The sequence below is a fragment of the Uloborus diversus genome, chromosome 2, assembly GCF_026930045.1.
Source record: "Uloborus diversus isolate 005 chromosome 2, Udiv.v.3.1, whole genome shotgun sequence".
In the NCBI taxonomy this organism is placed as follows: domain Eukaryota; kingdom Metazoa; phylum Arthropoda; class Arachnida; order Araneae; family Uloboridae; genus Uloborus; species Uloborus diversus.
In genome coordinates this window covers 136,673,553-136,817,731 of record NC_072732.1, presented here as the reverse complement: position 1 = coordinate 136,817,731, position 144,179 = coordinate 136,673,553, and the positions used below count along the sequence as shown (strand labels likewise).

Sequence of the window (144,179 nt, the reverse complement as noted above, 5' to 3'; positions counted from 1 at the left end):
CTATCCTAGTTGGCCCTGTATCTTGAAAAATAGAACTAATCTCAATTTTTTATGGTAATTTTCGTGTTTAGCAAGGAAAAATACTTCGGAAATAGCTATTTTTGAGCCGGATGCATTTTTGGTGTTGACTAGTGTAATCAATGAAAAGAAACTCACTGAAAATTCCTCTTTTGCTTCAAAATCAACACTGTAAAACGCGTTTCTGCGCAGTGAGTGTCTTATTGCAGCTAAGATTTCATTCTGGAATTCCTCACTTCCGGAAGAAACGGGTGAACTTAAATACTTATGATCATGATGCTAATAATAACAATAAAAAAAACAAAATAAAATTTTCGTTGTCAAGAATTGCGGAAAGGTTTTGAAATATTTTTTTTTTGCTGAAAAAAACGTAAAATTTATGAAAAAAAATTTTACTAAAAGTTTTATATATATAAAAAAAATCAAATGAATAAAAGAAGTTACTGTAAAAAATCAAACTAGAATTGAAATTTTAAAAAGAAGAAAGCTGCCAGAGTTTGGAAAAACGGACTTTCAAGGACTTGAAACTGAAAAAAAAGACTTTTGGAGAAATAGGGACCAGTTGAGAGCCCAGCTAATAGCATTTCGGCCCAGATTGTCATGATGGGTGTCTCTCTACGACGCCGATAAGGTGCACGTGGGAAGGAGAAAAGGAAGTTTGGAAGCGTGGACATATGACCCCTGTAAGTACAATGGATTTCTAGTTACGCGTGTGCGGATCATCCGATTTGGGGATTACCCGTGCAGTTCGGAAATCAGGAGATAATCTGGTTTGCGGGAAAAAATTTTGTGCATCCGAAAAGAAAAGCCATACAAAACTCACTGTATTGTATTTTCAAGATAAAATGCTGAAAATTAAAACCGTTGTGTTGTGTAGGTAAGTAGGCAAGAATTTAGACGGAATATTATTTCTTGGAAGTTCTCAATTACGGGTCTGGTAAACCATCTATTCTTTGAGTTCAAGAAAATGAGGAATGAAATTATTTCATAATTTAGAATTTTATGATGTAGTACTTATTGATTCTTGTAAGATATTTTGCAATGAAGGAAGATCATCTTAACGGCAATTATCGTTGTGTTTTTAACAGGGATAATTTTATACGTTGTTTTTTAAATTATATTTTTGCCAATTTGCATTTTTAAATAAACTTTTTGAAAAAGTTTTTACGAATGTTGATTAAATCTTTGAAGATAGGGAAGTGAAATTCCAAGTATTCCAAATAAAACCGTTTATGTCTAAATGTGTTTGCTTCTCTGAAATTACGTTAGACGAAAGTTTTTTAAACACAATCCTAAATCTTTATTTTATTTAAACAAGTTTGAAAACTAATAGGTAAAAACTAGTCTAACAAAATGCTGCTTTAAAAAAATGTCCACGTTCACCCTCTTGCAACTTTTTTAAAGATTTGAATGTATTTCTTATGCGGGGGAACACTATAAAAATCATAGGTGGTGTGCAGATAAAGATTTTTTATTGAGTTAAAACTTAAATTGCCTCTTAAATTTGACAAAGTTTAGAACTAAGTTTTCGTAAAATACTTCTTCTTCTTGGTCAACGCCCACATTTAGCTATTGAGACGTTAAATCAAGTGCTGACCACTATAGTTTGACCTTCCTGAAAAGGGTGTAAAATACTAATGTCCTCACTTTATTTATTTTGAATGACAAAATTTAATTCCCCCCCCCTTTTTTTAGGATATTCAGTAATGTATGACTCAAGATATGTTATTGTGAAAACCGAAATTGGAGAACGTTAACTATCTCCGGTTTTTCAACGAAAGTATTCGGTCTTCCACCGATGTCGTTTAGTATGTGAATGTTGACATTAAACCGCTAATGTCAACATTTACCAGTTTTCGGTAAAAAATACGCAAAGAAAAATTTACTGTGCATTTCGATTGACAGAGTTTGGATAAGCATGTATTAACATGTAGTAAATATTAATAAAGAACTATAAGACATTTAAATAAATTTCCATCTATTCAGATATACCGGTTCTTACAATTTTGGAACCAGTCTCTAACAGTAACACCACAAGGAGACGATTTTCGGAAATAAGATCTCACCCTCATCAACGAGCATTGACCCATTCCCATCTCCCCAAGAAGATATCATTCTTGTAATTGACTAAGCGAGGTGCTCACTTGAAGAACCTTTCGGGCACAGCGGCACCAAACACTTCCCTGAAATAGCCTATTAGGGGCAGCAAGTCCATCAAACGGCGTGCGATGCCTTTTTCTTCAGCTGGTTTCTTTCTCGCTTCCCAGCTCCGTGGGTGGAGACGCGAAGGCCTCTAATGCACTTTTAAAATCTCATTTGCATGCCATGCCACAATGAGCGCGCCGGCCAAGGATCAAGTCTCCGGCCCATCAGCGTCAAATTAAACGAGTAGATGCGATTAGCGGCAGAGCTTCGTCTCTCGTTCTGATCGCCAACTGTTCCATCCTTGCGACTAAACCTCCCATCATCTTCGGGCTAATGGGTCGATGCTGTGATCTGCATTTGGTTTGCGTGAAGTGCACTTTGTTTTCCGTCACGATAATTACCGATTATAGGAGAAAACGAATGCGAATCCTGAGGGATATTCTTTGCGCAGAAAGAAAGAGAAATAATCTTATTTCCCTAATGCGGATAAAATGAGAGTTTATTTCTATTTACCTTAAGCTTTAAATTGCATTATTAAAAAAAAGTGTAGGAAGCAGTGAGAAGCAAAGGGATGTAAGTGCCAAAATTTTAAATTTTCGAGATAACCCGTACAAATGGTAGAACCTCTCCTCTGTTTCGGAGCAAGAGATGAAACTAGTATCTCTGGTAGGTGCTGCTATATGGCATGATTTAGAAAAAAAAATTCAATGAAATCCTAAGAAGGACCTGAACTACAAAAGTGCTTTACTCAAAACTTTAAAAAGTTCACTTACATTCTTTTGCTTCTCCCTGCCTCATATATCTTGAAAATACGTCTTGAAAATGCAAATATATACTGAAAGTTATTGATTACATTAAAGGATTTGGGCTAACAATGACTCAAGTCATTACTTTTGAATTATTTGTGTTGAATAACATTCAGAAATATACTGTTCAGAAAATATTGTTTATGTGGGTAATCAGTCCAAAATAATTATAGCTTTGTAAGAAGTCTTCTTTAATAATAAAGTCGCATTTAAGATAAGTACTGTGGCGTACAGATGTAGACGTGGAGGGTGAGCGATGCGTCCATGGCGGGGCTTGAACCACGGACCTTTCTGATGTTAACACAGTGCTTTAACCACTGAGCCTCAGGATGACCAAAGTAAAGTCATCGCTTTCAAGCATTCACATTTTAAACAGCAAGCTATTCCAAGAATTAAAACTAAAATACATGTATGTAAAAATCAATACATTAGTAGGTTCAATTTATTGAGCAGAATTCTTAACTGTGGACAAAACAATATAAGCTAACACTTGTAAGAGACGGAGTTGTATCAGACGGAGAATTTTTCTAAGTAGGCAATATGTTCGATTCGAGTTTTTCTTTCAAAGCTATTGCTGTGGTTTTTCATGTCAATTTCAAACATTGTAATTCACGTGGAAAGTTTGTTTTTCATTTCTAAATATATCATAAAAGCTCATCAGAAGAAATACATTGCTTAGTTGGAAAACTTACCTTTAGCTGACTTTCCTCTTCTAATGGAGCTTGTGTTTTAACCTTAAGACGTGCACTCTGCTGTAACCACTACCGAAGTTTTGTTTTGCAAATGTGAAAGCAGTATATAGAAACAACTTTTAAAGAGTATCTTTACAAACAATTTATAGGCTTTTTTTTTTTAAATTACTGTCAGCATATCATTTAAATGTAATCGTCCCTGAAACATCGAAGCTGAGGTTTTCAAAACCCGAAGAATACATCTTTGGCAAACCAAACCAATTCATCGAATCTTCTATTTACATAACATAAACGAGCGTCACATTGAATATCATGATGGAAAAATAATTGATTTGAAGAAACCATACTTGGAGGTTTACAGGCGAAAGAACAAAGCTATGACGCACAAGACAGAAATTTAGAAATATATTAAAGACGCATGTTTACGGAGTTAATGCAAATAAGAGATTTAAAAAAAAAGTCTTAGATCCCTCCTCATTTCATAAATAATGCTATTTTATTTAGAATATTAAGTTTCTCAAATCTAGTATAGTGAAAACAATATAAAATGCATCTAGTTATTCCATAAGTATTTCATTTTTTGCAATTTAATTTTTTTCATACCAAATTTCATCTGTAGTATCCAGAAGTATCTGACTGTCCCTAGAACTGAATGTAATCGTAAATATAAACATGCAAAATAATGCTGATAATCACATAACCAAAACAACATAAACAATTTTTCCGTTTACCAAACAATATCTCCCGGAAACTCAAAGAAAATTACCGGGAATAAAATTTGATGACAGAGTACACTTATTCATACTTCTACATGGGTCACGTCAGGACCAGATTTTCCTTCATACTGGGAGCGTCCTCCGGTAATCATGTGACCCAAATGGTTGACGGTGGATTAGGAATTGAACCGAATAATAACATTGTACAAAGATTTTTTTCCCTCATCCATTCGCCATCCCCTAAAACGCCGAAAAAAATGGAGGTTATTATTTTAATTTAGGGCAATTTCCTGGATGCAGCCACCTATATAACTCTATAAAAACAGAAGTGGACTGAAAAGCGGAGAAAAAAGGAGATAAAATAATAAAAAACACATAACTCCATTTATGTATGGTGGAATAAGCGATGCTGAGATACGTTGTGGGCCTTCCGGAGGGTAAATCTTCAAAATGCATCCAATCCGGACAGAAATTTCATGCGTAAGAATTGAAAATGGTTTTGGACAGGCAACGGAACAGCGAGAGATTGGCGGGAGGCTTAGGGGATAGTGGCTTGAGTCTATATACATTCATCTTTCCATTAGAATTAGAGCCTTTGGAAGGAACCGCATAAAATAAAGTGCATGCATTTGCTCCAAGTTGCATCCGAATTTATTGCAGTTCGCTGAAAAATTCATTTTTTTAAAACCGGTTTCGTGAGTTCAACGAAAACACTTGGTATTATGGATTTCTGGAGAACAAAAAATAAATGCTTTTGTATCATTTTATTTATTTATTTAAAAAGTATTGCACACTACAGAAAAAAATCCAATTACAGTGCCGAATAACATAAAAATAGCAACTAAAATACATTATATATTTAAAATATTAAAACATCTAGACTTAAAATTATAAAATGACCTGTTGAAAATATTTAAATCGCGACAATAAATGGTAAAAAGTTTGAAATTTAAAAAGGCAAAGGTTATCAACACAGTTAAATTTGGTTAAAATATGTTTAAAACATAAATTACTCCTAAGAGTCCTACTTGAGGATGGAATTAACAATATCGGAGCAGTCAATTAAACTATTTCGGACCTTATAAAAAAAAGAAGGCACAAAAGTTCACGGCGACATGATGATGCATATAGGTTTTGTCAATATTGAAAAGCTGGAGTGATATTTTCGTTACAATAATATTTTTTTTTTTTTAGAAAAGTATCCATTATTTAGCTTTATTTAGCTCATATAGAAGGGTTGTATCTTGAAAAATATTTCTGCTTTTTTAAACGGCTTGTAAGAGTGGATATGATGCGTTTGTTTACTTAATGGGTCAAATCAAGAAAATTTTATGAATGGTCTATAATTGAGGTGACTTATAACCACCTGCTTTAATAGTTAATTCATTACCTCCATTCATAGTAAAATATCTAGGATTCGGGATAAGGTTATTAAGCTATAGATATGGGGAAAAAAATAATATGCCGTATGCAGGCAAATGGCAGTATCTGCCGAAATCAGTTTTCGAGATGATTGAAGAAACGCGCTTTGGATTCAATACTAACAATGAATGATGGAATTAGACGTTTTTTTCGCACATTTTGTTTTCCAGTGGAATCAAATAAGCAAACTTATACAATAAATCTAACGTACAACTAACAAAAATATAACAAAAATTGAAAAATGAAAAATTGGCAGATGCTGCCCTTTAGCTGCCCACAGCAGAACTGATCTTAGGGTCTTTCTGCTTTCTTTTTAGATGGAAGGTCATGTCTTGAAAAAGAGTTCTGTAAGGGTTGTCTGAGAGGTTTGCAAGGATAAATGTGGTGTGCTGAGTGGGGAAAACTCCGAATTTGTTTTTGATTAGTCTGCGGGTGAATTGACTTATAAGACAACTTATCATAACAGTCAAGTTATTACCTCGTCCCTCAGTGAAACATGTAGGACGTGCAGAGCCTGATTACCGCAGGGGCACGTGGGGCACAGGCCCCTCTTAGATTTCAGGGGGCCCAAAATCCCCTAATTTATAATAGCAATTAAAAATAAATGATTATTTCACTCAGAATCTAGAGTACAATGATATCATTGATATTTTTGCAAATGCCAAGAAAAAAAATATCTTATTTGTTGATAAAATTTCCCCTTAAAAACTTTATCTCTTTTGCAATTCCCAAAACCCACTCCCAATTTAGTCCATATTTACTATTAATTAAGCTATATCATAGATAATTTTTATGTTTACAGTTTACGATTACGGGCAAATTTTAACCACATCTTATATAATTATAATGTATTATCTCTTCTACTTTTTAAATGTACCTTTATACTACAGGGTGTCCCAAAAGGTCGTTTACAAACTTAACATGCTGGTCTGTCATATCATGATGAACAAGATTTACATAGTAACATACGTTCGCAAATACAATGCTGGCGCACTACATGCACACAAAGTCAGACACTAACGGATGCACAACTTGTCGCGTATTCATCACACAAAGACGATTTTACACAACATTTTAGTTTTCAGGGAAGGCTTATTGCTGTTGTTGAAATTCGCTGCCTTTAGCTGTCATACACGCGTCGCAACGACTAAGTACCGACCGTCGTAATGAGGGGCCATTCATTAATTACGCAAGGGTCCCAAGAGGGAGGGGTGTTGGAAAAATCTCTAAAAGCCCTTACTTGGGGGGGGGGGGGGTCATACCCATTCTTATGTAATATTTTCCAAGTTGATATTTTATATTAGAAATCGCGCGGTCAAGTGCTTTGGTAGGGATCATATTTCATTTGCTTCTGGAAGGTAAAAAAAGTATTGGGATTAGCTGGTTTTTATTTGTTTTACAAAGAATGAATAGTGTAAAATATAAGAAACGATTCGCACTGTGTATGGCATTCCTTATTTTTAATTAGTATCGCATCGTATACAAAAATTATTTCTCGAAAAAATGTTCAGTCTACACTTCTTTTTGTAAATATTTCTTAGCACAAAAAGGTTGAAAAAAAATATATATATAATAATGAATTTAATAACGATTCCAGTGATGCAACATTCATTATTTTATAATACAAAATAGAGTCTTACGTAAGGTGGGTGGTGGGGGGTGAAATTCTTACTTACCCTTATATAGGGGAGGGGGGTCAAAAATTGCCAAAATCATCCTTACGTAATTAATGAATGACCCCTAACGATCCAGTCTGACAAGATTTCACCGATCGCTGCGTTGTCGTTGCAACGTGATTATGAGAGCTGGCGGGACGCAAATTTTAGCAACTGCTTTAAGCTTTCCTTAAAAACTAAAATGTTGTGTAAAGCCGTCTTTGTGTAATAGATATGCGGCATGGTTTGCATCCGTTAGTGTCTGACTTTGTGTGCATATAGTGCGCCAGCATTGCGTTTGCGAACACATGTTCCTATGTATATCTTGTTCCTCATGATATGAAAGACCAGCATCTTAAGTTTGTAAACGACCTTTTGGGACACCTCGTATATTGTGATATGAGGTATCACCAAATTTAGCACAGCTGTGTTAATAAGCAAATACCGAAATATTTTATTGCTTCTTTAATAGCATAAGGGGGAATAGAGGGGGGGGGGAGATTCTTCAAAAATGTCCGATTCTTCAAACAAGGCGTGGTCTTTATGACGTCACAAATGATGAACTATGGCGCATCTTTCTACCGCATTTCCACGTTATGATAATCAAGAAGCGAATTACAATTGCGCTCTACGCTTGCTATCAACCATATCGTTGCCAATACACCTGAGTATAGATGCGGATTAAATATTTTGGACTGTGAATGGCAACACTGAATGGCATTTCATCATTTGTGATGTCATCGGCAGAAGCGTTAAACGACGAAAGAGCACCGATTTAAGTAATTTTTTAAAAATATTAAACTTAAAGAAATTACTTAAAAATGGTCAGATTCTATGTTTTTAAACATGCTCTTTCAGGAAAAAATACTTTTAAAATTTTGGGAACGATCCCATTGAAGCCTGATTGTTAAACACGCGTAACTTGACATAACTTTTATTTTCGAGGTAGACCCTGCAAAGCCGGACAATGCAGCTAGTAAGAATATAAATATAACTTTCAACAAATTGCTAGAGACGGTTCATCGCACTGCACGGGACTTGCTCACACTGCCTTATACCATTTTGTCTTTCATTCAGGAAAAACTGTCTTGAATAGTGTGTACACACAATAACCAAGATAATGTAAGAACTGTAGCAGTAAAAAAATGGAATACAAAAAAAAAAAAAAAACCTCGTGTTATTCACAGCCATTGAGTTTCTATTGCCAACACTGCGGTTGGGCCGACGGTTGGAAAAGCAACGGCTGTCACTGACAACTTAGCAAGGGGGGACAAGAATTCCCCCCTTTCCGTAGATTTTATCCCTCTTCCTTCATCAGCCTGTTGAATCCGCATCTCATCCGACGACACTGTTTCCATAGCAACAAGATGAGGACTTTCATAATTGATTTCAGTCCCCCCCCCCTTGCCTCGTTTTCCATCCACTTTCATCTTTGCTTTGCGATTGGACGACATGCCGTCACGTGATCATCTCTAGATCGCTTATGAAGGAAAGTTCCAGCCTGTTTCGTTGTTCACGGTAACGAAAAACAGTCTACTTTGTGAGATCTCATGCTGTCAGCTTCTATTAGAGTTCATAAAAATTCGCTTCTCCTGATACTTTGGAAGCAATTTAATTTTGGCTTCCAGGTATTTGGAAGAAAGTTTGTTTTTGAACTTCTGAATGCTAGGGAGATTGAGGAACGAAAAATGTCAGATAATTAAATATTTTGCAGTTCAGAATGTACTAAGTTCTCATTACCTTGTAACTATCGATCTTTTCGACGAAAGGCGTTACTAGTTAATTATTCTTTAAATTTTGCGTATATTGTTGTGCGTCACAATTTTCAGACAATCGACTTGGGGCAAACTAGAGCCGCCGACGTATTCGCTTAAATTTAGCCATTTTGGATCGGACTTTTCATTGTTGCGGAGCTAGGGTTACCACAGCAAAGTTTCGGGTGACCAAAAATAGTATTTTATTTAATAAACAATCCACGTGCCGCTAATACTTGCTCGCAGGGAAAAATCACCAAACGCGGTAACTTGCCAGAAAGGACATCCACTCAAATACGCGCTCCGATCCAAAATTGCTGATCATAAGCTGCTGCTTCGGCTCGTATATATAGGGGCCTAAACAAGGCAAAAAAGTAAAAAAAGTAGTAATTCCAATAGACCTTTGCCCCCAAAGCCATGAGTGAGCCACCAAAGTATTTGTGCTAATATGTACCTAGTATCAAGTAGTATCCACATTTGAAAGAATTGGCTTGGTTCATTCATTGTTTTTGAAGCAAAGCAATCATTGATTTAGCCCTTTTTTTTTCACCACCTTAAACTTTGACCCCTACTCAAGGACAAACAAATCAGTTTTTTAGAAAAAGAAACTTCACTTTTTCTTATCATTATCCACTAACTCATCCTGAAATTTCTACGAAAATTGAAGACATCAACTATCAAAAGTGTCCAGCTTTAAAAAAATGACTCCTAAGCAGTTTTTACTAGAGTACGCAATTCGAAAATGTACGTAAGTTTCCGTATCCGAGAAGTCAAGCATTTCGATCCGTCGCTTTTCGCGCGTTTTTTTTTTCAAGGAAATGGTCTCGAAGTGGTATCGAAACTTAGCGGGGTTATATCTTTTTCGTTCAATATCCGATACTTCATTTGATAAGACTTATCAAACATAGGTTGCGGAGTAGGAGTAGCATATATTAGGATTTCAGGTTCATCGATTGTTGCAGAAAACCGATAATAAACTTGCAGTTCTGAACTTGTATGGTTTTTGCAAATTGTGTAAAGGAAGAAAAATTTTAATGTGCACATGATTTAAATATGGGAGTTACCCTCCTCGAATGTTTACATGGCACCTTCTCCCCCCCCCCTAAAAATGTTATTTCCCAATAATGAGGTCTGTTTCACAAAGACTTGAAAATTTTCAAGTACACTTTGTAAATTTTCAACAGTTTGGTCTGTGCTTGCGACCCCCCTCACCACATGAGCGAGGGGAGGGTTGTTGTAGCGAATATTATTTAAAAAATTACAGAAATATTACTTACCGAGGGTTTTTATTAATTGAATAGCTTGATATGCATAGAAATATGTCCAAGTGCGTCCCCAAAGATGACCCCCTCAATTAAAACGACCCCCCCCCCGAAAATAAACATGACCTCTCATTAAGGAGACTAAACTCCGTTTAAAAAACCTTCATTAATTATTTCTGTGATAAAGTCTGCCTCATGCCTCCCCCCTCCCCCCAAGGAAGGGCACTTCTACTTCAGTTATTATTATTAGAATAAATTACTGAAATATTTACGGATCAAGATTTACGATGACTTTTCTCTACTGCAGATCATGTAGCTAGAAGTGCCTATTCTCCCCAAATGCGTTGCTCCCCACTCAATTTTACCAAGCTCCTCCCCCCCCCCAAAAAAAAATCCTCCAAAAAAAAAAAAAGGTTAAATCCTTTTGAAATAGCATCTCTGATTCTTTCTGTTACATAGTCTGCCTCATGCCCCCCTTCTGCTTTAGCAATTATTATTGGGATAAACTACTTTAATATTTAGTTTTCAAAATGTCCGATGGCTTCCCTCTATTGCAGATCTCAATATACAAATAATATAGTTAGGAAAGCACATCCCCCCCCAACTGTGACGACACCCCTCAATTGTACTGAGCGTCATCCGCCCCACCCGAAAAAAACGGGCTCCCCCAGTGAAGAGTCTAAAATTCTTTAAAAGTAACTCCTCTGATAGTTTCAGTGGTATTGTCAGCCTCATGCCCCTACCCCTTCAAACGGGCACCCCAACTTTAGCATTAGAATAAATTGCTGGAATATTTACATTTTAAGATTTTCGTAGGTTTTTCTCCATTGCAGATCTTAATACATAGATCATAATGCTAGGGCTGAAAATCCCCTATAAGTGTGATCATCCCCCTCATTTTTCATTTTACCAAGCCCCCCCCCCCGCCCAAAAAAAAAAGAAAAACGCCATCATCTTTTTAATGGATTAAAATCCTTCTGTAAAAAATTTAATAGCATTGTCTGCTTCATGACCTTCCTCCCCCCTGCAAGGGCTGTTATTCTTATATATTGATATTGCTATTATTATTCGCATAAATCCCCCTCCCCCCTCAAATTTATCGCGCTTCCCCCAAAACGCGACCTTTTATTGAAGAGACTAAACTCCATTTAAAATAACTTTTCTGATAATTTCAATTGTATACTCAGCATCAACACCCCCCCCTCCCTCCAACGGTCACGCCTGCTTTATAGCTATTATTATTCGAAAAAACCGATGGAATAGTTTCTTTTCAAGATGTCCAATGGCGTTTCTCTATAGCATATCTTAATATGCTGATGATGTAACTGGGGGTGCCCATTCCCCCCGACTGCAATGGCACCCCTCAATTTTACCAAGTCTCCTTTTCCCTCAAGAATGGCGACCCACTAATAAAAAGACTTAAATTCTTCTAAAATAATTTCTCCAAACGATTTTGTGGTATAATCTGCCTCATGATCCCCCCCCCCCCGCTGACACACAAACACATGAGAATCCTTACTGTACTTATATTATTCGAATAAATTGCTAAAATATTTATTTACCAAGATGGGCTATGGCTTTTCTCTGTTGCAGATACTTATGTAATAGGTTTTGCAGTCCCCCCTCCATAAAATGTTGAATTTAACGACATAAATGTATCGATATATCGAAAATATCGATATTTTGAGAGCGATATATCGCGGTATTAAAATACTGATACCCCGGCAAAGAAAGTGACACAACTCAAAATTTTGGAAAGTGTACTAAATATTGATTTAAAATCTAAATTTAGTGCTCCTTCATGCCTCAAAACTCGCTCAAAGTTAGCTTACATAACTGGTGCATGGTGACGCAAAAACGATATTATCAATAGTGACACATCATTAAAATTTCATAACTTAGAAAAATTTTCTAACTTTGAGTATGAATTATTAATTTAGACACATAAAACTAACCTCTAGACATCACATCATGACGGTTTTGTGCGCATTGTGATATTTGGGACTAAATCACTTAAAGCTACTAAGTAGCTCCCAATAAGCGAATAATATTAGGGTTGTGTAATGGGATTTGTTTTGGTTCTTTAAGATTCGGTCTGAATAAACGACTGGTCCGATAAACCGGTGGTCCAATTAAGCGGATTCCGCTATACTGCGTAAAATCTTGATTTTCTCCAATGCTGTTTTGTGTCATTTTCTTTGCCGGAGTGCGATATTCAACCACTAAGTTTACACAATGAAAAGTTCAAGCCCATTAAAGCTTAAAACTCCGCGATCACCTCATTTGCCAAACGAAAAACACTCCATTATGGCAAGTTGTTCTTATTTTGAGTCGAGTTGAAAAAAAAACAATTTCTCTCTAAACTATGCGGCTAGGAGACAACTCACGTATGAATAAGAACGAATAACAAATACGGTCCAATTTTAAACCACTGTATTCTGTCATCACTACAGTAAAAACAAATTCATAAGTTCCTAACAATATTTATTAAACTCTTTCTTATTGCGTCAGCTGAGGAGAACTAAAGTTACAAAAGATTCTATGAACGAAATGAAGTATTTCAAAATAAGAAAAACGATTTAGAATTACAAAAAAAAAAAAGGAGACTTAGTTCCAGGAAAATTTAACCAATTTAGAAACATCGTTTTACATCGTTCCATTCCAGAAACTTTACCTCTTTCTTTTTTCCGATGTATAAAATCAATGGGTGTTTTATTTCTAGTTAATTCCAAGTACTTCCTTTTTTTCTTTCTTTAAATATCGCTCGAATTTCAACGCAGTTAGAAAATCATTTCCTCTGTAACTCGACCTTTCACGGTAATGAGTTTTCAAATTCAAACACCGCACAGCGGAAATGGGAAAAACACTAAAAAACACAGCGGAACAAGATGTAAGAGGCGGGTCTCCAATTTCGCCAAGATTAGTCAAATCAAATGGAGAATTTAAAATGATTTTTAATCTTAAAAGGTAAAATAGATAGCGCTGGAGAGAGAGATTTAATTTGAAAAGTGCAGCGTGGACCTGGCTTCAAAGTATTCAATTTGTTCGCATAAAAGGCACGATTCTGAATAATTAGTGAGGTCAGGAAAATCGAAAAATTATTTTGAAACCTTATATCGAATGGCTTCATTGTTTTTGGCAAAACTCGTTCTTTATTGAAAATGGCGAAAAAACTTTATAACAAGCAAAATATGCCGTGGAACTGAGTTATTATTGCTTTACAATTTTGTAGTGAAACTTTTATGCGATGGCTTTGAAATTCTGAACCGCAACCTTTTTGTGTGACGGAAGTGACGTTGTTGCTTTGTAATCGTTGCCAAAACCAATGAAAAATTATAGCAGACAAATTAATTTTGTTAATAAATTAAACAAAAAATTTTCAAGTCTGACCTTAAGAAATTATTTTTTTTGTGGATTTTGGGCATTTTAATCGTTTTAAATAATTCGAGGTTTAAAAGATTTCGTTGATTCAAGTCATCAGTTTAAAAGCGTAATACACATTGGTTTAAGTTCAGGCTTGAACTATTAACAAAACAAGAGTATTAACAAAATAACTTTATAATCACTGTTATTTCTCCTTGTTATTATTCATATTCAAGAGAAAAAATGTCAACAGATCTTTCTTCTCAATGATTTTCTTCATGCTACAAATTTTAATAAAAGCAGTGTTACAGGAAGTTGAGTTGAAGCACTGAATAATAATTTGAAAAATAGCGATTTTATGTCGAAATCTAAATGTGATAATAAAAAGTTTTTAATTGATCTCTCCGCTAATTATTATCAGAGTTATGTTATATAGCCCAACCTAAAGACGGGAAAATTACGAATCTATTGATACCTGGTTCAATGGTCGAGAGAAGTAACTTGAACCAGTGGCGGATCCAGCCGATTGTTTTGGGAGGGGTCATCCGAAATTTTTGAACAAACTCCCCAGGGCCGAATTTAGCTCCATGTCGTCCCTAGGCGAATTTGAAATCTGCCGCCACCCCCCCTAAAAGAAGCAAAATATCCTTGACTCAAAAAAACGTAAAAAAGTGTTCCTCAGATTCAAACTGTCAAACTTATGAAGAAATGATGGCGTTTCACATTCTGAGGTGCCCCGATGAAATGATCACAGTGATCTCCCAAAAACATTTTATTCGGCAAATTTTGCTGACGATTCGGCAAATACCATGATTGAAAAATATTTGACTTTCATAAGATGTGTGAAAGTAATCATTATTAATTACAAGAAAAAATTGTCTCTGTGGAAAATGAAAGAATGCTAATATTTTACTTTCAAGAATAACAACTTAATTAAAAAAATGTGTATTATAATAGCAAATTTGCCACCCCTGAAAAGTGCCGCCCTAGGCAGCTGCCTACTCTGCCTATTGGGAAATTGGGCCCTGATAACTCCCCAGAAATTTTATTAAAATGAAGTTTTAAAAACTCAATTTTCGGGGTATCGAGACATTAGGTGAGAGGGTGGATTTAGGAATCTCCCTCGAAAATGTTTCAAAATTTAAATTTAAGAGTAATTTTTGAAAATCAGGAAACTAAAAACGCATTTTGTCTATTTTTGATGATGTACGGAGAAAGATCAGGTTTCGGGCGCTAGCCCCAAAATACTTTTTGAAAATAAATCTTAGAAACCGAAATATTCTGTCATTATACATTGAGAAGTTAGAAGAGGAAGGGTGCTCTTTAAGGAAGTGTGAAGGTGCCTAGAATCCTTCCTTCCTGGAAATATTTTGCCTTTGAGGCTCTAAAAATTCGATTTTTAACTATATTTATACATATTTTAGAAAGGGATGGAAGATTCGTGAGCTCCTCCAAAAAACCTACTTTTAAAGCTATCATCACGATATAAACTAGGGAGGGAGGGGATCCTATCAAAACTCGTTTGTAACTGAAGTCGCAAAAAAATCATTTAAGTTGCTTTTAAGCAAGGTAAGTGATAAGGGCTGGATAAGCTAGTTTCCGTTGACATTTTTCCCAAATAAAGGACTTAAAATGCAAATTTTTTGCTACATTTCAAGGCATTTGTGAAACGGCATGGGAAAAAGGGGTTCTCCTCCTAGTTTCGAAATTGAAGCCATAAAAACGAAAATTTAGGCTCTCTTTGGTCTTGTGAACAATAGGTATACTCTGAGAAACTCAGCATTTAGAGAACGTCCAAGTGTCTGTAGTTGGAATCAAGAAATGACGTAAAAGATGGAGAAAAATTTTGGAAATAAAAGTTTTGTTTTGAGGATAGGGATATAATTTATCTCCCAATTAAGGTATCTACTTCTTTTTCAGCAAAATACATGCGTTAAATTTTGTTATCTTCTCATATTTTTCTTCTTTTTTTTTCTTAAATAAATTCCTGCAATCGCAAGGCTTTGGGAGGGGGCCATGGCCCCCATGGCCCCCTTCTAGATCCGCCCCTGACTTGAACATAGATACATAGGTACATACATAGATACATGCGCTCAGTTTTTAATTATATAAGATTTTCTTCATGGCATGAGAAAAAGTGTGCGGGTCAAGTGACAGAACTTGTTCCTCGAAGTCATTAAAAACATTAGTCAATTATGGATTAAATTATCATTGGGAAGTTCCGAAGGTTTCTGCTGCGATTTAAGAACTCATCGAAGCATTTGGCTATAAATTTGTAAAATTGTATGCTAGCCATTATTTATTTGTTTATCTAGTCTGTACCTGTTATGTTATTGAGATAAGGTTGTTTAATTCATATTGTTCTTTTTTTTATACTATAAAATAAATTGTGAAAAACTTTTACAGTGCTTTATCGCTTTTTATGTATAGTTGAGGAAAACCTAACCTGACAGCATTGTGAAGGCTGCACAAGTTCTGATAAAAGCATTACGACGCTGCCAGGTTAGGCTCGCTCCAACTATAGATATTTAAAGATATTAATTACCTGCACTTTAGAGTTACAATGGTTGCTTGAAACGTGCCTTGGCGACTTTTCAGGTGAAATACACAGGATTTTTTAGTCAATTTTTGCCCTTTTCTTAAAAAATTCTGAGAAATTCAATGTCTGTAAGTCTAGTGCTTGTATAATTGCTTGTCCACATTAGTAAGGATGTAAGTCATGATATTAATCCGTATTAAAACATTTCAGTTTATTAAGAAAATAATTAAATTTTACTTTCATAGATAAATATTATTAGTAATCAAATATCTGTATTGAAACATTAACTTATGACTGATGGAAAAAATTACACTAAATACACACCTTTACACAAAGTGGAGAAGTTTTTAAAGTATTAACTCAAGACCAAATGTTATCAGGTTTAACTTGTCTCCTTTCTTCTCTCTCTCTCTCTCTATATATATATATATATATATATATATATATATATATATATATATATATATATATATATATATATATATATATATATATATATATATATATATATATATATATATATATATATATATATATATATATATATATAAGAAACATTATCATATAGTGTATTTATAATCTGGACAAGTCAACCAAAATGAACCTCACTACTCAGTTCAATATGCACCATAGGCGGCTCTATGATACTGGTAGACAACAAATTTGATAGCAATATAAGAATTGAACAAGAAAGAAAATGTTTTTTAAACGAACGAAAAAATGAAAAAAATCCCAAAATACCCTGGGGCCTCATCAGGGGGTACTCTCCAAGGGTAGGGAAGAAACATGAGATGTTCCGTGAGTGCTGCTGGCGAAATTGCCTATAAACGCAGCACTTGTCCCCGGCATCTCACAAAACTAGCCATAGGGGTACTGAAAGTCTAGAATATCAGCATGACAATGTTCTTATTCTGAACTTTCAGTACCCCTATGGCAAGTCTTTCTTTCTTGTTCAATCCTTATATTGCTATCATATATATATATATATATATATATATATATATATATATATATATATATATATATATATATATATATTCTGCGAATATATATATATATATATTCGCAGAAAAAGGTTTTGCTGACTTAACTGAATAAAAAAACTCAGTTGTATTTAAATTAAAACTTTTTTGCAAATTCGGTATCTGGAATATACTGGTTCTGCCGACTCTGCATGTGTTTTTTGCTGCAAAAATTTTATGTACTGGTGCTTGATATCAGCTAGATTGTAGCGTGTACATTTGAAGAAGAACAAATAAAATAAAATCATTAATTTTGTTTCTGTTTACTTGCTGTTCAAAGAAAGAAAACCCAAAAGCCGCGATAGTTTTAGTTTAAAACAAACCTAATAGATGGCGCTATATTTATAAATATTTCTCTTGAATCGATACCTGTTGATTTTAATCATTTCTTCGTATTCACCGTTCTGAAAGAAGTTTTGCAGCAAATATTAAATACCATTTCAAATGAGCATTTTTAAAAAAAATATATTGATGAGAAGAAAAATTATAAAATCGAAGAATTCTTTAAATAATTACATTTTCATTAATTGAAGATGTACACATTTGTAAACAGACGCATAATAATAATAATTTAATAATAATAGTAATAATATGATAATAATAATAATAATAATAATAATAATAATGAAAATATTAATGGTATTTTTTCGCGAAAAAAAAAAAAAATAAAAAAAAACCTGAGAGGGGATCAACTTGCAAAATTTTCCAAGTGGGAGATACCTATTAATGAAAATCACATCATTTTTGACAAAATTAAGTGTCAATATAAATAAGAAGCTTTTACATAAAATACGGAAATAAACAAATACATACATACATACATACATACATAATAGCAAAAACATTTTCAAAGTTACGAAAATACCCAACCCAAAGCTTAAAGATGCGCTGAAGCAGCCAACCAAATAAGCTACGAAAAGCATTATTAGAAACATTGGCGTCGTCAGCTGAAATTTTTCGGGGGGGACCATTCTGACTCTGTCATTTTCAAGTTGCATAAGAAAAATTCGTATATATATATATATGGGTCATTCTCACAGAAAAGGTACAAATAGACCAAAAAAATTCTTTTAACAAAACTAAATAAAAAAATAATAAAAATTGCATAAATGTTTTTGTTTGTTGATAAATTATGTCCCTCTAGTAGTGGTTAAGTTTTCTATTTTATTTTTAAAAAGATTTCAAATATTTTAAATCCCACCTCGTCCACGGAGGGGATACAATAGTCAACGGAGGATATTTTTTATGTAAGAAAGTGTCAATAAAGATTGTTATGAAAGTAAACATGCGTTTTAAAGCTATATGAACTATTATGTGACTCTTACTTAACATTAACAAATTAAAATGTGGAGGCTTTTGAAATAAAGACTCAGGACCTCGCTCTTTATGAATATCCTATTTTATTGAAAAAAAAATCAACATCCTTGCATTTGTAACAAAATCACTAAAGTGCAACCTAATTTAGTTGGAAAAAAAATATTGAAAGTATGTTCTTAGTTTCATTGATGAGTAAAAAAAAACCCTAATAAGTCAAAAGATTTTTTTTTAATTCAGAAAAAAAAAATCATTTTCTTTTTGAAGAACTTGCCAAAGGCCGATTTAACAAGCTTCCTGGGCTGCTTCTGGCCCGCAGGTTATAGGTTGGGCATCCCTGCTGAACAACAACATAATCATTGATTTTTGGTTTGTTTCTTATTCTTTCTCGATGAATTAATCCCAAATGGTAATGTTTACATTGATCACCACAACTTAGACAGGTGAGGTATCTTGCTTCCATATTTATTTGGTCTTTTTTAAATACAAGTTCATGAATTTTCATTGTTCCTGGAAACGGTGAAATATGCTTTGGACTTTGTTTATCTACATCACTTATAAAACTTTCTTCAACATTTTTTATTATTACATTCTTACATTTTTTTTTTGAAGTACCGAAACTAAAGTTTTACAGTCTGGGGTATCTGTTTTCTGGACAACTAAATTGTCAGCTGTTCTTTTTATTGCTGCTTCAACTCCATCTGGAGCACCTTTTCCGTGAGAGCTTTCACTATAGTGCCAGTGAATTTCCTCCACAATAAACTGAGAGGATAAATAGCCACCTATTAACTGAAACAGTGTTTTGTTTTTGTACTGAGCACTGGGATCATCACTGAGAAAATGATTTTTTTTTTAAATCATGTATAAGAGACTTTAAATTATCTTTGAGTGAAAGCAAATGAGCAGTAACAGCTGATGCATCATGAATATTACATGCACTGATTGTTCCATATGAAATAGGACTTTCTTTAATATCTTTATGACAATATACAACACAAGTATGTATAGTTAGTTACCTGTGGCTTTGAAGCACCAAAGTGGACTGTTTGAATTTCTCTGTGAAGCTTACATATGTAATTTTCGGAAAAATCAATATGCATTAGGATTTCATTCCTCTTCAAATTTGTTTTTATCTTTGAAATCATTTGATATTGGTGTGCAATGTTAGATGTATGATTAAAAAATTTGATGATATCAGAAAAAAATAATTTCACTAATTCTTTTTTTGTACTCTCAATATCCACTTTTGTTAACCCATTTTGGAAGTAGCACAGGTTCATCTTGAAAGTCATTTATTTTAATTTCTTTTAATTTGCAGGTATCACATTTACGATTTAGGCAAAGTTCTCTCTGAGGATCACAACATGTTGCTTTAAGAACTTGAGATATATTTTTTTCATTTATAATAACAAGACTATGTAGTTTTACTATTAAAAGCTTTATGTTTTCGTGAACTTTGCATAAACATGTCTCCCGATAGGAAACTTTCGAAAATAAGATTCAAAAAGGTCGGAGACGACAAAAAGTTTGATAACTAAGAGTTTGATTACCGTAATTGCTAAGCATTTTGATTGAGGTTATTTTTTTTACCTTATTGAGTAGTCGATACTTTTTCATAATTTTACCAGACAAAACTTGTAGCATTGTCTTTTTCACTTTGTGAGATTTTTGGCTTTTGAAGTTAGTTTGTATCTGTCTGCCAATAGCTTCAGCAAACAATAATTTTCTAAACACATTGGATTTGCTTTTTCTATCTTTACTATTCAATTCTCTTCGAACTTTTTCTCGTGGTGATTCATTTTTCTTTTCTTCACTTTTCTGAGATCTGCTGAATCTTTTCTTATACTTTTCAAGTCTAGTATTTAATTTTTTGTTTTTCTCTTCTAATTCCTCTGTCTTCTTCTTTAGTTTATAACGGTTTTTTCTTATTGTTTTTTTTCCTCTCAAAATTCCAGAATTCTTGTTTTCCATGGCACTGTTACTATTATCCAATTGAGAAGAGGTGCTTGGAGGTGTATCTATAATTAATTCTTCAGTTCCTTCCAATTTTCTTTGTTTACGATATTTCCCTGCTTTTTCTTTCCAAAGTTTTCTTATTTTTCTTTTTCCACGTTCATTCATTTATTGAACTAATTTTTCCACTAGCCTTTCTTTGGTAGTAACGTTCTCTCTCTTTTTTCTTACTTTCTTCAAACATAAGAGGATTTTTTTTTAATTTCTGTCTAGCACGTCTCATGCTAAGTTTCTTTTGTTCCTTCCTCTTTCAAATTTGAACGTCTGACTTCTTTTTACTTTTTGGTTTTGCCATTTTTTTCTACTATTAAAAGAATATATATCTATATATATAGTATATATAAAACATTACAGAAATCATTTAACATAAAAACTGACAAAATGAACTTCTTTAAGAGTCGAATTTAATTTCTTTTCTATAAAAAATACAAAACAAGATTGCCCTATATTTTGTTTAGCAAACTGAAATTTATTATGATTTTTTCTAAGGCTTTGTCTCTTCCGTGGACCACGTCATCTCCTCCGTGGACATGCCACGTCCACGGAGGAGACAAAAGTAAGCTTTTGAATTTTTCAGAGTTTTGATTTTAAAGTTAAAAAAATGGAATGCTTCTTTTTATCAAATATAGTACTTTTGCTATCTAAAAACGGTGTTTCAAATACAAAACAGTTTTATTTTACCTTTTGTATGATGACCACGGAGAATACACTAAGAACTTTGCCAAACCAGATTTAGACACAACAATCCAACACGTGTACAAGAGAACTAAAGTTGATCACTAGAAAACAAAATGGCTAAGTATCCTACCATTTACCTTATAAGGACTTGACTTTTGATGCCCTCTATTATGTATTTATTAAGTTATTTTAAGTGTCCACGGAGGGAGACTCCAATCTTAGGGACAAAGTTTATGAGTCATTTTCTTTATAAATATAATTTATTTTTAAAAAAAATTATTTTAAAAACATCTTAGAACTCTTAGCTAGTTAATACAATCAAAGATATTTAAAACCAATTTAAACAGTTTGAGACCAATTACAAATTGCTTTGTCTCACAGACTTAGGGACGTCCACGGAGGGGATTTTAAAGCAACATTTATTAAAAAATAAAACTGAAATATTAAATTTATTTAATTGTCATGCATAAAATTAATTAGTTAAAAACTTAACTAAAACACATGAAAAAAATATTAAGGAATATACTGAAGTTTTTATTATTTATTACTAAGGGACTGCAAAAGTCACCTTTTTGTGAGAATGACCCATATATATATATATATATATATATATATATATATATATATATATATATATATATATATATGAGACAAAAACTTGACATCAAATAGAAATGGGGGTTTAGAATTAATACAGTACTTTCAAACGGGTACATCTTGATTTACATACTTACACAATAAGAAAAAAATTAAATACCAGCAAATACATTTTTTCTAGACTGCGCATGGGATACGAATATCCGTGTTATTTTGTTGTGATCAATTTCGTCCAAGATGTTTTTGTGAACGTAACATAAAGCAACATGATTCAACCGCTTTTGTGTCATAGTTGACCTTAGATACAATTTCAGCTTTCTCAGCGCACTGAAGCTTCTTTCAGCTTTACACGACGAAGGACGGCACACCAAGAGTAGCCGCACCAAATTTTCAACATTTTGAAACAGTGGACAACTGAATTAACCGTTCTTAATAAATGAAATCATCAAAAACGAAATCCAGCTTTATTGAATCAGCCGCTTTATGGAATTAAAGCTGTTTAGAACAAAATGTGACTCATATATAAGCCGCGACAACTGTATAATTAAATTTTTATATGACATAGTGCAACTCTAAGTTCTTGGTACAAGTTGGATTCGAAGGAGTTTAATTTGATGTTTTTTAATTAAAAAATTAAAGTATAACATTCACCGTTATGATATTCACGAACCTACGAAAAACACAACTACAAAAATAAAATAAGACACAAATAATTAAGCTCTCATAATATCATATTTTAATAACGCAACCTTTTAAAGTATTCTCTTAATTTTTTTCAGATTTTTTGTAACAAATGCACTAAAATTTTGCTTTTTTGTTAAATCCTCCATACACTCAATGCATGTGAAACCAAAAAACAGCTAAAACCATGCCCATGTAAATACATTAATTTCTGATTTCTCAAAGTCAGCAGGGAAAGTGCCGCCCCTCCTGATCCTCTTTAAGTGACAGGCCTGCCTTGAGAGGCACACCCTACAGATTGAAAAGTACTGGCCTACACAGAGAACAAACAGCATTTGGTGTATAATTGAATTCTGATCAGCGGACGATGGGAAAGAGAAATGAACTGCTTTTTTCTGACACGTGACAATAAGTTTTAAAATGGTTATTTCAATAAAATTTGTTCAGTAAAGCAGGATTATTAATGGATAATTTTCTGCTAAGCTTTAATAACTAAAAGTATTTTTTATTTCATTAAAATTCATAAAAGATGAAACATTAAAAAAAAGAGAAGGTTGAACGCATTAGCTACGATAGGACTCATAATGTCAAAATATTGACTGTAAAGCATACCTGATTAGCAGGCATTCAGGGGCTACTCGATAGGAGGTCACTGTGAACTTTCATAAACTTTACTTTCCCAGAAAATTTTGTCTGACGAGTCTTCATATTACGAGTAGTTTTTTGTAAAATATTGCATTAAAAAGGTATTCTCATTAGATGTAGTGATGTGGGTAATTAGGAATTTCATTCGGAAAATCGAGAAGTAACCATCTGAATAGTATAAAATCGGGGAGCCCCTACATGTATTACATTAAACAGAATGGTACTTACCTATCACGGTCATTTGACTTTTTGAAGATGGTTCCGTGGATATTGATGATGATTCAGTAGTTAAAAATTTCTCAGGTTCAGTTGATGTAGAAGGTTTTTGTTACATTTTCCCGTTTCAAGCCACCTCCATAGCCGTGATCGAATATGTAAAAAAAGTATTTTTATAAAAAATAGTAGCCAATTACCAAAATAGGAGCGCTCTTCAGGTCAACTACTCTCAAGGAGACCAAAAGACCACATGAAATTATCTTTATTTTTGTCGGAACGTTTCCCAATAGGGAAGCTCCTTTTATTATTTCTGTCTTTTTTTTTCTGGTCATCTTGCGCTTCTTTTTTCGTTGGTCTATCGGAAGTGACACCATAGTATCCATCGTTATGCTGGCTTACAATTTGCTTTTGAAATTGCACGTTAATTTTTAGACTCCTCCTCTTTTTTTCTGTAATGTAACGCTTTTTTGGTCAAATTTGAGATGCCGCAAACACATTTGAGATACCGCGCTTCGGTAAGGTACTTTGAAGCCACGTGTTAAATAATGTCAAACACATGACACGTCCTTTCCCTTTCTACCCAAAACTTAACCTTTGACCAGTTCAGTGGTCTTTTAAATTTTTGTGCATCCTTTGGTCAGGGTGTTGTTGCCAGCTGCAAAAAACCGCCAAAGAGGTCTGGTGTCTCATTTTGTTTGGGTAACCTCGGGGTCGCTATAAATTGAATTGAATCGGAGAAACAGACACTGAAAAACTCGAAACAGAAACCTGGAAGCGGCGAGAAACAAGTTAAGAAAAAAAGGGGCAGAAATTTAAATCCCCGTCTGACTTCTGTTGACTTATAAAGCTAGCACGAGAGTCGTAAAAAAAAAGAGAGGGGGGGGGGAGTTGTCCATCTAGTTTCAGTACCTCAAAGTTGTCCCGTTGTTTCCACCTAAGTAGCAACAAATACGTTGGAATGACTTTCAAGCTGGGGAGACACGACTATGGATGGTTGACATTGCACTAGGGAGAAGGTGTCCCCTTTCTAGCATCCTCCACTGAAGCTAGTGTGCGCATAGAGCATAGCAATGGTTTGTCATTGGAGTTCACTTTCCGACTTTCCGTTCACTATACACATCACCTATTTTGTTTTTTTAGTTTTTTCTTTTTTTCGATGTTCATTTCGTTTTATTTGATAAGAATTAAACATGGTAAATTATGTATTATGCAACTGTTTAAAGTCTTCAAAGCAAAAACAATTTCCCCAAAATAATAAATTTCATCTTGACAATTATCGAGGGGGTCCGATTTTCAAATATTAAGGGGGTCCAGTCCTCAAATATTGGGGGGGGGGGGGGTCCGGACCCCTTGGACCCCCCCGGGCCGCGACGCCCATGATTAGAAAGCATTTTAAAGAAACAAACAATGTAAACTGAAACAAAATTAAAATTGAAATACAAAGCAACTGGAAAACTAAAGTTAAGAGATGGAGCCAATACTCATCAGCAGTGAAAACTCTACCTTATGGTGGAAAGAAAAATTAATACTACAGGCTAAAAGAAGAATGTATAAGTACCGAAAACCCGTACAGCAGAATAGCACTGGGAAGACGCACCAACTGCTACACTGTAGATGAATAAGCGGAAGCTTATACCTAAAATTAAAGCTGGGAAATTCGTCTATGTTAATAGAAGCCAAAAGGCTATCAATAAAAACACTCCACTGGATCAACCAGCACGTGCAATATAAATGTAAGATCTTGCCTTAAGTTCCGAGTAAACAAAAAAAAAATCTGAAGTCAACATAAAGAGTTCAAATCCAGTCGTATTTAAAAAAAAACATAAACATCATTTTAAAAAATCAGAATCCGATAAAAACATAACCCTAAAACAAACCGGGAAGGCCAGGCTTCGCATCCATGCGTGCTTATGCGTTAAAATAGATTCATTGACATTTTAAACACTCACACCCCAGGTATTTTTCTTTTTTTTCCTAAAAATGACATAAGATGCTTGCCATTCTTCTGAACCCTCTCGGTACGTCTTCTGTTAACATTTGTGCATGTCCCGCTGCAGCATCTGAACACGAATTCGTTAAATTTATTCCTGAATTCTATGTTTCAATTCCTTAAATGTGTGTCTGATTAAGGATGACATTCTACGAATTCCTTTAGAGAGACTGTAACAGGTAATGCTCTATATTTACTTATCTTTTATCACTTAAAGGTCGATGTATACTCGATAAGTCTCAAAGTATATTATTACTTTGAGACTTATCGAGTGCGCAGGTGGACATTTGAAAGACATTAATTTCAGAAAGTAAGAGTGTTTTGAATTCGAGAGCTAAATGCTTTTATGTTTACCGTGTGTTTTCAAGTAGATAACGCTAATTATTAACTTTTAAATAAGCTTTTAAAACTGTCATTTTCACAGCCGGACCTTATATTTCTTAGTGCATTAATTTTGAATAAACTGCTTGTCGAAAATGAACGGATTATTCGCAGCAACCCTATATTTAGGCGAAATCACACATTTTACTTGTAAACTTCAATTTCAGTAGTGAGTAAAGAATAAATAGTTGTTCAAGCCAGGAACGACATTATTTAAAGTTATGGAAATATTTTCTGTAGTATTACAATAACTTATCGTTTCAACGGGACGATAGCATATTGAATGAAAGAATTTCGGAACAGAAAGGGGTGTCAACCCTGATAAATTGCGCTACCGGGCACTTCATTTGCATTCGAAAGCCTCCTGCGTAAACACATGCATCAAAAGCGGCTTATTAAATTATCTTCCGACGCTTGACCTTTCCGAAAGTATGCGAGGTCGAAGGTTTTCGTTGTTCTAAAACGTGGGTTATGGATTAGAGGAGGAAATTTACGCGCCATAACATTTATGGAGGTGCACCGATTGTAGAGATGCTCTGATCTATTGTCCTTTGGGCATTGATTACAGCGGGGCGCTGGAATTTGCTGGATTGGGGCCCAAGAATAAAGTTCACGATGGCCTCGGCATACGACTATTATGGAAAGCCGTTTAGAGGTGGATGGGTGCCGTAAACGTTAATTAATGTGCTTTGAAATTATCACTCTTCTGTTCTGTATTTCTTAGGAGCATAATACACATAATAATAAATCTTGAGAGCAATAGGTTCAATTACCATAGGACTATAGCTTATGCTGAGTTTCTTCCTGAGAATGGAAATGATGCACGTTTTTCATGTAACTTAAGTTAAAATACGAACCTTTAATTTAAAATTAATAGTTTGCGATCTTTGGTTCGTAATTTGAGAAGTATCGTGAAACAGTTTTCTTTTAAATATTAAATGATAAGGAGCTAATGATTTATATGACACAGCATAATGGAGCATTTTCCTTTGCACAGACGTGAAAAACTCATAGATTTTTTATGGTAGGTCAGCCAAAAATTCTTTGAGACATGAAATTCACAATGCGGGGACCGTATGTTTTACTCAAAAGGTGAAGTAAATGAAAAAGAACACAGCAACAAAAATTAATGAAATTTATACCGAATAGCCTTCAAAAAAATTATAAATTTTAACAGAAATAGATTATCAGCAGAATAAAAAATTACAACAAACACGTTGTTTAGTAAAATGTATTTCCCATTTATAATGGCGCTACTTTTTCTTGGCACCGTCTCTAAACTTTATTTGAATCGATTATTTCAGAAAGGACATAAGTCCCACTAATGCAACTTTTCAGGAATCAGTAAAAAGTGATTATTTCATTCAAAAATGAAATGAATTCCACAAAAATTTTTATGACTGATCTAGCTACAAGTAGAATCATTACCACGCCTTAAATTACGTTTCATTTCGACACTGAAATTTATTAAAATGTATTTTAGAATTTGTACTTATGCCCTTTCTGCAATAAATATCCTAAAAGACTAGTTTAGAGTGATGAAAATGTAAATGAAGTGAAACAGATTTGTTTCAAAATGATTTGTGATGATAAAAAGTAATATAACAAAGTGATAAAAATAATTAGTGAAGTCCGTGTTCATAAACTCATTATTTTAAGAAAATACAGCTTGTATTTTTCCTCTTTCTCTCGTCTTGTTTTTTTGAAATAATAAAGTCTGGTGTAAAAAAAATGAAAAGATTCAAAAACTAAAAATTGAGGAAAAAAGCAAAAGCTTAACATGTGTGTAAAACTATATTCATCAAATACATCCTCCATAGAAAGCTTTTTCTAATTTTCTCTAGTCGAGTTTTGTGTACCAAGTTCGATGTACATATTAGTATGACTATGTTCAAAATTGCACTGAATAATCATCTTGATATCTGTTATTTCTTCCTACAATATGAAAATTATCCCTTTATACTCAGTATTGGCAAAGGTAGTTCAGCCGAAAAGCGTTACTTATCAATATTTTCTTGAAAACCGTCTATAAAATAACTAGCCTGAAACCGTTCCTTTGATGTTCTATCGAATATTTAAACATCGTGAATGTTGATAATTAAAAACATTTGTCACCCAGTTATGTTTTTCCAAAATCTCAACTTGAGAGGTAAGTCTTCTTAAAAAATTAACAGCACCTGTTTTAGCAGTTACAGATTTCATTGTTTTCAAAAGATTTAACGGTGAATCTTGATGTAATTTCAGAATTTCACTTATGAAAGATTGGATTTCACATGGTAATAATCTGTCGCATCTATTTAACATTCATTTTACTGTCTCAAAATCACAGTCGCAAAAGAGAAACGAATATCCTCGCAGAGGAAAACCATAAGTAATTTTATTAAATTTCTTCAGTGTTATTTCTAAAAAAAGTCTCCTGCAGGGTTCTTCTTATTTTGACCAGTGTATACCTGAAAGCATAATGTTTTTTCGTAATTCCCAGAGTGTTGTTACTAAAATCCCTGAGAAATTAGCGAATTTCTTACCAATTTTGTGATTTCTAATCCCCGTGTACAAGGCCGTATCCAGAAATTTTTTCGGGAGGGGCCCGGATTAGCACATTGCCCTAACACACACACACATATAGTATACATAGACACACCAAACTCATAAAAATGTTAACATAGAAGACTTTTTGTCTCGATTTTTAATGATTCCACTGTTTGGACTATTGTTATTTTATTTTAATTTCTTATTATTTTTCTTATTCACCTTGTAGTGGTAAGGATAACAGGAGAGTGTCCCTTTAAGTCGGATGTAGAACATCCATAATTTCAGGGGGTCCGGGAGTTTTTCCCCCGAGAAATTTTTGAAAAAAAAAAAAAAAAAAATCTGTATTTTGAGGCCTTATATTAGGTAATGGAGACTACAAAAATATGAAAAAAAAAAAAAAAAATAGGCAAACACAGTCTTTCAAAAGTTATACATTCTTTTGCAAATCAAGATCAAACAAAATAAAAATTGCTTGCTCGACAAATCATGGAAATTAATGGACAGAGAGGAAAAACGAGAGAGGAGAAAAGAGAAGCACCCAGTCATCTGCTCATATCGGCTTTTAGTGAAGTTTGTTTTTAAACACTAACCCTACTCCCATTTTATTTTTTCATTTAATGCCCTACAGTATGCAAATTCTACAAAATAGTTTAAAAGAAATGGTGTAGATATTGAGAAAATAAGAACAGAAGAGTAATATTCTGGCTATTTGGACAATTCATACTTTATTTTCTTGATAAGTACAAAATTGAAGAACTTTTCAAGGAATTTCAAAAACTTAAATAATTTTCAAAGACTCTCGAACAGTTGAAATTATTTGAAGCTCTTTATTTACTTTTCAGAAGTTGATTGCACAGTCTTACAAAATGATTATAACTTTGTAAGACACACCCGTTTTAAGTTAAAAAACAAATGCAACGAAATATTTTTCGAAACAAACTTTTTTTTTAATCACAAGTAGCGCAGAAAATGAAAGAGAGTAGAGTAAGTGTTATTTTTTTTCCTCATACTTAAGGTATTAACAGTATGCAGTAGAGGTAAGAAAAAAAAACAAGCAATAACAAAAGAACTTCCATGATACTGAATTTGGCATTAAATAAATGCAAGATATGAAACATATCAGTCACAAAAATGATCTTGAAAATTATGCTACAAAAACGCGAGAATCGTGATTTTTGCATTTTTTACTCAGGATGTATCAAGGAGCTGAATTTGGCACATCTTGGTAACAATATACTCGCCTAATCGGAAAATAGGGACCCATCCTTTGGGGAGTCCCCGGCTTGAAATCAGTAGTGTAAGTTTTATAAGAGTTATAGGGGGAGGAGGGCAGGGTCGTGCACAGAGGGGAGAAAGGACACCTGTTGGCCCGGGCCCAAGCTTAAATGGGGCCCAATATTTTTAAACCTAGGGTTGAAAATATGGGAAACAATATGGAGGGGGCCCAAAAAAGACATTTATGACAGCCCAAAAATTTCTGTGCACTCCCCGGGAGGAGGAAGTGCACAGAAGTCAGTTTGGTAGACTTGAAAAACAACGAACTGAAAAAGGGCCTGCCTTAACCCTGGACTGCCCTGAATTGAATAGGGAAAGAGAGCAGGGAGTCCTAATTAAAGGTCTAAATTTCAAGTGTGCCTTGCGGATAATGAGAACTAGAACTGCTTTTTCTGTATTTCTTCAAAATATTATAAATTTTGAATAGTAGCAAAATTAAGAATAAAAAAACTTTGTTATTTTCCTTTTCTGACATTAGGAATTAAAAAAAAAACCTTCTGTTTTACGGTGCAAAACATTTTGGGTTTCGGGGGGGGGGCGCTCGGGCCCGTCAGGCTCCCCCTCTGGATACAGCCCTGCCCGTGTAACCTCCCGAACTGACGAACCTACCATGACCGCAATAATGCTAGATCAGAGTTATCTGTTTTTACTTCACTGCGCCAAAAAATCTAGTTCATTGATCTTGTCATATAGTCACATTGCGTCTTGCTATTTCTTCATTCGCGTTCAGTGCAGAAAGATCATAAGTCCCGGACTTATACCCTTTCTGCACTAAACGAAAAATGTGACCCCTAAACAAAGTGCTTTGTTGTACAAGGATTGACTTCCCTACTACACTAGTCTATTTCTCTACATACAAATATGGAAAAACCACAGCAAACTCAATTTTGAAAAAAAAAAAAAAAAAATGGGAATTATGCCCTTTCTGAAATAATCGATTCATTTACGGGAAAGATAGACTATATGTAAACAAAGAATTGCATCATTTGGCGATCTCAATCTCGTGTTTTTCTTGGACAAGAAAAAATTTATGCCAAGCAGACGGCAAATGCAAATCCTATTGGTTAACTTATTTTTTGTTCAAGAGAAAATTTCAAAAAGTAGCTAAGGGGCAAACCTTCTGGGAACTTTTTTTTTATTTTTAGTCTATGTACTTTGTGAACAGAGAATGCATATCCAACAATAGGTCATCTAACAATACACCTTATGTAAGAAGGTTCATTCCACAATGAGCAGCAGTACAAGTTGACGACGGATTTCTCAATGGGGTTGTTTCCTTCAGTCAAACTTACTACTTTTAGTCACTAAAATTGGTAGAATAAGTAAAAAAAAAACATGAACCTGAAAAAAAGCTTTTATCCAACACTAATTTTTTTAAAATCTTTTTAAAATGCCCGATTTTGGAAATAAGGCGTGGTCTTTAATGATGGCACAAGTGATATACTTTAGCAAGCTACTATATTGGCGTGCTAATTGTTTACACTTTGCTGTCAATCGCGTTGCAGGTTATGATAATTTGCACTGTGCGTTAATGGAATCAGTGAATGGCATTTCATCACTTGTATTGTCATGTGCAGAAGTGTAAAAAATGAATTTGAATCTGCGCACCAGTTAAAATAATTGTCAAAAAATATTAAACTTTGTCAAATTATTTTAAAGATGGTGAAATCCTATGTTTTTATGCATACTTTTTCAGAAAAAAAAACTTTTTAAATTTCGTAAACAACATCGTTATGATCATGCCAAAAAGGCGTCTTCTCGAATGTTCCTTTTTACTTCCTTTTACAAAAAAGGAAGTATTGTATTAGCAAAAACATTTTCACTTAAAAATCGGCCTTGACTTCTATTTTGCTCATCCCCGAATGAATGTTGGTTTTTTTTTCGACTCGACCACACGTGGATATATGCCTAGGAACGTACAGACACCCTAAATATCCATTTTGACGATCCCCAAGTTAATTACGAGTTTTCTCGTGACGTCTGTATGTACGTATGTGCGTATGTGTGTATGTATCTCGCATAACTCAAAAACGGTATGTCCTAAAAAGTTTAAATTTGGTACGCGGACTCCTAGTGGGGTCTAGTTGTGCATCTTCCCTTTTGGTTGCATTCGGATGTTCCTAAGGGGGTCTTTTGCCCCTTTTTGAAGGGAAATCATTGTTAATTTCGATGTAAACTCAAGTGGTGTTATAATTTGGCGGACACTTGGCGATATATCGGCAGTCTTCTGGTCGCACTAATTTGGCGATTTTTTAAATTTTTTTATCTGGTTTCGATTTGGCCACTGTTGGTGATATTTAGAGAGTAAACTATTGAATCACAATAAAATTGCCAATAATGGGAAAATGACATTAAATTGGAGTAAAAGGAAGTCATGTGATGCACGCATAGGCTCGTTGGGGCGGAGCTCAGCAAACAAGAAGACAACTGGATCACCATAACATGATCATTCCATCAACTATGTCCTGGTAAAAATTATGCACCTCGTAAACTCTCTTTCGATTCTTTTGCACAATTTAATTTTTTAGACTTTTCAATGTCAGTGCTTCAATTTATACCTTTGAGTTGTTTCAGTGTGACAAGCGATGGAGATAAGACAAAACGCACCGTTTAGACCAGGAATATCCCGTTTCTAGGAAGCGTGCCCGATTTTAACCAAAGTCACTTCGGGTTGCCGAAAGTTCCTTTTTCAGAGAGGAAATAATCTGATGAAGAAAACCAACTTACATCCACAATTTTAAAAAAAATGACTGACAATAATTGAATTAATCAAACGAACTCCTGCAGTATCAATTAAACGAACTCCTGTAGTATCAATCAAACGAGCTCCTGCAGTATTAATAAAGCGAACCTAATGGATATATTTCAATCTCGTCCTTCACAAATGCATCTCCTTGTACCGTTTTGAGCAGGATAATCCCGTTTTTAGTAAGCCTGATCCATTTATTCCGAATTCGGCTTCGGGTTGTTAAAATGTCTTTTTTTTTTTTTTTCTTTTCAGAAAGAAACTAACCCGAAGAAGAAAGTCAACTTACAGTAACATTTTTTTTTTTCAATTCCGAGACACAAAAACTGGTAATAAATGGAATCAATCAAACAAACTCCTGCAGTGTCAATCAAATGAACTAATGAATATATTTTAACCTCGTCTTTCCACAAATGCATCCCCCTGTCCCCTTTTGAGCAGGCCTGATTCTTTATCTCCGAACTAAGTTTCGGGATGCGGAAATGTCCATTTTTGGAAAGGAAATAACCTGGAGTAGAAAGTCAACTTGCAGTAACAATTAAAAAAAATCAGAGACCCAAAGAATGGCAGTAATGGGAGTCAATCAAATGAACTCCTGAAGTATGAATCCAGCGAACGTAATGAATATATTTTAATTTCGTATTCACAAATGCATCCCTAAAAAGTTTTTTTTTCTCCCGTGTATAAATCGCTACTTTTAAAGCGATGTCATTATCAAAAAATTATAAGGAATCCTGCCAATAGTTCCCTTTTCATTTGAACATCAAATATATTTATGGTAACTTGCTCGTCAGAGAAACAGAGAGCCATGTATTTTGTTTTAAAAATTAATATATTTCTTCTATAAACACACTTGCTATAACCAAAAAATTAGATACCTCGTTTTGAGGAAATAAATCAATAGTTTTATCAAGTAAACATTAGAAGTATATTCGATGAAGCTGTCCGAACTTAGCTCCATGTTAAATTTAGCTAGTTAGCTTAAATTAGTTAAAACAAATAAATAACTTGACTATCCTAATAGATAAGCTTTCGAGCTTTGTAAAACTCAAAACAAATTTAAAAACATTTTTATAAACGTATTTTATGAATCTGATCATTGTTTGAATATTTCTTTTATTCTTTTAGGTGATGTGGAGCTTAAGAAATTGGCACGTATTTTTACCTAATCTCACAAAGAGTTTTTCTTTCTTTTTTTTCTGAATTTAAATTGGGTTATTGTATGTTTTTTTAAAAATCTTTCTGCTTATCATGGGCATGTTTTCAAGAAATCTATTGTGCTCCTGTAATTTATTTATTTTTTTTAACGTTTATTCTCTTTTAAGTTGTGATGCATTTTTAAGAAATAGTAATTAAGAAATAATCGAATATATCAACGAATAATTTGTGTCAGAGTACAAAAAGCCTTGCGTTCACGCGTCCGATAAATTTGTAGTGAATAATATATTAGAAAATCTAACCTACGAACTCATTTGAGGCTCATTTCATTTCAAAAAAGTTAAACGCATTAAACGCATAATTCCGTTTTAAAGCGAACAATTAATGATTATTTTATAAAAATTGTCATGTTTTCATTACATTTGCTCTTTCAAGGAAAAAAAAAGTGCAATTCAAACAAATATATAATCACTTAAAAGTATTAAGCTAACGATGATACTGGGTTTGATGTAAAATTACGGGTAAAAGCTATTATATGGGGAAAAAACCAAGAAAACATCTCAACATTACTCATTCACTGCGAATATAAAATGCAAGAAAATGGCTTAGTCCCTCCTTTCGATGATCAGTCACTCGCTCCTTGCTTTTTTTATTCATCAAGATCATTTTCACGCACTACGAACTTCTTTTTGTTGCTTCAGATACTTGAATTTTATACTTCGACAGGGAGAATCAGTAAAAGTTTAGACAGCAGCGAGCAAAAAAGCATCTTAATCAGATTGAGGGTTCACGCCTATGTGTTGCCGCTTCTAAAACTGCAGGAAACACTCCATTTAACCTTGGTATCACGTAAAAAAATAACAGCCTCTTTCACTGGCCTGCGCTTATGGTTCTGGAGTAGAGCTCAGTGCAAAAGTGAGTCAAGAATACTTTCGCGAGGAGATCGCTATCAGATTAAAAATCTCAAATTTTGCATTTGATATTGAAGTCTTCATGATACTTGCACTTGCATTTTTGCAATTTATTATGGTGAGTCATTAGTTTTGTAGTCTTTGACATATAGTCACCTGTTGAACGTTTTTGCACATAAGCGTTACTGTTATTGCTCAAGAAGTAATACAAGTAATCGAAGAAAGTTTTGTAATCTTTGTCATATAGTAGCATGTTGAACATTTTTGACACTAAGCGTTACTGTTATTGCTCAAGAAGTAATACAAGTAATCGAAGAAAGTTTTGTAATCTTTGGCATATAGTAGCATGTTGAACGTTTTTGTCACTAAACGTTACTGTTATTGCTCAAGAAGTAATACAAGTAATCGAAGAAAGTTTTGTAATCTTTGGCATATAATAATCTTTGGCATGTTGAACGTTTTGTCACTAAGCGTTACTGTTATTGCTCAAGAAGTAATAAAAGTAATTGAAGAAAGTTTTGCAATCTTTGACATATAGTCGCCTGTTGAACGTTTTTGTCATTAAGCGCTGCTGTTATTGCTCAAGAAGTAATAAAAGTAAATGAAGAAAGTTTTGTAATCTTTGACATACAGTCAAAGTCACCTGTTGAACGTTTTTGTCATTAAGCGTTGCTGTTATTGCTCAAAGAGTAATAAAAGTAATCGAAGAAAGTTCTGTAATCTTTGGAATAGTCAAAGTCGCCTGTTGAACGTTTTTGTTATCAAGCGTTACTGTTATTGCTAAAGAAATAAAAAAAGTAATCGAAGAAAGTTTTGTAAACTTTGACAAATAGTAGCATGTTAAAACGTTTTTGTCACTAAGCGTTGCTGCTATTGCTCAATAAGTAATAAAAGTAACCGAAGAAAGACTGGTACACAGATAAACCTCAGGTAGGAACTAATGCTGATGAGATTTAAGCGCCAATCGCTCCACATGAGGAAGTCGTTTTACAACTTTGAATGACAGAGTATACACATGAAAGATAAAGAGGAATTTTGCATGATGACCACGACATACCAGTTTTCTTTAAAACAAAAAGAAATGAACACACACATGCATACGCATGCGTACAACAATCATAGCATTGCATTTACTTCAGGTGCATGAATATCTGCCCGTTTTAAAGAATGACAACATGAAAGTTTTCTATGAACTTTGAAAATGCTCTTTTATTGGCATATACAGGAAAGCGAAAGCTCTATTTGTTATGTCTTTTTTATTTTAAAGCAATTTTGAGCAGAAACTAGTGATTAAATCTATATGCCTTTAAAACTACAGCCGCCATCATAGCAGTACTTAATTTAAATGACTTCACAACTAGCAAAATAATTTTCCCGATTCCAAATGCAGTTTAGAAGTTACCAGTTACAGACGACCCGACTAAAAATTAGAAAACCAGAACGTGGAGCTAGCTGTAAATTGTAGAATTCAAATAAGTTAGAAAACACTATGAGGTAAGTAAAGTTAAAATTTATTTACCTTGAAAAGGATTAGCAAAAATTAGGCTTGCGCCTTCAAAACACAACTGAAACTGGCACATTTCGACCGATGCAATCTGTTTTTATCCTTTGCCGTTGCCAATTTCATTTTACAATATTTTATAGCAACGGCGTCTTCTTCTGAATTAATCTAGCCGTCACAAACTCCCCCCGATGAACTTTTAGTTCATCTGCAAAATTTTTTAAACACAATTATTAGTAAAACATAACATTAAACCATTGTTAGAAAAAACACATAAAATACATTTGAACACATTAAAGTTAGTTTTAAATTTTCAGTCATTGAGTTCTAGTTTATATAGAAGCTGAACAGGTCGTTTTAACAAGCCGGTAGATGTTTTTACGCAACATGATCTTATTTTTCCATCTCGACCTTTAAACAATTCTATCACTCTCCCCATTTTCCACGTAAGTCGAGGTTCACGAGATCCACCTAAAAGAACAATGTCATCAATCTGAATACTTTGAGTGCGTATAGGTGACACTATATGGTATGACCTTAAAGATAATAAATATTGTTCCTTCCATCTGCGCCAAAATGTTCGACTAACGTCTGTTGGTATTTGACTCTTTTACGCAAATCACTGGAAGAGGAATTGCACGGATAATTTCTTGCAGGAAGTGAAATTAAGCGTCTTCCAATCAAGAGATGCGAAGGAGTTAAAGGAGATGGTTCACTGGCATCTTCATGCACAAAAGTCAATGGTCTTGAATTTACGACAGCTTCAACTTCTGTTAGCACAGTATACATTTCTTCATACGATAAAAATGCCTTACCTAATATCTTCTTTAGACATGTTTTAACGGTTTGAACCATCCGTTCCCCAAAACCTCCCCACCAGGCTGCTAGAGGGGCGATGTATTTCCATTGAATTCGCTCGCGGCTGAAATAATCTTGAATTTTCGACTTATCCAGTTTACTCCACTGTTCTAATTCCTTTTCTGCTTTTTTAAATGTAGAAGCATTATCCGAATAAATTATTCGAATCATTCCTCGCCGATTAATGAATCGCTTAAAAGCCAGAATAAAAGTCTGTGCTGAGATTCAATACCAGTTCGAGATGTACTGCCCGACTTGTAGCGCAAGTAAACAAGCAAATGTAAGCCTTTTGTGTTGCGTGTTTATCCTTTATATAAATTGATCCGGCAAAATCTACTGCTGAAACTTCGAAAGCGCTGGTTTTCATGATACGATCTGCTGGTAAAGGAGCAGTAACTTCACAAAATGGTTTTGCACGATGTTTTCTACAAATTAAATACTTCTTAATGATACTTTTCGTAACTTTTGTCGCCTTTAGTATCCAGAATCGCTGTCTTAAGTTTGTTAGAGTTGCAGATAAGCCACCATGAGCAACTTTTTCGTGATTTTCATGGATTAATAGTTTTGTAATTTCATTGTTATTTGATAACAAAATGGGATGTTTCTCTTCTTCTGTTAAACTGGAAAATTGTAACCTTCCTCCTAATCTTATTATTTTATTCTCATCCAAAAACGGGTTAAAGCATTTAATTTTTGAATTGCTTTCTAACTCTTCTCCCTTAATTAATGCGTTTTTTTCTGAAAGGAAAGCATGTTCTTGAGCATTCAAAATCCAGTAATTTTCGGCTTCATTAATTTCATCAGCGTTTAAAGAACCAACTCTTTTATCGTCATGTCGACAATTATAAATAAATCTTCTGATGTAAGCGGTTACTCGTAGAACTTTTCTGTAACTTCCGTAACGTTTTAAATCCAATAGATCTTCATTGACTGTGGCTAGGAATAAAACTTCTTGTTTTCGCATTTCCATTCCTAAAGCTTCATTGCAGAAATCATTAACGGATATTGACTTTGGCCAATTTTCTTCATTTTTTAACATTCGGGACCAGTAAACCATGCTTCACATTTCATCAATTCAGATATACTCTTTCCTCTTGTTATTATATCCGAAACATTCATAAAATTAAAAACATTCATAAAAGTGGGAATTTTGCCGGGGCAAAATTCCCACATGCTTGGATCCGTTAATGATTGGATTTCTCGAACTCTGTTCTCAATAAACGGTTTCCACTTAGTAGAAGAACTTTTTATCCAACAAAGCGCAATGTTACTGTCGGTCTAACAATGATAACTGACTTTCGAATGAATCGTTTAAAAATAGGCTTGATATGGGAAATTAAACGAGCTCCTATCAGGGCGGCAGTCAGTTCGAGTCTAGGAATTGTTAGTTTTTTAAGAGGTGCAACTCTGCTTTTAGATACAAGAAAGGATGTTTTGGTAATGTTATTTTCATCTGTGTAACGAATAAATATAACTGAACCATAAAGTTTTGCACTGGCGTCAGTGAAACAGTGAACCTGTATGTTTCTTAAATTTTCAAATTCAGTCTGTCCGAAACAAGGCCTGGGCATTTTCAAAGTATTGACTAATGACAATTCTTCATGCCATTTTTTCCATTCCTGAGCAATATCTTCGGGCAATTTCTCGTCCCAATGAACTCCACGTTCCCATAATTCTTCTAAAAGTACTTTTACACGAACTGTGTAAGGGGAGATAAATCCGAGAGGATCGAAGATTCTTCCTGCAGCTCTAATTAACGTTCGTTTAGTGCCATCTGATTCCTTAATAAATTGTATTAAACTAGAAGTATCAAATTTAAAATTATCATTTTGTGAATCCCATAAAAGTCCTAACACCTTTAAAGATACATCAGATTGTTCACAAGTACCCGTATCAAATCCCAAATCATTCCATTTACTTTCCAGGGTTAATGAATTACTCTTCCATTTTCTCAATCTCATACCTGCATCTTCCATTATAAATTTAGATTCTTTAGACAATTGGAGAGCCTTTTCTTCATTTGAAGCACCGGAAAGCAAATCATCAACGTACATTGATTCCCTTAACATTAAACTTGTTTCTGGGTATAAATTAGAATACTGATGTAAGTGATATCTTATAACAGCTGCTAACAAAAAGGAACTAGCTGTAACGCCAAAAAGAACCCTCGATAGTCTACAAACCTTCAGTTTAATTTGAGTTATATCATTTAATAATTCATCTATCCACAAAAACCGGACAACATCGCGATCATTCTCCGAAAGTCCAATATTTAAAAATGCCTTTTCTATATCTGCAACAAATGCGATTCTGTGGAATCGAAATGAAAGAATTAAATTTAAAAGATCTGGGTTTAGATTAGGACCCGAGTGTAGCAAATCATTTAGTGATGGGGCATGAGGGGGATGCGATGAGGCATCAAACACAATTCTCAACTTGGTTGTGCTTTTATCTTTCCTGATATCAGGAGAATGTGGTAAGTAATACGTAGGATGACCTGTATTGCGAGTATCACTAACTTCCTCCACAATTCCCAATTTGAAGTATTCATCAATCACTGCTTTATATTCGATGTACAAAGAAGGGTCTTTATAAAATCGTCTAATTAGTGAATTTAATCGTTTTCGAGCATTATCATAGTTACTAGCTAAATTATCATTTTCGTGCTTCCATGGAAGTGCAACTACATATCGACCGTTTTTAAAAGTTAAAGTTTTTTCGAATTTTTGAAGAGCCTCCCCATCTGAAATAGCCCGTTTAGAAGGGTTATTCTGGATTCCGAGAGATTCTAACTCCCAAAATGCTTTCAACTGATTCGTTAATTCATCATCTAAATCTTTCGTGACAATAGCACTCAATACTTCAACTGATGATGTTTTAAAATTAAGATCAAAATTCGAAATTGGACCATGAATTATCCATCCCATCAAAGTATCTAACAACATTACTTTTTTATTTATACGTCGAGTTGTACCAGAAACTATTTCCCAAAAATAATCAGACCCAATTAAAATGTCAATTTTATTATCACTATATCCGTTTTCGCAATCCGATAATTTAATACCTAAAGATTGAATTTGTTCGCGCAAATCTTTGTTGGGTGCTTCTATTAATGTGTTGCAGATTTCAGGGGATTCTAATGCCTCAATACTTAAACATTTATTTTTGTCTTTTACATTGTGTAGCAAAAACTTGACGCGATGCCTTGTAACGTTAATAGCGGTGCTATTTCCGAAAGTATGCAAGCTTATTTTTTCCCTATCTACTATTGGTAATTTCAATTTATTTACTAATCTTTCATGGATAAAACTTCTTTGGCTCCCTGAATCAATTAAACCTCGACAATGTATTTTAGTTTTACCCTCTGAATCGGAAATTATAGCTTTAAATGTTTGGAGTAGAACAATTTGTTTGCTATTTTCAAATTTGTTTTTATGTGGAACAATTGATGTTAATATTGCATCAGAATTAATTTTATTTTTAGACAGGGAAACAGGGTCATTCATCGGATAAGCTATTTTACACAATCCCTTTCTGTGACTTTGTTTGCGACAGATACTGCAGTTAACTTTTGTCCTACAGAATTTTTTAAGATGAAATTTTTTATAACATAGAAAACACCTCCCGTTTTTCTGTAGTACATCTTTTTTGTCATTTATGTTTAATTGATTACATTCATCCGATAAATGGTCACACAGTCTATTGCAAAACACGCAAAATTTTTCAACAACAGTATTTAATGTGGCAGCTGAATAATTTATTTCCTTGTTTCTATAATCGTACCTATTAAATTCCCTACGCTTTTGAAACCTATTTTCATACGTATTTGTATTCCTAGCCTCATCATTTTTTGTTTTAGATAAAATTAAAGTCCTTTCCCGCGATTCTAACTCTTTCTTTAGAAAGCATAATAAATCAGAAACTTTATTTTGTTCCGAATCATGGGATCTGTTAAATTCCAAAGCCATGTCAGTTGGAATACACTTTATCAAAATGGGAAACAAAAGTACCCCGAAAGAGTTCTGGTCGAATCCCCAAACTTTCTAAAGCGCATATTTTTACTGAGCAAATGTCATACAATCTACGTAGCGAATATACATCCCTTGAATTTTTGCACGGTGTTAAACTTAAAAGGTTAGACATATGACTATCAATAATCAATTCCTTTCTACCAAAGCGAGATTCCAAAATACCGATAGCTTTTTCATAATTATTTGCCTCTAATGACAACCCAGAAATTGCAGTTTCTGCATCAGCTAGTAAATAAGATTTTAAATAATTGAACTTTTCAACGTCAGTTAACGATTTGTTATCATGTATACTACTCTTAAACTGTGCCCAAAAATTTGGCCATTTGCAAATATTCCCATTAAATTTTTCTATTACTAATCGAGGAAGTTTGACAGATGTAGTATTTGGCGTACAAAGACTCGAATCTACGGGACTAATTTGCACTTGATTTGGAACTTGTAAATTATTCTTGAGATATTTCTTTACCCGAGCTTTGCATGTCAAAATTTCTTCTTTGTAGTTTTCTACTGTAAGTATTTCTTTTTCTAATTGTTTGTCGTCGGTAATTTCCTGTTCTATTACTTCATTAAGTGCTTTTAGGCTTTCTTCCTTTTCAGTTAATAGTTCAAGTGTTATTTCAATTACTTCAATATCAGGTAATTCCGTGCTAATTAATGTTTCTAATTTCTTAATAATTCCTGTTGTTGCTCCTCTTAGCGTAGCACAAATTCACCTTACCTCATAAATTTTCTTCAAAGATTAAAATATTTCATCTTAAAATCCTGGAAGTTTCGGCACCATTTTTCTTGTAAATTGTAGAATTCAAATAAGTTAGAAAACACTATGAGGTAAGTGAAGTTAAAATTTATTTACATTGAAAAGGATTAGCAAAAATTAGGCTTGCGCCTTCAAAACACAACTGAAACTAGCACATTTCGACCGATGCAATCTGTTTTTATCCTTTGCCGTTGCCAATTTCATTTTACAATATTTTATAGCAACGGCGTCTTCTTCTGAATTAATCTAGCCGTCACACTAGCTTCTTATTACTAACTACACGATGACTCTTACCTAAATTCATAAAATAGTATGATTCAGTACAGTAGCTGGTTTAGCTAAAAAAGTAAAAATAAAAATAAAAACAGAAGGAGAACATGGAAGAGAAATCTACCAGACCTGCAGAACAAAAAAAAAAAAAAAAAAAAAAAAAAAAAAAAAAAAAAAAAAAAAAAACAAATTGGATAATCAGAGTAATAATAAAAGCACGAAATAAACAAAATATATATAAATCAAAAATATTTATCTCTTCATGACATAAAATTTCCAATAAAATATTATACTGTTTCTTAAATCTTTAGCTGTAGCAATAAACTGGAGCTCCTACGCACACACATCTAAAGATTTAATCCCATTTTGGAGTTGAACCCTTCTTTTACTTCTTTACCCATTCGAGAATTGCGCATGCGCCAGGAGCGTGCGAAAGCCCACGCTCCAGCCGTGACTTTTAGTGGCATTAAAATTTCAGGGCCGGGCCCCCGGGCCTATGGGCCCCCGAGGAATGATTAAGTGTCTCCGCATCCATCATTTCACACCGGGTGACTCTCCCGGGATTTGGGGTTGAGGGCAATTCTTTTTTTAATCTTCTGTTTAGAGCACGGGTTGCTGTTTTCTTTTTGGATCGATAGGCATCGGTTTTTGTTAATTTTTTATGTGCTTTAAGGTGGATAATTTATTTCTTTTCTCTTGTTTATCCATTTGTTCAAGTTTTGTTGAGATTTTTTTTGTGATGCCATTTTCTTTCCCGAGGATGGAATATATGTAGCAACTAAACGTTATCAGTATCTTCCCTCTTAACAAGATTAGTTTTTTTCCCCATTTCCTTTTTGCGATACGTGTTGCTTTAACCCGTAGGGACTCGCGGGGTTACTGCGTTACCCCACGCTTTTACAAACATTCGGTTCTACAGGAAACGGAACACGTGTGCATTCCTTTCTTATCAGTAGCTGAGTTTATTCCCCTTGCCTACATTCCTGTGTGGTTTCTAGGAATTTCGTTCATTTTTCTGGCCCCCAGAAGCTTTCTGTTGCTACAGGGGTAACGGAATCTCCCCCGCGAGTTGTTTCGTTAGTCCTGGGAACCAGTTATTGAGTGGGGCTGTTCTTTTCAGTTCTCATTAGTGATTTTCAATTTGCGTTCCTGGTCAGTTGTGTGCTTGTTCCTGCGGAATTCTGTTGATTTTGGAAGTACTTAGTCGACATTGAAGCTTGAAACTGAAAAATGGCGACTCCATATGAAAAAGAAATGGAACGCTTACGGACACTTCTAGCTGAAGTTGAAACAGATGAAGAGTCGAATGATGATGGTGACAACGAGCCGGACATTTCAGAAGAAAACTTTTCGGACCATGAAATTTTCAGTGAGCATGATACGGAATCTGAGGAAGATGGAGATTCATAAAATGAAGAATTGAGTAATTCGGAATGGATTTTAGCAAAAGATGACGTAAAATGGAAGAAAACCAAATTTCGGCAGAATGTTTTAGAAGCCATAATATTGTGTCCCACTTACCTGGAACAAAAGGACCTGCAAAGACTGTTAGTACACCTATTGATAGTTGGGAGTTATTTATTGACAATAACATGATTCAGGTAATCGTCGAATGTACAAACATATACATTGAAAAATGCGCTCCAAACTTTTCACGTGAAAGAGATGCACGCAAAACTGATCCTTTAGAAATCCGTGCATTACTTGGGCTATTGTATATGTGTGGATTGCACAAATCTTCCAGACTGAATGTTAGAGACTTGTGGGCGACCGATGGAACAGGAATCTCTATTTTCCGCACAACAATGTCTTATAATCGCTTTTTATTTCTACTTCGCTGCATGAGATTCGACAATATAAATACCAGACAGCAGAGACAGTTATTCGACAAACTTGCTGCTATAAGGGACATTTTTCAATTTTTTGTGACGAACTGTCAGAAGCATTACACTATAGGCGAATACGTCACTATAGATGAAAAATTAGAACCTTTTCGTGGTCGTTGTGGATTTCGCCAATATATGCCAAAAAAACCAGCAAAATACGGCATAAAAATACATGCGTTAGCTCATGCACGAACATTTTATACCAGTGATATGGAAGTTTACGTTGGATCCCAACCAGATGGCCCCTATAAAGTTTCTAACTCACCAGGGGATATTGTAAAAAGATTAATGAGACCCTGGTACAAATCTGGCCGAAATCTCACTACCGATAACTGGTATACCAGTTATGATCAAGCGAAAGATCTACTTCGCGAAAAAATCACTTTGGTTGGGACACTTAGAAAAAATAAGAGACAGATTCCTCCAGAATTTAAAAGTTGCAAAGGAAGAGAGACTTATTCTTTAATGTTTGGTTTCCAAGAAGATGCGACATTAGTTTCATATGTTCCGAAGAAAGGTAAATGTGTAATTTTGTTATCAACTTTACACAATGATGATAGAATAGATGATGAAACTGCGGAATGTAAAAAGCCAGAAATAATAACATTTTATAATTGTACAAAAGGAGCTGTCGATGTGGTTGATGAGCTGGCAGCAAATTATTCCACTGCTCGCAAGACAAACAGATGGCCACTGGTCATCTTTTACAGTTTACTAAACGTTTCTGTAATTAATGCCAGAATTGTCTTGCTTTCAAACAAAAATCCACCGATTCAGTACAAAAATAGAAGACGATTTATCAAGGACTTGGCCTTTTCTCTGATTAGTGACCACACTAAAAAAAGGTCCAATAATTTAAATTTAAATCATGAACTTCGGGCGGAAATTAAGGATCGTGTCTCGGATATTGAAGAACCCCCTAGAAAGAAGCCTAGAAGTGGGAGGTGTTTAATATGCCCTAGGAATAGGGATAAGAAAACATCCGGAACCTGCAACTTGTGCTCAAAATTTGTGTGCAAAAATCATTTAAATTCTGTTTGTGATAGTTGTTTCATCCAAAAAGAGGTGTAAAGAAAATAGGTATGTAAATTTAAAAAGAAAATAAATTATTGTTATTTTCTTTTGTGTGTGATAAAAATTAAAAAATAGAGGAAATAGTGTTGAACTCAATATATTATTTATTTAAATGTAAAATGTTACTTAAAATTCATATACTTTTAATTAGTTAAAGTTTTCTTCTTAAAAATATATGGTTCAGATGAAAAAACTACTTTTTGCTGCGTAGAAGAAGGATAAAAGAGGCTGGGGTAACTCCGTCACCCCCGCGAGTCGTAACGTCTGTTCGGGAGGCGCGAGTCCCACCGGGTTAAAAACACTTCATTTTGATGAAACGAAAGTTGTTTTTTATGCTTAAGGTGACGGTACACAAACTACCTTTTACAAAAGACATGCTTAGTATTTTGTCAAAATTGTTTTACTGCGTCATTCAAAGAAAAGTTACGAATTATTGGCTTAATATGTCGTTGAATCATACAAATAGAATCATAAAATTGAATTTCTTGATTCTATTGAATTTCTTGCTTTATCATAAAATTGACTTTCTTGCTTCATGTAACAATAATAAATTAAGAAAAGAAGAAAGAAAAAGAAAGAAAAAAAAAAGAAAACAACGAAAGAAGAGGAAGAAAACAAAAGAACAACAATGCTGTTAAACAAGTAAGGACATTGAAGGTTGTCATCCACAGGGTCACTTTTCTTAGAAATTTAGCCCTGAATTTTAATGTGATGAACTTCTTCAATGAAAAACAGTAGTATAACTGAGCTTTTGAAATATGTTCCGAAATTTTTAATTTATGATACGTTTCTAAAACTCATTAGTGAGCTCGAATATAAATCAATTTAAATTTCAAATTTGATTTCAAATTTTGCTTATAAAAACATCATATGTTATTTAAGTCATCAAATCGTAGGATACTATTGTTTCCTATTTGAGTTGATGTTTTGATTTAAGTATTACATCTGGTAAAATTATTGCACATTAATAGAATTTTCGACAGTAGTTAAACTAATGAAACTTGTCTAAAGCGTTGGTAAACGATATAAACATTTTCAGATTAAGAAATTAGTGTGTTTTATTTAAAGTATTTTAAGTCGTAATATAATTAGGAAGTTCATCTCTAATTCCTATTTTTAAATATGTATCTAAAATTTGTATCTGAAGTTATACATTAGAATGAGCCGAAAAATCTAATTTTTTAGAAATTTCAAAGTTGTAATGCCGCGGAAAAGTTGCAAATTTTATAGGCCAAAAAAAAAAAAAAAAAAAAAAAAAAAAAAAAAAAAAAAAAAAACAAAGAATTTTGGAAATTGATCGACATCTTCCAGTTGCGTATGGGCCCTAAAATTTGGCAAAACATAATTTGAAAAAAAAATCATCAAAAATGATATTTGAAAAAAATATCATTTTTGCGATTTTTTAAAAATATTATTAATTAGATGTTTTGTTAATGTAATAGTTTGTAACGTCTTTAAACAGAACCTCAAAACATTGTGTTTAAATTTGGTTTGGATCAGCTAATATCTTCCGGTAGCGCATAAGCCCCAAAATTTTCCATAATAATGAAAAAGTTACCTTTTTTTATGGCTCTTTGGTATTTGATGAATAATTAGTATTTAAATGTAATAGGCGAAGTATTTTTTTCAGTCGAACTAAATATGAGATTTAGAAAAAAAAAACCATTCCAGGTTTAGTCAATGTTTCCCAGTCGCGCAATGCCTTAGAAACTACACTCGTGCGCAGACGTCGGGCAGCAATCCAGACAATGTCACTCACTTGACTGGGGCGCTCCCCTCCCCGCCATCCCAGGCTTCCTTCCAAGGACCACGTCAGCTGTCTCCCTATATTGTTTTTTTTTTGTGCGCATCTGTCTACTGTGTGTATCTATCTGTCAGTAGGTATCTAAGTGCACTATTATTTATTTCGATCAAGCTGTTTTCGTTCTGCAACTCTTGTAGAGTTTTCTGCCATGGTATATGCTTGTGCAATGAGCAGTTTGTCTCTTCCATTTCAATGAGTTGCCATTCCACCACATGTTTCAGCTCTTGGATAGGGTCAATTGGTGAAAAGTTGCCTGCCAAAATCTTCTGGTAGTTAACTTACAGAGTAGTAATTGTTTTGTCCCAGATTGACCAAAACGTGCTTAGCAAAGAGCAACAACATTTATTTGATATTTCAAAGGCAATTAACTCAGGAACCTGTAAAGAAGATTTGACTGTACGAAATATTGGGCGTTTATCTCATTCAAAGTGGTTGACAAAGGCAAATAGAACTCTCAGATTGTATATATAAGTGAAAAAAGCAACCACCTGAACTTCAAGAATTAGTTTTGTTTATATTGAAATCATACATGCCATTAGTGGTGCACTATTAAATCATCCTAAGATGACACAAAACTTTTTTACCAAGCAATACAATGTATCAGGTACTTGCCAAAAACCTTTGTTTTGTGTTGTCGACCCTGCAATCGAACAGAATGTTTTTTTCGCCCACCCTGAAAACTTACTGCTCGCCATAACTCAAGGTGACAATAAATATATAAATGCTTGGGGGTTCGAATAATTCTGAAGGCAAGACAGATTGATCCAAGAAGGGAAAAAAATAGAACATTCACGCCACCAAAAATCGACTTTAATGCGCAAGAATATTCAGAAATGGTCTACTGTATGTACTGTGAATTACCTTCGCCCCCACTGTTGCATAAATCAGTGACGACGACACCAAATCCCACATCGAGAGTGACCCAATCCCTGACTTTGAAGACTTATTTGCTGGTGAAGTTAGACATGGATGATCTGAACAGCAAGGTGGTTCTTATAAATCCGTCCACAAACTTTTCCTGGGACTACCATGACGAGTTTTACACAACGTTCAATAGTCTGCGTAAGCACTGGGAACTGTTTGAAGGTAATGTTCCAGACAGCCAACTAACTTTTCCCCAATTAGCCCTTTAGAGGTACTAGGCTCCGTTGTCTTGCCATCTAAGAATTCAAGCATGCGGCCGAATGGCTACTCATTGAAATGGAGGAGACAAACTGCCCATTGCACAGGCATATATCATGACAGAAACCTCGAAGAGTTGCAGAATGAAAGCAGCTAGATGGAACTAAATAATAGTGCACTACGATCCCTACTGACAGATGCAGGCTGAAAAAAACAATATAGAGAGAGAGCTGGGAGCACCTCGGCCAGGCGAGGGACATTGTCTGGATTGCTGTCCAACGTCTGCACACGAGTTTCTAAGGCTTTGCACGACCGAAAAGCACTGACTGAACTGGACAGGTGCTTTTTTTTTCTATCTCATTGTCAGTTCGACTGAAAAAATACTTCGGCTATTACATTTGATTATTAATTATTCATCAAATACCGAAAACTCGTAAAAATAATTTTTCGTTGTTTTGGGAAATTTTGGGGCTTATGCGCAGCCGGAAGATATTAACTGATTGAAACCAAATTTAAACACATCGTTTTGAGGCTCTGTTTAAAGATATTACAAACTATTACTTTAAGAAAACATTCAATTCAATTTTTTTTCTAAAAAAATCGCAAAAATGTTTAATTTTTCCCGCCCACCCTATATATACATCCTTATAAAACTAACGTTATTTCAGATTATAGCATGAATTGAATAAGCTATTTGCGTCATAATTAAAAATTTATGTTAAAATTGAATAGTTTTTGCTCTAAACTTTTGGTTTTGGCTGCATAGTTATAATTCTCTATTTTAAAATTACTCCACTTGTGTCAGTGAATCTTAAGCTACGTAAAAAATTCCCCACGATTGATGAGTTTGCGAAGCAAAACTGTCATCACCTCCGAAACAGTCACTTAACAACTGGCTAAGGCCTTGGAACAGAACATTGCTTTTCTAAGAAACTTTTACTGGTATAAATGCGGTACGTTTAATCTAAAAAGAAAGTGGAACTTTTCTTTCAATTTACGCTAAAATTACTCAAGCAGGAACTTTTAAAACGTTTTCACCCCTAGATTAGAATTAAACAATGTACAAAAACGTGTGTCATAACAAAAAAAAAAGAAGCCTTCTTTTCACATTATTGCGTAGATAATCTTCTTTCGAGAATTAAACTTCGTCGGTAGAAGTATTGCATACCTCAAAACGCTGTGTAGTCTAGACAGGATTATGAGATAACAACACATTAAAAAGAAACTTGGAATGCAAGTGGTATAACTCTAAGTCCTCTACACAAAACAATTAAGCGAACAGAGTCAGTTTTCTGCTATAAATTTTAAGAATTTATCTGTATATTACTCTGTTGCGCTGTACTTTTCTTTTTCCAGCTATTATGTGCATGAACACGCATTATGCAAATGATAGCTAACTCTTAATCAAAATTATGAATTTAGTCTCGTAAACACATTTTAATCTTTTCTCAGAAAACTACCTCTTTTACTTCCAGCTCATAAAGGGGGAAAATTCATTTATGCCTATTTAGAATCTAATTCGTTATTTTTGAATTGCTTTGAAAAGGGAAGCTTTTCGGGAAGCATGAAATGCAATCCTTGCTGCTGAAACTTTGTTTCAAAATACAAAGAATTTTCAAAGTCTGGCACTGATAACGAGAATTAATCTCTATATATTAAAAAAAAGTGACGACAAAGAAATTGTGAAAGAATGTTTCTGGCGGGTCTGCGTCCAAGAGACCCCAGAGCATCTGCAGTCTTGAAATTTCGTACAATTCGAGCCCCGGGGTTTTGCACTTGGAGTTTTTTTATTTAAATTTTCTAATTAGTTTTTTTTAATTAATTTTCTAAGTCAAAATTTCACGTAAATTTCCTATTAAAGAGAAGAAAGATTTCCTACGTCCTTAAACATTTTATGTCGTTCGAAAGAGATTTTTTTTCTGCATCAAATAAAGCTTGTTCCAAGCTCTCAATTGATTAGAACAGTAGAGATAAGGGTTTCTAATTTAGCCAAACGTCCTTAGGTTCAACTCAATTCAAGCCCGGAACTAAAGAGTAACATATTTATATAACTAGAGACCACGAATTTAAAACAACTTTTCAAGCAAACAAAACTCAGGAGTCCCTTAGCTTCTATAGCTGTGCAAGATGGTACAAGCTAGTTTGGAACCAGGAAAAAGGGACGCTCTTGAAAGCGCTTTATTTATTTTTTGATATCTCGGTTACGAATATTTCAACCGAGCTCTTTTTGTCTTAGGGTGGGAGCTGCATTGTATTCTAAATATGAGTTCTTAACTTAAATTCTACTTTCCACGGGGCGGAAAGGGGGTTTTTCATTTTGTTTGAAACGGAACTCGTAACGCGTTTTTTAATCTGATTCTTTCTAACAGACGATTTAAATCATTGCGAATTGAACAAGATTACGAAGCAATCTTCTACGGTTGGTGAGGGCCAGCGAGCAGGGGCCGGATCGGGGACCCCTCGTAAAAAAAAGCCTCCTTCAGATTTATGCATAACTCTTTTTCTATTTTGATCCTCAATTCATACAATATTTTTCCTCTAGTACTGTATTAGTTGAAGACATGTAAGCGGCTCTAACATCAAAAACTGTAAATGGCGTCATGGAAGAAAACACTCCCAGGGGAGCAGTGTTGGAGATTTTCAGGGTTAACCCCAACCTTTGGTTCAACATTTACTGTCAATTCCAATATGACTGTTCGTGTCGATAAGACTTGTTAGGACCAAACCCTCACCTTCCAGAAGGTGTCTTTAATCCGGAATTCAAATAAACTACAGGCGGTGCTGCAGTCTCTGACCAATGGCTGCTGAGAGAAGTAAAACAAAGACCGTGCCATTCATACCTGTCCAATGATCCATCTGCCTTGTCCGAGCAAAATTGAATTGCTTTATCTCTTTGCCTAACTTCCTAAATTACGACACTATCTATATAAGTTTTATATATCAGCTATAATACACTCTATAACAAAAAAATCGACGCACCAAGCAAGATTGATCCGATTGAGACGAAAATTGGTGGATAGGAAGACAATGCATGGAACAGAAAATGATTATATTCTCAGAACAATTGAATAATTTATATCAGAGTTACAGTAACAAGTTCAATAAGGTATTGACCCACCTCTAGCCTGGATACAAGCTGAAGCACGGCGTGGCAAACACCGATAAAGCTCCCGGAGGGTCTCCTGCGGTATTTCCGACCAAATTCACTCCAATTGTGGGACGAGGTTATCAACATTCCTTGCCAGATGCAATCACCATCCCATCATATCCCATGCTCGATGGGAGAGAGATCTGGCGATCTGGCAGGCCACGGAAGAGTTTGACAAGCTTGCAGACAGTTCATACAACACGTGCCGTATGTTATCTGAAAATCAGCCGAGGGTACTGCAAAAGGAACGGCAGCAAAACGGGTCTTAGGATATCGTCGACGTACCACTGTGCAGTAAGTATACCTCTAATTACGATCAAAGGGGTCCAGTTATCAAAGGAAATGGCACCCCAGACCACAATGCCTTGTTGAGGGCCAGTGTGGCGTGCAAAAGTGAAACCATGATCCCTCCTCTGTCCCCGGGTGTCTCCAAACACGTCTTCGATGATCATCATGACAGTTGGAAGCAGGATTCGTCGCTAAAGACCATTACGTTTCTAGTCGGCCCTATTACAACCTGATCGAGCCATGCACCACAATAATCTGGCTCGGCAGTGTGTAGGCGTTAGTGGCAGGTGGCGTAACGGTCGGCGCGAGCGTAGATTTCGTTTTCCCAACCGTCTTTGAATGTTCATAATGGACACTGGTGTTTAGATTGAATGTCTGATGGTTCATAGAGATGAAGAAAGCGCTGTGACAGCTGATTGGACAATCACTCTGTCATCACGATCTGTTGTACCCTAGGTCGACAGTTACCATCCTAATGCTGAACTCTGCCATTTTCCACCCATCCTTGCCAGCACCTTCGAATCGCCGCATCGCTTCGACTCAAATGAAGCGATTCTCCGATTTGACCTACCATCCTCTTTCAATCCAATGATACGATCTCTTTTAAACTCTGACTGTTGCTCGTAATGAGCACGAACCATGCGGCGAGGCATTTTCAGGTTGTTGAACGATAATATGAATCGCAATCTAACCGAAAGTTTTAACAACTGTTGAAGAACTGCTCTTTATATACATCTGCTGGATGCGTAGTTTCAATGCGCTGGAGATTAAACTGTTCATTCATTGGACACCAAATTTTAATCATTTGCATATCTGATCAAAACACTCTTGCATACAAAAGTTCAAAATTGGATGATTGCTTCTTTGTGCGTCAATTTGTTTTTGTTATTGAGCGTATGTATAGCCTATATAATATCCATATATCAGCCTATTCAAGTTCTAGAATTGCGACTGGAGTTATCACTCCATTAATAAGAATGCTAATCATCACTATTTTGTCGAAAAATATTTTGTATAAAACCCAAACTAACTTAACCAAAAAAAAAATGTTCAATGAGCGCAGATGAATTTTAGTCTAAAGGGAAAGCAATGACCAATTACGGGGCAGTGAAGAAAGTGAAAGGTCTTAGTGAAGATTTTTCCTTAGCTACAAAAGAGAATATTCTCTCTACTGTTATACCTCTTCAGAGGAAAAAACGGAACAACCTGATAGATTAGATATCGTGCAAAAGCTTTCCTTGCTGTTGCCATTCTGAGCAAACAAATTTAGGTCTTAATTGCTGCGATATCTATGGCTGAGGTAATTTATCTTTGGTCAAGAAAGAAACAGTGTCTTGATTTTAACTTTGTGTGTGACAAATGAAGATAAATTGTCTTAAATCTTGCAGAGCTAATGGTTACACGAAAAGTAGAAAAAACTATCGAATTCTTGTCTGTTTTTTTTCTTCTTTTGTTTTAAATGCCGGTCTTACTTATTCCTTTAAGATCTTTTAGACAATCTTTTAGGAGTTTAAGTATTTTACTTAATTTCTAAATAATTATTTAAATGTATTGGTTGTATTCTAGATGCATAGAAAGTCTTGGAAAGATTTATGCATTGAAGTACTATGCATTACAGGTATCGTTTCAATTCAAAATACTGAGAATGTCACAGTATAGACTTATGCATTGCAGTACTATGCATTTTAGGAATCGGTTCCATTCAAAATATTTAGAAAGTCGCGGTATAGATTTATGCATTACTGCAGTTCTATGCATTGGAATGAAGGTATCAGTTCAATTTTAAAATACTTATAATGTCGCAGTATAGACTTATGCATTGCAGTACTATGCATTTTAGGAATCGGTTCCATTCAAAATATTTAGAAAGTCGCGGTATAGATTTATACATTACTGCAGTACTATGAATTGGACTGGAGGTATCAGTTCATTGTAATAGAAGAGTGGGTACAGTGAGACAAGAAAATTAAATTACATTTTTTTCTCATTAAAAAACAAAGAAATCAAATTATCTCAAATAGTACAATATTTGTCGCTGTGATGGGTTTTATAAAAGTGAATCTAGAAAAACTTCGCATTCACAAAAACAGGAAAAAAAAAAAAACCGAAATGCAATTTAGCTTCTTTGTTTCCCTGGTAAGTGGGAACAGTGAGACACATATTTTTTTGAGCTAAGCAAACTTCGAAATAATCAAAATTTACCTGGAAAAATATGAATGATGGTTGTCGTTTCGTTTTGCCATGAGATATTGCCGTTGGCAAGGTAAATTTCATGTCGTCTTGATACACAGTAGTGACATCTACCAAGGATTTGTCTAAGACTGAGATTGAATGATTTAGATGATTCTGGATGAGTAAAATGACCTAAAGTGTCATCTTGTGATGTAAAACTAGATAAGGATGGAACGCTTTCACTGAGCCTAGGTCGATTAGTAGTACAACAGCTTCTTTCCTATATGTTTCAGAAAATCTGCAAAATAACTTATCTGAATTCCTTTTTTCTAGGCATTTTGAAATGTGGATAAATATTATTACGTTTAGCATATTGCTGAATATAACTGATATTGAGATGAAAGTAGTAGTTAAAGTATAAAGAATACGCGAACAAAATGTTTTTAATTATGAATAGAAACACCATGCATTAAATAGAGATGCAACTAATTTAACGCCATTATTTAAGGTACAGCATCAAAAGTTATTTCAATTTGTAGATCTTAAGATGAAGTAATTAACGTCAGAAGTTAAAAAATCAAAAAATTTCATTCAATTCGCAACTAGAATTTCTAGACTTTAAATAGTGGATGTTTAATTTTGAGCAGGGTATTAAGATTTATTCCCCACAAATTCACATAATACTGTTAATAATTACTGGCATATTTTATTAAATAAGATATTTCACATTAAAATTGCTTTCATTGTTTTGAACGAGACAAAGAATAAATTTCCAAAACGAAATTTTTATTCATAATATTTTTAAAATGACGTTTAGTTTTTATCCATGTTTTACTTAATGGGGTTGTTTCCTTCAGTCAAAAGTAGTACTTAAAGTCACTGAAATTGACAGAGTAAGCAAAAAAAAAAAAAAAAAAAAAAATATATATATATATATATATATATATCATAGACCCAGAAAATACTTTTATTTTCCCCAACAGTTATTTTTTAATTTTTTAAAATGTCCAATTTTTCAAACAAGGCGTGGTCTTGAAAGACGTCACAAATGATGCTCTTTGGCGCATCTTTCTAACACGTTTCCACGTTATGGTAATCAAGAAGCGAATTACAATTGCGCTCTACGCTTGCTATCAACCCTATCGTTGCCAATACACATGAGTGAAGATGCAAATTAAATATTTTGTTCTGTGAAAATGGCAAAATAGAATGGAATTTCATCATCTGTGATGTCATCGGCAAGAAATGTAAACAATGAAAGATCACCTAGTTAAGTAATTTTTTTAAAATTATTAAACTGAAACAAATTATTTAAAAAAATGGTTAGATCCTATGTTTTTAAGCATGTTGTTTCAGAATAAAAATACTTTTAAAATATTGGAAACGACCCCATTATCAGAGTACTGTAACTACTCAAGAATTATATTTCTGAAAGACCAATAAAATGACTTTTGATACCTTGGCTCCAAACGACAACATTTAAGTCCCAGCATTGTTTCGAGTTATTTCTATTCGTAAATCTCACGATGAAGTCCTTAGCATGAAAAGTAAAAACAACTTCATAAAAATGACGGCTAACACTTTGCATATGCTAAACAGTAGATATGTTTAAGATGCTTTTTTTGCGCAGAACTAAAATTTATTTCCTTCACACATGATACTGTTAATAATATTAGGCTGTGTAAGAGGTGCCTAACCCTTTTTTACCCGATGGCTGCACCGAGTTATGTTATTGTAAGATTTATTTCACATAAAAGCTGCTTTAATTGTTTTGAACAAGAAAAGAATTGAATGTGTAAGAAATAGATTTTGTTCTAATTTTACACACACACTGCTGTAACTACTCAAAAAATTGATATTTTATAAAACCAACTAGAGGTGCTCACACGGCTTTGCCCGTAGTAGAAAATTAAAAGGTCTTTTGGTTCGTCTGTACATTTACAAATAATGTATGGTAAATTTCTCGCCAATTGACTTGCCCATGTTACTGTTCCACGTTATGATAATTTCGTATCTCCCCAATTGGCTTGTGCCCATGTTACGGTTCCACGTTATGATAATTTCGTATCTCGCCAATTGGCTTGTGCCCATGTTACAGTTCCATGTTATTATAATCCACCATCTTATGATATTTTTGTTCTTAAAATTGGAATAGAAAAAGAACCACATCGAATTTTCGAAAAATTGCTTCGAGGTGCACACCCCCATGCTACAAACTAACTTTGTGCCAAATTTCATGAAAACCGGCCGAACGGTCTAGGCGCTATGCGTGTCAAAGAGATCCAGACATCCTCCGGACAGAGAGACTTTCAGCTTTATTATTAGTAAAGAAGATAAAGATAACATCATTTTTACTTTCTTCTATATCTAATATATAGAAGAAAGTATTGGATTCGTGCAAATTTTCGAATTTCGAATTTTGACGAATTCGAACGTTTTGAGGTGTGCTGAGTCCATTTCGACTATTTTTGGAAAATGTCTGTCTGTCTGTGTGTGTGTATGTGTGTGTGTATGTATGTGTGTATGTGTGTGTGTCACGTCTGTGTGTGACCAGTTTTTTGTGGCCACTCTACAGAAAAAACTACCGCATGAAATCGAACGAAATTCGGTACACATATGCGCCGCTATGTGAACTTGTGCCCATTGGTTTTTGGCGCGAATCCCTCCAAGGGGGGTGGAGCAATGGGACGTTTTTTGAGTTACGCGTGCTTGCTGTTCCTCAGGAAGTAACTGGCGGAATCAAACAAAATTTGGTCCATATGTTGCCATTAACAGGAACAGGTGCTGATTCAATTTTGGTGTTAATAACTCAAACGGGGGTTGAGTTATAGAACGTTTTTTGTCGTCAATTGTGACTGCTGTATCTCAAGAAATAACAAACGGAATCAAACAAAAATTTTTTGACAAGTAGCCCTTAGTGGGTATAAGAGCTGATTTTATTTTGGTGTTAACAGCTAAAAAGGGGGTAGCGCAATCGCCCGTTCTTTTTTTCCATTGTGAGTGCCCTATCTTAAGAAGTAATGCTACGTTCTGGTTGAAATTTGGAATATATGTGAATCCATACGTAAACAGGCTTTGGTTCAATTTTGACTCCAATCGCTCCAAGAGGTGTTGATTTTTTTTTTTTTTTTTGCGAATAAAAATAGTTTTATAAATGCAACAATAAGAAAGATAAATCATAATAGATTGTCGTCTGCGTATTTCTCGTGATTTTAATTGTATGGAAATGATCAGAAATATTATCTCAATGATTTAAAATTTTTAACTGTTGCCATCTTATGTTTGTTAATAAATAAAATATTTGTAATTAATTCAAGTAAGGCTTTTAAAGTAACTTTCAATTTTCGCTCTTTGTTTTGTTTTTACAATAATTCAGACATTGGGATGGTCGTCAAGTTTTTGCATGTGTAATTTTGTTTTTGTTAGGAATATTGCTTCCTCGTCAAGCATGGGGAGGGATCAGAAAAAGGAAAAATATAGAAGAAAGTTTCGTGATGGCCACAACATACTAGTTGATACTGTCGCTATTAAAAATACTAGCTGATGTGTGCATCACATGACTTCCTTTTAAGCAAATTTTTATGATAATAGTGCCTTGGAGCAGTGTTGGGCATTAATCAACTAAATCCTCTATCGACTAAAGTAATCTGACTCCCATTTAGTTCAGACTAATATTTTAAAAATTTAATTCAATTGCAGACGAAGATTAACGTTAATTTAAACTAACTCGTTAGTTGACTTAAAAAACTAATTTAGTTCAAATTGATTTAGTTCAGATTAAATTAATCAGATTGAATTTAGTCAAACTAATTTAATCAGATTGATTTAGTCAACTAAAGTAATCAGATTAAATTTCGACAGATTAAAATTTGTACTAAATCTAATCAGATTGAAAAATATCTACACTGTTAAAACTACAGATTGCGTTTGGATTCATTAAGGGGTTCCTTTCTCTTCTCCCCCCCCCCCAATGAATATTAAGTAGCTCCTAATGTGTTACGGGGGGACATTGGGGGTTGGGGGGCTGCCCCCTTACCAATTTAAGACCTTAAAAAATCAATAATATTAAAAAACACCCCCTTTGGAGTGACGCAGTTTGCGACATGACCCACACTACCCCCCCCCCCCCCATTTGGTACACAATACTGCTTTTGGTCTTCCTTATCTTTATCTTTACTAATAATAAAGCTGAAAGTCTCTCTGTCGGGAGGATGTCTGTAGGATGTCTGGATCTCTGTGAAGCGCATAGCGCCAAGACCGTTCGGCCGATTTTCATGAAATTTTGCACACAGTTTGTTGCATAGTGGTGTGCACCTTGAAGCGATTTTTCGAAAATTCGATTTTGTTCTTTTTCTATTCCAATTTTAAGCCCATTTTTCACAGAAATTTAATAAAATGGGAAAGAATTTGTTCTGAAAATTATCTTTCTTTATCTTTCTTTTCTTTACTTCTTTATCTTTCTCCTTTTCCTTTCTTTTTAAATAACAAACCTGAAAGTCTCTCTGTATGGATGTTTGGATCTCTGTGACGCGCATAGCGCCTAGACCGTTCAGCCGATTTTCATGAAATTTGACACACAATTAGTTTGAAGCATGGGGGTGTGCACCTCGAAGCGATTTTTCGAAAATTCGATATTATTAATTTTTTATTAAAATTTTAAGCCCTTTTTCACATAATCTTTACTAATAACAAAGCTGAAAGTCTCTCTGTCTGGAGGATGTCTGGATCTCTGTGACGCGCATAGCGCTTAGACTGTTCGGCCGATTTTCATGAAGTTCGGCAAAGTTTGTTTGTATCATGGGGGTGTGCACCTCGAAGCGATTTTTCGAAAATTCGATGTGGTTATTTTTCTATTCCGATTTTAGGAACAAAATTATCATAAGATGGACGAGATTACCATAACGTGGAACCATAACACGGGTATAAGCCAATTGGCGATAAAATTCACCATACATTATTTGTAAATATACAGGCGGACCAAAAGACCTTTTAATTTTCTATTACGGGCAAAGCCGTGCGGGTACCACTAGTACTGGAATAGAGGCTTAATTTTTTTTATATCCAGATAGCCGATGCCTATTCCCTATTGCAGTTACCTATATGAGGGGATGCCCCCCTCTCAAAAAGAAATTCACTCCACTCAAATTATGGGGGGTGGTTAAAAACGCGAAAATTTTTCAAAAACAAACCTTAAAATTTTGAAGTCTGCGCCACCCGCCCCACTAATTCCCCCCCCCCTGTAGGCCACATCAATTCTGATCTTGTTCGAATAAAATGCTTGAATTTTTTTTATCCAGATGGCCGATGCTTGTTCTGTTTCAAAGTAACTTACTTAATGGGATACCCCCCCTTAGATTGAACCCCCCTCAAATTACAGGGGAAGGGGGCTCCCCCAAAAAAACATAAGTACAAATTTTTTTCAAAAACAAGCGCTAAAAATTTTAAGTTTGAACCAACCTCTCCACTGACCTCGCCCCCCCCCTTAGACCACAGATCTTCTGGTTTTATTGGAATAAAATGTTTGATTTTTTTAAATCCAGATGGCTGATGCATGGTCTGTTTCTGAGTAACTTACGTAAGGGGATACCCCTCCTTAAATAAGAAAGTCCCTCATATTCTGGGGGGCTCCCCCACCTTCAAAAAACCTATTAAAACACGAAAAGTTTTCAAAAACAAACCTTACAAATTTGAAGTCGGCGCCACGGACCCCGTTAGTCTGGATCACCGGATAATCCGGCTCGATCGATTTGACCAATTTCCCTTTACATTTAAAGAGCGATCGTCAGAATTCCATAATAATTATTTATTTAACCCTCTCACGGGCAAGACCGTGTTATGTCGTTGATTGAGTTCCTTTTTCTTCGCAATGCAACTTTTGAATCAATTTGTTTTACTCGATAGGGAAAAAATTGAACTGTCACAGGAGAAGATTACAGACTTTGTAATAACAAAGTAGACATGTTTACTCTTTATTTGTAATTCTATGTGTTTTCTTTTAAGGTGATTTTCAGTGAGTATGTTTTATTTTGTTTTGTTTTTTTCATTCTCCGGATTTTCGATATTCCGGATTGGGTCGGATTCCAATTAATTCAAATTATCGAAGTTCTACTGTAATGCCCCCCCACCCAAAAAAAAAAAATTCAAAAAGATTATTACATTTTCTCATGGTTTCGATATTTTTTTGTATTTTTCAAGCAAACGTTCAAAATTTTCCCCGCGGTGTGTGGGGGGGGGGGGGGGGGGGAGCGGGTCCTGACCTTCATGACCCCTCTTTGTATCTGCAATTGACATACACTTGGACATAAAAATATGCATATGTACACCAATATACTCGGGATAACAAGTTACACTTATATACTCGTATATACACGTATTTACTTGTGTTTGCACGTACTTTGATGTACATACACGTGGCAAATACAAAATTAGTGTGTAAACGTATATACTCGGATTAACACATTTACATACGTGTATACACGCACATACTCGTATATACACGTACTTACTCGTATACACACGCATTAACTCGTGTATGCATCATAAATATGTATTTTAACTTACAAATACAAATGTACGTCTCTACACGAGTATACTCGGGTTAAACAAGTATCTACACTCATATTCTCGTCTGTACACGTACATACTCGAAAATACAAGTATTTTTTCTTATATGCACGCATGAATATATATATACACGTTTAAAAGCTAATTTCCCTCTGTACACGAGTACACTTGGGGTAACACGTATCTATACGCATATTCTCGTGTGTACAAGTACACACTCGTATATACACGTATTTACTCGTGTAAAAATGCATAAATATGCATATACGCGTAGAAATACAAATGTACCATTGTACACGAGTATACTCAGATTAAACACGTATCTATACGTCTTTTCTCGTGTGGAATCGCACTTACTCGTTTGTATACGTATTTTCTCGTATATGCATGCATAAATATGTACATAAATGTTTAAATACAAATTTACCTTTGTACGCGAGTTTAGTCGGGTTAACACGTATCCATACACAAATTCTAGTATGTACACGAACATACTCGTATATACAAGTATTTACTCGTGTTTGCACACATAAATAATTATACAGGATGTATCAGTACAGCGTTTACATACTTCCAGGGCAGATACAGTGCACCTAGACGCGATAGTGACGACACAAAGCGTAAGACAGGGCACGATTAAGAGGAGAAAACATGTTTATTATTTTTAATGCAGCAAAAATACTGGTAAGATTTGTCTGGTGCATACAACAGATGTTGCTACGTAAACCGAAGCATCAGATGACGGTGCATGCGCACACGTGGTTTTTGTTCCACCAGGAAGTCCGGGACCCGCCCGGTATTTTTGCTAAATTTCGATATTATGGGCGGGGTCGTAATTTCGAACACTTTCTTTAATGATGATCTTTGGCCCCTTAATTTTCTTTTTCCTTAGTTTTTTGCTGTACTAAAGATTCTGAACATGTTCTCTTTTCTTATTCGTGTTTTGTCTTTTTGGTGATTGGTGTTGTCACTACCGCGCCAGGAAAGTGTTTCCGACCATGCATTGCTATGTGTTTCCCCCCCGTCTAGGTGTACTCTATCTGCCCTGAAAGTCTGTAAACGCTGTACTGATAAACATTGTGTACACTTAGAAGTTTAAATATAAATCCGTGCACTAATAGACTCGGGAAATACGTATTTATACGTAAAATTTCGTGTTTACACTTACGAACTCGTATATAGACGTATTTACTTCTGTTTGCACGTAGAGATACAAAATTCCTGTAGACACGAATATACTCAGGTTAACACGTACAGCTCCGTATATACACGTACACACTCGTATATACACGTACTAACTCGTGTATGCACGCATAAATATGTATTTTAACCAAAAATACAAATGTACCTCTCTACTCGAGTATACTCGGGTTAAACACGTATCTAATCGCATATTCTTGTGTGTGCACGTACATACTCGTATATATTTGTATTTTCTCATGTATGCACGCATAAAAATGTATATGCAATCTTAAATACAAATGTACCTCTACACACGAGTATACTCGGTGTAACATTTATCTATACGCATATCCTCGTGTAAATACAACGACCTCTACACACGAGTATACTCGGTGTAACATTTATCTATACGCATATACTCGTGTGAATACTTACATACTCGTATTCTCTTATATGCATGCATAAATATGTATATACAAAGCAAATTTCTCTGTACACGAGTATATTCGGGGTAACAAGTATCTATACACATACTCTCTCGTGTGTTCACGTACATACTCGTTTATACACGCATTCATTTATGTATAAACGCACAAATATGCATATACACATAGAAATACAAATGTACCATTGTACACGAGTATACTCGGGCTAAAAAAAGAACCTAGAAATATATTCTCGCTTGTACACGAACTTACTCGAATATACACGTATTTTCTCGTATATGCATGCATAAATATGTATATATACGTTTAAATACAAATTTACCTCTGTTCACGAGTATACTCGGAATTACACGTATCCGTACGTATATTCCTTTGTGTACACGTATATACTCGTGTATACATGTATTTACTCGTGTATGCACAAATAAATTTGTACATACACTTAGAAATTAAACATATCTCCGTGCACGAATATACTCGGGATAACACGTATATATACGTATAAACTCGTGTTTACAAATATGTATCGTATATACACATATTTACTTGTGTTCACACGTACTTGTAGGTATATACGCGTAGAAATACAAAATTCCTGTATACACGAATATCGTCGAGTCAACACGTATATACACGTATATGCACAAAAATACTCGTATATACACGTACTTACTCGTATATACACGTATAACTCGTGTATGCACACATAAATATGTATTTTAACGTACAAGTACAAATGTACCTCTGTACACGAGTATACTCGGGTTAAACACGTATCTATACGCATATTCTCGTGCGTACATGAACATACTCGTATATACTTGTCTTTTCTCGTATATGCACGCATAAAAGTGCATGTACTAGATTAAATACAAATTCACTCTGTGCACGAGTATACTCGGGTTAACACGTATCTATATGCATATTCTCGTGTGTACTCGAACATACTTGTATATACACGTAATTTCTCGTATATGCACGCTTAAATATGTAAATAAACGTAGAAATACAAATGTACCTCTTTACACGAGTATACTCGGGGTAACACATATCTATACGCATATTCTCATGTGTACACGTATATACACGTATCTTCGCTTGTGTGCACGCATAAATATGTATATACACAATTAAAAGCAAATTTACCTCTGTACACGAGTATACTCGGGTATAACACGTATCTATACGTATAATCGTGTGTACACGTACATACTCGTATATACACGTATTTACTCGTTTATAAACGCATAAATATGCACATACACGTAGAAATACAAATGTGCCATGTTACACGAGTATACTCGGGTTAAACACGTATCTATAAGACTATTATCATGTGTGCACGTACTTACTCGTATATGCACGTATTTTCTCGTATATGCATGCATCGATATGTAAATACACGTTTAAATAGAAATTTACCTCTGTACACGAGTATACTCGGGGTAACACGTATGTATAAGTATATTCTCGTGTGTACATGAACATACTTGTATATACACGTACCTTCTCGTATATGCACGCTTAAATATGTATATAAACGTAGAAATACAAATGTACCTCTTTACACGAGTATACACGGGGTAACACATATCTATACGCATATTCTCATGTGTACACGTATATACACGTATCTTCGCTTGTGTGCACGCATAAATATGTATATACACAATTAAAAGCAAATTTACCTCTGTACACGAGTATACTCGGGTATAACACGTATCTATACGCATAATCGTGTGTACACGTACCATACTCGTATATACACGTATTTATTCGTTTATAAACGCATAGATATGCACATACACGTAGAAATACAAATGTGCCATGTTACACGAGTATACTCGGGTTAAACACGTATCTATAAGACTATTATCATGTGTGCACGTACTTACTCGTATATGCACGTATTTTCTCGTATATGCATGCATCGATATGTAAATACACGTTTAAATAGAAATTTACCTCTGTACACGAGTATACTCGGGGTAACACGTATGTATAAGTATATTCTCGTGTGCACATGAACATACTTGTATATACACGTACCTTCTCGTATATGCACGCTTAAATATGTATATAAACGTAGAAATACAAATGTACCTCTTTACACGAGTATACTCGGAGTAACACGTATCTATACGATATTCTTATTGTGTACACGTATATACACGTATCTTAGCTTGTGTGTACGCATAAATATGTATATACACAATTAAAAGCAAATTTACCCCTGTACACGAGTATACTCGGGGTAACACGTATCTATACGCATAATCGTGTGTACACGTACATACTCGTATATACACGTATTTACTCGCTTATAAACACATAAATATGCACATACACGTAGAAATACAAATGTGCCATCTTACACGAGTATACTCGGGTTAAACACGTATCTATAAGCCTATTGTCGTGTGTGCACGTACTTACTCGTATATACACGTATTTTCTCGTATATGCCTGCATAAATATGTATATACACGTTTAAATAGAAATATACCTCTTTACACGAGTATATTCGGGGTAACACATATCTATAAGCATATTCTCGTGTGTGCACGAACATACTTGTATATACACGTACTTTCTCGTATACGCACGCTGGAATATGACGTAGAAATACAAATGTACCTTTTTACACGAGTATACTCGGGGTAACACGTATCTGGACGCATATTCTCATGTGTACACGTACATACTCTTATATACACGTACATACTCGTATATACACGTATTTACTGGTGTATGCACACATAAATATGCATATTTACTTAAAATTTCAAATATACCTCCGTACACGAACATACGCGGGATAACACGTTTATATACTTATATACCCGCACGTAGTCGTATGTACACGCATTAACTCGTGTATGCTTGCATAAATATATGTATACACGTAGAAATACAAATGTGCCTCTGTTCATGTGATATTTATATTTTACGAATTTAATCTGAATTAAAAAAGTAATCAAATCAATTTGATTACTTTTAATCTAATTACTTTTAGTCTGACTAAATTCAATCTGATTAGTTTAATCTGAACTAAATCAATCTGAACTAAATTAGTTTTTTTGAGCAAATAACGAGTTAGTTTAAACTAACGTTAATCTTCGTCTGCAATTGAATTAAATTTTTAAAATATTAGTCTGAACTAAATGGGAGTCAGATTACTTTAGTCAACTAATCAATCAATTACAAATTTAGTTGATTTTTTTAGTTGATGCCCAACACTGCCTTGGAGTAAGCAAGGAAACATTGAATATTTTCACCCCCCCCCCCCCCGTTTGTCTCGAACTGAAGCAAAAAAATGTTTTACATAGATTTGTTTCCCCACTACTGGCAGTTTTAATGTGATTCAATGTGTTTACTCTCTAAGTATCGCCAATAATGGCTGAATTAAAACCAGATTAAAAAAAAAAAAAGACTTGTGACCCACTTTCCTCAATCAACTCTAATTTGAATTCTGGAACTTTGAATTCAAATTATGTTTTTTGCAATCACGAGTTGCGACAAGACCCTACTCATTGGAGTTATTGTTTCTAGAAACGCCCCCTCTCCTCCCTCAAGCATATCCCTCCTCTTGGGTGTTTACGTGTGTGTAGTTGTGTGTGTGAAGGCTTACTTGTGGGCACGTAGGTGTATGTGTGTGTATGTGTGTAAAGGCGCACGTGTATGTGAATGTGTATATGTATGAGCGTGCGTAGGGCACACACATGGACGCCACCGCCCAGCAGAAGTGAATTCTGGGGGACAGTGCTCAGGACCAGAGGAGCCGGCCGGTGGGCGGTGGTGCAGCAGAGGCCCCTGGTTCAAGCTGAAAAAGGAACCACAACATCAAGGACGAGAACAATAAGCAATCGTGATTGCTCAAAAAATAAAAAATAATAAAAATAAAAATAACTTGAGTTCTGAAATTTTGAATTCAAATTATGTTTTTCGCAATCACGAGTTGCGATAGGGCTCTACTCATTGGGGGCTATTGTTTCTAGAAACAGCTCCTGTCCCCCCCAAGCCTACCCCTCCTCCTGGGCGGTTACGTGTATGTATAGTTGTGTGTGCGTGCAGCCGTGTGTGTATGTGTAGTCGCGCGTACGTGCATGTGTAGGCTTGTGTGCGTGCGTAGACCTGTGTGTGTGCACGTAGGCGTGTGTGTATGTGTGTAAAGGCTTGTGTGTGTGTGTGTATGAACGTGCATGTGTGTAGGACATGGACGCCACCGACCAGGAGAAACGGATTCCAGGAGGCAGTGCTCGGAGCCGCGCCTGCAGAGGCCGGTGGATGGTGGTGCTGGTGTCCCTGGTCCAAGCTAAAAAAGGAACCACAACATCAAGGACGTTCAAATGAAAGCAATGAGCAATCGTGAGTGCTCAAAAAAAAAAAAAAAAAAAACCACTAAATTTGAAAGCTTGGCGATATTTTGTATTGCAAATTGTCGACCGAATTATAACACCACTTCAGTTTGCATCGAAATTAACAATGATCCCTCCCCCCCAAAAAAAGGTGTAAAAGATCCCTTTAGAACATCCGAATGCAACCAAAAGGGGAGGAGTCTCTTTACCAAATTTCAACTTTCTACGGCTTCCGTTTTTCGGCTATGCGAGATACATACGCACACACATACGGACGTCACGAGGAAACTTGTTGCAATTCACTCGGGGATGGTCAAAATGGATATTTCAGGCGTCCATACGTTCGTATATATTGCACGTGTGGTCGAGTCGAAAAAAAAAGTAAACATTCATTCGGTGGTGAGCAAAATGGAAATTAAGGCCGGTTTTTTTAATGAATTTTTTTTGCGAAAACAATACTTACTTTACTATGTAAAAAGAACTAATCAGGGAGCACTATTTAGCTAATTAATAAATGAATTTTCACAGAATTTGAGCAATCTTTATTTGGGATCGATTTTCTCTCTACCTAACTTGGAACATTTCTTATTTAAGTAAACCAAGCAACATTTACTTTAGTTCTTCAGATGTACTTGAATGCAAAGAAATCCCCACAAGAAGCCATGAGGAGCTTTTCTAATTGCTCCTTTCCGGTGGTAGGTTGGAGAACCATCTACTGAAAAGAGAAATAACAGAGGAAGCCGAAGCTCCGGTACTGCTTTTAATTATCGGGTTTCACAAATTTAAAGAACTCAGCTGAATGAATGGAAGTATTTGAGAGATAATAGCATTTGTTCGATCTTAGCGGGTAATCTCTGCCGTGTGTGAATTGGGGAGAGCGGATTGAATCTATCTCTTTCCGTTTGTAGAAGGGATGTGGAGGAAAGTGATTTGGAGGAGGATGGGGAGCTTTTTGATTGAGTGAAGTTCCTCCTGGTGGAGTATTTTAGACTGTTGTTGAGATATCATAAGACTTCCTAGGTTTTGATCGTGAAAGATTTTTCCATATCAATCAAATCTGAGAAACGGATTTGGTGTCTGAGTTGAGGATGCTCTTAGCCTTTGATTCGGAAAGTATTTAATGACACTCATTGTTAAAGTACTCAGTGAACAAAGTTGATGAAATTAGTTTTGGTTTGGTATGCCGTTTCATTGCTGGGTGAAGGAGTAATGAAGAATTTTTGTCATAGAGAAACTGAAATTTTAGATAAGACAGTTAAAATATTGCATTGTATTTTCTTTCCGGACAAAAATATTTTTTGGAGATGAGTACAGGTTTAGTTAAGACGCTTAAAACATTGATTTATTTTCTTGGTGTAGACTTGAGTTTAGAAAAAGCATTTGAAATGTAAGTAGGGCCATATAACCAAGAGTAGAAAAATGAAGAAGAATTATACTGCGGTGGCCAGGTGTTGTCCAACCACGGAATGTATGGAATTGGCAAACGTCCAATCAAGACGAGTCTATCTGAATGAGGGGGAAAAGTAAGAATTTTATGTGCGTGTTCCGCGCATTTGAATGAGATTCAGCTTAATTTAGAGGCTAACATATATCTGCAAATGCTGATGTCCCTAAAAACTAATAGATACGTCCATTTCCGCCTGTAAACCGGATGCTTGCCTTTCCATACAATCCGTGGTCGGACAGTAAAGGACAGTAACGGTAAATTTTTCTCTTTTTTTTGCATTTTTGTCATCTATTGAACGTTAGTCTTTTTTTGCACAAGCTTGCTCATTTGGTTTCTGATGAAAAAAAGAGCGATAAAAATGCCTCATTCCAATATTTCACATTTATGAGTCCAAAACGCGTTTCTTCAAATGTCTCGAAAATTCATGTCTCAACTTTTTAAATTACTTCAATTCATATCAAGTTGAGAGATTCATTTCAAAGTCAGCTGTTGTTCCCTGAGTGATGCTTTCGATTTACTTCGAGGCAAGTTTTCGTGAATCATTTTGCAACAATAATTAGTGCTTGTTAATCAGGCTTGAAAATTGTAACCAGAGCCATCGTACAGCAAACCTCTGAGTAACTTTGCCAGTATGGAGCCTCATCAACAACTACACTATTTTTTTACTAATCGATATAACGTATTTATAACATTTTTTGGTTCCGAAGTCACAAGGAAGGTTTTGCTCTAGCAAGCTAAAATGAAGTTAAAGAACGCAGGAGCATAGCTCAAAAATCACGAGAACTTATTGGGACTGATATCAAAAAGGTAAATTAGGGAGAAAAATTAGTTTTTACTAGCAAAAATACCCGGCGTTGCCTGGGTTAGCAATAATTATGAGAAACAATTGTTACATGCATTTGTTTTCTGTTTTAAGTGAAAGAACTTAAAACACACCTTTTTGACGTGATTTAAAATCTAGCTTCTTCCTTACTCATAAAACTAAAGTATCAGTAAGTACAAAGAGCAAAATTGTATTCATTTAGGAACGGAAACACAAAATTTAAGCGTATACAAATTTGAAGAATTTCCGAAATATGAAATTAAACTTCACATGTTTAAAAAGATTTATCAGTTAATACTTATTATTATTTTTTTATATTGAGTCTTACCTTCTCTGTATGTCTATTGAAGAACGAACTGTTTAAAAAAAATGTAGCCGCGCGCCCGTGATCCCTTTAAACTTGCTTTAGTTATTTTGGAAAATCTCAATTATTGTGGGTTCTAGGTGCGATTTAAAATATTACCGAATTTGCGTTAATCGTTTTGGGATACCTTGGATAATGCTCTTTGTAAAACGGTATGTTACTAATTTTTGTTAAAGAGTTATTGTCGCCATATGCAAAGATACTTTTGGTCACCATAAAATGGTGCTAAACAATTTCATTCGTAATGTTTCCAAAATAAGTAGTAAAATTTAGCGATGGTTTGAATTTGTGCACAAAGTCACATTAATGGAAGTTTTTGTGCTGTTTATGGATTTGCCTAATTTAGTTGCTGGATTATTTTGCAGTAAAAAAGTTTTTAAAGATTCTTTGATTGACGATATTTTGTTTACATGGTGAAAGCTGACAAACATTATTACGTAGTCTCTGACTTCAAAAACCGTGACAATTGAAACTAGTATGTTGTGGCCATCACGAAACTTTCTTCTATATTTTTCTTTTTTTTTTTTTTTCTGATCCCTCCCCATGCTTGACGAGGAAGCAATATTCCCAACAAAAACAAAATTACACATGCAAAAACTTGACGACTATCCCAATGTCTGAATTATTGCAAAAGCAAAGCAAAGAGCGAAAATTGAAAGTTTTTTTAAAAGCCTTGCTTGAATTAATTACAAATATTTTATTTGTTAACAAACATAAGATGGCAACAGTTAAAAATTTTAAATCATTGAGATAATATTTTCGATCATTTCCATACAATTAAAATCACGAGAAATACGCAGACGACAATCTATTACGATTTATCTTTCTTATTGTTGCATTAATAAAAATATTTTTATTCGCAAAAAAAAAAAAAAAATCAACACCTCTTGGAGCGATCGGCGTCAAAATTGAACCAAAGCCTGTTTACACATGGATTCACATATATTCCAAATTTCAACCAGAACGTAGCATTACTTCTTGAGATAGGACACTCAAAATGGAAAAAAAGAACGGGTGATTGCGCTACCCCCCTTTTTAGCTGTTGACACAAAAATAAAATCAGTTCTTATACCCACTAAGGGCTACTTGCCGATAAATTTTTCTTTCATTCCGTTCATTATTTCTTGAGATACAGCAGTCACAATTGACGACAAAAAACGTTCTATAGCTCAACCCCCGTTTGCGTTATTGACACCAAAATTGAATCAGCACCTGTTCCTGTTAATACCAACATATGGACCAAATTTTGTTTGATTCCGTCAGTTACTTCCTGAGTAATAGCAAGCACGCGTAACTCGAAAAACGTCCCATTGCTCCACCCCCCTTGGAGGAATTCGCGCCAAAAACTAATGGGCACAAGTTCACATAGGGGCACATATGTGTACCAAATTTCGTTCGATTTCATGCGGTAGTTTTTGTTGTAGAGCGGCCACAAAAAACTGGTCACACACAGACGTGACACACATACACACACACATACACACACACATACACACACACATACAGACAGACAGACATTTTCCAAAAATGGTCGAAATGGACTCAGCACACCTCAAAACGTTCGAATCCGTCAAAATTCGAAATTCGAAAATTTGCACGAATCCAATACTTTCTTCTATATATTAGATATAGAAGAAAGTAAAAACTGCCAAATGCATCCGCTACTGAAATCTTTCTGCATAAATTTTGGCGAGGTTTCTGCTGTTAGATTGGATAATGATTAAAAAATCCAATCAGCACAAATAATATAAAAAAAACCATTAATTACACTAAAGTTCCGTTTAAATTGAAAATATTCAAACAAATCTATTGTTATTATTAGCCAATCTTGGGGAAAAAACGTTACTTTTTAACGTTACTTACAAGATTTGACTTGAGAAAAGCCTCAAACAGTCAGACGAAACACAAAAAACATTCAACAATTCTAACTATGAACTGGGAGTTGAGATGATACACTAAATAATGAATTGGGTTGAGGAAAGCCTTCGAACATGGAACAAAAAAAGCTCATAACTCGTTTTTCATACAACTTAGAACTTTCTAACAGATGCCATCTACAGCAGAAAATTAAGCGCTTTCGATGGACACATAATTTTAATATGTGCACGTATTTATTCACCGTCATATTGGGGCATTTATGCGAAAATTTGGACAAATTAGAATAAAAAAGGAACTATCAATCGGATTTTTTTCGAACTGGTCTACAAACCTCTCCAGTACCAAAAAGAACAAATGGTGAAAATTTCAGCCAAATCTGCCGGGTAGTTTCTGAGATCTTAGGGAACAAATTTACCAAACTCCATTTTTATATATATAGATAAGTTGAAGAAAATCTGAAGGTATGTTAAGGATGAGCCTACGTGGTTCGGGGATTTATGTTGGAATCAACACATGTGTTTCGGAGCTACGAGGAACCAAAATGCTTCGGGGCTACAAAGAACCAACGCGTTTTGGCGTTACAAGGAACCTATGTGTTAAAGTGTTAGAATCAACACATGTGTTTCAGAGCTACAAGGAGCCTATATGTTTCGGAGCTACAAGGAACCTATGTGTTTCGGGGCTACAAGGAACCTATATGCTTCGGGGCTACAAGGAACCTATATGTTTCGGGGCTACAAGAAACCTATATGTTTCGGGGCTACAAGGAACCTATATGTTTCGGGGCTACAAGGAACCTATATGTTTCGGGGCTACAAGGAACCTATATGTTTCGGGGCTACAAGGAACCTATATGTTTCGGGGCTACAAGGATCCTATATGTTTCGGGGCTACAAGGAACCTATATGTTTCGGGTTTACAAGGAACCTATATGTTTCGGGGCTACAAGGAACCAACGTGTTTTGGCGTTACAAGGAAAATTTCCATCAATGCGTCAAGTTGTGAGCTTTTTGAAGTAAGACATCCGAGGGAAACCTGATTACTTCATCAGGTAAACAAATAAAAAATTAAATATATAGTTGAATGTACTACCGTGGGAAGGTAAACGGCAGTATATGCAGAAATGCGTTTTCAAAATATTTGAAGAAACACGTTTTGGATTCAATACTAATAATAGTTAATTGTTGGAATTATACGTTTTTTTCGTTTTTTTTCCCAGCGGAAACCAAATTAGTAAGCTTGTACAATAAAGCTAATGTACAATAGATTAAAAAAAAAAAAACTGAAAAATGAAAAATTTGTAGTTGTGTCTTTTACCTGCTCCCGGCAGTGTAATAGTTCATATCATTCATAGCGTGGTCTTTTAGCACATGTTTATTTCTATCGATGATGTTACAGTGAATAATTCAATGAATAATATTTAAATAAAATAATAATAACGACAAGTAATCTGTTTTAATCAATTGAAATTTTCACTTGAATAAATTTACCATAAAAAGTAATGGAAAGTCAAATAATTTGACGGAGCCTGAAACATAAAATGTCAGTAATTTAAACTATAGGTACTTTTAACAACATTTACAGCAGTAATCTGTTGCTCAGCGCTTCGTTTATAGCAATATAACATCCTTTACAAGTCAACAGTCGTGATTAATCAATTTTAACTAGCAACGATACATTGGGGAAATCCATTGAATTGACTTTACACAGTTCACTTTCATTTCATCTCTCTCTAGATGATAGTTTTCAATCTGTTCTCGATTCAACTAGCAGAGAATCTAACAAATGGCGCTATTATTCGAATAGCCGTCTTTCATCTTCTTTGTTCTTTAAAATTCACCAAAATCCGATAATTAAACCCTTTATGAACAGGGAAGGAAGCTTCCTCCTCTTTAATAATGCTCTATCAATAAATGGTCTTTCATCTCATCGGAAGTGAGCAGCTAGGAGGCAATTCTTTACATCATCTTTGCACGCAGTTTTAAACAAGATGTTACTTTCGTTTTCTTGCAAATATTTTTATTATAACTTCAAAAGGAGGAAACTTTCTATTTTGCTTGTGCTTTCTGTACTTGAGCGAAATTAGGAGAAAAAAAATGCTTTGTGTATATGTTATCGAATTAAATAATAAATAATCGTCCGCCATGGTATGACGGGTGAAAATTGTTTCTACACTTGAACGAAGCATTGGCTTGTTCGTTGATACTTTGGTAGTTGAAATTTTAACCCTAACTCCAAAAGATGAAGCCTAAACTCCAGTAGGTAGCGTTCATTGTTGATCAATTTTTTGTTTCTACATTCTCCTTAAATGACCGTTTTACCAGTAAAACAGTTAAGCTACCAGATCCAGTTCAGCCTTGCCAAAACAAAACATTTCCCTGCATGCCAAGCATTAAAAAAAATATTACCACATTATCATGCCGTGGCGACAGCAAATAACAGAGCAATTCGCAACTCCAACAAACTATAGGGGACGCTGTAGTCACTGTCTAATGGCGGACGAAAAAACTTTGCTTCTAAACTTAGGAAATGACAGAAATTTTTGTTCGCAGGTATGATTTTTTGTTCTTTATTCATTTGAAAAGATTTTTCAAAGTCTTTTGGTTATTTTGACCCATGTAGAAAAAGATTAGAAATCAAAAAGTATTACGAAAGTAAAAAAAATAATGCAGAACACACAGTAAGTTGTTCTGAAGCAGCCATTTTCACGATGTTGAATTCGGTATTCATAAATTTTTGGTTCGCTTCTGACAGCATTTTCATTTTGTACCGTTTTTTCTATACATTGTACATATTATGTCCAGTTTCATGACATTTCTGGCATTTGTTGACATTTTTGTCACATAGTGCACATACGTGACAGAATGTCAAGAGTAACATTTAACACTAGATAATTTATTTCTATGACTATATAATTGGATATCAAAAGAAATCATCATGCATTAATTCATTCGTCACGGAAATGGTTTAATTGATATGCGAAATATTTTCAAGATACATTATTCTTTCACACAATACTAAAACCATAACCCTATAAATAGATTTTTGGCGAAATTTTTCCACCGACAATGTCAGCTTTTTCAGAGCAATAAAGTAAATTCGGAGCGATATTTTAGCGATAAAAATTCCAAGCTTTTATTTTTTATTGTTCAAATTCTTAACTTTCTGGATTTTTCAATCTGTTCTGCGATAAATATTTTCAAGAAAATTTATTTGCATACTTTCCATTTCAGTTGGATGCTATAGTAACAAGGTTATTTAAATCTTTTATATGGAATTAGGTTTAGGAAAAGCAGTAATTTTTCAGTATAGTCCTATAATGTCCAGTCAATGTTGTTAAGTCCGCTTTTTTTCATCGAATTGAAAAACTGATATTTATTCAAATATTTATTCGGAACTCCAGCGCTCGAATACGCTACCTTGCGGTGATTTATAAAACTGCGTCTGCACCTAAAACATTGCCACGTTGCGCATCACGTGTGTCTGTTGACGTAAACGCGGTCAGTTTGTTCTGAGTAACGCATTCAACATGTCTAAGAACGCCTTCAACAACAGAAATTAATTCGTCCCTTAGTAGTATTCTCGAGCTTCTCAAAATAATGTTAGTTTTCCTTATTTCTTTCAAAAAAGTATTAAATGGTGGAAGCGTAAACAAGAAAACTCTGGATTAACAAAATTGGATAACATTATACCAGGTAAAATTTTTTATTGTTTTGTATGAATTTGTAAGAATATGAGTTTTTTTAATCTTAAATTAATTTAACTAATCATATTTTACAGCAGCATTTAGTTGGAATGGACAGTATGCAAAATATTTTCTTGAATTTATTATCGTAGAACAAAATGAAAAATGTTTAACCGAGAAAGAATTTACTTTATTCCTTTTATTCTCAGCTGAAAGGTTTCGCCAAATTTGTTTAGGGTTATAGTAGTTTTAGTATTGTGCAAGCAAAGTAGCCTTGGCGAGTTTTCGCGTTTTTAGTTAAACCATTTTTAATTTTTATCATGAGTGGAATAAAATGATAGTAAAATTACAGAATTCGATAAGTAAAAAGAAATAATGGTCAATCAACTGAAAAGAAAACTACCACCATATATAAACTGTGAGTACACATTTTATTTATTTTGTTCTGAGTGAATTTGAATAAATATCAGTTTTTCAATTCGATGAAAAAAAAAAACGAACTTAACAACATTGACTGGACACTTTTCCTTAACCTAATTCCACATAAATGATTTAACTAACCTTTGTTACTACAGTATCCTACTGAAATAGACAGTATGCAAATAAATTTTCTTGAAAATATTTATCGCAGAACAGATTGAAAAATCCAGAAAGAACGTTAAGAATTTGAAAAATAAAAAAAAAAGTTCGCCAAAAATCTGTTTATAGTGTTATGGTTTTAAAATTATGTGAAAGAATAATGTATCTTGACAAGATTTCGCATATCAGGTAAATCATTTCGATGACGAATGAATTAAATGCATGATTTCTTTGGATATCCAATCATATAGTCATAGAAATAAATTATCTAGTGTTAAACGTTACTCTTGACAGTCTGCCACGTATGTGCACTATGTGACAAAAATGTCAACAAATGCTGGAAATGTCACGAAACTGAACTTAATATGTACTAATGTATAGAAAAAACGGTACAAAATGAAAATGCCGTTCGAAGCGAACCAAAAATTTATGAATTCCGAATTCAACATCGTGAAAATGGCTGCTTCAGAACAACTTACTGTGTGTTCTGCATTAATTGTTTACTTTCGTAATACTTTTTGGTTTCTAATCTCTTTCTATATGGGTCAGAATAACCAAAAGACTTTGAAAAATCTTTTCAAACGAATAAAGCGAAAAAATCATACATACGAACAAAAATCACAACACTTTTAGCATTTTCTTCGTTACCACATGCGTTTGTTTTAGTTTTCAATTCCGCCATTAGACAGTGACTGCAGTGCCCCCTATAGTTCGTTGGAGTTGCGAATTCATTCAGAACAAGATAAATAAAACGTGTACTCACAGTTTATATCAGATATTTTAGATGTTACGCTGTTGCGGATGACGATTCCAAATGATGAATTATGCAAATAAAAAAAATACACGTAATAAACTGTTTGTTTTGCTTTTGGGCAAACGTGGAACGCAATGTTTTAGTTTTTTCGGCAGTTTTGTAAATCACCGCAAGGTAGCGTATTCGAGCTCTGGAGTTGCGAATTTCTAAGTTTCAGCATCTTTAGAATTAAATTTTCCCATGAAAAACAACTGCAACATTTGTATGCAAGTTAAAAAAAAAATCTTAACTATGACCATAACTAATCATTTACAATATTTTAACGTAAAAATAATCTTCCATCCCTTCCTTTCACTTTAAAATAAGTTTCTCTCTTGTTTAAACAGCCATTTTTCTCCATGTAAAAAAAAAAAAAAAGAAAAAAAAAACCTAGTTCAAAATCACTTTACTATTCATATAATACTGGCCTGATGTTTTTTCCTCTCTCCCTTACCTTTTCTTTCTTTATTTACTCAAAGAAATTTGTCCCCGAAGGGCAAAATTTTTTTAATCTGCTTTGCTACGCTGAAAAATGTTTTCCCGGGCCAATAAAGTCCACGTCGGAATATTTGTCTCCGGCGAATGACATATTTCCCTGGCAGATGACAGTAAGTGTTTACTCTGATGTCAAATCGTCTCATTTCTATGACTTGGACTGATTCCAAGAAAGAGGGTACGATTCATATTTATCGTCATGGGGGGACTCCACTGCAGAAGTATCCCGGATTTCGCCCTTTTATAGCATGAATGTCTGCATATTAACAATGCTCGGAATGGAAAATCTTTTAGAGATATGACTACTGGAAATGTTGGTAAGAGATTACGGGAACATAAATCATTCTTATTTTATTAGGAAGAACATAAAAATATTGAACTATCTCACCACAACATGGGATTGATTTTTAGGGGGGAGGGGTAATCGGGCCATTTTTGGTGTAAAAAATTATAAATTAAGAGTAGGATTCATCTAAAAATAAAAAGGTTACCTTTGCGCAAAATATAAAAAAATCAAAAGCAGCGTGAAATCTATCTATACATATCTTCTATAAAAATAATAAAATAAGATGTTTGTGTGTGTGTGTGTGTGTGTTTGTGGCGCACATCCCACGAAAACGGTAAGGCCTAGAAAGATGAAATTTGGTATACTTTTTCGTACTTTTAACCTCACAGATCCCGAACCAATCACGCCAGACGGATATTTTTTGTACTACAGTGTAGGAAATTTAATTTTAAATATGATGAATGAAAAAATTTTGAAAATAGAACAATTTTTGTATTTTTTATAGATTTTTGAAATAACCTTTATTTTACATTTTTTTTCTGGGTTTGGTTTTTTTCGAAACCCATCCTGCAAAAAGTATTGAACCCTCAATTCTAAAATTTTAGTTGGTAATAGTAAAAACATTCCGCTTCATTCAGAAGAAAAAAGTTTTCAAAAATACGCAATAGTTTTTTTATTTTTTTTTACAGTTTTTTTAATGCAGAACACAACGCGAGCTGTTCGCTTGCCGGCTGAGTTCCGAACTTAACTCATCACGTGATCCAACTGAACTCGTTTGCCTTCTCTTCACCTTTTTTTTTAGGTTTTTATCTTTTTGCAAGCGCTACTTTTTGCAAACTGCGGGGAACATAGAGCCTTTTTTTGCGAGCTATTTTAATTAAATGAATAAAGACCGCGGTTTTTTTGCATGATCTTTGTTTCTGTTACGGATTGACGGTTAGGTTAGGTAGATACAGAGATAGATAGAGATTGAGTGGACAAAAAATGTTTTTTTTTTTCGAATTAATACTTATATAAATAAAAAAAAAATTGTTAATTACTGTCAGAGATGCATAGATCGTATAGATAGATAGGCAAATATAGAGGTCGATATAGTAGATAGACTGCAAGAAAGAGACATGCCCGTCATTTAAGGAACTTCAACGGGGTGTCAATGTCCCCCCCCCCACATATACCATGCCTTTGAAAAAACAATGCTTTCACATAAAAGTGGAAGTGCTTTTTGTTACTTTTCGACAAAATTTGCATGAACAGTACGTCGTTTGTGTCTCCCCTCCCCCTCCTATAAAAATATTCCAAACGACGGAACTGGAGACAGATCTAAAAAATATTTTATTCAAACTACTAATGATATAGATAGATATAGATTGATTGATACCGCCACGAAATTTATTTAAGCAGCCACCGAAGTCGGCAACATTGGCGTAAAAAAGCGAATGATAATACTGATTTACAGAGAAAAACATTGATTAATGTCGTCATTCAATTGTCTAAGCAGCCGCCGAAGGCGGTACCCCTGTCGTAAAAAGGCGGACCAGCTGGTCGCCCTAGGCGGCTAGTAATAAAATAAGATGTTTGTGTGTGTGTGTGTGTGTGTGTTTGTGGCGCGCATCCCAGGAAAACGGTAAGGCCTAGAAAGATGAAATTTGGTATACAGGTGCAGTTTTTGCCGAAGATATGCACCTCGGGCTTCGATTTTTGATATTTTAATTAGAAAAAAAGTTATTTAATGTTTTATGTGATTTTTAGCACTTTTTAGCACTTTTAACCTCACAAACCCCGAACCAATCACACCAGACGAATATTTTTTGTACTATTGTGTAGGAAATTTAATTTTAAATATGATAAATCAAAAAAATTTGAAGATAGAGCAATTTTTGTATTTTTTATAGATTTTTGAAAAAACCTTTAATTTGCATTTTTTTCTGGTATTAGTTTTTTTCGAAACGCATCCTGCGAAAAGTATTGAACCCTCACTTCTAAAATTTTAGTTGGTAATAGTAAAAACATTCTGCCCCCTTCAAAAGAAAAAAGTTTTTCAAAATACGCAATAGTTTTTTTTTTTACAATTTTTTTAATGCAGAACGCAACGCGAGCTGTTCGCTTGCCAGCTGAGTTCCGAACTTACCTCATCACGTGATCCAACTGAAATCGTTAGCCTTCTCTTCATCTTTTTTTTTTTTTTTTTAAGTTTTTTATTGTTTTGCAAGCGTTACTTTTTGCACCCTACGGGGAACAAAGGAACAAAGAGCCTTTTTTTTTTTGCGGGCTATTTTGATTAAATAAATAAAGCCCGCGATTTTTTGCTTGATCTGTGTTTTTGTTACGGATTGGCGGTTGGTTAGGTAGATACAGAGATAGAGATTGAGTGGACAAAAATGTTTTTTTTTTCGAATTAATACTTATATAAATTAAAAAAGATTGTTCATTAATGTCAGAGGTAGATCTGCATAGATCGTATAGATAGACAGATAGATAGGTAGACAAATATACAGGTTGATATAGTAGATGGACAGCAAGAACGAAACATGCCCGTCATTTAAGAAACTTCAACGGGGTGTCAATGTCCCCCCCCCCACACACCATGACTTTGAAAAAACAATGCTTTCACATAAAAGTGGAGGGAGTATTCCAAACGACAGAACTGGAGATAGGTCTAGAAAATATTTTATTGAAACTACTAATGATATAGATAGAATGGATTGATTGATACCGCCACGAAATTTATTTAAGCAGCCGGCGAACGCGGCAACATTGGCGTAAAAAGGCGAATGATAATATTGATACATAAAGAAAAACATTGATTAATACCGTCGCTAAATTGTCTAAGCAGCCGCCGAAGGCGGCAACCCTGCCGCAAAAAGGCGGACCAGCTGGTCGCCGAAGACGGCTATATTGAATATAAATAAGAACTGAAAAAAACTTGTTTCGAGGTTAGGGGTCGTCCACAAATGATGTCACGCTTTGAGGGGGAGAGGGGGGTCGTGAAATTGTGGAAAGGGAGTGGAGTGTCACACGAAGTGTGCCATCACACATTTTTTTTTTAAATAATATGCTTCAAAGGGAGGGTAGAGGAAAAGGCGAAATGTGACCATGTGACACAGGCAGGGAAGGTATCAAATTTGTTCAAGGGGTGACATCATTTATGGACAGCTCCTTAGAAGGACTTTGTTAAATGTTTTTCGTGCATAATCTCACTTCATTTTTATTATAAAAGGGCTTTGTGTAGCTACGAAACAAAAACTATTGTACATTTTGCAACCCTACGAGTATTTTTGATTCATTTAAGTTAAAATCAAGCAATGAAATACCGTCATTTTAAGAAATAGATTTTTAATAGTTTTGGTATTGGAAGATAATTTCCATTGATGCACAAGTAACAAGTCACTGAGATTCATATTTTGGCTTGTTTTTACTATAACCAAAAAGAAGAGACTAGCTATTACTAACCCATCTTTCGTAAATGATTAGGATTTTTTTAAGAAAGTTAAATTAAGCAATTAAATTGAGTACTTTTAAGGAATAGATCTTTGATACGGGTATGGTATTGGGCGGTAACTTCCATAGATACACGAATAACAAGTCACTGAATTTTATAATTTCGGCTTTCATCCACTGTAATCGAGAAGAAGAGAATAGCCATCAGTAACCTTTTCTTCGAGAATTTCACCTGAATAATATGCAGAGTAACCACTTTAAATTGCAGCATTCATGCGTGAATGAGATTTCACCTAGAATACTTCTTATTCATAATTTTAACTATGTAAAATAGTTTAATTGCAAGGAAAGAATTATTTTTGTTGATCAGATCATTATCGTATACGAAATGAATAGATGATATTAGTAATAATAACGTTGATGGTGATGATGGTAGTGATGATAATCATGATGATGATAAAAATAATTACGGTAAAATCATCAAAAATGATGATAGTGGTGGTGTTGATGATGATGATGATGATAATGAGGATGAGAATAGCAATAAGAACATTGACAATAATGATTACAATGATGATAATGACGAAAATAACAATAACATCAACACCAACACCAACAACAATAATAATAATAATAATGATAATAATACCAATATTAATAATTATAATAATAATATTAATAATATTCTTAAGAACAATAGTAATAATGATAATAATAATATTAATAATAATATTAATAATAAACATAAAAATAATAGTAATAATAATAATAATAATGATAATAATAATAATTTGTGAATATCTAGAGTGATAAGACCAAGTGGAGGGTACAAGTTCAGTAAAACTCCATTTGAAGATATTCCTACACAAAATCTTCATATAGTATCTTGATAAACGAATATTAGCATGTATTTTAATGATGACCGATAGAGTTCTAAATAAGGCATAGAATAAGAAAAGTTTTTTTTGAAATGATTTTTAGATACATAAAATTTTATAAGAGGTCGCCCAAGTCATTCAAAAATTCCTGCCTTTATTTTTATTCAAAAATATAAAAATAAAAATAAAGATTAGTGCATGCAATAACTGTCAAAATGTATAGCATAACAAGATTTTCTAACTAAATGAGAAAATTAATGAAGCGTCTTATAAAATAAAGAAAAATGATCTTTTGCAGCTTTGAGGATTCTTAATTTATCTTAGTCAGGTATCAAAAGAATTTTTTTCATGGGCATAGTGCAACATGTGGAAAAATCTTTATCAATATTGCTTTTCTTTGTTCACAATTTTAATCATGGAACCGTCTTCCTCAATATAAAATCTTGTGATCGACTTTCATTAATTATGGTAATTTTTTCATCGTTTGAAATAATCGTTTAAAGTATTTTTTGAATTTTAAATATTGGACTGCAGCTGGAACCGACACATTTAACATTACGCGTGGCAGAAAAAAAAGGAGATTGAAGCAGCTATTGTGGTAGCCATAAGCCACACATCGATCAACAACATTGTAAATCATGGCAACGTTTTGAAAAAAACCATGATTATAATAAATCTGTTGAATACGCATTTAAGTTGGTTGAGATAATCAATAAAAAAGAAAAATGATATTTTGCTGCCTTTTTAAGTCTGGTTTAATCATTAGAGGATAGATTGTTTTCTCTTTCTTTGTGGAATCGATAATTAAAAGCATATAAGTTTAGATAAAGTGAAGAACAATTTATTTAAAAAAATGCTTTTACACTAAACTGTTTTAAATCATAGCTTTTAAATAAATATTTAAATCCATATTTATGAAAAAAAAAACAACTTCATGAATACCTTTTCCAGACATCATCCATGCATCATATTACAGAATTTTAAAAAGTAGTCTCCGTCCTGCGTAATTTTTAGAAATACATATTTTCAGTACTTTAAAAGGCGTGGTTAGTTGCAAACGATAGTATATAGAAGAATCAGGTTTAACAGCTGGCAACTTTGAAAATGTACCCCCCCCCCCATACTTTTCAATATGTGTCTAAATTAGACTACGGAGTACCACGATAAGGGACCCTAAAATGAGATCAAAACCCTAAAATCAGCCCTCTCTAAAAATTTCCATGGCTCAGTATGTGCCATAAAATGATTACGTATTTTTTCACTTACCTCTGTCAAACTAAAATATTTTCAACAGAATCTTTACTAATGATAAAGCTGAAAGTCTGGATCTCTGGATGCCTAGATGTCTGGATCTGTGACGGCGCATAGCGCCAAGACCGTTCGTCCGATTTTCATGAAATTTGACTCAAAATTAATTTGTATCATGGGGTGAGTACCTCGAAGCGATTTTGTTCTTTTTCTATTCCAATTTTAAGAACATTTTATCCAGCAAATTAACTTTACATGGACGAGCAAATTGCCACAACGTGGGCGAGCAAATTCCCATAACGTGGACAAGCAAACAACCGTAACATGGGCGAGCAAAGTAACAAAGCAAATTGGCGAGAAATTCATCATCCATTATTTGTAAATATATAGGCGAACCAAAAATACCTTTTTTTTCTACTACGGGCAAAGCCGTGCAGGTACCGCTAGCAAATTTATAGATAATGAATTAAAAAAAAAAACATTTTATTCAACGAACTATAATTTGTTCAAGCACATGTGAACCACTTGTTTACACAGATAACTCCTGAAAAAACTTTGGCGCTGATGCTCCTTCAACGTGCCGTCAATCTTCAATAACATCAACGAAACTAAAACAGTATAATACCAAAATTAGACTTATAAGCAGACTTATAAACCATCTTACTGGAAGCTCTGTTTCGAAAAATAAAAGCTACGCCCATGCTCTTTGATCGAAAAAGAACGAGAAGCGACGTTCGCATCTTGCGAAACCAATGATTTTTTTTCCTTTTTAATTTAGTTGGTAGAGAAGACAAAGGCAAGAGAGCCATATTCCTCTTAGTTGTTGCACTTAAATCAGAATCTTCAGGGAGCATTGAGCTGTAAGCTCACTTCTCGAAACAAAGCATAAACCTTGTCATTCAGCTGTACCAAAATTCTTCAAGAAACCGAGCAACCGCCGCATCGAGATCAGATTTCCTTTTTCGAGTTATCACTTTGCTTTTCCAGTTGGCAACACACTGAGTTTTTAAGAGGCCGGTGGAATGACGCCAACCGAATTGTTCTCCCTATTCGAAAAGCTGTTTTTTTTCCCCATTATTTTATCCTCTTTTGGGGAAAGTGGCAATAAATTGACGCAGAAATAGTTTAAGGGGAAATTTTGTGAGAGTAAATTTCGGTGGTGCCATTACTCACTCACATGGGAAGAAGACTTCGAAAAGCCATTTTTTTTTTGTTCCGTTCTATTATCTTGACTTCGATTAAAGGACCATATTACTTCTTTTATAAGTGGAGAACTTGGAGCATTGTTTCTCTAAATGCTAAACGCTCAACTGAGTTTTTATTCATTGTATGGTCTGGAATATCATACAACCATTTACTATGATTATTTCTAAGCTCGTTGTTTCTGCCCGTAGCTGTTTCGTCCACTCAATTTATTCCCTCGCACTGCGCTGGATTCAGACTTGACACTTATTCTGATTCATGTTTATTGCCCCTTTTAATTGTAACCCTAGAGTTTCTTTCTAAAGCGATACGCGATTCTTTTTGAAAACAGCCTTAAGAACTGCTTTTAGATGTATATTCAAACACTAGGTCTTGAGAAAGTATCATTGTTCAATTAAAAATTTAGTTAAGAAAAAGTCTCGCGTTTCAAAAAGGAGCTAAAGTTGAATCATAAATTACGCTTATTGATATAGTTTTGGTCTAAAAAAAGTGACCTCCAAACAGATGTCTTGATATGTAAAACGCAAAATGATAAATTGTCTAAAATTATATTTGCTCATATTGTTCGAAAATTTAAATATGAAGTGTATGAAGCTTTTACTAAAGCAAGACATTGATTCATAAAATAGATAAATATGATGCTAGAGTAGTTAAGGATAAAAGAAAAAACTGTTTTTAATATAAAGTTATAGAAAACATTTGTAATTGCTTTTCAAAGCTTGGCGGGAATAGTCAACATGCAATTTGGAACAGTTTTCATTTTATAGTACTAGTATAAATGTTAGTGATGAAGCAATAAAATAGTTTTGGCACTTTAAAGAACTAATACTAATGTGTTGAAAAACGGCTAAAGGCAAAAATAAATAGGAAGCTTTTAATGGTGAAATCTTACCTTCTTTTCCTACATTTCCACTATACTTTTTTTTTCTTCATAATTTTAGAAATAAATGCGCTTCAGTCTTTTTTTTACATTTGGTAACTTTCTAAAAAAGGAAAAAAAAAAAAAAAAGATAAAAAGGCAGTTTAAAAACATGTGGCAAAACTCGTTTCAATCTTTTTTTGGAATGTTTATTTTCTTTTATTCTAGCTACTTCGCTTTTGCCGCACACGGGGCTTGTACAGTTTTTAGCCTACTTTTCCATAAAAATAATAAAGAAATAAGTAAATGAAATAGTATGAATAATAAAATAAAACTAGCTGCGTTGCCTGGCTTTGCACGGTGCACCTCGAAAATAATAGTTATGTCTAGTATGTCTAGTGACGCGTGTTCAACAAACAGTCTTGAACCAAAAAAAAAAAAAAAAATCAGTAAAATTTTGCGGCAGATTGCGGGAAAGTAACCAAAAAGTAAACACTTTAAAACTCCCGATTTCAGAAAAAGCCTCAAAACAAAAAACAAAAATTTTTTTTTGTTTATATTCGAGAAAAAAAATGGCAACTAATCTTTCACATTTAAGGATTTTCTTCAGGCTACAACTAAAGTACAAATTTTAATAAAAGCATTGTTACGTAAAGCTGAGATGAAGCACTGAATAATATTTTGAATGGAGGAATACCTTCGAAAAATAGGGATTTTATTTTTAAATCTAAGAGTCATAATTAATAGTTTTTTTATTGATATCTCTGCTAATTATTATCGGAGGATTATGTTAAATAGACAAACATGAAGACGGGAAGATTACGAATCCAGCGATATCTGGCTCGATGGTCAGCTCATTGGCATTCGGGAGAAGTTACTCAGTTTTTAATTAAATAAGATGTTAAAATAAATAACGTAATGCAATGATAAAACTACCTAAATAGATTAAAATTTATTTTTCTACTTATGTAGTTTTGTCATTGATTACGTTATGACGGAAAAATGAATAAATAAATGAAAACATAAAATGAAATAAGGTAAAACAAAAACGGAAATAAAAGGGGAAAAAAATAACTTGAACATGGTACCAAACAGTAAGGAAATGCCTGCTCATCATACAGTCTTTTTTTTTTTCTTTTTTGTCAGTCAGAAGATTCATTGTGTCCTTCTCTAATGACTATTGAGATAATTACTCAATCATATTTTTTAGAACTATCATTGCCAAGTCATTGAACAGTATTATGTTTCTATTTTCGATTTGGAAAAACTTACCTGAAATTTAAAAAAATTGAAAAAATAATCCATTTGGCTCTACAGAGTAAATTTAATTTTTTCCATACTCCTGAACAAATCAGCAAATTGAATTCGATTAGTACATATTTATTGAAAATCCTTTGATATGGAATATGTGTAGGAAAAGATTTTTCATCTTAACGTTTTAAGCTTTGCTTTTTAACCTCATTATTTTTTTTAAACATTTGTTCTTGTAGATGAAATTCTAAATTTTACCTATGAAACCAAAAATGAAAAACTAAAATTTGCAACATGAATGCATAAAAAACGAATTGCGAATTCTTAAAAAAAAAACTTTTTAGTTCTTTGAAATTGGAAAGGAATAATGATGAAAAAAAATCATTAACTTGACTTTAATTGGGAAATTTTTGACCAAAATCAAACCGGAATGTGATTTGCAACTTATGGTCTCAAATAATAAAAGTTTTTAGATTATGAAAATAAGGTATAAAAAAACTTTCAGAGATTACAAAAGCTTAAAATAATCTGACCTTGAAAAATATTATTGAAAATAAGTGATGCCAAGAATAACCATATATTCTTCAAAATATCGGAAAGACGTCAAGGAAATGAGAAGTAATCATGAAGAATTTGATTTTTTTAATGATATTTAAAGAAAGTATTGAATTTTCTTGAAACTATAATACAAAACAATCAAGTACTGAATTTTTTTACCCAGTACTGTAAGTGTATAACTCTTGTGCTCCAAAAGTATGATAACGTATTTTTGCTTCTACATTTTAATCTAAATATTAATCAAAAACAGCAAAACTACTTATTTTATGGGTAGAACCTAAGTTGAAGGGGGAGGAGGGAGGGTTAATAAATAATGACGTAACTACTCTTTAGATGAGCCGTTTTACTGTATACATTTAGGGTAATAATCGGGATTAAAATAAGCAATCGTTTCTGTTGTAAGGAAGAAGGAATATCTTCACGATAAGGTAAGAAACATTTAAGTGAATCAAGAGAAAAGCTTACAGGAAACAGAAAGATCTAACGTTATAATTTTAACAACTGAAATTTCTTCAACAATCAACTTCAATGCGGGAAAATAAAAAGAAAAAGAATGCCAGGGGCTGGATGCTGTTTTTGTGTAAATAGGATGGTATAAAGTCGAGAAGGTGGGGTACAAATAAAGGCGATTCCGGGGTACATGGGGCAGGGTTGCCCATCTAGGGGTAGGGGTCATAGCGCAGACTGCGCCATTGACATTTTTAGGGGGTGTTTCGAGGGGTAGTTTTGACTTTTTTAGTGGTGTTCTTGCTTGGGGGGGGGGGGAGGTCATAGCGCAGACTGCGCCATCGAAATTTTTAAGGGCGGGTGTTTCGAGTTGTATTTTTCACTTTTTTAGGGGTTGTCTTGCTTTGGGGGGGGGGGGGGGTCTTCCTGACAGTTAGGGAGGGTGCACTCTTGCCCTTAGAGAGTAGGGCAAGAGCACAACCCCCAGCAAGAAACTCAATCGCTGAGGCCTGTGGACTCTACCAGTGCTCCTCGAGGACGCCCAGAGGACCAAAGGAGTGGTGCCGCTCGTAGAGGTTCAGGACCGGAGTAGTTATTATTATAAGCATAGAAAAATAAAAACAAAGGGACATCAACTGCGGTCAAGTGGGAGCAATAAGCAATTCGTGATAACTTAAAAAAAGACTAAGCCATGAGCATTAAATATTTCATCTTGTGCCATTCTTCTTTTTGGTTCTCCACTTTCTGCGTTTTAAATAGTAAGTTTTAGCCTTTTTCTTTCTCACACGCTATTCTTTACTAATAATAAAGCTAAAAGTCTCTCTGTCTGGATGTCTGGATCTCTGTGACGTGCATAGCGCCTAGACCGTTCGGCCGATTTTCATGAAATTTGGCACAAAGTTAGTTTGTAGCACTGGGGTGTGCACCTCGAAGTGATTTTTCGAAAATTCAATTTTGTTCTTTTTCTATTTCAATTTTAAGAACACTTTTCGAAGCAAAATTATCACAAGATGGACGAGTAAATTGCGAAATTATCATGACGTGGAATGGGAGAGCGAATAAACATAGCCAATTGGATAGAAATTCGTCATCCATTATTTTGTAAATATACAGGCGAACCGAATGACCTTTTAATTTTCAACTACGGGCAAAGCCGTGCGGGTACCACTAGTAGTTGAATTAAGTGGTTTTTTTTAAACTATAATTTATTTGCGCTTTCATTCAAACATAAATTTCCCATGTTTAAAAAAACTATAATTTCATGGGCTATTTTTAATATTTCGTTAGATATTACACTTGCTACATCATTGTGTTTCCATACAAAATATTTTTTTGATGCCTGTCAGCAATTCTAAATGAACTGTTTTCAAATCCAATAAGAATATCCTGTTTGCCGCGTTTTCGTGAAAGACAAACAAACATTAATCAATTTTGTTCTCCCAAAGCTGATATCTAAGAGCTCAGAACGCCAAGGGCAACATTTCATCTCTGTTATTTGTTCTTCACACGCAGTGAACACATTCCGGTAAAAACGCCAAAGAAAACAAATCCCCCACACACTTCAAACTCCGCGGGGTAGAACGTCTAGTCCCCTGACACATCATTCGTGGATGTGTGAGGAAAGGGTTTCTTTCACCCCCCCCCCCATATGAATATGTATAATAATACCGCAAAGATTTCTGTCTCTAACCAACGAATTTTTCGGTTTGCGGAGCACATGGGTGACTTTTAATCAAACTCGCGTTACAGATTCTTTCGAGCAAGCATAATTCCTTCCCGAAGGCAAAATAGTTTGAGCAGACGATTTTGCATATTCGAGGGGGGCGACCGGCCGTGAAACGTACGAGACGTCACAGCCAGGCACTTGCCCAGGGATTTAAGGGCTTCCGAAACGTTGTGTTTTCTTGATTTCGCGTGTGGTGTTTGTTTTCGAAACTTAGGGGCTAGAGCTTAGATGTTTTGTGTTCTTTTGTCAGAAAAGTTTGGAAATAACCATTTATTCTTTTATTTATGTTCACTTCATGTTATTCGGATATGAAAATCTGAACCACGGGGATTTGATTGCGTAGGCTTTGAGCAGAAGGAAAAGGAAGACAAAACGCAAGGAGCTCTCATGGATTGGTATTTATCTGAAGATAGTAGTAGAAAGAGATGTTCTGTAACTAAATGTTTATTATTTTTTTATTTAACTTTTTACTATAATTTTGTTTTGAGAAAATAAATCAGTAAAATGAAGAATTTTGTCAAACACTTATTTCTAAGTTTAAGTAAAACGGGAATATACTAAATAAAAAACATTTTATACACTCTATAAAGACAACAATTTCAAAAATGACGAAAAAGTACTCAAATTTGAGCATATCGCAGAGTTAAAATGGCTCTGACTATGTGGTATTCAAATTTGAAACATTCAAGTTCTCATCAAATACTCAAATCAACATGTACTCATTTTTGAAGTATTTGAGCTCATTTTTGAATATGTAATAATTTAAAAATTGAGTATTAAGCGAGTTCTGTACTCATTTTTGAGTATGAAATAATTCAGCACACTGTTTGAAAACATGGGTACTCATATTTGAAGCAAAAGATTTCAAGAAAATTTGAAAGTATGAATATATTCATTTTTGAAAACTTCATTCTTCTCAGTGTAGCTCAGCTTAACTTAACGAAATAATTGCACTCCGTCATTTGGTCTGTATAGGTTTCGGTTTCTTCAGATTTTGTAATTATTTACCAGATGAAGTTTCTGCAGGATTTTTATTATTGCATAAATTTACTATACGAATTTATGATGAAGCTCATTGAGCTTATTTCCAGACGAAACTCAGAGTTTATGTTCTTTATTTAAAAGGATACCGCGCAACAATAACTTTGCAACGAAATACGGATTTCAAGGGCCCTTTCAAAGTATTTTAACTATAAATGCATTTTGGTGAATAATTGCCTTCTTAGTGAATTCACATGGTTTTGAGCAAAAAAAAAAAAATTGACACGCTTGATTTTTTTTTAATCTATTAAATGCGATCAATAAGGCCACATACTATAATAAAATGTTTTACTAATATTTAGTATTGTTGGGAAATCTTTAAACTTTTATTAAGTGTAGACTTTTTCACAAAGTATATTCATATATTTTTGATAAAATGTTCATATTTTTATGCTTTTTTTGCATAACATATAAAATTCTAAATTTTCGCATGCTCTTGAACACAGAGAACAACGTCAAAATATAGTTTCTCTGAAACTATCTTTGATGAAAATTTAATTATGCATTCAACTTAGCTATTTCCACCTTTGTTGGTAATTATATTTAAGTTCTTATAAAGAAACTTCAAATTTTTGCGGTATTCCTCTTCATGGCCGACCAGCTAAATAATTAACCCCTTCCGGTATACCGGACTTAAGCTTTAAACAGCTGCGAATCATTTAATAATTGTTTAAATTATTTGATTTTTTCTTTGTAGTAGACTCTTTACATTCTGCTTATTATTATCTGTGAAAGGATGTTTCGTTTGGGGATTGACAACACCGACATGTAGGGATTGGGAGATAGTGCCTCATCTTTTCAAGTTACAAAGGCAAGGTTTTCTTTCTGAGTTTTTAAAAATATACAATCATTTTTAAGTCATTTCAAACGCTTGAATTATGTTTTATTATTTTTTGGGGAACATTTTACAATGAAGTTTGTCTGATATTTTATCGTTTTTTATCTGAATTATGTCCGGAATATTGGACATATCCTAACTCTCTTAATTTTTTATCTACAAACTTGAAATTTTGTCTGTCAGATACTCTTTACCATTGTACACTGTGTATGAAATATTAAAATTTTTGGTTAATTATTTCATAATTCCGACTGGAGGGGTTAACAAACAATTACACTGCCTTACGTATTGAACCAAATTCTCTTAAAACCTCAATTGCTATGACTCGACAACAATATTTCATTGTGCTTCGTCATGGAACAAATGCGTCAATCCTTCGAGATTCCCAAATTAAAGACAAGAGCATTTACAATCAGAGGTCAGGAGGGGACGCCATTTATAGCTCTTTGTGCTCTTCGGTAATAATTTAATAACGTTACGGAGGAATATTGCGTTTAACGCATACCCGCTCACGTTAGAGCTATTTTAATAAACGTTTAGGCCACTCTCCAAGCATTTAATAGTTGAATTTATGGCCGAGAAATGAGATTTGTTCGCCTAACAGCGAAATGCCAATCAAATCCAGTAATTTCGAATGAGTTAAAATGCAAATGGTTGAGACGGAGAGACGGCAACGATGGAATGGGATGCATGGATAAAGATGGCATTAAATTGGTTAAGTATTTTGCAGCAACGTTCGTTCAACAAAATAACGTAGGTGAGCATTTATAGTGTTTGGGAACAAGAGATACAAGTTAAGCGAATATGTCTTGTGGTGATTGAGATTAAAAAGTTACCAACCAGGAAAACTTCGACGCATTAATAATTTTTATTTCGATTCTGACAAAACAATGATCGATATGGAACTTCTAGTTTACCTTGTTGTTTTTGTCGTGTCCGTAGTTAATAAACGCTACAGAAATATTGTTGTCATTGCGGTGCCAGAGGTTGGATTCCTTTATTTATTTTACAGATAAGACAACACAAGAAAGATTTACAGCACATAGAGAGGAAATAACACCCAGGGGACCAATGGGAATCGAACCCACGACCTTCGATTCCCTCTTATGAAGTGAACCTTCTACCACAAAGGCACGGCGGCCCCTCAAGTTTACCTTGTAACAACCATTAAAAGATGTTTGATTTTAAGTAACACACACACACAAAGGTGGATGTCATCCTCTTAAATGCACAAAGAGAAACCCTAAAATGTGAGATTGGGGAATTCAAAAATCCTACCCTTTTATTGAATGCTCCCCAAAAGTGTCCAATATATATGTCTTCTACTTCCACTGTAATTTGACGTGATTGATTCACTTGAAAACATTCTCACTCGACTGTACAGCTATAACGCAAACTTCACTTCTGGCTGTAAAGGTGGAAAGCATTACGTTTTTCAGTGTTTCTGTAGGGATTTTTGGTGTCTAATGTAGTCTAAGACTAATAATACTAATAATAGTACACAATCGCGGCTGAAATATTGCTTAAAATCACAAAATACTAAAAATAACCAACACTGAAAATACTTTCTTTTCTTTTGAATTCAGTCCGATATACTTATAGACCGGTTAGATGAATTAAAATAAATTTATAATAGTAAAATCCTCTTATTATACTTAAAAAGCCTTTTTTTTTTCGCGTAAGTGAAGATATAGGTAATTTCGCGAGCTGAAATTTTCGAGAATTTTTTATGAACAGAACCGAAAGTTGAAAAATTCGCAATGAAAGCCTATTTCACGAGGATCAAGATTTCGCGATTATGACGAATTCTCGAAAGTTGCGAAAATAAGTGCTTTTACAGTACTCGTGCAATGTTCTTCAATATGCTGTAAGGTTCATGCTCTCAAAACCAAATCGTAACGTTGTTCGTATGTATCGAATCAGTGGCATACGCCCTATACTAAAGCCCTCGATCCGTCTCCAGGGACCCAGGGCTTTACCCTATACTAAGTAAATCAAATGCGGTTGAACCTTAGCTGTCTGAACTATTTTAGGCGTAACTTCCGGCTAACCAAAGTTCATTTTTAAGCATTTTTTTTTTAAATTTTATTAATACCTTTTCACACGAAACGTTTTGTTAATTAAAACTCATTTTTAAGCAATTTTTGAATGCAACAACAACAAAAAGTAACTCTGAAGCTTTCGCATGCTTTAAAAATTGATTGATATGACTGGGCATCAAAATGATTGTGCCACTAGCTAAAAAAAAACTCCGTGACAGCTGCAGAATGAATCATTCGAAACGACAACAAACCAAACATGATTTCAAACCTTTGTGAAATTTATCGTTTCAAAATTAAATTTCTGGTGGCTATAAAAATTTCCAGTTCAATAACTAATTCTTATTTTTATTTTGCTATATCAATTTTAATTATACGTAATCAGTAACAGAATATGTAGTCATACATAATCACAAAATTTATACATTTTTAAGTATCCGAAAAACTCGGTTATCTAACGACAGTCAGTCACAATTACTTCGAATAATCAAGGCTTTTCTACAAACTGTATTTATTTCGAATAATTATACTGATTTTTGGAAAAAAAAATGTTGGAAGGAGTAAACTAATTTTTTGAAGTTTAAATCTTTTCTCAGCAATGAGATTGGCCCAAATAAATTTAACATTTATTGCTGGTAAAACTTCTAAATTGCTTATCAGGCACCCAGAAGTCAGTACAGATGGACACACATTACGAAGAAACAAGAAAGTAAGTTGAAAAAACTTATAAAAGAACTAGCAAAAATACCCGGCTTTGCCTGGGTTAACAATAATTATGAGAAACAATCGTTACTTGCATTTGTTTTCTGATTTAAGTGAAATAACTTAAAACACACCTTTTTGACGTGATTTAAAATCTAGCTTCTTCCTTACTCAAAAAACTAAAGTAGCAGTAAGTAAAAAGAGCAAAATAGTATTCATTTAGAAACGAAAACACGAAATTTAAGCGTATACAAATTTGAAAAATTTCCGAAATATGAAATTAAACTTCACATGTTTAAAAAGATTTATCAATTAAATTTTTTTGTTACTTGGAGTTTTACCTTCTCTGTATGTCTATTGAAGAACGAACTGTTTAAAAAAATGTAGCCGCGCGCCCGTGATCCCCTTAAACTTGCTTTAGTTATTTTGGAAAATTTTAATTATTGTGGGTTCTTGGTGCGATTTAAAATGCTACCGAATTTGCGGGAATCGTTTTGGGATACCTTGGATAATGTTCCCCCTCCTTACTTTGTAAAACGGTATGTTACTAATTTTTGTTAAAGATATATTGCTAAGATTTCTTATCCATATGCTAAGATACTTTTGGTCACCATAAAATGGCGCTAAACAATTTCATCCGTAATGTTTCCAAAGTAAGTAGTAAAATTTGGCGATGGTTTGAATTTGTGCACAAAGTCACATTAATGGAAGTTTTTGTGCTGTTTATGGATTTGCCTAATTTAGTTGCTGGATTATTTTACAGTAAAAAAAGTTTTTAAAGATTCTTTGATTGACGATATTTTGTTTACATGGTGAAAGCTGACAAACATTATTACGTAGTCTGACTTCAAAAACCGTGACAGTTGAAAAAACTGCCAAATGCATCCGCTACTGAAATCTTTCTGCATAAATTTTGGCGAGGTTTCTGCTGTTAGATTGGATAATGATTAAAAAATCCAATCAGCACAAATAATAAAAAAGCCCTATTAATTACACTAAAGTTCCGTTTAAATGGAAAATAATCAACCAAATCTATAGTTATTATTAGCCAATCATGGAGAAAAAACGTTACTTTAGGATTTGACTTGAGAAAAGCCTCAAACACACTCAGACGAAACACAAAAACATTCAACAATTCTAACTATGAACTGGGAGTTGAGATGATACACTAAATAATGAATTGGGTTGAGGAAAGCCTTCGAACATGGAACAAAAAAAGCCCATAACTTGTTTTTCATACCACTTAGAATTTTCTAACAGATGCCATCTTCAGCAGAAAAATAAGCGCTTTCGATGGACACATAGTTTTAATATGTGCACGTATTTTTTAACCGTCATATTGTTGCATTTATGTGAAAATTTGGACAAATTAGAATAAAAAAGGAACTATCAATCGGATTTTTTTCGAACTGGTCTACAAACCTCCCCAGAACCAAAAAGGACAAACGCTGTAAGTTTCAGCCAAATCTGCCGGGTAGTTTCTGAGATCTTAGGGAACAAATTTACCAAAGTCCATTTTTATATATATAGATATATATTATACCATACCCATACATTTTTTGTTCATGTATGATTAATATTGACCAAAATACATAGTTATACATATACAGTTGAACTCTCTTAATACGATCACGTTTAATACAAATTCACGGCTAAAGCGAACACTTTGTTCGTTAAGTTTGGTTTTCTATCTAATTACATTAAAAATTTCGCGTATAATACGAAGGGTAGACCGGGGCACGTTTACGCGGATTTTTTTCAATGAATTTTCTAATTTTTATGTTTTAACTTGGGAAATTTTAGACATTGCGGTTATATGAAGCAGTTAATGAAGTCAAAATTGGCATATTCAGTTGTTGCTAAGCTTGTGTTTTTAACCGTTAAAAAAATATTTTTAAGTACAATTCGGTTGCGTAATTTTGCCCCAGACACGGGGCACGTTTACGCATATTTATTTCGACACCTAACGTGGTTCTGTTAGGGTTTTAAACATAATATCTTACCATCGCAAAAATAAAGCAAATTTATTACAGACTGAATAGTGTATAAAGTTGAAGCTGAAAAGGCATGAAGACAGAGCACTACATGATTGTAAGCTATAAGATATGAATGTGTAACTTAACTAAAAATTAAGTGGTAATTTTCAAAACTAAATAGCTGGAAAATACTAAAAATGTTTGAAACAGTTTGGAGCAAAAAAAGTGCCAGGGCACATTTAGGTAAGACACAGTAAGAACGATTGTAAAGGTGCTCCGACGTTCAACGCGTAAATTTGCCCCGTCTCCAAGTTTGGATTTATTTTTAACGTGCAAAAAATTTAATAACATTTCAGTTCATACAAATGCAATTCTCAAAAAAGGATAAAATTCTGCTAACTTTTATACATTTGTTTTTCCTTAATTAAGTATTATTTGCTCACAATAAGCTTCAAAACGTTCAACACAGAATTTAGAAAACTGATATAGAGCTTGATATAGAACTTGGTAGAAAACTGAGTATTTTTTCTGCATGCTGTACCGAAACTTGACTAAAGCTCAAAAACTTGTGAGAATATTTGCTAGGGAGTAGCATCAATCTGTTATAACTGTTGGCTCTCCAGTTATGATTCGTTTTGAGAAAAAGGCACTGCGTAAACTTGCCCCGATCAACCTTACATTAAAATGAAAGTCTCGGCTAAGACGAACAAAAATGTCTGACCTCTTTACTTAAAATGTTCATGGTTGAATACTGTGATATTCTTTTTTATATATTATTCGTCATTTTGTTAGGTAGTGGAAATCCCATTGCGTAAAGAGAAGAAAATGTTAAACATTTTACATAGAAGATAAAGCCCGTACATTTGTTTGCCCGTGGACATTTCAATTTATTCAGAGATAAAACTGTTCATCTTCCATTGTGGATTTCAACCTACATGTATTCTACGATTGTGGATTATCATTGTTCTTCTTCAATATTTTCCAAAAACATTCATTTATAAGAAATAAGTGATTTTTTTCTGAATGGACTAATGGATTGCAATGTGTGTATTAGTAGTAATGTCTTTTTAAATATAGGTAAGCATTTCTGCATTTTTCACAGTATCACTCATTCACGGTTTTACGAATAATGGCTAATACGAACAAATTCGTGGATTTTTGGTACTTCGTATTAACTGAGCTCAACTGTGTATGAACCGAACCACTGTAAAAAGGTTTCGTGACGATGGAGATATTTTAAATATTTTATAGTGGTTTGGCCTATTAATGATTTTATAAAGAGCCCACTGTCTTGAATCACGATTTTTCTGAAATCTTATTTTTTTTATTAAGTTTCCGCAATTTTTGTAATTAGTCCATGTTTTGAAATTTTATTTGAATTTATTACTCCATTAATAAACTTTTCTGTTCATAGTTTGCGTTATTTGACGAACTAAAGATACATATAAGACAAATAGCGTCAGAAAAATATATGAAACTCACATATTACATTAAGAGCAACTGCAAACTAAGATTACTGCAAACACTAAGAGAATGATGAATCATGAAGAATAAAAGACGAATTTTTCATTTTACAGCTTATCAGGAAAAATAGTATGTTAATGCATCACATTCCTCGAAAACAATTTTTTTTTTCAAGATTTATATAACCTAATAATTAAATATAAAGTTTAAGAATTTAGACATAAATGTGTAACATATTTTGAAACATGTATAGTATCGAACCCCCCCCCCTCCCCTTGCTACCGGTAAACGGCTTCTTGTAATCAAGTTACGTCAACATTTATCAAACATAACGCTTCTAATTAAAAGAAGCAAAAAAACTCCTCAACTCGTTAATCAAACATGAGCAATTACGGAAGAACTAAACGGAGTAGAAAAAAATTCCAAAAAATAAAATAGCTCAGCAAAAATTTTCAAAAATTCAATGAAGTGGAATTCCCGCGCATTTTAACAACATTAAAAATCGATTTCCTTCCATTTATAACCAGATTCCATCCTGCATTAACACTACAGCAAATAGCAGACGGCTGGATCCATATTTTAAAATCGCCGACTCATTCTAAGTTTAATTTTTTTATTTTTCTTTCGCATAATATTTAACGAGAGTTTTAAAACTTAGTCAACCGTTCAGATCTAGAGGATTATATACGTGCATGTATAACTTTTTTCGCTGAAAAAGTTGTCAATTTTGAACGTTGCCCAATTACAACTTCCATCAATCAAAATGGATCGTTCCATTCTGTTTTCGGAGGGATGATCTGAACCCCCTTACAGGAGCAATAAATCAAATGATTGAAATCCATTTTGAAGTGCGACCCTTTTGAAAAGAGAGGTGAATATGGAATAGAATTTTCGAACTTTTTTTTTTCATTCCACCTCCCCGCGAAAATTCCCAAAATGCTCGTTTAAGTAGCCATTTTCAGTTAATGGTGTATTCGAAGAGGGGAGGATTGGACAGGATAGTTGCTAATTCTCCCTCAGTTCCTGTCATTGCAGAGTTTAATTTTTCTTTTGTGTTTTTTTGCTCAAAGTAAAATGAACTGTTATTCGTGGTGCTTGGAAAATGAGAGATCATTCTAAGTTTGACATCTTCAAGTAATACCTTGGTACCTTAAAAAATACTTTAAATGGAAACAAAAAAATTATGGTTTGATAATCAAATTTTTATAATAAAATTACTTTCGTAAACTTCCTTACGTAGAGATCTTTGATGGGAGATAGGCCAAAATAAGTAATTTCAATATCAGAAAGATCTTAAAAGAAAAAAAATGCTTCTTACTGGTTGAATATCGATCAATACTTGGAAGGACATTAATTAAAACAAGCAATTTTAGTTAAATATAAGCATCCTCATATATATAATAGCGAATTCACTGATCGACCCCCCTGACGTCACTAATAATGAGACTCGCTCCATGGCATGTGTGACGGCATTGTTTCATTGCTGAAGCACCAAAAATTCAATAAGTTGTTTATAATTTGATAATATTTTTTGGCAATGTTTGACATGCAGGAAAATGTTTTATTTAGATAAGGCTGAACTGGATCCGGTCACTTAACTGTTTTACTGGTAAGACTAATTTCAGGGGAATAAAGAGACGAAAAAGTGATCAACAGTTGACAATAGAATTAATCCACTGGAGTTAGGGTTGAAATTTCAACTATCAAACTATCACCAAGCAGGCAATAGTTTCGATCAAATGTAGAAGCAATTTTCATACCTTGATGGGCGATTTTCTAGTTATACATAAAAAGCATCAACTCGGATTCTGATTAAAGTAAATAATTTCAATCATAAAATGCATGTAAAAAATAAAACAATTGGAAAGTTTTATTGTATACATATGTGTTATTAATGTGTTATAAATGTTCGATGCATTTTTTAAAAAATTCATTCGTCAATCGAATATAAACATCTTTTTCCACTCTTCGTTTTAACCGGAATTTCGCTAAAGCGGATTACTTCAATCTCTTTAATTGGGACTCTACTGTATTTTTTTTGGGGAAATGACACTATATTCTTCTATTCTGAATAAGCCTGTGTTTTACCTTCTAACGCGCTTGCTTCGTTTACCCTCCGCACCCCCGAATGAGGAATGACAAATGAACAGGACCGACATTTTTTTATCGAAGGTGAAATCTATTTTCATTTATGAAAGCTGAAGTTTAGATACACGTTCATTGGGAGTTTATGTTATATGGATATCGATTTATCGTGTAGGGACTTCGATATTTCATATATAAAAGCAGATTACCTGAGAAATGCAAGGAAATTGCTCATGTTAACCCCATAAAGTATGATTTGAATCAAATAAAATTCAATGACCCGAAGCATTTTCACTCACTGCCATTACCGATAAAATGTTTTTAGGTAATCAATTTCGGCGAAGAAAGATAAAAAAGGCATATTTCAAAGTTTTAGGAAGAAAAAGAAAATCTTTTCTTCGGAGGGTCAAAATTAGAAAGTAAATCTGCTTTGAACGTGCGTCAGAATGCATTTGGTCAATTTAGGATAAATGTTCACGCTTTTGAAGTGGAAATTCGTGCAAAAATCCAGCAGGTGGGGCTTATTATAATCATTACATTGGTGAAATATTATGATACACTAATGGCTTTCGGTGTTTTTATGTATTCCAAATAGCATTGTTTCTAAAGAAATTTTATGAGTTTTGTATAGAATGTTTTGAAATTCATCTCATTTTTTATGACTACACAATAAGAGAAATTTCAATTTCCTGATTTCGGTTAAATGAAGATAATTGTAGTAAAGAAAATTTTGTTTCTATTTAGTGAGATACAGCATAAATGTTGTAAGAGTTTAAGACATTACTGGATGGAAGAGCATGGGAATGAATACATTCGTTTATCATAATAGATAGTCATGATGGCGATTTAACTGTAATCATTTTGATAGATTTTTTTATATTTATTGAGCAATTTTTGGGAAGAAATAGCTCAACTGAAAGAACATGTTCCGTTTTGATTGTTGTGATTACTGTCTTGACTGTCAAAATACTGTGTGTTGTTACTTTCAAATAAATCCTCATATATATATATATATATATATATATATATATATATATATATATATATATATATATATATATATATATATATATATATATATATTATAGCCAATTCACGGATCGAGAAACGCGTCTGACGTCACCAACAAGGACACTCGCGCCACGCCATGATAATTTGGTAATATTTTTTGGTCATGTTTTATATGCAGGGAAATGCTTTATTCTGACAAGGCTGAACTGGACCCGGTAACTTAACTGTTTAACTGGTAAAACTGTCATTTTAGGAGAGTGAAGAAACGAAAAAGTGGTCGACAATGAACGCTATCTACTGAAGTTTAGGCTTAATCCACTGGAGTTTGTGTTAAAATTTCAAATATAAAAATATCACCAAACAGGCAATTGCTTCGTTCAAATGTAGAAGCAATTTTCACCCGTCATACCTTGACGGGTGATTTTCTAGTTATAAAATAAGGATCAACATTTAAAAAAAAGCTCGAATCTGAATTAGTTTTTTAAATCAGTGCTTTATCAGTGTAAGAATCTATAAATACCCTGCAAGTATGCACAAAGCATTTTTGATTATTTTCGTTCACTCTTCGGGTTGCATAACAGCAGGAATGACTTGAATCTTTTTACCACTGATGGCAACAACAAAATACGAGTCATTACCTACCCAAAAAACCCCTTCAGTTCCATTGCTGTATCTCAATTTTCATGCCCAGTGGACCCATTGCCAGACGACCTCACCCAACAACGCCGTCGCACCACTAGAGAGAGTATAGATTCCCCACAAGTTCATATTGTTCAGGACTGACTCACGAATAATCCTCTCCCGACGGTCTGAGGAGTATTAATAAATCGAGGTTCTCTAATTGCTGGGTGAGTGAAATTTTATTGAATTTGTTCCTCTTCTGGGGGTGTGGGACGGGAGATCCTTACCCACCCTTTTTCCGCGCCGATTCGGAAGCCTCACCCTCTTGAAGGTTCTCATTCTGTTCAGGTGATGACGCGATTTTATTAGATCTGATGTGAAATTTGACGTCTGATGGTGTAATGGCACTAGTCTGCAGTTTAAGAAGCACAGACGCTTTTAGGAGCACGGAAAAGCAATTATTTTGTACTTAAATTTTGATTAAACGAAAGCTACAATTTCCCTGGATTTTGCTGTTTTGAAATTAGAATGCTTAAAAACATAGGATTTAACCATTTCCAACAACTAAAAAGTAGAAAAAAGAATCCATTCTGAAAAAGTTTTTGCTCATTGAAAGATGAGGATTTACGCATTATATAAGAATACAAGACAATCATACACACATATATAAGTACGTTATATTTCTACAGATCACACTGCACTCCAGGACCCCCCCCCCGTACCTATTACTACGAGTGATTTAACCGGTTTTATGCAGCCTGACTACAGCTTTGCGTTTTTTCCTCTAAATCGAGACCAAAAGCTGAGAAAACCAATGATCCAGCACCTCATAGCTATTGATTTAGAACGGGAACCTAGAGAACTTCGTGACCACGACATATTTGACGTGCTCCAGTCATCACTAGTGAGCACGGAGGCTTCAATCGTGCTGGCATCAAACCCATAAACCACCAGTCACGAGTCCAACGCCTTATCGACCAGACCATCACGGCTTTTTCGATTGAGTAGGAGGAGGTTCACTTCGCTCGCCTTACTCTTCAAATGACAGACCCGAGTATTTGTAACTGTATTAATTGAATTATAGATGCAAAACAATGGAGAATGTGAACTTTCTTTTAAAAAAATCAGTAATTTATTCCTTTTAATTATTTCTACTTCTACGGCCCTACGGAGTGCGGTTTCTCATAAAATCCTCCCGCTACCGCGGTTACTACATGTTTTAAATATGGCAATAAAAGGAGTAAGTGATATCAAGTAATGTTTGAATAGCAATCATGGCTTAAGAAGAAATATGTTATTCCAGTTGAAAGATTTCAAAGATATAGAAACATTAAGAAAAAACATACCAGACTATAATTGAAAATAAATAGCAAGATATTGCTTTTGACTAATTTTATTAGGTGTACCGAAAGCGTGCTTTTGCTGCGTTTAGTAATAATAAAACGCAATAACAGCAATAAAAAATAGCTTTTGCACTTTATGAGCAAGATTCATGATAGCGTCAAAGCAGCTGCAAGTATAACACACTGCTCAGCGTTACTTCGGAAGCGTTGAGCATTGTACGATCGAATTTTAATGATTCTTTTGCGATCGTTGGCGAGCGGGGGTGTAGCTCAGTGGTAGAGCGCTCGCTTCGCATGCGAGAAGTCCTGGGTTCAAATCCCAGCTCCTCCACTTTTTCTTCTTTTTTTTAAACTATCCTACTTATTTCAAAAAAAATTAACATTTGATCCTTCTTGCAATAAATAGACAATGCAGATCAAAAAGCTAGATTTACAAATCAAATAAGAAATAAAATTGTAAAATTTTACTTTTGTGACCATTTTTAGCGGCAGTTACGTCTGATACTGTTGCGACCTATCATTGGGGGGGGGGGGGGAGGGAGGGGGGTAGTTAGTGGTAGAGCGCTCATTTCGCATGTGAGATGTCCATTTTAAATCCCAGCTCTTCCATTGTTTGCCTTCCGCTTTATAATGATGGTGCGGTGCTTATTAAAAACTTAAATGTGTTTAATGTATTAATGTATCCCTACAAAACATAAATGTGAAAAAGAAGCCAAGTTCGGTTGAAATGAGGTGCGGGAAAGACGGTGTCACCGGCAAAAAAAAGTTCAGATCTAAACAGTTACCCAAGCTCCATAGCAGTTCATCATAGAAGTTGGATTTTCCCATGTTCTTCAATTTATTTAGAAAACAATTTTTTACTTTCTTCGATAATAAATTTTAAACTTGCGACAAGTTTCAGTCATCACTATATATATATTTTTCCCAAACTTGCCAAGTTTTAAATCCAATATCAAAGAAAGTAAAAAATTGTTTTCTAAATAAATTGAAGAACTTGGGAAAATCCAACTTCTATGAGGAACTGCTATGGAACTTGGTAACTGTTTAGATCTGAACTTTTTTTGTCGGTGACACCGTTTTTCCCGCACCTCATTTCAACCGAACTTGGCTTCTTTTTCACACTCGACGTTAAATCCCGGTTATCACAAATTTGCCATTTCAACCATAGACTAATAATAAGAGTAGACCGAGCTATGGCAATCCTTTTGCTGCTCATAAACCAAACCATGTGACTGGTGGATATCCTAGCAACAGCGGGCGTTAATCGTAGCAGACGATCAACGGCCAGCGCGAAATAAAATAAATAGAATTGATGGAACACGGAAGAATGATCTTTTATGGAGTCCGATTTGTAAATTTGTTATTCTAAGTTGTAAATATTTTGTTAATATAGTGAGTTTTTCGTTTAGATAGTATTGTGCATTTTCTTTAGTCAATTTCAATAACTCTCTAAGCAATAAAAGATGCAAGTGACCAAGAGGAATCAGCAAACGGTAAGATTTTTACCTACAGTTTCAATATAAGATACCGATTAGAACATTTTTGCGTTTACGCCATTTCATTCACGCCAACGCTGACAGCTCCAAATGAAATAAAAGTTACCGAAAACTGATCAAAAACTATTACTAATGTCAAAATAATGCATAACTAAAAGAAAAACAGTTCAATCTCTGCACCTGGAAGTTTTTTTTAATGAAAACACATTGTCTTAAAATACATGTCGAGTGCCAAACTATAGATAATGCTGCCATCTAGCAACCATGCTGCCAAAGTCTTCGCCAAGCCCTTCCACTAGTCACATGATACATCTATGAACCAATTTTCTTTATCAGCAAGAATGAGAAAGCTCGGTCTACTCTTATTATTAGTCTATGATTTCAACTGCGCTTGCGCGAGGACTTGGCTTTTTGGGCTTTCTGTTTCAAGATTTCGTGTTGCTTGTTTTTATTTAGGCTGAGCGAGAGTCCAACCAAATTAATGAATGCGTTAGAATATTTTCACAGCGATTTCGTGATATATTATATGAAACTACGGATATGAATAACTGATAATCTTAAGAGAAAAATAAAACTTCAATATTTATTGGTTTGGAAATATTTATTTACCATAAATGTAAAATACGTTGTGTACTTCAAAAATGATTGGAATATTAGTACAGAAATCCGTCTTTTGCGGATACTTTTCGTTAGGAGTAAATAACTTATTACTATACATTTTTATTTAAGTTGAGGGTTCGACTTTGTATTAGAAGTGATGCTGTAATTCTAGTACGCTCTTCTGAGATTAAAAATTTGGTCCTGAAAAGGGACAGACAAATCAGACACCGAATCCATTAATAATTAAGACGCAAAATTCAATCTTTGTTACGTGAAAACGCTTTCTAAACTGATGATACCATCACCCTAATAAATAATACAGGCGTTGTAATGATTGATCAGTCAAAAATAATCAGTAATATTAAGCTACTTTTCAACGAGACATTTATTTCCACCATTAAAACTTTTCATTTTCAAGCGAACTCGACCATATTTTTAGAATTACTCTCACAACCAACGTTGCCAAACGTAAAACACTAAAAAATAGAAAAATAAAGAAAATAAATGAAATAGACATTTCATGCGTGACGTAACATTCTCCCACCTTGAGTTAGGAGCAACTCAACATATAAAACCATTAAATTGTTATTAACTTTAAAATTCTTTGTCTGTACTTCACTCTTCTACTCAGTGATTTCTGGTCTAAAACTTCTATATCTGGTAAACTAGTCTCTTTAATGTCATGCAAAAACATTGCTGGGGATAGAGGTCTTAAACTATCACCTTCAGAAACATAAGTCATTGGTCGCGCGTTAACGATCCTTTCACAGTCGGTTAATATTGTTGACATTTCTTCATATGTCAAATATGCTTTTCCTAAGACTCTCTTTAAAAGATCTTTAACAATTCTAATGAGCCTCTCCCACCAACCGCTCCACCATGGGGCAGCAGGGGGATTAAACTTCCATACAATAGTCTGCACGGCTCCAGACTTTAGGACTTGGTTCCAATCAATAAGCTTTAGTGCATTAGCCGCACCGACGAAATTTGGGCCGTTGTCGCAATATACCACAGACACTCTACCACGTCGAGACATAAATCTCTTAAAGGCCATCAGAAAACTCTCAGTAGATGCAAAATTCACCAATTCTAAATGCACCGCTCTATAGACTGCGCATGTAAATATTATTATCCAGATTTTCTGCTTTTCTTTTATAAAAACTGGACCTGCCATGTCTATTCCCGTGATCTGAAAAACGGCTGCATCTTTTGTTCTATCGGCTGGAAGAGGTGTCGGGTCTGACTGAAGACACTTTGCCTTGTGTCTTAAACAAGTAACGCATTTCGATAAAATTTTCCTAATAGTTTTCCTACCATTTAGGACCCAATATTTCTCTCTCAATATATTCAAAAGAACCTGTGTACCAGCATGACAGTTGCTTTTGTGTTCATACAAAATAAGTCTTTTTGTGACTTCGTGTTCTGATGGAAGTAGTACTGGCATAAGAAAATCGTCTGTGTCATCTCGGTACAAAATCCTTGTTCTAACACGTATGACACCTTTACTATCTTTAAATGTTTCGAGATTGCGTATCTTTCTATCTTCTTCACAAAATGATTCTTCTTGTACTACTTTTACAATTCTCGTTTCAGCTTCGATAAATTCGTGAGAATTCAACTCTCCACACAATCTTAAATTTTGTTTAACTGAACAATTATGTTTGAAGCGAAGAATCCATGCCACTAAACGAACTATCTGTTTATAGTCTGAAAAGTAGCGATGCATCCAATCTGATTTGTTCATTATTTTTGCGGTAGTTAACAAAACTGGACATTTTTTCTTCTCTTTAATAACTTGCTCTTCGTCAATAAGCGGAAAATTTACAAGGGAACATGGCCAATTTTCAATCGGATCTTTCATCCAATGTGGCCCCTCCCACCATCTGCCTTTTAAAAAGGAACTCGCATTGCAACCTCTTGAAGGTAAATCGGCAGGATTGTCTTCGCTTGGTACATATCCCCAACATGTCGTGGAAGTTAATTTTCTAATTTCATCAATTCTATTTTTGACAAAGATGGACCAATTTTCCTCTTTGCTTATCCACGTGAGTACCGTTGTCGAATCACTCCAGTAATTCACTTTAATACTTGTGCAACCCAATGAATCAATGATGTGTTTTGTTAATCGCGCTCCAATCAGAGCCGCTAAAAGTTCTAATCTAGGAATGGTCGCACCTTTCGTCGGAGCTAAGCGAGATTTTGAAGCTAAGATATAAACGTCTACATTATCTTCTATTTGCACTCTTAAGAAGACAACAGTTGCATATGCATCTTTACTTGCATCACAAAACGTATGCAGAGAACATGAATGAGTGTCAGTTAAAGGAAATTTTATCCACCTAGGAAAACTAATTGAATTGAGATCTTTTAGGCAATCAAACCAGGTTAGAAATTTCTTTCTCAAATCCTCTGCTATTTCCTCATCCCAGTTTAAACCTTGTTGCCATGCTTCTCGCAACAAGAGCTTTGGGCAAAGTGTCACGGGTGTAACAAACCCCATCGGATCAAATATTTTATGTGCTGTCGACAGTAAAGTTCGTTTCGAAATTTTCTCTAAGTTAACTTCATCAAACCATGTCATGTTAACTCTAAGAACATCAGACGAGCTATCCCATTTCATACCTAGAACATTAGAGTCATCTGCTGTTTCATCTTCTTTGCCATATGACGAATTTTCCCAGCACCGAAGTTCAAAGCCACCTCGAAGCATCAACTCATTGGCTCCATCAACAAACAGTTTCACTTCTTCTTCACTATCTATACTGGTGACGAGATTATCCACATAAAATCCTTTTGTAAGAATAGAAGCCACAACAGGGCAGGATTCAGCATAGCTTTGTATGTGAAAGTTCAGAACGGCTTCAAGAAGAAAAGGACTGCTTTTCACTCCAAACACTAATCTTTTGTGGCGAAACATTCTATACTCTTTACAATCTTTATTTTTCCACCACAAGAAACGCAAGTAGTTTCTGTCATCTTTGCACACACCGATTTGGAGGAAGGCTTTTTTTATATCAGCTACTATTCCAATTTTCTTCATGCGAAATCTCATTAATATATCTGGGATGTTTTCGATTAAGTTTGGACCACAATGTAAACATTGATTTAATGAGGGCTGGTTGGCCATCCGAGCAGATGCGTCAAAAACTGGCCGAATAGGATTTGTGGCACTTTCTTTAAACACCGGTCTATGAGGTAAATAGTTTCCGAACGAACTAATTTCTGTTTCCGGAACATCTTCTATCATGCCGTCTTCCAACCATTGATGGAAAATATCTTCATATGCATCATAATGATTGCTGAATAGAAGTTTTTCAGTTACTTTATTTAATCGCCTTTTTGCCAGATCTATGTTGTCAGGTAAAGGTGCACAACTTTCTAACCAAGGGAGACTAATTTCATAACGATTGTCAGTAAATTTAACAGTTTCAAGAAAATGATTTTTAGCAATAGCTTCTTGTTCAGATTTTGAGAGTCTTTCAATTGGATCTTTAATGCCAATCAAATCCAATTTCCATAAGTCTGAAATATCAGCTTCTTTAATAAAAAGTGATGTAACCAACATCGCTGTGTTGGTATTTCGTTCTATTTCGGGTGACTTCCCAAGTAATGTCCATCCTAAAAAAGTTTCTATGGCTACTAGGCCACACGGTAAAACTTCATGTTTTCCAGTTACGAGTTTCCCATATACATCGGCGCCAATTAGTACATGAATTGCTTTAGGATTCTCATCAACATCGGTAAGAGAAACATGTAACTTCTTTAGCTCATTCAGCCAAGGTCCATTTTTGACTGGACTTAAATTACTACATATCATGTCTTGATCTAAAGCTTCAAAATTACAAGTAAATGTATCATCCAATTTTCTTAGCCTTATTCTGTAACAATTTTGCTGTCGTTGTTCAGTTTCGATACCGCCAAATAAAGAGTGAATTACAACTTCATCACGAATTTTTTCATAATTTAATTTCGCCGCCAAATCCTTCAAAATATACGAATGCTGCGATGCAGTATCTAAAATAGCATTCACTTCTATCTCTTTATGGCCGGAAGTGGAGACCAACTTCACTTTTAACGTAGGCAAAATAACTCTTGGACTTTTACTTATGGTTGTCATGGTAACATCTTTTGATTTTTCTTCAACTGCCGTTTCTTTCATTTCTTGTTGTTGCCTGTATGTGTCAGATTTAAACTCATCGCACATTATCGTCAAATGTCGTTTATTACAATTAGTACACTTAAAATAGCTTCTACACAATTTTGCTTGGTGACCAGGTTTTAAACATAGATAGCAACAACCCTTATCCTTCAATATTTTCCGTTTTTCAACTAAATTCATTTTTTGAGCTGAGAAGCAATTCGAACTCAAATGTCTACCATCGCAAAATGCGCATCTTTTAAAATCACTTGTATGAGTGCTGGCAGTCAACGCAGATGCAGTATGAATTTTGTCCTTATAAGTGTTTAAATTAATCCGCTTCTTTTCTATATTTTCCTTAGAACTTTTATTTCTAAGTAAACCAAAACCAGATACTGCCAGGTTAATACTTTCTTCGTTTTCAACCTCGGATTTCAAGAACTTCATTAGACTATCAAGACGTGTTTTCGAATCATCTTTTGACTCCAAAGTTACGTTACGATGCCATGCTTTCAAAAAATCTTCATTAAAACATGACTCTACCAAAGGAAATAACATAGATGCACACTTATCTGTAGTGACACCTAATGTTTCAAGTGCACGCAAATACGACTCTAATTTATCATATAAAGATGAATAAGAAATGTTCTGACGTGTTTGGTGTACTGAGATTATCAATTGCAACAATTCTCTTACGTATATTTCAACTAAGAGATCTTCCCTCCCAAATCTTGATTTTAAACTGTCAATGGCTTTACAATAATTATCTTTAATGGGTGGGTAACTTTCCACTACTTCTCGGGCTCTGGAACCCTTGACAGTGGCTTGAATGAGATACTGAAATTTATCATCTTCCGAAATATCACAATCGTCATGAATTTTCTGAAATTGGCTCCAAAAGGGAAGCCACTCTTTAATATCATCGCCAAATTTTCTGAATTCTAGCTTAGGTAATTTGAATTTCCGCTTATTCTTATTTTCAGAAAATGTATCACTGCTTTCATTTACTAATAAAGGCACATTAATAATTGACATACCTTTCGTGTGAATATCAACAAAATTTGAATCGTATTCTTCTACAGCTTGCATTTCTTCTTCTAAATCTGCGTCTTCAACGTTTAGAAGCAGCGTTAAAATCTTTTCGTTAATGTCTTTCAACTCAGCACATTTGTTTTCTAATAATGTCAAAGCCACTTGAACTTCATGTTTATCTGCCTCGGCAGATTCCAGCTGAATTTTTATTCTTGAAACAATTCTCGTGAAAGAAGACCGAATAGCTTTGCGAAGCTTCTTTAAATTATTCAGCTCCATTCTAATATGCTGAATTCAAAATATCAATCCAGAACAACAGTCCTGTCACGGACGCCAGATGTTACGTGAAAACGCTTTCTAAACTGATGATACCATCACCCTAATAAATAATACAGGCGTTGTAATGATTGATCAGTCAAAAATAATCAGTAATATTAAGCTACTTTTCAACGAGACATTTATTTCCACCATTAAAACTTTTCATTTTCAAGCGAACTCGACCATATTTTTAGAATTACTCTCACAACCAACGTTGCCAAACGTAAAACACTAAAAAATAGAAAAATAAAGAAAATAAATGAAATAGACATTTCATGCGTGACGTAACAATCTTTACCGAGGCCTAAAAACTAAATCAGAGAAAACTTTGTGATTTCTAATTTTTATCTGTTGCTATCTTATATTTATTACCAAACTTAAAATGTTTGTAATTAATTTTAGCAAGATTTTTGAAATCAGCTAAGTCCGCGCGCAAGCGCAGTTGAAATGGCAAATTTGTGATAACCGGGATTTAACGTCGAGTCTTTTTCACATTTATGTTTTGTAGGGATATCATTACTTTTTGAAAAGTTAAGTCAAAGGTTATGTTCTAATTTAGGCAGTTATAAATGCAAAAGCGTATATTACAAATATATGATTTCCTTTTTAATCCCAGCTGTTACGGTTCACTGGTTTGCGGTTTTTTTTTATTAGAAGTTATGAAGATATTTTGATAACTGGGGACTTGGCGCGATCGCCAATTATGGGCAATAATCATCTGTTTTCTCATTTATTAGCAAGGCCAACGTACATTAGCTCCTGGTCTTTGGCTTCCTCAAATTTATCGACAATTAGGAAAAGTGCTAAGACTCATCTCAAAATCTGTCTGGAATTTCTTTATTGTTCGGGGGGATTATCATAACGTGGATCATAAAATATGCAGAATTTGCGAAAATATTTCTCAACTGTTGAAATTATTGCTGTCATTTTTTCTCCTCCAGTAGAAGTTTGCATTTAATTGTGATCTAAACTTTTTATAAAATTTTAAAGCCGGTTATTTTTGATTTTAAAGGCTTAGCTCCAGATTTGCAATTTTAATTATTTGATGGTTCATTTTTCATTTTAGCGGAACTTAAAGTATTGTTTCAAGCCCCATTTTGGTTAGAAATTAAATTGTTAATTTAAAACTTCAACAACCTTGTTTTGGCAACGTTTGACGAGCCCATTTGTTTTCATTTATTTGGCGAAATATTTTGCAATCGCGCGGTGAAGTGATTACGCCATGATGCTCATAAAAAATAGCGTAGTGTTTTGCTATTTTAATGTAGTTTTTTTAATTTTTAGATTTTTCCCTTTACATATGCATGAAAATCTATCTTTATGCCAAATTTTAAGTATGTGAGACACTTGGAAGTTCGTAAACATTTTGATGAGTGAGTGAGTCAGTGTTAAAAATGACACTTTTCAGATCTTAATAATTCCATAACTATAAGAGGTACGCTCATGAAATTTAGGATTATCGGTCTGCTATGCAGCTCTATTAGACGTACAAAATTTCAAGCACGTAGATTTAATAGTTTTTGAGAAATGAGAGGGTCAAAAGTAGCTTGAAATGGTTCGTGTAAGATACACACTGGCAGATGTGTCGTCTGACTTTCGAACTTGGCTGACACACTGCCATGTGTCTAAATATACTTGGAAATGGAAACAACATAATACAATTCAAGCTGTTAAGATAGGTTCTGTTTGTAAAATGACGCGCAAACTTATATAACTTTTGAAATCAATACTACAAAAAATAACATAGTAGCAGTAGTAATAATTAAATGTTGCAAACATCTCCAAAAATTTGTTTCTTAACTGATGTTAGGATATTAAACTGCGCAACTTAACAGACTGTTTTTATGCTTTACAGAACTTTTAAATGTAATTCCCACCTTTTTTCTCCCATTTATTAGTATTTTAAACAGAATATCTATACATCTTCTATCTATATATATAAAAATCTCGTGTCACGATGTTTGTTCGGGGTAAACTCCGAAACTACTCAATCGATTTTTCTCAAATTTCATATCTACGTGTCATTTGGTCCAACTTAAAAGATAGGATAGTTTTCATAATTTTTTATTGCAACTTTCATATTAATTATGCAATAATAGTGTGAATTAATTGTTTAGTTCTAAAAATTCTTAATAGATGGCGGTGTAAGTTAATTAATCGATATAACTCTAACATCGTATGACTTACTGCTAAAAACACCATGATAAAAAAGCTCAGAAATGTTATTTAGAATTTCCATATAACATTTCGGGATATTACAGGTTATTATTCACTTCCTGAGAAAATCAACTATATTTTTCAAAACGTTTCCTTGAATTGCTACAAATTGCAAATTTCACAACGTTGTGAAAAATATTTTTCTCCACCAGTATCAGGATTAACTAAACGTATTTAATAGGTGTATCGGTTTCGGAGCGATTACGGTTCGCCCAGATATACTCAACACCCAATGAGTGCGAAAACAGATCTGGATCACGAAGCTTTGTAAGAAGTGCAAAGGAGTTACATTCGAGCTACTTGCTTGAGAGTCTGTCTTCGCGTTGGCAATGTGTGCATTAATGCTTTGAGAGCTGTCTTAGAAAAGTAGGAAGGTTCCATGCTATTATATTAAACGTGCGTCAGGCTTCTCTAAAGGTGCCAGAATCGTAACTGCCTTTAACCAAGAAGACTACTGAATTCTTCAGAAATATTCCAGGTTAATTTCAGGAAGGTTAATGAATTTAAGCGGAAAACAATTATTTTCTTTATTTTGTTCCCCAAAGAAATTTTTAATATCATTAATTCTTGCAAAGATACGTTCGCAACAGAAAATTGCAGTGACAATTGCATCGTCAGGCATTGCTGCTACTTTTTTTAGATGGTAGACGAACAGCACATTCAGCTTTAAAGTTGCCTATTAGATATTCATAACAAACAAAACGCAATGTGTAACATTAAAGAAAAAAAAACATGGAATGGCTGTAGTGTTGCAAGAGAGTGAAATTAAAATTTGGGATAAGTGTACTATGGCTCATGAGTAAAAGCATTCATTAGAAGCACATCATAGGATTGTGCAAGATTTGAACGGCAACGATAAACTTTTAGACCAAATTGTCTGAATACTGTCTGGGGACTTCCGGCAGACGTTACCAGTTATTCCGATGAAATCAACGCATGTTTAAAATAATCGTTTTTATAGAGTAATGTCGAGATAATGCGATTGGCCATGAACATGCGAGTATAAACGCAAAATAATCTAATCGCACAAGTATTTTCTAAGCAATTGCTTGGTATTGGAAACGGTGAAATTGAACTGTATCAAAATACACAGTACAACAAAGAGCCAGACAATTTCTACACTGCCATTGAGACGAAAAGTGAACTAATTGAGAGTGTATTCCCAGATAAATTTAATTTTTTAAAAATCATATTTGCCTCTGTAATCGCGCTGGTTTTGTAGCAGTTTTGTTTTCGGTAAACATTCCCGAAGAGACGGGAATATTTGTGGATCGTCAATTGTCAACTGTCAAATACATATCCCGATACATGTCGCAAATTTTATTTATTGGTCGCACAAAGTCATTGGGAGTTGACACTTTCTAATGCAGGTTTGACATATGGAGAAACAGTATTCGTCAACTGTTTAAAACAATTTTGACGACATACTATCCAACACAATCATCATTTTTCAAGGAGAAACTATATAACTTTCACGTTTGAAGACGTACTTCATAAAGTTTAACAAACACAAATGTCCAAATCCAGATTTTACACCAGAGATGAATATGAAGCTTTAGTTTTAACTGAAGGTTTTTGCGTTTCAATTTCAAATTTGAAACTTAATTATTATGATATGCCGTCACTTGATAGTTGGGCCACCGACTTAGTTAACACTGATTTGCAACGTATAACAACAGAGCAATGACGCTGTCTTAGCTACAATTATTGCGAATAATGAGCCATTACTGACGGCTGGAAAAAAGCTCCTCATTGATGCTGAACAAGCCTATACAGTTGTCGATGAAAACAAAGCAGTAAACATTCCAACTGAGTTTTTAAATGCCCTGGATACACCAGGAATGCGACTACACAACTTCCGGTTGAAAATTGGCTCAACAATTTTTTTTTCGCGATTTTAACCCACCTAAATTACGCAACGGTACACGTTTCTTCATCAAAAGTCAACAATTTTGACGGGAAAGTTTAAAGGAGAAATGTTTGTGTTACCACGTAATCCAGTAATAGAGTCAAAATTTTCAAACAGATTTGAAAGACTTCAATTTTTGATTCGTTTAGCTTTTGCAAAGACCATAAATAGATGTCAAGAACAAACAATGTCTTCTTTCGGTTTGGACTTGAAACATAAATATTTCTCTCATGTGCAACCATATATCGCCTACTCACAAGTGGAAAGTTATCGTACTTTTCGTATTACCAAAAGACTGGTTAAGCAAGAACATAGTGCACAACTTAGTGCTTAGACAGTTTTCAGTTTTCAAAAAATAGAAACAATAGTTCGAAGTCAATGTTATCTATTTCATTGAAAAAATGTAATTTTTATATGTTTTTAATTTAGTTAGTGTATTTTGTAAAGAAGTTATTGATTACAAACTATAGAGAAAGCTGAGGTGAATAAAATGTAGTGTAGAAATTAAAAGTGTATGGTGGTTTACGCTTAGTTTCTACATTCGGTTATTTTACAATCAGTTTCGATATTTACTGTCACTATCAAGTTATTTTTGCTTTTTTTTGACCGAAGTCATACTTACAAAATTTACTAAGCGTAAGAATAGTGCTTTTTTCATAGAAAATTTAGTTAGTACTTACTGGATTCAATAAGTACTTTCTTCAGCCTCGACTGTTAAAAAAAAAAAAAAAAAAACGAATCGTTACTGAGTAAAAATTTTCGATACTTGCTTGCAGTTCTGGTTAAACTTTGGCTATATTTGCATTACTGCTTACAGAAGTTCCTTAATAAATCAGAAGGGTGCTAAGCTTTTTTTTATCCCTTCCTAAGTTTACACTAAAGTTCCAGAAACACGACTAGCTTCAAAAGGGAAGATCTTCGAATTTTTCAAGAGGCTTCCGAGATAATTTCAAGAAAGTTATTAACTTTTACCGGAAAACTTTCCGGGTTTTGGCATGACATGTTACTAGCAGAAATTGGCCATATCAGCTGCCCATAATTTTTCGATTTATGAATCGTTTTTACATTGAATCACGCCCATTATCAATCTCATATGTTTTAAAATCGGCTATATTATTTTAAGCTCTATTAAAAATATTTATTTGATTCTGTCAAAATAATGAGTAAAAGTTTATTTTAATCCAACTTCTTTGCCACAGCAACGCGTGGCTGGGTCAGCTAGTACATATAATAAAATAAGATGTTTGTGTGTGTGTGTGTGTGTGTGTGTGTGTGTGTTTGTGGCGCGCATCCCAGGAAAACGGTAAGGCCTAGAAAGATGAAATTTGGTATACTGGTGCAGTTTTTGCTGAAAAATTGCACCTCGGGCTTCGATTTTTGATATTTTTATTAGAAAAAAAGTTATTTAATGTTTTATGCGTTTTTTTGCACTTTTTAGTACTTTTTCCCTTACAGACCCCGAACCAATCGCACCACACAAATATTTTTTGTACTATAATGTAGGAAATTTAGTTTTAAATATGATGATTGAAAAAATTTTGAAGATATTGCATTTTTTGTATTTTTTATAAATTTTTTAAAAAACCTTTGTTTTGCATTTTTTTCTGGGTTTAGTTTTTTTCGAAACCCATCCTGCAAAAAGTATTGCGCTCTCGATTCCAAAATTTTAGTTGGTAATAGTAAAAACATTCCTCCCCCTTCAGAAGAAAAAAGATTTTAAAAATACGCAAAAGTTTTTTTTTTTTTACAATTTTTTAAATGCAGAACGCAACGCAACCTGTAAGCATTGCCGGCTGAGTTCCGCACTTCCTCATCACGTGACCTAACTGAAATCGTTTGCTTTCTCTTCACTTTTTTTTTCCTTTAACTTTCAGAGATTTCATACCTTTATTTTTCCAACTTTTTTTTCTGGACGTTTTGCTATATTTATTTTTGGTCAAATATTTGTGCGCATTTTAATTCAATAAAAGCGGTGTTTTTTTTTCTATCTTTTGCAAGCGCTGCTTTTTGCAGACTACGGAGAACACATGGCCTTTTTTTTGCGTGCAGTTTTAAGTAAATAATTAAAGCCCGCGGTTTTTTGCATGATTTTTGTAGGAATTGGTGGTTAGGTTTGGTAGATAGAGAGATGATATTAAGTGGGCAAAAAATGTTTTTTTTTTTTTACAAAGAAAAGGATTGTTAATTACTATCAGAGATAGATATGCATGGATCGTATAGATAGATAGATAGAGAGAAAGAAGGGTGGACAAATATAGAGGTGGATACAGTAGATCGACAGTAAGAAATAGAGGAACTTCAACGGGGGATCAATAGCCGCCCCCCCCCGCACACACAAACACATACCATGACTTTGAAAAAACAATGCTTTCACATAAAAGTTGAAGTGCTTTTTGTTATTTTCCGACAAAATTTGCATGAAGAGTATGCCCTTTGTGCCTCCCCCCCCCTTTAAAAATATTCCAAAGGACATATAACTGGAGATAGATCTAGAAAATACTTTATTCAACACAAAATTTATTTAAGCAGCGGCCGAAGAAGTCAACATTGGCGTAAAAAGGCGAATGATAATATTGATATATAAAGAAAAACATTGATTAAACCGTCGCTAAATTGTTTAAGCAGCCGCCGAAGGCGGCAACCCTTGCGCAAAAAGGCGAATGGCGTAAAAAAGTGGACCAGCTGGTCGCCGCAGGCGGCTAGTATATAATAAAATAAGATGTTTGTGTGTGTGTGTGTGTGTGGCGCGCATCCCGGGAAAACGGTAAGGCCTAGAAAGAGGAAATTTGGTATACAGGTGTAGTTTTTGCTGAAGTTGTGCACCTCGGGCTTCGATTTTTGATATTTAAATTAGAAAAAAAGTTATTTAATGTTTTATGTGATTTTTAGCACTTTTTAGTACTTTTAACCTCACAGACCCCGAACCAATCGCGCCAGACAAATATTTTTTGTACTATAGTGTCGGAAATTTAATTTCAAATATGATGAACAAAATTTTTTGAAGATAGAGCAATTTTTGTATTTTTTATGAATTTTTGAAAAAACCTTTATTTTGCATTTTTTTCTGGGTTTAATTTTTTTCTAAACGCATCCCGTGAAAAATATAATAACCTCTTTTCTGTAATTTTACTATGTAGTAGCCAGAACATTTCGTCCTCTACAGAAAAAAAAAAGTTTTCAAAAATATTCAAAAAATTTTTTTTTTACAATTTTTTAAAGGAAGAACGAAGATAGAGCTATCGCTTCACCGAAGATCTGCTTTCCGCTGACCGCTTCGAATATGACGTAACGCACCCACGTGATCTAACTACGTAACTTGCTTTTTTCTTTTCTTTCCTTTCGAAGGATTCATTCGCTTTTTTTTCTTTTCAGGTATTTCATTCATTTGTTTCTCCCCCCCTCCCCCCGGGTGTTTTGCTAAACATTCGATTTCGGTAAATCAAACGGACCACATCGGATCGTTTTGGTCCCAGTCACTTTTTTTTTTTTTGAATTTCAATAAAAACAATGATTTTTATACTTTGGCAAACTAAATAAATAAATAAAGCCCCCGATTTTTTGCATGATCTGCGTTTCTGTTACGGATTGGCGGTTAGGTTAGGTAGATACTGAGATAGATAGAGATTGAGTGGACAAAAAATGTTTATTTTTCTAACTAATACTAAAAAAGATAAAAAAAAGATTGTTAATTACTGTAACAGGTAGATATGCATAGATCGTATAGATAGATAGATAGATAGACAAATATAGGGGTCGATATAGTGGATGGACTGCAAGAAAGAGACATGCCCGTCATTAAAGGAACTTCAACGGGGTGTCAATGCCCCCCCCCCCCACACACCATGACTTTGAAAAAACAATGCTTTCACATAAAAGTGGGAGTGCTTTTTGTTATTTTTCGACAAAATTTGCATGAAAAGTACGCCGTATGTGTCTCCCCTCCTTTAAAAAGCATTCCAAAAGACGGAACTGGAGATAGGTTTAGAAAATATTTTATTCAAACTACTAATGATATAGATAGATATAGATTGATTGATACCCGCCACGAAATTTTTTTAAGCAGCCGCCGAAGGCGTCAACATCGGTGAAAAAAGGCGAATGATAATATTGATATATAAAGAAAAACATTGATTAATACCGTCGCTAAATTGTCTAAGCAGCCGCCGAAGGCGGCAACCCTGGCACAAAAAGGCGAATGGCGTAAAAAGGAAAAAGGTGGACCAGCTGGTCGCCGCAAGCGGCTAGTACGTAATATAATTATGCAAAAATATTATAACATAATGTACAATGTCCAATGTAATAGTTTAATTGTTATTTGTCTTCCTTTCTACTACCTTTTACATTGTAAAGGAAGTATTGCATTCGCAAAAAAAAAAAAAAAAAAAATTCATCAAAAATCGGCTTTAATTTCCATTTTGCTCGGATCTAAATTAATATTTATTTTCTTACTTTTTTTATTTTTTTTTTAACCCGACCACATGTGGATATATCCCTAAGAACGTATAGACACCAGAAATATCCATTTTGACCATCCTCGAGTTAATTACAACGAGTTTTTTCGTAACGTCTGTATGTATGTATGTGCGTATGTGTGTATGTGCGTATGTATCTCGCATAACTCAAAACGGTATGCCCTAGAAAGTTGAAATTTGGTACGTAGACTCCAATTAGGGTCTAGTTGTGCATCTTCCCTTTTGGGGATTTTGCATTCGGATGTTCCTAAGAGGGTCTTCTACACCTTTTTGGGGGAAAACCGTTGATAATTTCAATACAAATCCAAGTGGTGTTATAACTTGACAAACACTTGGCAATATATCCGCCAAGCTTTGTTGCCAACTTGGCGACAAATGTGGCATTTTTTTAAAAATCTTATTTTAATTTAGAAAGATTTAGAGAGTAAACCATTGAATCAAATTAAAATTGCCAATATTTGGAAAATTTATCTGTATAAAACGTTTTTTTCCCTTCGGTTCGCAACTAACTTGGGGTTAAAATATTTAAAGTGTTTCTTTGCTTACTCCGTGGCACTTTTATCATTACATTGGAGTAAAAGGAAATGATGTGATGCACACATCAGCTCGCTTGCACTTTCACATTACTTATTTCACATTAATTTTAAGTTGCTTTATTTATTTTTAAGGCAAAAGAAATCAGGGTCATAACTTCTCCAAAATTGATGAACACACCTCAAAATTATAATTTTAACAAACCAGTAGTTTTTTTAAATAAAAATAGTGTTAACACATGTTTCATTTTTTTTAGTTTACTCAAAAATTGAAAAAGATCTGTCAAAATGAGAGAACAGTAAACTCTCATTAATCCGGACGTATTAAACAGGACTTCAATTATTTTGGACAACCATTTAGATCTATATACTGTATAAATAATGGCGGGTTAGAGCAATAACTTATTTTTTTAGCCCGAATTTTGACTTTTTAAAATTTTCTTTCATTTAGTTTTATATTTTATTCTCTTGAATTCAAACTACAGTTTTTACTGTGCACAGTAGTTTATTTACGTACCTTGACTGAATTTGTAGGTAGTTTTGTGTTATCCGCGCTTTCATTAACTTTGACAACCTAGATCCCCTATTAATCCAGATTAATGAGGTTCTACTGTACTGTAACATTTTAATAGTTGACACAAATGAAGTTTTCCTTTGGAAGTTTTAAAAATAAATATTGATTATTTCTCTAGTTAAAGTACTGCATTTATTCATAAACTCAAATTCAGCAAAGATATTTTCGCATAACTATAACCAAAAGAGAAAAAAAAAACTGCAATTAATTTGCCAAGAAAAAAAAAGTGCGAAAGAGAGAGAGAGAGAGAGAGAGAGAGAGAGAGGTAAAATAAATATAAAAAGTAATAACTAAAAATGGTGATTTCTATTGAAATATAAATCTGGCACTGAATAAGAGAGGATATAGAAGAGGCTGAATAATCTCACTTAAAAAAGTACTGAAATGTAATAAGAAAGTATACTGCCGTGCAGGTAAAAGCAGTAACTTCAATTTTTTTTTTTTTACATTTTTTGTAATATATTATGGGTTTTTTCATGTGACGAAACGGGACATTCGGAGTTGCTTTGTCAGTGTATATTGTTCTATAAATACAAATAAAACAAGTTAGAAATTTTATTTTTGATAGCAGCAGTAAGGAATTGTCATAAGGATTACGTAGAACATTAATATTTATTGTTTTCAAATAAAATAATTGAAGAGTATGCAATAAAATGCCCGTGACGTAACGGGACTCTTTCTGTCCCGTTCCGTCAGAGGCATTTTATTGCATTATTAAAATAAAATTTCTAGCTCAAATTATTTGTCCTTATGAAACAAAATCTAGTGTCAAAACTACTCCAAATGTACCGTTCCGTCACATGAAATGGCCCTTGTACGCTAGCTTTATTGTACTAGCTTGCTTAGTTGGTTTCCGCAGAAAGAAAAAAAATAGCGAAAAAAATGTTTTACTTCAACATTTCCATGCTATTCGCATCTCCAGAGCCCGAATACGCTATCTTGTGGTGATTTATAATACTAAAGAAAAAGGTAAAATATTCCATTCCACGTGTTTTCTTTGGGGTGAATTACATGCTTCAGACAATTTATGGTGTAATGTAATTTCAGAAGAATAGAAAAGAAAGCTTCCCAGTAACACGATAAAAAATTACTGTCATTCACAAAGCGTCAAAGCAAGTTATAAGTTACGGCATGCGTTTGTTTTACTTTTTTCATCCGCCATTACACGGTGGCTGCAGTGCCCCCTATAGTTAGTTGGAGTTGCGAATTAGTAGTGAATCAAAAACGCGTAAACACATTTCTGCAGATACTGCCGTTTCCCTACCTTCGTCAGAACAATGCTTAATTATATATATTTTTTTCATTTGAAATGATTTTGATTCTTGCATAATAGTAGTAGCTCACGAAGTGAATTAGATTTTTTTTTACTGAAATTATTTCAAAGGTCTTTGGATATTTCTTAAAAGCTATGACTGAATTTTATAGTCCACATAAGTTTAATGCACTGGTAGAGCACAACCGTATGAATTGTCAAGATATATATGAAATTCCATCATCATAAACGAGCTGTGGTGAGTAAACCAAGTGAGGGTAAGAAGTAGGGGAATTCTCGCATGCCTACAAAATTATGTCCATTTAAATTTCTAAGTGGCCGAATAAGTATGGGATAAGTAAATGGCCCAATGTTTAATATGCAAACCAAGTATGCTCTAATTACGCGCTGAGAACTTTGCAACTGTTCTCTTTTTCATGTTTCGGAATAAGTGTGTTGAGGAAGATTTGAGTTAGGAATAGGGCCCTGTGCAGATGAGGTTGTTATAAGCACCCGACACGGAAAATGGACTAAAATGTGTTTTGCTTTCGGTATTGGGGAAAATTGTGGAAAGTAAGGAGTTGCATATTATTTTGCTGGTGGAGAATGTTGCGATTGAGGCGCTTAAACCATGCTCTAAATGTGTAAGAAGGTAAAGGTCATTATCTTATTTTCTACTTCATTCACAATTTACAAAGAAAAAAAAAAATGTTTTTTTTTCTTTCTTTTTGTGTGTGTGTGTGTGTGTAGTTTTCGATTTCATAATCAGTGCTTTTCATTGTGAAGAACGAACCTATTTTTTTTATGACTATTAGACTGAAGCACTTTTGATTAGCTTAAATAGGTTCTGGTCCAATTACAGTGGGTGGCCAAATTATTAGGGACATTGCTCAAATTCTCGTATTTTCAAGTTTAGGCTCACTTTAAAAAAAATAAACCACAAACCACAATGGGGTGATTTCCTCTAGTGAAAAGTGCTACTTTTAGTCATTAAAATGGATAGAATGAGCAAAAAAAAAAATTAACATGAACCCAGATAATACTTTCATTTTCCCAACAGTTTTTTTAAGTAATTTTTGAAATGTCCGATTTTTCAAACAAGGCATGGTCTTGATGACGTCACAAATGATGCACTTTGCCGCATCTTTCTACCACGTTTCCACGTTATGATAATCAAGAAGCGAATTAAATGTTGCGCTCTACGCTTGCTATCAACCATATCGTTGCCAATACACGAGTGTAAAGATGCGAATTAAATATTTTGCACTGTGAATGGCAACACAGAATGGCATTTCATCATTTGTGATGTCATCGGCAGAAGCCGTAAACAATGAAAGCGCTCCGATTTAAGTATTTCTTTTTTAAATATTAAACTTAAACAAATTATTTAAGAAATGGTCAGTCTATGTTTTTGAACATGCTTTTTCAGAAAAAATACTTTTAAAATTTTGGAAACGACCCCATTTTGCTAAATTTTACATTGCTACTGGTATTATTATCATTGATTTTTAAGAGTGGCAACACTACCAGACTGCGTCATTTTTCAAAAATAAGAGGTTATTCATGTTTTAGTTAGCAAACGTAAAAAAAAGAAGAAAATATAAAGAACGAATGAACCTTTTGCTGATGACCAACAGCTATCAATAAGCACGTCCAGTTTTCGGTTTCTTCTAAGGATGGCATATTTTCAGTCATGCTCGCATTAATTTCCTTGATAGCCACTGAATTTAATATGAATTCTGAAAGTTGGGCTGACGCAAGGAGTTGCAATGCGACGAAGGCAGCAGGTTTTTGTATGGTAATATGGTTAGAAATATTCTTGGCCATACAAGATGCATGCTCTTCTACTCTACTGTCTCACTAAAACAATATCCTATCCCTGTACCGAACTACGACCTGGCGACCATAAGAAGCCTGCGAAGATGATCCATGGAGCCCCTTGTTACGCACATTACGAATCCAAAAATATATTCTGGAACCAACCAATTCAGAATTAAAAATGAGCGTTGAAATTAAAAGCCAAATAGTAAGAAAATAGTTTCTAAAAACCAGAAACTTCGTAATAGTAAAATAAACATGTAATAATAACAACAAAATTACTTGGTTTACAGTTTTCTTTCTTTTTCAGAATTTTCTGCTTGAAAAATATTACATGTATTTGAATTATTTGTACTTTGGTTAATATATATATATATATATATATATATATATATATATATATATATATATATATATATATATATATATATATATAAAACTATAAAGCATGATATACATTTTAAGAACATTTTAAATATAAATTCAAAAAAAAAGAAAGAAAAATGAAAGAATAAATATTAAAGTGTACTGTAATGCCAGCGCAAAGTTGCTAGAAACAAAAACAGTACAAACAGATATATATATATATATATATATATATATATATATATATATATAAAACTATAAAGCATGATATACATTTTAAGAACATTTTAAATATAAATTCAAAAAAAAAAAAGGAAGAAAAATGAAAGAATAAATATTAAAGTGTACTGTAATGCCAGCGCAAAGTTGCTAGAAACAAAAACAGTACAAACAGATATATATATATATATATATATATATATATATATATATATATATATATATATATATATATATATATATATATATATATATGTTTGTACGCGTTCGCTTAGAGGGTGCTGCCACATCCCTTGCGATCCCTCGCGACTGAACTTTGACCCTCCGGGGTCAGTTGGTTTCTCCTCTGAGATGAGGAAGGTGTTGTTCTTGGCCGCTGAGGCGGAAAATGTTTGTTACTCTTATCAATAATGTAATCATATCATATATCTAAGTTCAAATTAAATAACTTAAAAACTAATGCTCTCCCACTATTTACTGCTTCATGAACTTTTTTTCAATATATATATATATATATATATATATATATATATATAAAGTATGCGGGGGTGTATATTTGCGTGCGTACTATACCTTTTAGGTATGTCTTAGTCATTTAGGTAAACTAAATATCAATAGACTATTTCGCAGCACATTTTAGGATAAAATATTGTCCAACGAAGAAAACTTTTAAAAACGACCGCTATCTTATCGAGGTGCGTAGCTTTCAATACCATAAGAAAACAAGAAGTAATACTGACCATCGTTCATTTAAATGGGAATAAGCTGGTAGCATAGCTGAGGAAATGTGTAAGAAAAAATGACTTTTTTCATGTGTTGGTAAGAAATGTATGAAAAGAAAAAGTGGAAAATACTTGCGCTCTATCTTTTCGAAATGCTTTCAAGTGCGTAAAAAATTCGAGTGCTGACTTTAGAATTTTTCTCCCAGAGTCTAATGGATCTTTTTCACACTGAAATAGATTTTAAAATTTTGTTTTTACAACTACCTAATATTTTCAAGCCTAATAAAAATGGAGCTATGTATAATTCCCAGCATTTCTACGTATCTGATACGCATAATAAAAGAAATTCTTTATTATTAATTTAAAATCTCATTCCTTTAAAAGAAAAAACAACTGCACAAAACTGAGTAATTTTAAGCTTTGAATTCTTCAGTTTGTTCACCTGATGTTTAGAGACCATTTTATACGTTAATAACGTGGATTTCATCCTTTTTTTTCTACAAAAGAGTACAGTTTATTTCTGAAAATGTTTTCTTAAGAAATCCCTCCCCTCTCCCCAATTACAGATAAATAAGCAAACGCATAAATAAAAACCATGAAACGTTAAAGCTACACTTCTGTTTGTGATAGCTGCAGCACCACGAAGGACTTACGCGAGTGAGCTGAAAATTGCAGGAAATGTAAAGTAGGGCATGATATGCAAATGATTAGAATTGCAGACCGGTAGCGCATGCGTATGCTGAGCAGCGCCCTCTGAACGGCGAATCGAACCGAATATAAATGGACGGCTGTAACGAGGCGTGTATAATTATCGGTGGTTATATGCTAGAGTAAACGTTAACTAAATCTTTATTATGCCTTTCAACGAAAGAACGCGAAATTTGAGCAAATTGCGGAGTTTGAACGGGGCAGAATTGTCGGCCTTCGTGAAGCTGAATTATCTTATCATGCAGTAGCCTCTCATGTGCAGCGTAACAGCAGCACAATCATGCGTGTTTGGAAGCGGTGGACGGCTCGGAAATCCGGGAGTGGACCCCGAAATGTGACGTCAGCTCGCGATGACAGACACCTGGTGTGTATGGCGCTGACGGACCGCACATCTTCTTCGCGAAAATTGGCAGCACAGTGATCAACAGCTATAGGTGTCTCATTGTGTGCGTCATCAATTCGGATACGTCTGCTGCAGCGTGGGTTGCGCGCAAGGATTCCTTTAGGTATAGTGCCTAGAAAGAGTAGTGTGCCGATCGACGGGGAAAAAGTGAGGTCAGATCTGAGGAAAATCCAGATGGCGCTGCGCTCGAGGAGTACGTTATGCTTCCCAATCCGACTCGTTTTAAATCAGCGATTGCGTGCTGATTTCGCAGTTTAAAAGCCCCGTTTTTCGGATTGAACTTATTTCTGCGCAAAAGACAAATTCTGTAATAAGTGCTACTTGTTACATGGGTGTTCATTTATTTTTTGAAGCATATAAAATTACCTTTTGCTAAGTTATCTTCAATGAAAATAGTAGACTATAAGGGGCCATTCAATAAATACGTAAGGGTCCCGAAGGGGAGGGGGTTGGAAAAGCCTCTACGTACCCTTACTTGGGGGGGGGGGGGGGGTAAACTCATTCTTACATAATATTTTCCAAGTCGGTATTTCACATTAGAAATTGCGCGGTCAAGTGATTTGGCAGAGATTATGTTCCATTTTCGTCTGGAAGATAAGAAACGTGTTAGGATAAGATGTTTTTTTTTTATTTATTTTACAAAAAAAAAAAAAAAAGTATAAAATATAGTAAAAGAGTCGCATTGTGTATTGCTGTTTTATTTGTAATTAATATTACAGCAAAAAAAAGTCGAAAAAACATTCAGTTTAGATTCTAACTTTTCAGTAACTATTTCTTTACGCAAAAGGTTTAATTTAATAATGTGAATTTAATAACGATTCCAAGATTTGTTATTTTATCATTTTGAAAAACGAAATGGAATCTTACGTAAGAATAGGGGGATAGGGGGGGGGAATCTTACGTCCCCTTACATGGGGGGGGGAGGGGGTCAAAAATTGCCAAAATCATCCTTACGTAATTAATGAATTTTTAAATTTCATGCAAACCCAATATTCGTTAGGCAAATTAATATGAACAATTTCATTTATAATAGATTTATACGTGGTTATTTCAGTTTCATCTGCGGAAAGATCAAGTTTTATTTTTTTTTTTCAAACAGGGAGCATTTTTTTTTTTACAGCATAATTCCTGATGGACCTTTTCTTTGGTACTTTTTTAGTAAAGTAGGTTGACAGATTTGGGAAAATTGTCGGAATTGCCTCATCTTTCAAAAAAGGTTTTCCCCGAGGAATCAAAACTTCCTCACCATTTATAATATGCTTAAAATGCGTTTCAATAAAATGTTTTTCAAAATGCAGAGAACAAATTGAGTAATATTTGTCAAAAACTTTATCTAATCTGGGAATTAACGAATTCCGCTTTAGTTTTTCTTCATCTGCTGGAGCTTTAAAAAGCGTAACTTTCTCCTTGAATGTTTTGTATCCACTTTTGCACCCTGGTACGAAACAAGATAAAGCTTTATTTCTTCTAATGTTCAACTTTGATGCCTCCATTAAAAGCCTTAAACGCTGTTTCATGAAATATTCACGAAATAAAGGTAAAAAAGAAAAACGCGAAACTAAATTGTAACAAAATCCCGCGTCTACTAATGTAAACACCGCGAAATTGAACGTACACCTCGATCGCACTGCCCTCTAAGCGGTTTTCATACAATTTGTCTTCAAGAATCCTGGGGAAAAAAGCGCCGATCGGCACACCTACTCTTTCTAGGCACTATACTTTAGGATTCCTCTCATGCAAAACCATCGCCATCTGCGACTACAATGGGCCAATGTGCATAGGAACTGGCGTGCTGATTGACAGCAGGTCGTCTTTTCTGACGAATTCCGCTTCAATTTGTGGCACCATGATGGCGAATTCGTGTCAGGCGCTATGCTGGTGAACGGCATATTCCGGAGTGAATTATCGAACGCCACACTTGACGAACACCCGTAGTTATGGTATGGGGTGCCATAACATATCATGGACGATCACAATTGCTACGAATTGTGGGCAAGTTGAACAATACCCGATACATAAACGACGTTTTACAGCCCCAAGCTATTCTTTTCCCAGCAAGGATTATCGAACGCCACACTTGACGAACACCCCAGAGTTATGGTATGGGGTGCTATAACATATCATGAACGATCACAATTGCTACGAATTGTGGGCAAGTTGACCAATACCCGATACATGAACGAAGTTTTACAGCCCCAAGCTATTCCTTTCCTGCAAGGATTGCCAGGGGCTTTATTCCAACAGGATCATGCCCGTCCACATGTCGCCAGGACTGTCAAATGATACCTTGATTCACAGCAAGTACAGCTTCTTCCTTGGCCTACATATTCCCCGGATATGTCACCGATTAAACATGTATGGGATTTCGTTGGGCTCGTCTCGGTCGTTATCCTCGTCCTGTTGCTTCGACAGACGAAACTTTAGTTGCGTATACAAACAATAGGAATACTCTTCTGCTGGCAGGTATTCAAACTTTGATTCACTCCATGGCGAGTCGTGTAGCAGCTCTTACTGCGGCGCGTGGTGGCCACACAAAATACTAATTTCTATCTCTTTTTATTGTTTGTTTGAAAATGTAATCATTTATTTGTACCATTACCACTCAACTGTGTATTAAATTTCAATCAACTATGATGCTTCCTTCATGGTGTTGCAATTTTCACAAACAGGAGTGTATTACCAAAAGAACGCTAACACTTTCCAAACAATTTGATTTAAACATCATGGCGGGCTTAAACTATTATATATACCCAAATTGTTTCGAAACATTGGGATGCAGTAAAAGAACAACAGGTTTTGTTAATTATACGGCCGTGATAGGTAAACGGCAGTATCTGCAGAAAGGTGTTTTCGAGATAATTGAAGAAATGTGTGTTTGATTCCAATACTAACAACCGGTAAATGTTGAAATTAGACTTTTTTCGATCCTTTTTTTTTCAGTGGAAACCAAATAAGCAAGCTTCTACATGTACAATAAAGCTAACGTACAACAGATGACAAAAATGAAAAAAAAAATGCAGTTACTACCCTTTACCCGCCTCACGGAAGTATAGTCAGTCTAATTCAAAGTTTACAAATTTACCAACTGAATAAACTATGTCCAATAAAAACAAGCAAAAGCATAAAACACTTCTACCGTACGTTTCATAAAGACAAATTTCAAAACATCAAGAAATTTCACTGTCAAATGTGTGAAAAGTAGAAATACTTTCCAAAGAGTTTAAAAGAAATAATTCTTTTGAAAAGTGTAAAAGTTAAAAGTTAAAAAAAAAGTTTGAGCGTTCACTGTTGATAAAGACGTTTCAATTTTATGAAATTTCCTTCAACTCCGTAAATGAAGTGTGACCAGTCTAATGCTCCAAATTCATATCCACATGACGTGCACATCAATAAATCATGCGAAATAAGAATATGGTTTAAAGAAAAATGTTGCCAAATCTTTGACCATTTTATCAATGAATGAGATCTTCTGGAAGCAAAAGTTATTTATTTTGAAATATTTCACAACATCTTATTTCATTTGAATGACCAAGTCGAAAGTTTCTGCAATTGATTTCAGAGTATGAAAAACTCCTCATATTTCTAATTGCTGGAGCATCACTAACAGTTTGAAGATTATGAAAAACCAGCATGCACTTCAAAACTGCAATGCCACAACTATTTCAAATCTCCTTCAAATATTTCTAAAAACACGGAAATTCCACCGGAAAAAGAAATAATAAACCACCGAAACTCCGTTATTGATAAAGTGGGCTCATTTTTTGTTAAGCATCATTTAACACCATAAAAGAAAAAAAAAGTGGTATACATAAAGCTTCCAGAACCGAAAGGAACGCGACGTTGTAACAGCAGATTTATAGAATATCGCATTCAAAATCCCCACAATAAATAAGAAGAGATCCCCTTCTACAGACTGTGGTACATGAAGGCAGCATGGAATGAGAGAAGAGGGGAAAAAACGTCCGACTCCATTTGAATTGGAAATGATTGCGATGATTGATATGAAATCGATGAGTGCCTCTGACGGGAGTCAATTTAGACTCTGGTTGTTTACAGTTTTTGAGAATTGATTTTATGGTAAGGAGTACATTAAGGTGAATTCTTTTTTCTGCCGATACTTTAAGCAAACGCAGAAATTCTTCTCGTTTCGGCCATTACACATATTCTTCATTACCTGTTTAGGGTTTGAGGCATTTGTAGAATATATTTGGGTTATAAAGCGGCTTTGTGTAGGTATATGCTGAAGCTAAGCTGTATTTTCAAGGTGAAATAATTTTTCTAAAGTGACTGCCATATTATGACATGCAATTTGAAGCGTTTTCGTTTTTATTAAGAAATAAAAATGGGGACTTTGGTGGACGTTAAGAATGGTATATTTGAAAATTCTGCAAAGCTGAAATTTTTGAATCATTTATTCTTTTCGCGAAAATGATTCAAAATTACTTTCAAATAGTAAATAGGCAGGTGCCTCAACTATGCTTTAGTATTAAAGAATATAAATATGTTGGATATTTGGAACATATGTTATCATTAAGAAACAGTGAGAAAGATTTTGTTTTGAACAGAAGTTGAAATATGAAGGTGATTGAGAAGGTCCATACTTTTAATATATAAGTAAGGAAAAATGAGGCGTGTAATTTTAAAAATATAACATGAGAAAAGAGTATAAGATTTAATCTTTAAATGGAAAATAGAAAAATTTAAACAAAATTAAGATAAATCAGTTATAAATAGCATTTTCACTCTTAAGGAGAAAAAAAACCAGGATGGGACATTTCTTTAAAATGATATTGCAGTTTTTATCAGTAATTTTGATTTCACTCATGGTTCCAACAAAGATATTCAAGTAGATAGACTGGATGTACACATCACTCTACTACACTGGTGGACAATTGCTAAGGACGAATCACAGTGAGCTATATAACACGCAAAAAAGTAAATGTAATACGATGCCAAGTGAAATAAACTAATGCCAGAACACTAGAATATTACAATGACGATAATTTATTGTGCTCTAAAATCCAGAAGGCATTAAAAAGTGTTCAACGGACAAAATGGTTAATTTTTTGCTGAATACGTAAAAGTGAAAACATGTAAATAGCGTCCCCAGGCGTTCCGTCGTTACTGGATCTGGCCACCATGGACAGCAATGCAAGTTTCTACACGTCGCTTGCTGCTTTGTACAACAGTATACAGCAACTGTTGGGGTAATTTATCCCATTTCTCTATCATTCATGGATGAGGGTGTCCTTGTTTATTGGAGGGTGTGTTCGACCAGCAAGACTACTCACCAAAGCATTCCAAAAATTTTCAATGGAGCTCAGACCTAGAGAATGTGTTTGACATCCGATGGGTTGAATATTCTCGCTCTCTAGACACTGCTGGACAGCGGCTGTTCGATGGCATGTTGACAGCATGTCGACAGAACAACTTCAATGCATTGCTGCCCAACCGTAGTCTTTTTTGCAGCACATGAGTGACGTACGGCCATTGTTCGTAATCCCAGTCCACACCATGATACCACTAACAGGATATTTGCCCTTTTCTTTTATGTTTTCCCGCCTGTATTCAGTACCACTCTCACCCCAGATCAGTTGTAGTCCACAATTAGCCGACAGATTGAACCTATGGTCATCTAAGAATACTGTGTAAGCTCACTCGACTTCTCTCTAATTGTGATGGTGACGAAATCATTACAAACGGGCGAAACGCTGACTTGTAGACAATGGGGGTACAAAACAATCTGTCGGGCATGTAGTCCTACTGCTTGCAAACGTCTGGCTACAGTTCTTCAGGATATTTGCTTGTTAGTTGCAGCAAGAAACTGCTTAGCTACCTCAGTAGCTGTGTTGCGCCGGTTCGTTTTTGTTTCTTGCACTATGAACCAATCTTCTGCTAACGTTGTACTAATTACACGACCTCCCCCGTGACATTTGCTACACATTCCATTTGTTTGAAATGATTTCCAAACCTTCGAAACAGCTCTGCGGATAATGTCGAACTTCCTGGTAACAACTGATACTTTTTGTCCTTCTTCAATCATGCCAGCAACACGGCCACCCGCAAAATCATCTAAGAGATGTCTGGAAGACATACCGAAAAATTCAAGTTCGTCAATTGATTCTTTCCCGTCAAACTCTGCCTTCGAACAACAATAGTCGTCACGCGCTAAATCCTTTATATCGCTTATCAGAGCTATCACGTGACGAGCAACGTCGTGAATAAAAAATTTGCATACGCACTGCATGTCTTACCATATCTCACACTTTAATTTCCATATTTCCTTGCCTTCTATTTTGTGGTTCCTAACGCTGCTATTGCCATCAGTCCTTAGCAATTGTCCACCAGTGTATACTAGACATGATTACACCATTCAGTTACCGAAATGATTTACTACGGTAAAGAAAAAATTGAGAAAACTAGAGAAAAAATGAAAAAGATGGTGTTATCTACTTAAGTGGCTGGGTACTCGCAGTACAATTTCTACCGCTATACGGCAGGAAATGTACGTGTCAAAAGTTTTTTAGTCTTCCCTAGTAAAAGTTGAAGAAATGTTTTCGAACATAAATAAAATTTGTATGGAATTTTTTGACACAAAAACCTTATGTAGTTGTTTTTATTAGTCACGTTTTCATAGCACTTTGGGTTGGAAATTGAAATTTCTTTTAATACATAACACAAAGTATTGTTGCTTGTGAAATCTAAACGTCATTTAGTATCTTACAAACAGTATAGCGAAAAATGATGTGAAAAATTTTAGATATTGTACACTAAAAGCTTTCCATTAATTAATAAAGTGCAATTAAACATAAGTAACTCCAATTAAAATCTTAAACACTGGTGAAATACTTTCTGCTTCACAACATTAGATTAATTGACTGCTATCACTGATATCTTAACGATGTCTTTTTTAACTAAAGAATATAAAATGGAGGCTCTTATTCTACTTCATATAGTTTCTACAAATAAACAAATGTAAAACATATCGTACATAATATCCTGTAATTGAAAAATTAATTTCTAGCAAAGCTAAAATCTTAATTTACTAGATATTGTCACTTTAAATGGCGAGCAGTGTAAGAGTTTCCATAAAAATAATAAACGACTTGAATTTGATAATACGCAAAACAATATGTAGTGTCTGATTATCTACTTTATGGAAAAGCTAATATCTGGTTTAAGGTGGAAATGGATTTGTCTATTACCTTTCAGTCTATTTACCTTTTTTTCATACATATGTGCACGTTTGCCTCTGAATTATTTCGACTCAGTTTTTTAAAAATGATTGCAATATTTTTCAAATCAAAACTGTATTTGATCGAAATTTTCACTCAAAAACTAATTGATTTATTTTTAGTCCAGTCGTATTAGACATCAAAATCGCAAAGTGCGATGGTATACTGATTTTTTAAATATGTTGTTTGGATCACTTAGGGAGGTGTGAATTTAAGTTCGCAGCTTTCAAAAACTTGTGCTCTGTGCGTAATTCACGGAAAAACTGCGAAATGTTCGGACCTTTTTTAGTTTTCCTTTATAACTCCTAAAGTAAGCAACTTTTAATACGAAATGTGAGTATTGTTTTTAAGGACATTAAATTTGAAACAATTTAAGCTCAAGTGACGCTTTGTGTGACCAATAGTTTCGGAGATATCGTACTTCAAAAATTGGACATTTTTGGCAAAAAATGCAAAAAACTAGCTTCATCTCTACAGCTTCGGATAAAACATCGTGACTCACTTCAAGAAGAAAAGCTGTAGTGGCCTGGTCAACCCAGCACCAGTTCGTTTGAAAAACACCGCACCGTTTTGTTTTTCTTAGCGAGACATGGGAAGATGTGGTATCACATACATTAACTGCGCGAAGAAAGAGTAAGAGTTGAAAAAAATATATATAAAGCTGAATACAAATTAACTTTTTTTTTTTTGGCTCTTTTACGGAAGGAAATATTTTGAATGTTTGAGACAAAACCGCAAAAAACAAGTACATCCACGATCTTTTTTCGATGGCGGTTCGGACAAGTTTCAATCTTCTTCTCTTATTGTTTTTATTTATTTTTTTTTTCAATGTCCTCAAGTCAAGTCCAAACCTAGGTGTCGTTTGTTACGCGATTTGGAACACTCGATTTGGAACTTTTTCAGATCTCTTGTAAATATAGGCTAGCATTTTTACTTCCTTTTACAAAAAAGGAAGTATTGTATTCGTGAAAAAATTTTCACTCAAAAATCGGCCTTAGTTTCCATTTTGCTTTCCCCCGAATGAATATAAAGTTTTTTTTTCAACCCGACCTCACGTGGATATATGCTTAAGAACGTATAGACCCCGAAATATACATTTTGACGATCCCCGAATTAATTACAATGAGTTTTCTCGTGACGTCCGTATGTGCATATGTGCGTGTGTATCTCGCATAACTCAAAAACTGTATGTCCTAGAAAGTTTAAATTTGGTACGTAGACTCCTAGTGGGGTCTAGTTGTGCACCTTCCTTTTTGGTTGCACTCGAATGCTCCAAAGGGGGTCTTTTACACCTTTTTTTGGGGGAAATCGTTGTTAATTCCAATGCAAACTTGAGTGGTGTTATAATTTGGCAAACACTTGGCAATATATCGCCAAGCTTTTGGTCGCCAAGTTTTGTCGCCAACTTGGTGAAAAATTTGGCGTTTTTTTAAAATCTGGTTTCAGTTTGGCCACATTTAGAGAGTTAGCCATTGAATCACATTAAAACTGCCAATATTGGGAAAATTTATCTGTATAAAAGGTTTTCTTTGCTTCGGTTCGCAACAAACTTGGGGTGAAAATATTTAAGTGCTTCTTTGCTTAGTCCGAGGCACTATTAACATTAAATTGGAGTAAAAAGAAGTCATGTGATGCACACATCAGCTCGTTTTGCTTTGAAATCGAGACCTGCCAAGTGAAAAAAATGGAAGCATTTTGGTTAATGTTTCCAGGTGTATCCCTACTTTATATTCTTTCTGCTTAAATGATATTTTCAATAAGTATAGTCATTCGATAGTAATATTGCACATAAAGTGTACAGGAAGGCTCTTTTCATTCTAGGTTTCGCGCTGAAGCTTTATGTTTGATATGATGAACCAGGATAGTTTCATTTTCTTTTGCAAAAACAATGAGTGAACTCTCATTTTCATTTAATATTCTTTGTTTCTCTGCTTGTCAGTCTTTGCATAAGTGAATCTCATTACAAATTCGTCTGATATCAAAACTATTCTCTATTCAAAATAAAACTTGGAAGGTAACTTTCCAGTCGAAAAACGAAATGCGGCCTAGCAACAATGTGAAATGTATAGATACGTAGAGGAAGAAATGCCTATATCTGCCTAAGGCTGTCAACTATTTGCCTGTTTTTTCCCCTTCAAAACCGGCAAGTTTCCCCGACACAGATAACTTATATTAACACACATAAGAGACTTATTATATCATTCTTTGCTCCTTTTTACTTCCTCTTACAAAAAAAGGAAGTATTGTATTCGCGAAAAAAATTTCACCCAAAAATCGGCCTTAATTTCCATTTTGCTCACCTCTGAATGAACGTTGAGTTTTTTTTTTTAACCCGATCACACGTGGATATGTGTCTAGAAACGTACAGACACCCGAAATATCCATTTTGATGATCCCCGAGTTAATAACAACGAGTTTTCCCGTGACGTCTGTATATACGTATGTATGTGCGTATGTGTGTATGTATGTCGCATAACTCAAGAACGGAATGTCCTAGAAAGTTGAAATTTGGTACGTAGACTCCTAGTGGGGTCTAGTTGTGAAACCTTTCTGTTTGGTTGCATTCGGATGCTCTAAAGGTGTTCTTTTGCTCCTTTTCTGAGGGAAATCATTGTTAATTTCTATGTAAATTCAAGTGGTGTTATAATTTGGCGATACATCGCCAGTCTTTTTGATCACCAAGTTTTGTCGCCAACGTGGCGACAAATTTCGCGATTTTTTTAAATTTTTAATCTGGTTTCTATTTGGCCACTGTTGGTGATATTTAGAGAGTAAACTATTGAATCATATTAAAACTGCCAGTAACAAGAAAATGACATTAAATTGGAGTAAAAGGAAGTCATGTGATGCACAGATCAGCTCGTTTTAGAACAGAATCTTCCATGCTGTCTTCAAAAGTGTTTCGTCAAACATCAAATTTTCTGATTATTTGTTTGTTTTGCGATTGCAAAAGAACTATTGAATCCACACGCTTCGTTTTTGGCTTAAAGAAAAGTCAATTAACTTTACTGTAACAGTATATCCAGGTTTTTTTTTTGTTATAGAGTACGAATTTATGTCGATATTGGGCCTGAAATTTGATCGAAGTATAATTTTTCTTATTTTACGCCTGAAATGGCTAATTTTTAAGTACGATATCTAATAAATTACTGGTCATACAGAGCGACACTTGAGCTTAAATTGCTTCAAATTTAATGTGCTTAAAAACGGGTAAAACAAAATGTAAATACATTTTGCATCAAGAAATGCTTAGTTTAGGAGTTATAAAGTAAAAAGTAAAAAAAGTCAAAAAATTTTGCAGTTTTTCGCGAATTACACTGCTAGCACAGGTTTTTGAAAACTGCAAACTTAGATTTATACTACCCTAACTGAACCAAACAACATATTAAAAAATCAAAACTACATCGTGCTTTGCATTTTTAGCCCCTCTCTTTGTATAATATGACTAGACTATTTGTTTACAACATGATTTTGAGCTTACGATTTTGTTTTTAAATTTCCAAACGAAATGAAAATATTTTATTTTCTTTTTGTTGTTTCCATAGAAACTCATTTTGTTTCCACTCATTTCCACCCCAATAAAGACAGTAAATTAATAAGGTCCTGGTGAAATTATGAAACGTGTGCATAAAAATCCCATCGCTATTCTACCCTCTTCCCTGCTAAATTCATTCAGATGGAATCGTATTAACTTGTTCCATTGCCAAATTACATACAATCCGTGGCCAAACAGTAGCTATCAGCATGTTACTGCAAATACACTTTGACTTTCGCTCGGAAGATTTTTTTAAAATAATAGAAATTTGAATAATGTTTTTTAAGTGAAAATTTTTCATAAATTTCTGTTTTCAACGAAATAAGATCCGTTTTGTGTAGTATGCGTTCTTTTGCTTTCATTATGCTTTCGTTACGTTAACATCATGTCACCTTGACTATAATATGGATGTATGTTGCTTTGTGATTGGAAGTAGGATAAAGAGTGAACTGATGTTTATTGTATTTTCAGAAATTAGAATTGTATGGGAAACCAGAACAGAATTGAAGCAACATGTGGAAAGCATGGAAGCATAAGCAATCATAAAGTTTATGTCATGCCTGTTATCTTAATTCTACTGCCATAGATTTTATGTGCAAGTGGAAAGTTAAAAGAAATATTGCAAATATATTGCGAATTTTCATATTTCTCTCTCTTCGTTTGATTTTCATTCACATTCTGTTTAATAAAAGCTTTTCCGTGCAGAAAGCCATTTCATATTGTCTGAAACTCATTCTTACACTTCATAACAAGTGACTTTTTATTAAGTTTTGAAGTTGAATGATTTTTTTTTCATCAGTTAAGGAATGAGTTAATCTCGCACAACTAAACTATCTATGTCTTTTTTATTTAAAGACTTCCCCCAAAGCAAACTTTCATCTTCGTTATGATTCGAAACATAGACTGCCTTAAATTCTTTCAATATTTTTATACTTTATGCAAATTATTTTATACTAGTGGCACCCACTCGGCTTTGCACGTAATAGAAAATTAAAAGGTCTTTTGGCTCACCTGTATACTTACAAATAATGTATGGTAGATTTTCTCGCCAATTGGCTTGTGCCCATGTTACGGTTCCACGTAATGATAATTTCGTAACTTACTCGTTCAACTTATAATAATTTTGCTCTAGAATATGTTCGTAAAATTATAATAGAAAAATAACAACATCGAATTTTCGAAAAATCGCTTCGAGGTGCACACCCTCATGCTACAAACTAACAAATATCTTGAAAATCGGAGACAGGTCTAGGCTCTCTGCGCGTCACAGAGATCCTGACAGACAGAGAAAGATCTGGACAGAGAGACATCCAGACAGAGAGACTTTCAGCTTTATTATTGGTAAAGAAAAAGATCAAAATAGTTTTTCAAACCCTTAAGTAAAACCATTTCAAAATCAACAAAGCATCTAATATTGTTATCATATGCACAGTCTTGAATTATTCTTTAAAATGATTTGGCCTTCCACCTTGAGTTTGAGCATTGAGAAAAGGTGCTGAACCTAACTTTTAATAACAGTAAGCAATAAGTAAAGAGCTGATTGCAGCATTACATGTTAAGTTTAATTCATCCAGTATTCGTAGTTTGCTTGAGTTCATCATTTTATCAAATAAACTAACGAGAAAAGGAAACTAAATGAGTGAATTTTCCCTTATCAAGCCCTGCAGGCAACTTTGTGGACAATACTTTGTGTCAATCGCGCAATAAATGTTTGCAAATAATCATATTTTATGATATTCATGAATAATAGCAAAGGTTTTATGTATTTACCAACATGAGTTGTTAGATGAATTAAACACAAATGCTTCATGCATATTATTTCTGTCACATCATTTTGAAATCATTTTATCTATGTTAAAAAATACTTATAACTTTTTATTTACATTCTCATGTCCATCATAATATTGGATTAACCATTACAATCTATGGCTAACTTCCTGACGTGATCTTGTTCGATATCCTGTAACATCAATCTTAGGAATTTTGATTTTTCGAACTGAAACATTCATCTATAGTGCAATTCTTTAGCATAAGAGTTTAATTCAGAATTAAAATAAATAAGTAAATAAATGAGCAAATACAGCAACTATTATTTTTTCCACAAGCCTAAAATTATTTTCACAATCATTTTTAGAAAACAGTCAGAGAGCATTTATGTCTGATTGTTTTCACTGCATCGACACAGCTCAGGCAAAGAAACGACTTTTACGGCACAGGTAAGCCAAAAAGTCCGTAGTTAAGCTTTGATGGTTTTTCATAATTCCTTGGTTATGTGTATTTCACTGAATTTTTCTTATCTGTCACACATATCAAACGTAATTTTTTTTTTGTAAGATGAAGTTTAACTATTTTTATAATACAATTTCAAAAATGTAGCTTGCTTTGGAGCATAGTATTCCAATGGTTATTACCTTTGTGTTAGAATCAATTGTAAAGTGTAAAAAGAAATTATCGCAAACTATTTTTACTTCTAGAAGAGAAATATAATGATGAAATAAAAGAAAAAAACTTTTGCAAAAAATTACAAACAAAAAAACAAAACAAAGATTTTTTTGATCCAATGCTGTCATGGTTTCACTGTTCTAGCTTTTTTTTCCCCCCGAAAGATAACAGAACATTTTGTAATGGTAAAAACCCGAAAATTGCCTTACTTCATTAGTTTATGAAAATACATATTCTCACCATTAGTACGACATAAAATTATGAATCTGTTAAATTTATTAAAGTTAAATTGAATTAAAGTGATTCTACGAAAGGGAAAAAATAATCTTCCAGAAAACGCACCTTAACTCAAAATTCTAATAGTTTAAACACATGTGAAGTAAAATAGAAGTTAGAACTGCTCCTCTTCAAAAGCATATCCCCCCCCCCTAATGAGACCTTTTTAGGTAATCTCTTCATAATCAAGCCATTTGTAGTGCAGACACATGTTTTACAATGCAGTGCCGCCATTTTGTGATAAAACAACAAAATTAAATATTTTTTTTGGGGGGGGGGGATAGTCTATCTTAAAAATATTGGCCACCTTTGGCTCACTTACCTTATTTATTTTTAATGAGATTTTACTATTAAAGAACTCGTCAACCAAATTAATCGCACAGGTAAAATGATGCATAAAATTTTGATTTTAAATATCCAAAATGTTTGAAGTTTTGCATTAAATATAAACATTTGAATGTAATACTTTAAAATTCCAATCGCAAAATTAATTTAAAGTACAAATACTGAAAATGCACTTGAATACATTTTTGAGGCGCATTCCCGATTTTGAATGCGTGAAATACGCGTGAAGAATCATTTAAAATATCTCAGGTAAAATAAATTCTATTTCGCACTCTATTTCTATTTCGTAAGAGTTACAAGAATTAACTACGGCCAAATTTATGTACTGTAAGGCTTCGTAACTATTATAGCAGCGGTTCCCAACGTTTTGCGTAACCAATTTTTTGTCAATTAAACAACGCGTGACTCCATATGGCTATGGTATATGTATAACTCAGGTATTTGTGACTCATTTATGCGTCATATTGCGTATACCGCAATAACTATAGAAATTTATATATATGTATTTAAAAATGTAGCTACTATGATTATAACATATATTTTGGTATTTTCAAAATTTCTTCCCTCAAATACTGACTTCGCAATGTAACTTAAATTAATGGTTAATATGAGTTATAAAAAGATCTTTTTTTAATTTTTTAGTTTAGTTTATGAAATGTAACACAAACACAATTAACGGTTATTTAAATAGGAACTCAATGACGTTTTCTATCACACACACACACACAAAAAAAAAACTTGATTTTAATTAAAATGTTATCAACATCGATTAACTTCGCTACAAAGGAATATGAAATGACGCTACTCGTTTTTTGTGTGATGGTTTTAAACTGTAACATAATATAATTTAAAAGTAGGAATAATGTCGCGACTCCACAAATGCGTAGAGTTAGCATAAAAGAATATCCCGGTTTTAAAAGTGTATATTTCATAAACTATTATACTTACCATCATAAATTATACATAAAAATAAAGATAAACTGTCCAAGTTCTTTTGAACGTACGAACTATTTAAACGTGCACGTTCCGCACTAGCGCAGCCAGGAATTCCTCCAGGAGGGTTTTTTTTTTGGTCATAACAGTCCTTACACGTGTATTAACTACTGTATTAGGATTGTCAACAATGTTAAAACCAAGACCTGGGGGAGGGGTGTTTTTATCCCCCAACCCCCCCACTTCACTTCACCACTAACGTTCCGCTGGATTGGCCGTGCAGATAGATGATGGTGATTTATTCTTTATGCATTTGCCAGCCAGATTCCTAAACCTAATCCAATTATTATTTATTATTTTTTTTTAAATATTTTTATGGGGTATTGTCAAAGACAGTGTTTATACACCACCATTGCCTACAACATTGCAAGAACTGAAAGATTGCATGTGTTTAGCATTACGAAAAATAATCTGTTAGATGTGTATCGTATTACAAAAGGCACACGAAAGAAACTTGGACAGTTTATTTTTATGCATCATTTATAGTGCTAAGTTTAATAGTTCGTGTAATGTAAATTTTTAAAGTTGGGATATTCTGATATGCTAACTCTGTATTTTGCTGTCCCATTTGGCGTAACACCCATAGGGTGAGAATCCCTGTATTTCACGCAGCGTAAGATACAAAATGTCCACTGCACCACATAACCACACTGCTATCTCTCACAGCTGCCGTTTACATGCAGAAAAATCAAAAATACTAGCTTATCCCTAATTATTTCTTTCTAAATCTTTAACAGATTTTTCAATGTAAATATACATAATGTTCCTCCGAGTCCATCAATTACTTAACTTTCTGAAACCATACCTTCACTGTAAATTAATCATAAAATAAGCGGAAAGTAATCAGCAAAATCATCATCAAATGTTTTTACGTTTCATGAATTTTCACTCAGATGGATTCATCTCAAGAAGATATCCAATTGAGGGCAATGTTTCTTCAAATGCACGAATAATGTTTACATTAATCAAATTAAGAAATCCTGCCTCCTTCTAAGAAAAGAGCAAGAGCTTTTCACAAGCAGAAAATAGTTAAAAACAACCTTCGCTGTAAGCGTTATCCAAACATTATCATCATTTTAATTAATTCTTTCCATCATTTATTTTCAAAAATAACCACACATTTGCTAATTATATTTAGGTTTTTTACGCGCACTTGAACGCTAGAAAACTAATTAATAAGACTTGAGGTTTCTCCGATTTCGGAATGTTAATCACTCTTCTTTTATGCAAGTTGTTACTCTCGGTTAATATTATCTGATGTTTCGTTATCAGATTTATTCGCCATTTTTTTTATCTAGTCTAGTCGTCGTTATTTGATTATTAAGTGAACACAATTAGTTATGCTGCATCAAGTTGTAAGTTATTACCAGCTCAGAATACATTCTTAATTCTATAATTGTGATTCAAATGTAATTTATGTAATGAATTCTTAATTTCGAGAAGTGCAGTGATTTCGTATGCTAAACTAGACACATTTGACACCTCTTGTGGTAAATTACTGACACAAGTGTGGGTAGTGATGCATTAATTTCGCAATGGACTGTCCACAAATGATGTCACGCTAAGTGGGGAAGTGGGGGGAGAGGGATTCATGAAATTGTGAGTTTGTGACAAGAAGGAGGTAGGGATAATAAGAAATGTGACAGCACGCATTTTTTTTTATACAAGGTTAATAAAAAAAAGCGTGACATCTGACATGGAGGGTGGGTGTATGGTGAAGTTTGTCACTTCGTAACAAAGGGGGGAGGGATGGGGTCAAAAAAAGTTTGAAAAAAAGATGACATCATTTATGGACAGTCCCTAAATAGCAACATATCCAAAGAAAGTTTTCTTTTCTAATAATAAAGCTGAAAGTCTGTATGTATGGATCACTGGATGTCTGTTACTCGCACAGCGCCTAGACCGTTCGGTCGATTTTCATGAAATTTGGCACAAAATTAATTCGTAGCATAGGAGGGAGTGATTTTTCGAGATTTCAATTTTGTTCCTTTTCTGTTCCAAATTTAAGAACATTTTACCGAGCAAATTATCATAACATGGAAGAGTAAATTACCATAACATGAACGAGTAAATTATCATAACGGGGACGAGCAAATTGCCATAACATGAGCGACCAAATTAACATAGCCATATTGGCAAGAAATTCATCATCCATTATTTGTAAATACACAGGCGAACCAAATGACCTTTTAATTTTCTACTACGGGCAAAGCCGTGCAGGTACCAGATAGTAATAAATAATACTCGATAAGATTCTTTTTCAGTGCATCGTAATGAAGATTCAGGAAGCGTTCTGGTGCAACGGGATGTTTATGAAATGTGATATGGTTCGAAATGATTGTCGTAAATACGAATGGTAGGGACTTTTCAATAAAAATCTAAAGCAAAATAAGAGAAAATAAACACTACTGCAGAAGGAAATCCAAATATTTATTTGCTTACTTTTCTAACTGTTTTCTGTTCACTCTCTTGATTACACGCCCAGGAATCAAAAGCTAATAAATACGAGGTGTCGTGTTTATTGACATTGATTTCAAGAATTTTCGCGTGGCATTTGTATTTTGTTGTATTCGTTTCATGTGTAAATGACAATGACTCTGTCTTCACTCTTCCACTGCCTACAGCAGAAAATGAACGGTAGACAAGAAGAGATAAATACTGAGATAGATAAATAGTGATTATTCCTCTTACAAATGAACAATCACTTTACTCTTAAGAGCAACTATGAGTAAAACTTCGGATACACGTTAGATGGGCATTGGGGCCATTTCACAAAAAACAAACATTTCGTCCCGCATGTGACAGAGCTATATTTCATTTCAAAACGGGTGTAATAAGCAATATTGTGCCTAAGAAATCCCACGTGTATGTGTGGTTCCTTAGGACAAACATCTTTGCTAATTATAGCTTTTAAATAATAGTTTTATACGAAATATAGAATTGCCACGCGGGAGACAAAATGTCTGTTTCTTTGTGTGATGGCTCATCACTTGCTCCTTTTTGAAACTAACACTAAAAAATAATTAGTTGACAAGCAGAGTATATCTTTAATAAATTTGCAGCAACAGATTCTAAGAAACAAGCAATAGTGCTAGAATCAAAAGCTCTTAAGCTGATGCAATACACCTACAGCCTGGTTATCCTATCGAGAGAATGCAGAGTCATCCTTGTTTAGACTCAACTGCCTGGAATAGGGAATAACCTGGCTGGAGACAGACGCCTCCTCATTGAAGTTGAGATAAATTTACCCAATCTACCAGCTTGTTTATCTCACTTCAATTAGATAACATCTGCCTCTAACTCAGTTATTCACGATTCCAGACTGATGAGCCCAAACAAGGACGAAATTAGTCTCTGATGGGATTAAGCTGATGCAGTATACCGACAGCCAGGTTATTCCATCAGAGACCGCAGTTTCGTCTTTGTTTGGACTCAACTGTCTGGACTAGGGAATAACCCCTAGTCCAGTCCTAGATGGAGGCGATATATTGCATGTAGTTTTCTCTTAGCCCTGGATAAGGGGTGGTAACTTACTGCTTGATTATTAAATTGATGTCCGAAAGCGTGTTCCACATCTGACAGGTGAATTTCATTAAAAAAAAAACGATTAAAAAATCAATTAGAAAAAATATCTTTAAGAAATCACACGAATCAAGTACGTTAACTAGGTCAACTAACTTTTCACTTTCAGCCCTTATTAATTCGTGTACATACAAAATGATAAAGAAAACTGAGTTCAAACTGTCTAACGTGTGGGAAACAAAGCACCCATATTTGCCATATTTGAGTAGAAATCACTCTCTTGAAGCTAAAACTTATTCCTATATTATGATTCTTTTGCATGTAATGGAAGCTGCTGTACCCACGGACGGTTGTACCTACGGACGTTGGTCGAAAAATTCCGGGTATTGTCGAGGGAGATCCTAATCGGTGTTCAACGTGTGTCACAGCCCTCTCCAGTACCCCAGAAAGTTTCAACGCCTCAAATGAACATTTAAGATTCTATCACATTTTTTTCGGTTTTAATAAGATCTATGAAAAATAAAATCCTTTTTTTTTCGTTCGTCGTGGATTGTATTATTTATTTTTGTTGTAGTGTCATGATTCCCTATATTTAGAAGGTTTTGTTTCTGATTTGTAATGTTTTAAAATTGTGGTCCTGTCAATGTGACTGCTAGTTAAGCCAAAATGGGGTACCTTTTTGTACCCAAGGTAAATAACCATGTGTACCCACGGACGGCAATTTTTAGTCTCCTTTAGTCACACCTGAGTCTTCTTGCAATGTGAAATACCTCAAAATGGTGCCTTGTCATCAACGTCCGAAATTTGCTTTCAACAATGATGATGAATTTGAAGTAGGGCTTGAAGATATAGTGTTGAAGTAATTCCCACCTGCTGTAGGATCTACAGACCGTCAATCCCATCTAATTTCATTTGAAGTCGACTTTTCTAGATTTTTGTTAGTTTAATCTAAACTCAGTTTTTTGTAATGGGTTAATTTTAGTTAAAGGTTTCAATTTGCATATAATTTGAAGTTATTATGTAGGTACATAGAGAACCATACTATCATGAATGTAGTCATTTTTTTGTTCAAAAACATAGTAATTATGCATAACATCATTAACTCTCTTAAAAGTAATAACTTTTTTAAAGAGTTTTAAAGTTTTTTAAAGAGAGAGAGAGCGAGTGATGTTAAAAAATTAAGAACAATAAAAAAAGGGAAAAACACTTCGATTCATTTTCAAAGTTAGTTTGTGTCAAATATTTTATTTAATGTTATTTTCAATGTATGTTTGAAATAAAGGGTGTTTTTTAGAGGTATAGAACTTTAAGTCGGTAACACTGTTTGATCTGTGGGCCATTTCGATAGTTTTCACTTGTTTTGTGTTTAGTTTGGTTTATCATTTCACCATGAATAGACAACAGGATGGTGCAACACGTCACACAGCGCGTGTCACAATTGATTTATTGAAAGAAACTTTCGATGAATGAATAATTTCGCTTATTGGACCCGTGAATTGGCCTGCGAGATCATGCAATTTAACTACGCTGGACTATTTTTTGTGGGACTGTGTGAAGTCTCAGGTCTACACCGATAAGCCACAGACGATTGAAGCCTTGGACAAGAACGTTCGCCACATATAACTCGCATACGGCCCCCATTGCTGCAAAAAGTGATAGAAAATTGGACTTCCCGATTAGACGTTCTCCAAGCCAGCCGAAGTGGCCATATACCACAAATCATATTTAAATAAAAATGGCAAAGAATCATCTTTCGAATAAAGTCAAATTCATGGCGATTTATATCATTTAACGGTGTTTTATTTGAACCTAAAGTTCTATACCTCTAAAAAAAAAAAAAAAAAAAAAAAAAAAAAACTTTATTTCAATATAAAATGGATTATGAAAATGCATTGAGTATAAGTGCCTATTTATATATATTTTTTTTATGTGTCCATGGGTACAAAGCACCTGTCCTCGGGGTGAACGGGGTGTTGTACCCACG

General features: G+C 34.2%; 1 protein-coding gene and 1 non-coding gene across 2 annotated transcripts; both read left to right on the top strand.

The window, feature by feature from the left end:
- The first annotated feature begins 43,178 nt into the window (after positions 1 to 43,178).
- LOC129216557 (uncharacterized) lies at positions 43,179 to 82,770 on the top strand. Its single transcript, XM_054850772.1, has 3 exons — positions 43,179 to 43,317; positions 80,177 to 80,320; positions 82,685 to 82,770. Exons 1-3 carry the CDS (start codon positions 43,179 to 43,181, stop codon positions 82,768 to 82,770), a joined length of 369 nt encoding a protein of 122 aa, XP_054706747.1.
- Positions 82,771 to 101,329: 18,559 nt separating this feature from the next.
- On the top strand, positions 101,330 to 101,401 carry Trnaa-cgc (transfer RNA alanine (anticodon CGC)). The gene has a single exon. It is a non-coding gene; the product is annotated as a tRNA-Ala (tRNA).
- Positions 101,402 to 144,179: the final 42,778 nt, after the last annotated feature.

Bases quoted from the DNA above. Each gene is read 5' to 3' on its own strand.
- LOC129216557 (XM_054850772.1), top strand. From the start codon at position 43,179: ATGGCGACTCCATATGAAAAAGAAATGGAACGCTTACGGACACTTCTA. The intron at 43,318-80,176 runs GTGAGCATGATA...CGAAATGAATAG, and splicing joins TTCGGACCATGAAATTTTCA to ATGATATTAGTAATAATAAC. The intron at 80,321-82,684 runs GCAATAAGAACA...TTTTTAATTTAG, and splicing joins TGATAATGAGGATGAGAATA to TTGGTAGAGAAGACAAAGGC.